Source organism: Camelus bactrianus, chromosome 19 (assembly GCF_048773025.1).
Source record: "Camelus bactrianus isolate YW-2024 breed Bactrian camel chromosome 19, ASM4877302v1, whole genome shotgun sequence".
NCBI classification, from domain to species: Eukaryota; Metazoa; Chordata; class Mammalia; order Artiodactyla; family Camelidae; genus Camelus; species Camelus bactrianus.
In genome coordinates, this window is record NC_133557.1 from 28,256,022 (window position 1) to 28,382,863 (window position 126,842).

The 126,842-nt window shown below is 51.4% G+C and overlaps 1 protein-coding gene across 2 annotated transcripts; it reads right to left on the minus strand.

Moving 5' to 3' along the window:
* Positions 1 to 18,011: 18,011 nt before the first annotated feature.
* On the minus strand, positions 18,012 to 105,379 carry BMP7 (bone morphogenetic protein 7). Of its 2 annotated transcripts, XM_010958582.3 has the most exons (7): positions 104,405 to 105,379; positions 72,815 to 73,007; positions 47,560 to 47,708; positions 31,067 to 31,264; positions 24,900 to 24,976; positions 23,315 to 23,425; positions 18,012 to 20,113 (listed from the first exon to the last, which is right to left on the minus strand). In XM_010958582.3, the coding sequence occupies exons 1-7, from the start codon at positions 104,838 to 104,840 to the stop codon at positions 19,964 to 19,966; spliced, it is 1,314 nt and encodes a 437-aa protein (XP_010956884.1). In that variant the 5' UTR covers positions 104,841 to 105,379; the 3' UTR covers positions 18,012 to 19,963. The 2 variants fall into 2 exon arrangements, with proteins under 2 accessions (XP_010956884.1, XP_010956885.1); XM_010958583.3 differs by lacking the exon at positions 31,067 to 31,264.
* Between the last annotated feature and the right edge of the window lie 21,463 nt (positions 105,380 to 126,842).

The window sequence follows — 126,842 nt, forward strand, 5'->3', positions numbered from 1 at the left end:
ACGGCATCAAAGCTGGCTCCGCTCCCCTGGGCCGGAGAAGTTTCTCGTCTACCAGACACAGCTCCTGAGGTGGGACGCCTGGGGAATGGGGGTCCCCGTGGTCCCAGCGCCAGAAGGAAACCCCACCCATCACAGCTCCACGTCCTCGCGGGAGCGAGGGACAGCGGCAAAGCAGAACAGGGACAACCAGTCTCATTTCAAATGTTCCAAGTCAATTCTATCATCAAATATTGAATTAATCCCATTTAAAATCATATTTTTACGTGGCAAAGGATTTTCACCTGTACGAGTTTATTTCCACGTGTTACAGAGGCTGTTCTGGACACCCCGGATGGCTCATGAGGTGGTTTTGGTAGGACACAGACTTTAAAATTTTATGGATTTACTTTTAACTGTATTGGAAAAAACATACCAAGCACATCAAACACATGACTTAGAATTGCTTAAGGCAAGGCTAGAGTGGGTATTTACATGAGAAAAAGAGAGGAGGGGGTACAGCTGATTTACATAAAATGTTGAAGAATCATAGTTATATCATGGGTGCAAGTAAAAATCATAGCGTGGCTGAAGTTTGGGGAACCCTCGCCCAGTGGGTGGCGACAAATCTGGAGAATCCACTCAACACGTGCTAGTGCCTTGAGGTGATGAAATAAATGGAGGGCGGCGAGAAATACAAGTCACACACGTGGTGATGAAAAGTCAGGGCCGAAATGCTGGGTTTTAGAATTTTTGGTTCAAAAGGCTTGTCACCGCCCCCGAGCTAAGACGTCAGCCGTCACTCTAAAATATGACTTTTGAAAACTCACCCCAATATGGCATTTCTCCAGAATTCTCTAGAAGCAGAGAAAACCTGACCAAATGTGGTAATTATCATGTCGTTCTTATTTTTCCTTAGATAGCAGGGCTTCTCCATCAGGGGTGAGTTGGCTCCCAGGGACGTTCAGCCATGTCTGGAGACACTTCTGGTTGTTACGTATGGCAGCGGGAGTGGGGTGGACACGTGGTGGGTGGGGGTCAGGGGCATCCCTGAATTTGCCCAGAAATGAACGTTTTGTTGGCTAAACACAGAGGGACTATTTTCTCATGAAGACTCATCATATGATAATATCTTTAAATTTGTTTTTTAATGTTTTTAAAATTTTAATTAATTAATGTTTTTGGTGAGGGGAGGTAATTAGGTTTGTTTATTTTAATGGAGGCACTGGGGATTGAACTCAGGACCTCATGCCTGCTAAACCCTCCCCCAATAATATCTTTAATTAGAGCAAACATTTATAGAGGCTTGTGTCAGATGTGGGCCTGCTGACTTTGCAAGTCATCCTCACAGCCATCCGATCGAGTAGGTGCAGAAGAGGAATCTGAGGCACAGAGAGGTTAAGCCACTCGCCTGAGGCTCCACGCGGGCAGGATTTGACCCCAGGGGTTCTGGTTCCCGGGCCTGCGCTCTTCACTACGCTGTTATTCAAAACAGTATAGAGCCAAAGTTGAAGGATATATATTTTCTATGGGACACACTCTAACGATTTTCGTTATTAAATGGAGGGAAAATGCCACACGTAAGACTCTAATTTTTCCCGAGTTGGTCTTCATGAAGAGAGAGGACGCACCGCTGTTCCAGGTTCGCCCCCTTTACTGCGGTTACTTCGATTTCCCTGTTTGGCCTTCATTTCCTTTCAGGCCTCGAGTGCCACGTAAACTGGACGGGACGGGTTCTGTTCAGCTTCCCAGGCCTGGGCAGATTTCAGGCTTGTTTGAGCAGGATTTTCGGGCCTGGTGAGAATGGAAGTTTCTAGAACCGTGCAAGTCTTACCATGTACTTCCAGGGAGCTAAGTTCAGCTGGTCCGGGTTATATGCCAGGCGCCATGCAGACGCTTCCAGGTGCTGTTTCCTCTCAGGCCCAGCCCTTTGGGTGTAGATACTGTTGGTTTTTGTTTTTTTATTGAGATAAAATTCGGCAAACGAAATTCAGCACTTTAACCTTCTTGAAGTGTGCGATTCTCAGGAAAACTGCTGTTTTTCTCTCCCATTGTTTTACGTAAGGAAACCGAGGCTCAGACAGGTGGACTGACTGGCTGGCCTGGGAGTCCCTTCCAGCTCCTTCCGACCTTGAAGCCAGAGGGCCGTGTTCACCACTTACTCTGCCTTTATATCCGTTATCGCATTTGATTCACAGCAAAGCCTATGAGGAGACGCTTTCATTAGCTCCGTTTGGTAGACAGGGAAACAGGCTCAGAGATGGGGAGTGATTTAACTGTGACCTTTTGGCTAAAGAGAGAGCCAGACTTGGACTCAGATGCCAAGTGTGAGGTTCTTTCTAGAACGAGAAGCCATTCTCTCGCAATTTAGGTGTCCGTGCAACGCGTCTCTGGCTTTCCTTCCCAAGGGTAAAAGTGTCTAGGCGTCCTCCTTGACTAGTTGGATGGGATTCGTATCAACACAGAGGCCTTGATTTCAGATCCCAGTTCGGAGCAAGTTGCTTAATGAGAAGTCAGACTACACACATGAAGGTGTATCTATTCCATGGAGAAATAATAAAGAAATAGCAAACTCATCCAAAGAGCTTATTTCATGGGACAAATAGGGCAAAGCATTTTCTATGTATTAATTAATTTAATCCTTGCAACAATCCTTTGACCTAGGTACTGTTTTTACTCCCATTTCAATAGAATAGATAGATGTGGAATAGATATGGACACTGAGGCACAGAGAGGTTAAGTGATTTGTCTGAGGTCACCCAGCTCCCATCTGCTAAGGCTAGAATTTGCAAGCCATGCAGCTTGGTTCTGTGGCCTGTGCTCTCAGTCACCACAGCTTAAAATCACACTGTGGAACTACATCCACTAGCATGGAAAATTTCATGAGTTCAGCTTAAAACGCAGGTTACAAAATGGAGATGTCCCTATTTCTTTTAAATTTATATGTACCACTTCGGTTTTTGAGTGCTGACTAGACGCTGGGTGCTAATGGAGTATATTGCTTAACTTAATCTTCAAGCAACCCTCCCAAGGAGGGAGCTACTATGGACAGATTTAGATGCAAAACTGAAGACTCAGAGGGGTTCTATCACCAGCTATGGTCACACAGCCCTGAGAAGAGGAGCTGGGATTTGAACCCAGACACTCAGGCCTCCAGAATGCACCCACGTGGAGGCACTGCAGACCCATGGTCATGTAGCCTACTTGCAGAGCCCTGAGTTCCTTCACCATGGCCCGTGGCTGGTGGCTGTGATTTGTGGGTGTGCGATGTGGCCCTGTATTGTCCCTAGAGACCCACACTCCCCGACCCCAGCCCCACTTTTGCAAGGCGCTTTTCAAAATATTTAACAGCACACAATCGGAGGATGGTGTTGGCCGCCCCACCGGGCAGAAGCTGCCCCTTTAGATGCTGGACTGGGGTGCAGTGAGGGAGGGTCCGGGGCAATGTGGGGAAGCCTCGAAGGCTCAAAGCAATGCTCTTTGCCATCTTGCAGCCTTTTGCAGCAGCCGGTTCCGGGGTTTCCTGTATCTCTCCAGGAGCTGCCGCCAAGCCCTGACTCCCAAGCCCCTCCACATGCAGAGCCCCAAGCGGGAAGACAATCTGGAAGATGCTGGGATCGTGCACAGCTTTGGAGAAGCAGCAGAGGGGATGTGGCGGGGCGTGGAGGGGGCAGGGGCAGGCTCAGATGCCCGCCCCTCCATGTGCAGGCCAGACGTAGGGTGGGGAACCGGAACCCCGTCAAAGTGGCGGGGGCCCAGGCCAGAGTGGGAGGGGCCGAGGAGGCGTGCGGCGCAGCGATAAAAGCCCAGGCCCCACAGAGCCGCTGCCATCTGCAGGCGCAGAGCCCGGGCCAGCGAGGCGGGCAGCCGTGACGCTGGCTGGTCCAGGATGGCACCGAGAACTTGGGTTCCTTGGTCAGCGGGGTCACGGCAGGGTTGCCTCTGGCATGGCCAGCAAAGAGGGTGAGGGGCCACGCCCTGCAGAGGTTAGGAGCACGGGCTCTGGACCCAGAGTGCCTGGGTGCAAATCGCAGCTTGACCAATCACTAGGGTTATAACCTTATGCAAGTGTTTAGCCTCTCCAGGCCTCAGCTTTCCCATCCATAAAATGGAAATAATAGTGCCTACCTTACAGGGCAGTTGCAGGATTAATGTTGCACAACATTTAGGGAGTATTCTGGGAGGTAGCGCCCCTAGGAGAGACCCCACTATGATGGGCAGAGTTAGTGGATTAATATCCTGGCATCCTTGTCGCTCTGAAGACCGTACACCACAGTCCCCTCAGGGTCCCCAGCAAGCTGGAGGCTCGGCTGCCCACAGCCATGAGCTGTCCTTTGTTGGCTGCCTCCCTCCTGTCTGACAACCCTGCCTCCCTGCCTCCCACATTCACCACTCGTCCTCACATCATCGCTGTCTCAGGGTGGGCAGGAGGGAAGGACCCAGTGGATGACACTGGTGAACAGCACTGGTTCTCTGTGCTGGGAGTCCGACCTCTGTGCAAATCCCACGCTGTCACCTGCACACTGAGACCTTGGACGAGCCATGCAGTGTCTCTGAGCCCCTGCTTCTCAACTATAAGATGCAGGCAGGTTAGTTGTCAGGACTTCACATGTTCTGCAGGTCGGGTGTCTAGCATAGACCCTGGCACATGGGACCCACTCAACAAATGTCAGCTATTACTATGACAGTGAGCTAGCCAGGGGCAGCTTCACTGTGAGGGCTCTAGGCAGGCGCACAGGCCCCTCACCTAGTTTAATGCTCTGCTGCCAATGTCATGAAATTCTGCTCTCTTGTTGTGCACAGCACCCTGCAAATTATGCAGCCATCCTGCTAAGACCTCTCTGGGCCTTGGTTTCCTCGTCTGTAAGATGGGTGACAACATAGTAAACCCTACCTGCACAGTGATGTGGGACAGAAGAGTGTGCGCCTATAAAAGTGCTTTGCTAATAAAGACAAATAACTCAAGTGAAACACTCACAAAGTCTCCGAATAGATGTTTCTCCAAAGAAGATGTACAAATGGCCAACAGGCACATGAAAGGATGCTCAACATCATTAGTCACCAGGGGAAAGCAAATCAAGTCCACAGTAAGATCGCACTTCACGCCCATTACAATGTCTAGACCCAAAAGGACAGGCTCAAACAAGTGTTGGTGAGGAGGTGAAGAAATCCGAACCCCTTACGTGCTGATGGTAGGAATGGAAAATGGTGCAGCCACTTTGGAAAACAATCTGATAGTTTCTAAAGAGTTAGAACATAGGATTTTACAGACATTGAAAACAAACTTATGGTTGCCGGGGACAGAGGAGGTGGGGAGGGATAAACTGGGAGTTAGATTTGCAGATACTAACTACTATGTATAAAATAGATAAACAACAAGGACCTACTATATAGCACAAGGAACTATATTCAATGCCTTGTAACAGCCTATAATGAGCAAGAATATAAAAAGGAATATATATATGTCTGACTGAATCACTATGCTGTACACCAGAAATTAACACATTGTCAACTGACTATACTTCAATAAAATTTTTTTAAAGCCCATAGGGTGACTATATGACCCAGCAATCCCATTCAGTATATACCCAAGAGAAATTTTTTAAAAAGTATGTCCACACAAAAACTGGTGCACGAATATTTACACCAGCATTATTCATAATAGCCCAAAGTGGAAACAACCCAAATGCCCATCAGCTGATGAATGGACAAACACAATGCCGTTCGTCCATACAATGGAACATAATTCAGTCGTGGAATAGAGGAAGTACTGCCACCTGCTACAGCGTGAACGGACCTGGGGAACACTGGGCCGTGTGAAAGACGCTGGACACAGATCACGTAATGCATGATTTTTCTTATACGAAATGTCCAGAAGAGGGAAATTCATAGACACAGGAAGTAGAAATTGGTTGCCAGGAGCTGAGGGTGGGGCGGGGGATGACTGTTAGCGGTGCAGGGTTTCTTGTCTTTCAGGGGTGATCAAAATGTTATAAAAGTGGTTGTGGGAGGATTGCACAACTCCAGGAATACATTAAAAATACGGAATTGTGTACCCTAAGTGGGTGAGTTGTATGGATGTTATATTTCTGAAAAGGTGCTTTGCAAATTCGGACGTGCTTGGCAATGGCTGTTCTGATGATGAGGAAGGCACACACACTCACCCCCACGTACACATGCGTGGTCCCGGCTGCCTGTGTGCCAGACCTGCACCACACCCCTGCTGGCTTCTCTGTGTTTATCTTCATCTTTAGGGAAACACAGCTGCTGCCAAGTCCTCTGGGGAGAGGCCCCGAATAAATACACCAAGCGGGAGGAAGCCCTCCTTCCTGCTCCTTACTCCATCCTGCGTGCCAAAGCAGACACAGAACAGAAGGAATCCCGGGTGGAACATGTGATGTGGCCCCTCCAGGTCCTCCCCAGGGCAGGGGCAGCCTTCTGGCCTTACCAGGAGGTGAGTGGCCTTCTCGCCTTGGTTCAGGCCACAGATGAGAGAGGGCTGAGTACAGTGGTGCCCAGACTAGGGGCTCCCCAGAGCAGTCAACATTCAAACAAAGTTGTGACTCATGTGGGGCCATCTCCTCTCCTTCTCTCTCTTTCCTTCTCTTTCCCCCTCTTTTTTCCCCCAGTTTTTGTATATATGTCCATCTCTCACTCTTTGATTCCCTCCCAATCTCTCCCTGTTTGTCCCTTCATCAGCATGTTTATCACCTCATGGCTGCAAGATGGCATCTATGCCTCCAGACATCACTCCCAATTCCAAGCAGAAAGGAAAGGTTGAAGGAACATTAAGCAATGCCTCGAAACATTTTCCAGGTTTTTGTGACAGAGACACACATCAATAAATGTCTGAATGTTCCTTTCTTTTATCTAAGCACCCCAGAATCCCCACCACTAAAGAGGATTTTCTATTTTGCTTGCTCAATTTTCTCCTTTGTTTTTTTTTGTTTTTTTTTTTCGTCTGCTCTAAAAGGATCCCAGCCTGTTCCTGAGCTTCTGTGAAATGGAAGTGGGAGAATTAATAAAGGCAGACCAACTGGTGAGGCAGGGGGCACAGGAAGGGAAGAGGGAGGGGCTAACTTAGCTTGGGAAGTCTTGGCAGTTGTGAGAGTTCTGGGCCTTCAGCCTTGTGAGCTTCTACCAAAGCTGTACTTTACCCAGCCACATCAACTATTTGGGTTCATTCATTCATTCTCTTACTCCCCCACTGATTTTCCCCCCTCATTTCAACAAGAACTAAGGGGCTCCTCAGACAGTGATGTGATTGCCTTGGACTAGTGAGCTCTTTGAGTCCCTTTAAGACCAGGGGTCCAGCGAGCTGCCTGTTTATTAGACAAATGAAGGGATGCAGGGATGTGCCATTAAGCTTCTCAGAGAAGGACCCTGGGTAAGAAAAGCTCAGTTAATGAGAAATCTCTGGGCCAGAGGCGATGAAGATGTTGGAGCCTGCTGGTCTGCTTTCTCCGTGACTCCTTGATGATGGAATCTTGCCACGATACCCTCATCTGGTTCTCCTCCAGTGGGGTCAGGACCCACGAAGCTTGATTGGAGCGCCCTCCAGCGCCTGTGCTGTGACAAAGCCTGGAGCACCATCTTGAGTGACGGAGGCAGGTGGACGTGGCTCCCACATTGGCTCCCACAGGCTCTGCTGGGCAAGTCCTCGCTTGTTCCCCAATTGTTGTGGGGGTGTAGATGTTTCAGGGTGGGGGAAGCTGGGTCTGGTTAGTGGGCAAGCTGGCTGGTTAGTTGAATTCCAACTAAGTGTGGGCTCCCTCTGCTGAAGACTGGCGAAAGGTCTGCTCTTCCCTGTGCCTTCCATCCCAGGTGGAGGCGACCTGCAGCAGAGTGGGGATAATTTCCACCTGCAGACTCAGGTGGCTGCCTCGAAGAATGGCAAAATAGCCTGATAATTATAATAAGAGCAATAATAACACCAGGCATTGTGCATTTATTATGTTCCAAATTATCATAATATGGTAAGCACATGATATTTATTTTTCTTTCTAATCTTCACAACAGCACTGTGAAGTAGATGCTATAATTATATCCATTTTGCAGGTAAGGAAACCGAAGCTCAGGGAGGCCAAATAACACAGTCAATAAGTGGGCGGAGCTGGGACTTAACCACAGAGGCATCCACCATCAGGGCGCACACCTTGGTCCCCACTCCCCACCGGCCCCTCCTCTGCTGCCACCCTCCTGCCTGCCCTCCAGCGACGGCCTTGCAATGGGCTTCCCTCCCTCTTCATGTAAACTAATTTACTCTAGCATGTGAATGACTGCTAAGCCTTTTTTATTTTAAATGCCAGTTCATCCAAATTCACGCTTAAATGGTGAAGTATAGCGTAGCATCAACCAAAGAAAAGGGCACCTCCCTGTGCCCATTCCCTGGGAGGTGGGGCAGACTGGGGGTGCTGAGACCCACTGACTCCCCTCCCATTGACAAATACTGTTGCAGTAGACAGTGAAACATCACCTGAAGCCCTGCCCTGGGTGGTGAGTAAGTCCTTCCAGGCTTTACCACGGAGACTGTTCCTCTCCAGCCCTAACGACCAGCCTGCTCTCTGCACTTCCAGGTCTTGTCTGGACTGGAACAATTTAAAGTGCTCTCTTATAATTACAGAGGGTGTGCGGGCGGGGGCTGCGCCGGCGGGAGGCCCCTGGGCTCGCACGGCTGTGCTGCAGCCGGCAATTTCAGTAATGATAGCTGTGCATGTCGTTTATCTTTGGGGTTTCCAGAAATACAGGGACTTTTCCAGACACTTGTGAGTGTCTGTGAGCTGAGTGATTCGGTCCGCGTCATCCTCTGAGGCCGGGAGGACACACCCCCTGGACGAGCCGGGGCACTTTCAGTGGCTGTTCAGGGAACACCAAACTCAGATGGGTTCAGACAATCCAGGGAGCGAAGGTACAGCTGGAGAAAGATGGTTTTCCCAGAACTCAGGAATTTCCAGGGAGCCAGGACCTTCACTTTTAAAACCAAGAAAGTTCTGGGCAAACTAGAAGGAGATGGTCACCCTAGCCATGCTTTTCTTTGCTCCATCCAGAGACCTTGCTAAACAGGTAACAAACGAAGATTTAAATAAAGATATAAACCTAAAGAACAATATGAATAGAAAAGGGGACAACAGCAGATGAAAGACACCCACAAAATATTTGAAAGCGAACATCAAATGCATAAGAACATCCCACTTAGGCGAGAAGAAAAGCTGAGCTAAGCAGCACAGGTGGGCAACGTTGGAAGGCTGGGAAAATCAGACTCCCTGATTTTAGCCCCCCTCTGGAAGGAGATGGGAGGTCAACCCTGCAGAGAGTTCACCTGAGACTCGCAAACCAGGGATGCCAGCACAGAGAAAGACGCAGTGACCCTGTTGTGAACAGGGATACTTAAGTAAGTGTAAGTCAGTGTGGGAAATGGTGAGCTTCACCCTTCTCCCATCACGGGGACCACCTCCACATCAGAACCAGAAACCAAAACCCACAAGCAGAAAACAACAGGACGCAAGGAAAACAAAGATAATGCAGAGAGAAGAAACACACTTAAGAAAAAAACCAAAAAGCATGGTTCAGACTATCTCCGAGATAAGATTGAATTGGTGAAACAAGAAGAAAATGCTACTTTAAAAAAGAAAAAAGAACTTTCAGAGAAGCAAGAATGCACCCCTGTAAAACTGTAATAAGAGAGTCAAGAGGGTAATTGAGAGACAGAGGTGAAGAAATACATGCCATCTTGGCCTAAAAACATGGATATGAAAGCTAGAAGTCAGAGATAGGAAAATTAGAGGTTCCATCCTGAGATCCAACTTCCAACTAGTAGGAGTTTTAGAAAAAGGAAATAGAACGGAGGGAGAAATGATCATAGCATTAAAATTTTTCATAAAACTGGACATAAAAAAGGCATGCCAAGTTTTCAAAGAGAAAGGAAGGGGAAATTTTCACATACAAATGAACAGGAATCAGAAAAGCCCTGAACTTCGTGACAGCGATCCTGGAAATACAGCAACTATGAAGAGTGTGGAGCCAAGCCTTACTAGCCTTCAAACACCTGGAGAAAAATTATCCTTAAACTAGAATTTTACGTCAGGTTAAACAACCAAAATGTGAGCTAGAATGATGATGTTTTCAGATATTAGCTGTTTCAAAAGTTTGCCTCCCACAGATCTCATCCCAGTCAGCTCTTAGAGGACTTACTCCAATCACACAATGGTGTAAACCATGAAAGAGGAAGACACAGGATCCAGGAACTGGGGGCCCATTGAAGAAGGGAGGGGAGGGTGACTCCCAGAATGGTATGAAGGAAGTTCCAGCGGTACAGCAGGGATGGAAGCCCCTGAGAGGGAACCAAGGAGGAATAACTGAAAAATAAAAACAAAAACAAAATCACCCCATAGATTACCTGATGTGTTTGTGCTGAGAAAAGTTTTAGATTTCTTTTGGAGAGGTGGAGAAGGACGCATGATGGATACAAAGAAAACGAAGTAGATTATTTTCTAAAGGCAATTATAAACTCCAGGAAAAACAAAAGGTTGTACAAGAAGGGAAATGATGCCAAAATATACCATATGGGGTAGAGGTAAACAATATTTATAAGGCTATAGTTATGTAAATACTAAATATTCATTTCACCAAAAATTTGGATCAGTAGTTCAAGAGGAGAAGTCTATCTATGGAAGTGATGTAAGGTTTTGAATCCTCATTTTCCATATGAGAGGTCAATGGTCAATGGCTAAAATGGGAAATCAAGACAGAACAGTATGAGCATATTATTTAGAAATACAAAGGTATATATGAGAAGAAAGAGCTAAAAGAGTAAAAAGGTGGTTTCTTCTAGAAGGCACTAATGTCCAGACTTAATGTGCCCATCAAGTACCAGAAGGATAAATTTCAAAATGATGACCATCGATCTGTATCCCCACTGGGAGAGGGAGTCAGTAGGAGAGGTGGGTAGAGCACAGCTTCTCTTTATTATAAACCTTGCATTAGAGTTTAACTTTTTATTTACCTCTGCACATATAGAAATTAAATGTAATTAGTAACAAAAGGACAGTTTCCTCTGGGTAAAAAAAGAAATAAAAGGAATTCATTGGTACGTATATCTGTGGTGGCAGGTCTCTGTACACCCGTGACTCACGGTGGGTGTCCTGGACCAGGCCTGCCAGACTCCGCCGCCGCCACCATGCTCGCTGCGCACGCAAGCCGCCAGCCCGCTGGACTATTTATACCCCTGGAATGTCACCAGGCTGCCGCGAAACAAAGACACTTGCCATTGCATCAAGGCCACGGCCGCCGCCCTGTCTCGGCCCAGGGCTTCTGCGCAGCCCCGATCAGCCTTATCAGGAGGCCCCTCGGAAGATAAGGAGCCTCCGCCTGGCCCACTAATGGTATTATTTTAGGATCACTCGGAAGGACAGGATGGGATGGAGGCCGGGGCATCTGTCATCCTTTCCTTCATCAACATGCGAAACAAGAATGGAACAAAGACCAGCGCTTGTTTGGAGAGCTGGAGAGGCCCCACCTGCCGGAAAGTCATCCCTCCAAAGACACCCGGGAAAGGAATTTGCTCAGAGCGACGCTCCCATCCCCTGCGTAGCCCCTCTGGGCGACCCACTCACCCGCAGGCCAAGGTGCCATGCCAGGTAGAGGCGCGAAGCCATTGCTCCCCAACTCTGGGCTGGACGGAAGGGAGACAATGGCTTCTGCTGAAATGTCCTAAAACAGAGAGACCCCGGGTCTGGATTCAGTTAGAAAGGGTCGGAGCTCAAATATGTCATTTCTCTGTTGGTCTTAGCAATTGAAACCATTTTTATTCAGCATTTCTATAACTTAAGTTGGATGTGCACCAGTGAGGGTTAAGACAAGGGTGTGGGCCTCTGAGCAAATCGTGGCAACACCTCACCTGCCCCCTTACCCTGCCCCTCACCCCCATCGCTCCGCCACACACACACAAACCGTCCTGGGGATTTATTTAGTCTGTTACTCGGCGGCTTGCTTGTGGCGTTAAATAATGCTGTGGGTTTGGGAGAACCAGGAACTAAGGTCAGGTTCATCCTTCCTAATCTCCCCAGCCACTTCCCTTCCTACGGCAGGAAATGTGGAGAAGGTTACAGGGTTCGGAAAGAAAGTCAGAGGGTCACTTCCCTGCTCCATTAAAAAGCAGTCCTGAGTACCCCGGACAAAACAGCTCACAGAGGGTCCCAAAATGCTGCCCAGAGGCCAAAGGGGCCGATCAGATGGAGCCGCCGGAGAACCCATCTGTAACCTTGACCTGAAAGGGCAGGGCTCAGAGGACACGCTTAAGGCCCTCCCCAAGGTCCTGCAGCTACTAGGGGCAGAGCCCTGTCTCCTGACTCTGGGCCTGTTAATAATGATAGAGACATGTATTTATCAAACGTGTCAAGGAAGCTCTGCTGTGTGCCGAGCCCTGAGCTGGGCAATGGGGACACCACAGCGACCCAAGCAGACAAAACCCCTTGACTTCCGGAGGGCAAGATGGACAACAGCTGCTTAAATAAGAAAAACACTGTCTGGTGGCGAGGAACCAGCAGGGAAGAGGACAGCAGGGCCGGAGCGAGGCTGCAGTCACCAACAGGGATCAGAGGACGGCTTGGGGACAAGGTAGTTTGGGCAAAGATCTGAAGGAGCTTAGAGAACAGCCTGCAACAGTCTGAAGGAACAGCATTCCTGGCTGGGGGTGGAGCCAGTGCAAAGGCCCTGAGGCAGGAGCACATACCTGGGATGAGGAGACCAGCCCAGGTGAGGTGAAGGGGTGCTCACCTGCTCTCTCTGCCATTGGATGTGCCGTCGAGAGTGGGGCCACCTCCCTGGCTTGTTCACAGCATAACCTCAGTGCTCAGAACACCGTCCTCTGCCTATTGATGTCCAAAATGTCCTTGTTGACTGGGAATGTGGCAGAGACCAAGTCAGACCTTGGGCTTGACAACAAAGTGCTCGTTCTGTCCACAGGACCAGCTACAGAAGCTTCAGGACCCAGAGTAATGTGAAAACGCAGGCCCAATCAGAGCACAGAGCCTGCTGTGGTCACCTAAGCCACACGTCCACGAAGCTGGCCCTGGCTGGGGGAGAGCTGGTACCATCTGGCATCACTGGCCTCTGGTGCTGAGATGTGATTTGTGGCCACACCTCACTGCTCACAGCGCTAAAGTAGGGCCAGCTCTGGGCCCACGTTCTGTGAAGCAGGGTCTTGAGACCCTGCCCTACTTGGCCACCTCCTCTGCCACCAGAAAGCAGTGTCTGAGAGGCGGTCAGAAAGCCCGAGTGCTGGGGGAAGCGCTGCCCTCCCGGCCCAGGTGCACTTTGCCTCTGTCCAAACAGCTGTCGCAACTCCAGAGAATTTGGAGAGTTCTGTGTTTTTCATCTTCTATTTTTATTTCCTCAAATCTAAGACCAAGAGAGGCTGGTGCCAGAGTCCTGAAGGGGTCCGTGCCAGCAGGAATTGATCCACATGCAAAGGGAGAGCATGTCTAGAAGAGGTCACTCGGAAAGGATGGATGGACTCCAACCTGAGTGCAGGGCTGGGGCACTGAGCAGGACGGGATTTTGTGAGAGAGGGTCCGTCCTGACATCAGATGCTCCCCAACTTAGGACTGGGGCAGGGCTGCCTCCGCATTGCCCCACCCTGGAGGGGCCCGGTAAACAGTGCCCCCTGGAGGTGTGTGGGGACATCCCCGCTAATATCCAGCAAATGTTGAACAGTGCCATTTCCACCTCCCTGCACTTTGTCTAACATGGAAATGAGAGAACACGGCTCTCAGGCTTGTCCCAAGGATGCAGTAAGCTCAAAAGGAAAGCATTTTATGTGCCTTGGGCAGCATCCCTGTACCTGAGGGAGTGTTCAGGAGCTTGCAGTGTGTTTTACAAAGATCCAAGCAGATCATCCCATCATCCTTCCCAAACGCATATGAGAGTAACTGGAGTGACAAGTGATTTTGTAAAGAATTTGGGAACTATGGGTAATGATTCGGGCACATGAGGGTCACAGTTCAAATTGTTCAACTCATTTGGTGGGGTGGGTGGGTTCTCACTGGGAGGACCTTGATATCCAGCTGGAGTCACTGGTGTTTGATTGTGTGCATGCTACACGCCTGGTCCTTTTTATGTACATATTTTCTCTAGTACCATCTACAACCAGAGGTGTGGTGTAGCTTAGGGTCTGTGCAAAGCAGAATTCTAAGACAGCACTCCCAATTTCTGCCTGATTTCTCAAAGGTGCAGGGATTTTTGCAGTTGTAATCAAGGCCCCTAATCAATCGACTCTGAGTTAATCAAAGGGAGGTCATCCTGGGTGGGTCTGCCCTAATCAGGTGAATCCTTAAACGAAGTAAATGAGATCCTCCTGCTGGCTTTGAAGGATTAGGCTGCCATGCTGTGAGAGGACCATATCAGGAGGACTTGACAGAGGCCTCTAGGAGCTGAGAGTGACTGTGGCTGACAGTCAGCAAGAAAGTGGAGACCTCAGTTCTCCAACTGCAAGGAATTGAATTTGGCCAAAACCCCAAAAGAGGTTGAGAGAGAACCTGAGCTCCAAGTGAGATTGCAGCCACTGACACCTTGATTGTAGTCTTGTGAGATCCAGCTACACTCTTGCTCAAACTTCTGATCCATGGAAGGCATAAGATAATAAGTGGGTGATGATTTAAGCCACCAAGTTGGTTACAGTTATGCAGCAATAGAAAACTAATAGACAGCAAAATAAAATAGATGGCTAGTTGCTAATCTCTAGCAGCCGTAAAATTCTCATTGCTGATTTTTGACTGTGTACATTGCCACTCAGAATAAAAGATTTTATCTTTCCTGTAGCTAGAGGTGGCCATCTGACTATACTTTAGCTAATGAGAGATGAGTGTCTCCTCTTTGGGATGGCTGCTTAAAGGCAGCATACAGACTAGAATATAGATATGATGGCTGGTGCTACAGCAGCCATCTTGGAGCATAGAGTGGACTGTGAGGATGGAAGCCATGGATTAGGATGACAGGGCAGAAAGAAAGAGACTAGATCCCAAATGGCACCATGGAGCTGCCATCTTGACCCTGGATGATTGACCTTCAGACTCCTTTTAAATGAACTAGAAATAAACTTTTTTTTCTGTTGTATACTAATTCTAAATAACCTAGGTGGGCACCATACTATCTCACAGGTAGGAAACTGAGGCCCAGAGAGGGTAGGAAGTTGCCCAACGTGGAGGTCCTGGCTAACTAAATAAGTTGGGCTTTGTGCTGGAGCTGATCCCGGGCCCCTCTGCCCAGCATGCACTCCCTCTGCGGCATGACAATTCACCTCCATCTCAAATAAATATTTGTAAGAAGGCAGCAAAGGTCTTCTCCCGGGGAAAGTGAGTGCTCCGTTGCCTCCACGTGGGACCTTGATCAGACACCACACCCCATCCCAAACACCAGATAGAGGGGTTTCAGTGCTCACCCCACCTCCAGGCTCTGCAGATGCGGAGATGAGAGGCTCAGCCGGGGCAGGAAAGATTAAAATGCCACTTCCTTCTTGAAGCCCTCTCTTATTCTCTTACCCACTCCCCAGCTCTCCCCATCATGTCTTCTGCTCTTAGCACTTCCTACGACCTCATGGCAAAGTCCTTCTGTGGCCCTCAAAGCCATTCACACCTGGCTTCTCCTTTGCCTCATTGACTTCATTCTTGCCCAACTCACTCTGCTCACAGGGTGGGCCTCCTTGCTGATCCTCCAACCTGCCAAGCAAGTCCAACCTCAGGGCCTTTGCACATGCTAATCCTTCAGGCAAAATGCTCTTCCCTATGGTGACTACATCTCTTTCCACTCCCTTCCCTGACCATTCTTTTCAAGAGCTTGGCCATTGATATCACCCTCCCTTCCCTGTTCACTGTTTCTTCCTAATACTCATCATTACTTGCCACTAAATGATCACCTTCAGGGCCAGCTTGTCCATCGGGCACAGCAGATACTGTGCCTGAGGCCCATGGTACTTTTAGGAGCCCACAAAAATCTCTTAATGTCTTTAAAAAGGAGAAGATAAGAAACAAATACGATGTGGCCTGGTTTATATTCATCTTAGTCTCACAGCTCAGCTTATTGTTTTAAGTCACTAATTTGTACTACTTTGTTATGGAAACTAATATAGTCAACTTCTCCAAAAGATCCGAATGGAGGGAAGGACTCAAAAGGTACCTGTGAGAATTTTCTGAGCAGATGTGCCCCCTGGCCACTGCTAATCCTCCCAGGCTCCCAGCAGGGGCCACACACTGCTGTCACCAGGCAACGGAGCAGAAGTCAGAGGTAAGGCCAGCTCGGCCGCACGGCAGGTGGGGCCACGGGCCCCGGCCAAGGGGAAGCTGACAGTTCGGCATCGTGTTCACAGATGAAGGCCCTTGAGCCGCTTGGAAGCAGGGGGGAGACCCTGGGCCTGCGCTCGTGTTCCAGGAACTCGGCATGGATCCAAGGACTGACGTGGGGAATCGAGGGAGGTCATGTGGAGTCAGGGCTGGGGGCCAGGAGGCCCCACATTTCACGAACAGCCCCAGAAGACTCCAACTCAGGTGAGCCCAGGGTCGGGTCCAGGCTTTGGGTTCCAATTCCAGTTCCAGGAATTAACAGCTGGTGACATTGAGTCAATCCCTTCACCTCTCGGCTCCCTCTCAGCATGGCCGGGGATGCTGTCAGGCCAAGCACGGGGAGAGCAACGATCCTGGACACAGGGGCTCCCTCTGTGAGCAGAACTGGGAGAAGAGGCACTGACACCAGATCCTCCAAGGTGACAACGAGCAAGAGAGGCGGGAACCAGGAAGGGGAATGGTGAGGGCCGAAGATGAGGCCAACGGTGCTGCCGGCCGCAAACACACCTGCCCACAGGGGTCTGACTGGGAGCCACAGTGGAGAGTGGGCTGGAGAGAAACCAAAGCCTTGTCCTTTGCCCCTGAAGTATGTGGCCTTCTCAGTCTAACTTTTCCTTTCCTCCTTTTAATAAAGACACAGGTACAAATCAATAGGCATCTACAATTTTAAAAATAGCAACGGACATTCGTACCTTCATGAGACAGACAGCGGGGAGCGGTGGAGACTGCAGCCAGATCCACGTGGGCGTGGGCCCCGGGGTGGCCAGATCTGCTAATTGCTCAAGCCAGAATCTTGAGATTTTTTTCACCCCTATCTTCTGATTTTCAAAAATGTGATGGCAACAAATTCACTTAAAAAAACAAACATATAAACACTCAGGGGGAGTAAGACACGTCTGCAGGCCGCATCTGGCCTTCTGGTCTGTGGCTCTGGTCTGCAGCCTGGAAACCGAACAAAAGATAGATCACGCATCAGGACCATGGCAGGAGGGTTTGGAAATCACAGGGGCTGGAACTTGTTAGGAGCGGCTGCTTCTACTGAGGCAGCAGGGGAAGACCAAGTAGCCCGGCCAAGGAGTGAGCCCGGAGTCTAACATCCATCAGGTGACCTCAGAGTGCACTTCATAGTAAAAAGGGACCGGAGACGCCGCTCCACGCTGCACGGCTGCCCGCCGCTCTGTGCACCGCGGGCCCTGGCTGCCTTCACCAGGCCCGCCGTGGGCCAGCGAATCTCAAGGCGGGAGTCAACAGCAGCCCCCAAACCACTGAAATAATTTGCACCGGACAATGGCGGCTCTGGGCCTGCTTTAAAGTTTTGGGTGCACACCCCCACCCCCACTACTTTTTTTCTTTCTTGTGCCTCTGTTTTATTGGGATGACTAAATCTTTCAACTATGTTAGCAGTAAACACAGCTAATTTACCCCCTGCCTCTTTGAAACAGCTGCTGACAGCTGCACTGTAATTCAATCAAGCATCTTTGTAGTCGAGCCTACCAAACTCACATTCGCTGTTTGGTTCCATCCCTCCTGCCCGGAGCCCCACACAGCTGCACCGAATATTGACGAGCGGCCCTTTCTCCCCAGGGCCTGGATGATGAACAGCGTGTTAATGGTGGAGGCCAAGGCAAAGAGTTCTGAGCAGACCAAGAGAACTCCGGTGTCCAGGCGCTGGAGAAAAAACAACACAGACGTACACAGGCCCAAAACCAGAACCAAATGTCTCCTTTTATTGCAAAGTCAAAACCCTTTTCATTTTGTCTATTTGTACAGCATTTTCTCTGAGGACTGCTCTTTGCAACAGCTGAAGGTCCATGAGTCTGACCATCAATAAATAAGTCTTAAATAAGAAAATAAACAGGTTGGAGGGACGTGAGCGCATCGTCCCGAACAAGGGGCTAGAGAGGGTCTAAAATGAGCTTCAGATGGACATAAATAATTTCTTTGTTTTGTAACAACTATTTACATGTTTCAATGTACAAATGATGCTAGCCAGAGGCCAGTTGGGGCATACGTGGTGAGGGAACTTGCACCAAGAGGGAATCACACCAAAATCCCCAGATCCACCAACAGAGAAAACAAAATATAACAAGAACGGAGACTCCTCCCCACTGACCAGGCAGAGTGAAGGCTGCAGCCCAAGCTACTGAAGAAGAAAAAATAAAAGAAAATTAAAACGGGGTCCCTGTGTTTCCAGGAACCAACTTAATCAACATGGAGAAACTAGGACCAGATTCCAGGGGCCTCAGGCCTCAGCTGGATAACCCTATTCTTTGTTCACAGACATCCTGGTCTCTCCAGGGCCTGCAGTACAGATGCAGGTGGGGGTGGGGCACACCATTTTGGGGACCCACCAGCCAAGGCAAGGGAGGCTTATGATATAGCCACATCAGAAATGGCACCTTCAGGTCAGGACACTTGATTAGAATGTCACTCTCAAAACAGCTTGTGGACCCTTCCATGTGAGGGTCACACCCCACACACCCTGTTCACAGCAGACCTCCCTCCGCGTCATCCTCCCCTGGTTAAGGGGCCGATCCTTTCGCAGGGCCCTTTGATGAGGGCCTGCAGATGAAAGGAGCTGACCACGGAGGCCCTGGTCAGAACCCAGACTCTGGGATGCTGATGTCAGTGACCAACAGAGGAGCGCATTTGGGGGATGACAGCCCCCTCTGCCCACCTACCCCTGTTGAGAGCTGGGTTTCCTTGGTGCTTCTCTCAGTAGGGCTATTCCGGCCAGAACTCAGGGTCAAGTTGCAGGTTCTGTCCTGAGTGCCGTCCTCCTCCGCTCTGCCACCTCTCACTGGCTCCCGACCAAGGGGCGGGGGCGGGGGCGCGGGAGGGGCTGGAAAGCCAATTCCAAGCATCTGCCGGTGCTTCACGTGGCTGTCTGAATTTCTGCCACTGCACACCCAGCTGAAAGATGGAACCTATTTTTCCTTCAAGGTCAACACCCTCCCAGCCCCAAGCCGAACATTTCCCTCTCCCCTCCCAGCCAAATCTTGGGTTTGGGGCAAGTCTACGTAAACAGTGGGCCTCACAAGCCTCAGAATGAAACCGAATGGAACGGAGAGGAAACCTCCCCTCCCGTCACTGGCCACAGCTTCTGTTTATGAAATCAGAGTAAACCAAGAAATGGGGATAAACTGTTTAGGAAAATATATCTGTAACATCCTAACCATTTTCATTCATTCGTTTTATTGTGACATTTATTACAGGAACTTCCGCGTTAGCCTTCCTTTCGCAGAGACACCGACGTGCCCACCCCTGGCCGCGCCCCCTTTCCTCCCGCTGCTGGTGGCCTGGCTGAAGGGCGCTCATAGTTACCCCTAGGAACGAGTCGGTGCACGGCTGACACTTCACAGCCAATGATCACGGCTGGGCCGTTTTTCTTTGTATTTTTTCCTGTTAGGTTTTGCCTGCAGCAGCTTGTAGGATCTTGTTCGTAGGAGGCCGACGAAAAACTGATCAAAAGCCATTTGCCTCTCGGATTCCTTAACACTCCTACACCGGTCAAGCTGGGGCGGGGAACGGGAAGGTCTAGCAAAAGGCAGCTGGTCTGCTGGCTCCTCGCCCAGGCGGTGGGAGGCGCTGGGTGGCAAGAGACCCAGGATCCAGAAAAATGTGGCCCCGAAGGGTCTGATTTCCAGGAGGGGCTAGTGGCAGCCACAGGCCCGGACCACCATGTTTCTGTATTTCTTCAGGATGACATTGGAGCTGTCATCGAAGTAGAGGACGGAGATGGCGTTGAGCTGAGTCGGAGCACAGCAGGGCTTAGGCACCGTTTCCGGGTTGATGAAGTGAACCTGGAACACACACCAAAACGTTGGCGGGGGTGAGACCCGGTGAGTCACTTCCCCCGGCCTCCTTATTTCTATAAGGAACAGGTACTGCTTCCTTAAAATCACCGTAGGTGACACTTAGCGAGCACTCCCAGTTCTAAGCACTTGCTGGATAACTAACTCAGTTCTGTGGGTGATTCTTGTTTCACAGATGAGAGAACTGAAGTACAGCGGTTTACACAGCTAGCAAGTTACTGGCCAGATGAGACATTTGGGGCCAGGTCATTCGCACTGGTGGGGCTGTCCTGTGCATTGTAGGGTGTTCCACAGCATCTCTAGGCCACATCCCCTAGAGGTCAGAGGCACTACCCCCCACCCCCCAACCGCGACAACCAAAAATATCTCCAGGCACTGTCAAATATCCCCTGGGAGGCAAGACTGACCCCAGTTGAGAGCCACTGGGCTAGACCAGGGTCAGCCTGTTGGCCAAACTCTGCCCTACCACCTGTTTTTATGAATAAAGTTTTACTGGCACACAGCCACACCCATTCACCTACACAGTGTCTGTGGCTGCTTCTGTATTACATCAGCAGAGGTGAGCGGTTGCAACAGACATTTATGACTCTCAAAGTAAAAAATATTTACTGTCTGGCCCTTTTCAGAAACGGGTTGCTGACTCCTGGGCCAGACGTATCCTGTCCAAGAAATAAGTATCATGCAAATCACACGTGGAATTTAAAATGTTCTAGTAGCCACATTTAAAAAGGTGAAAAAAGAAACAGGTGAAATTAACTTAAGGAACATACTTACTTCAACCCCGCATTTCACAAATACCATCACTTCAGTGTAGACTTAACATAAGAAGTCATTAATGAGGTATTTTACCTGTTTACGTTCTAAGTCTTCAAACCCGGAGTGTATTTTATAGTCGCAAAACATCTCAGCTCAGACTGGCCACACATCAAGGCCCAAGAGCCACACAGAAAAGCGGTTACCATCTTGGACAGTATAAGTCTAGACTCCATTAGACTATTCTGTCTCTTGAGCAATAAAAATGAGAGGAAAAGAATGTGGACAAACACTTAGGCGGACATCAGTGAGGAAAGAGAAGGTCCAGAAGGTATCAATGAAGGAAGAAGGCAGCCAGCTGCCCAGGTTTATTGTTCTTGTTCACTCATGGACTTGTATGCACCTTACAGAGGATGAGGGTTGGAGTGGGGGTGGGGGACAAACTCAAATGCCGGTCGGGCCACACACGTGCCACTGATGACCAACCTCGGCTAGGAGTGAGCAATAGGGGATAGTGAGGATGGGTGCAAACAGAAAGCAGACAGCCACAAGCTGACCACAGCCAACCGAAGCCAGCGCAGTCAGATGTGCCAGTGCTCGGGACAGGCCAGCGGTTCAGTCCTGTTTTCTTTTTCTGTGCAACTTCAGGTTTCTGACACCACGGGGGCCAACTAAAAATGCTATAGATGACCCTCCGAGCCCCAGTCTGTGACCTCTCACATAAGGCGGCACACTCTTTTAAACTGTTTTTATGGAAAATTTCACACCTGACAAATCTAAATCTTCCCCCATCTCCTCCACCCTTGAATAATTTTAAAGCCTATCTCAGATGTCAGCTCGTTTCCTCTGGACTTCACGAGGACTCTTTAGACGGCAAGGATTCACCCTCTTTTCAAACATGACCCTCATTTCAGAATAATCAAGAGGCTTCATTCTGACCCTCGAGCTCTCTGGGGAAACGTGGATTGAGTGGTTGGTCACAGGGCAGCCGGGCCGGCCCCTGCTCCAAGGGCCATGAAGGCAGGGCTTGAAGGAGGGTGGAGGTGTGCTCCTGGCAGCCAGGGAGACACCCCCAACACCTCCCGGGGTCCTTGGAGCAGGACAGAGCAGGGGAACACTGACACAGACCAGGGGACAGGTTGGGGACACTATCCATTTCCAGCCTGGAGACTTTCAAACCTGAATTGGACTCAGAGTTTACTGTTGTGGGAGGGAAGGCCCGGGCAAAGCAATGCTAAAAAAACAAAAAAAGGGCAGAGCAGGGTCCAAATAGAAACAGAGAAGTAAGACATGGGGCGGGACAAGGAGAGAGTGAGGCAGGTTACTAAATAAAAGAAGCACCAAGCTCTGTAACAAGCAGACCTGTGGGACAGAGGGGCTGACCCTGAGCAGTGAGCACTCCGTCCCTAAAGGCATTCAAGTCAAGGAGGATGACTAGTTGTCAGGAAAGGCGAGATACTGTTCATAACAGGGAGGTAGACCACCAAGTTTCCCTGAACCTCAGATTCTAAGCTAAAGAACAAAGTCCCTAACTCATATCACTACTGGCATTGTTAGTAAAGTGGTAAAAATAACATGTATTGAGTGTCACCAGTGCGGGGCACCCTTCTAAGAGCTTTTAATCTCATCATCACACCGAATCCTCTGATGACCCCAAGAAAGTTCAAATCGCCCCATGGCTAACACCCCGCCCCATCTCTGTAAGATACTATCTTATTTGCCATCTTCCTATCATGTCCCCTCTCCCTGAAGTTTCCTCATTTCTTCACTTGACTCTTTCCTCCCCTGGAAAATGAGGCTTTTAGGGCTGGGACCACATCTGTATTGTCCCCTGTATGCTGTTCCCTGTGGTGTCCTCAGCTCCCAGCACACAGGGTCCACATGCAGTAGATGCTCAGTAAACACCCTTGAATGGCTGAATCACGAAGTTCGAGGCTAGGAGGCAAAGATGTAAGCTCTGGGAGGGAACAAGTTCTCAAGCCTGCCCAATCTGGGGGCAGCCCAGACACTGGGGCGGGGGGGGCAAAAGTCAGGGAAGCCCATGGAAGTGGACGCTGACAGCCAGGAACAACCATCCCCTAGACAGAGGCTGGGCCAGGGCGACTCTGCCATTAGGCACAGTGACCTTTACCCGTGATACCTTTAGGAGCCCATGAAACTGTTTCAATTTCTTTTAAAATTAGGAGAAATAAATGAACTTTAGGGTTGAAGATTACACAGAAAGATTACACATGCATATTATTAAGTGTAATCTTTAATCTTATTTTATGGAGAAAGGGCCCAAGACAGTCAGCATGCCCAGGGTTCCTGAACGTCACAACGTCACCTTGGCCGGAGATCTGCAGTGGCCCCAGCTTGGAGGACCACGAGGCAGGATCTGGTGGCTCTGCTCCCGTCAGCTGACCACACCCCAGACGGTGCAGAGGCCACACTCACCAGTGTCTGCACAATGGCGTGGTTGGTGGCATTCATGTAGGAGTTCAGAGGGAAGGCGCACTCCCCCTCGCAGTAGTAGGCGGCGTAGCCTTCGGGCGCGATGATCCAGTCCTGCGGGAGGGAGGGGAGTGCGTGGGGCGTGGTGAGGGCCCCATCCAGAAACCCAAGGGAAGTGGGGGCCACAGGGCCCCACCCTCCAGGCCGAAACCTCCTCCTGTGGGCCAGACTCCATAGATCCCAGAGGTCAAAGGCACGGCCCACACCCACCCGGGCAGCCGGGGCCCCTGCAGGGGCAGGAGAAACAGGTGGCAGCCCTTCGTGACCACAACAGACTGCAGAAAGAGGGAAAGGCCACAGGGGGCTGGGCTGAGCCCAGCATGGACCCTTGCTCTTCATCTGAAGGTGGCACAGAGAGGGGTCACCAGGGTGGCATCCACCTTACCCCAACTAGGTGGTGACACGTGGGCAGTCTGCTTTACACAAAACCTCCAGGCCTCACCTGGGAGAGAGTGGATAGTGCAGCTGGCCCAGCCTGGTGCCTGGGACATGTGTGCCGCTCAGTAAAGGGTGAGTGGGGTCGGGTCAGCACAGAAATGTCGTTCTAGCAATAAACAGACCCCCATTCCCCACCCACCAAGTGACGCAAGTCTGTTCTGGGGCTCTGTCCCAGCACAAGAATGGAAGCACCCCTAGGCCATGAGTGTTGCCATCAGAGTGAGGACAGGACTGCAGGGGGGCACGAGTGGCTGTGAGCACAGGTGCCCCGGGGTGTATTTGGGAACCCCCCGGGAAGCCTCTGGACTCTCTGGCTGGACGGCAAGCTCGCTGAGGGGACAACAGCAAAACCAGTGGCCCTGGTGACTTTAGGACAACGCCCTGTCTGGGGATGCTCGGGCTCCACAAGGGCAGGCTCACTGCTACGTCCTAGGCTGCATTTCTGGTGCCTAGAAAAGGGCCCAGAATGTCAGAGTCTCATAAATCGTTGTGAGATCATATGACCCTCACTCCTTTTCTCGGATTCATCCCCTGCCCTCTGCCCGGCTCCAGATGGTTCCAGGGGGGCAGCCATGTTCCTTCAACATGATCCCACCCCTGAAACAGCTGACTGGCTCAGGGACAAGCCTGTGACCCAAGCTGGGCCAATCAGAGCCTTCCCTGGGAATCTGACTCACAGAAGTGGGGGGGAGGGGCAGATGAGGCAGAGGGTGGGAGCCTGCTCTCCAGGCAGCTGGATTCTGGCCCATGCACCCAGCCACGTCTGAAAGAAGCAGCCAGTGCAGGACAGAAATGGGGTTTATGTGGGGAATGAGGTTCAGAGTCCAAAGTGTAGGGGTTCCTGGTTCTGGCTTGAGCCTCAACCACATTTCTGCTCTTGGGTTTCGTGAGTCATCCCTGGAGCCTGGACCTAAATCCTCTACTGTGGTTGGGACACTTGGTCCCAGAGCCTTAACTGATATAAGAAACAAGACCCATTGCACATGCGGGACACAGCCCCATCATTGTGGGGGGAGCATGGGGGAGCCCGCACCAGAGGCCCCCGACACCCAGGGCAGAGCCGCCGACCTCCCGCCCCACCTCCACTTACCTGCCAGCCCAGGTCTCGGAAGCTGACGTACAGCTCATGCTTCTTACAGGCCTGCCTCTGGTCACTGCTGCTGTTTTCTGCGTTGACAAGGAAGCAGCGGAGCAGGATGGGGGAGAGGGAAAGGAAACACACACACATATTACACCTTCCTCAGTCTAAGGCAGTTGCATGAGCACAAAGTCTGAAAGCTGCAGGGTGACTTTCCTGACACAGAAGTTCAAGCACCCTTAGCCTCACAACTCACTTCCAGCCCCAGCAAACAGCCACCATAAGGGAGGTACCAACGCCCCTGCTCCTCTCACGCAGTCTTAGCTTCCAGCTTTCTCTCCATCCTTCTGTGGACACTGGTTTCTCTAGTTCTGATGCTGACATCTGCCCAGGTTCCGTATGGGAATCAGTCTCTGTCCACACCCCACAATGCTGACTCCAAGAGCCTAATCGGAGGGACTGATCAATCTCACCATGTGAAGCCAGCCCACCTCCCAATGCTCAGGCCTCTAAAGGGGGTGAGAGGAGGCACAGATGGAGCCAGGAACAAAGCCCCCACCACCAAGAAGAAATGAGAGGGCAAAAAGTCAAACCCCACTGACCTTGAGAAAAACACAACACTGAGGTTTCTTTGAGGAATGAAAATTATGCACTGGGGTTTTCCAGAAGTATGTAAGGTTTGTAGGCATTTGGGATTAGGAATTGAGGACTTGTAAACATGTAGAAATCTCTGTTTCTGTCTCTCTATTGTCTCTCTCTGTCACACACACACACACACACACTGCTGCCACTGCACAATCTCCCCCACACACAGAAGCTAGAGGGATTCATTTTTTTCTTTAACCATGACCTCAGCTCCTGCCTTGGCCTGTAAGGCGATATATGGCCCTGACTCCTGAACCATCAACCACACAGTTCCATTTATGACAGCCTTCTTTCTGTGCCATAAATGTGCTGCCAAGCCCATCCCTACCTCTGGGCCTTTGCACTTGCTGTTTCCTCTACTTGGAATGCTCCTTCTCAGACTCTTTGTATGTCTGGCTCCTACATAGTATTCAAGCCTTGGCTTGATGTCATCTCTTCAAAAAGGCCTTGTGAGATCACCGTTGGATTCCCAGAGCCCAAAGTCCACCAAAATTTGTGGAACGAACACACACATAAAGGAGGGGTCCCTGCCTTAGCTTCTTCCACTGCTCTGACCCACTCAAGGCCTAAGTGTCCCAGAAGGTCACAAACACCAGTGGGTAAGGAGCAGAAGGAGAACTTCTTGCAGGAGGGAGAGGCACTGGGGTTGCCAAGGAGATGAACCAGGGTTGCCTGTTCAGTTGACCTGCACAGGGAGACATTCAGATACCTCCAGTTCCCATTGCCCGGTCTGCTCTCTCAGATGGCCTGGTGGGTGGCCCCTCCCGGTGGACGGGGGTCCTCATGGCAACCCCAGCTGTTGCCAGTGACTGGTTGAGAACCCAGTCCTGAGCTCACTGGCTCACATCCTGACCTTGGAATGAGCACTGGTTCAGATGAGGGCGAGTGACCCAATCCACTCCTCCTAGACCTTGGACTCCACTTTGCAAAGTGGGGACAGAGGGCCCGCACCTCCCAGGGCAGCCTTGACCGCTGGAATCAGGTCAGCATGCACGGAGCTCACAGCACCCGGCTACTTGTCATCATCCTCCCAGTCTGCCGGTTACAGACGTTTAGAACTATGCACGTGCTACATTCACACGCACACTCTTCACCTACTTGGAGTTGATAACCATTTCCTTCAAATCTAATGACCTGCCATCAGGGAGTCTGGCAAAAGGTGAAACGCCCCTCACTTTTCTGCTTTCCCGATTCACAAGGACTCTACCTGTACAGTTGCTGGGTTGATGAGAAATGGTAAGAGAAGAAGGGCATCGCTGAGTGTCCCTCCCTGGGTCTCAGTTTCCTCAACTGTAAAATGGGTGTGGAAGCTGGGTGGCAAGCGGACTTCATATCCATAAACCTGGTGACCACACGCTGCAAGTCAGGGAGCCTCCTCGGACACATGCTGGACTTCACATTGTCCGGGAAACCTCCAGGGACAGCCACCTGGACCCCCCGCCTTGGGCTGAGAACAAGGTTGAAAGGAAATGGGGGTGGGGTGAGGAGAGAGGGTGGGAAGGAGACAGAAAGAAGAAGAGAAATGGGGTTGAGGACAAGAGGACAGCTGAGGGGCGCAGCAGTCATCAGAAAATGGTCTCCACTGTTTTCCCGAAATGCTTAGACCCCAGATGAACAGGTGTGTGTGGCGGGAGGGGCTCACTCAGGTGCTCCATCCCCGTGCATCAGCTCTTTTGACTATTCCCAATTTTGTACATATCTTTCTATCTAGGGTTCAGAAAAGCAATTTTTAAAGATAAACAAACCAAGGAGGAAATGACACTAAACCAATTATTACAGAATTGTGTGTCTTTAGAGGAGGGATCCTGGCCCCTGGGAGACACTCAAAACCAGTGAGATGATCCCCGTGAGGGGGACACAGTGACCCTTCCCAGGCTGTGGGGGCAGGGAGCATTCATCTGCGGATGTCTTGGGCCCTTGTTACCTTGGTGGCAGGTACAGCATTCATTCATTCATTCATACAAACTGTCACTGTCTACAGCCAGTTTGCAGATGCCGTCTTAGGCACTAGTGTGAACAAAGCAAAGCTTTGCCAATGAGGGGCTTATCTTCCAGGGAGGGGGACAGATAATAACTCAACAAGTCAACACAAATGACACTGCATCTAGAAGAACACCATGGAGGAGCTGAGGGAGGAGAGGGGGACAGGAAGGCTGTGCTGGCGTCCCGGGGCTCTGTGTCGTGGGCGATAAAGCAGGCCTTCTGAGGAAGTGAGGAGATCCCAGGATGAAGACAGAGCTGGTTGGAGAGAAGGAGACCCTTCATGACTGAGGAAGTCAACAAGAACCAGATGGGAGCGGCAGCCGGCAGAGGGATGGGCAGCCAGGCACTAGTGCCTTCTTGGAACGAGGAGGCAGGGTCCGCGGTGTGGACGGGAGAGGTCTACTCTGCTGCACGGGGCACCAAGGCTGGGAGTGGGGCGGGGAGAGCACAGAGCAGTAACGGGGAGCCCTAGATCCCCCTTCCACCTCTGGAAACTTCCCTGAGGGCAGTGAGGGAGAAAACCCACTGCGGGAGTAGCAGGGCTGCTGGAGGGCCAGGTGGCCGTTGATATGAAAAAGGTCAAGGTCAATGGAACCATCAGAGAAGAGCCTGAGGAACCTCCTGGACCGTTCACTGCACCGCCTGGAGGGCGCAGACGCTGAGGGAAATCTAAGAAGGCCTCCATCGCTGTGGCCAGGCCTGTGGCCCCAGGTAGCACTGTCAACCCCACAAGCCATCCTCCCCTCCTTCCCTGCAGGCAGGTGGAAGGGTCCCTCAGCCCAGTGATGTTGTGTGAAGCAGTCTGACCAAGACAAAGGTCTGAGCACGTTAGTTTAGGCCAGGGATGTGGCAAAGAAGCTGCGTGTCGAGTGCCAACACTGCTGGCTGTTTGGTGCCCTGAGTGAAGAAGCTATGTGTGGGCTCCGTGAGAGGAGAGTGCCACAATTGATTAGGAATGTCTGCCATGAGCAGGGGAAGTGCCAGTAGGGGCTTGAGTGCCACTTTTCCCAGCCCTGTCTTGATTTTCGGCTTCAGGTTGAAACCCAAGGCCCAACAGACCAAGACCAAGAGCAGCTCATGAAGCTGGTTGTGGATGTGCGTGTGTGGGGTGGGCACCGGCCCTGTCATTGGAGCCAAACCCGTGGCTCCTCCAGGCCTCCTTGGATTGTGGCTGCTCTGGGAGAAAGTGGTCACTCAGACCTCCTGTAGGCAGAAAGGCGAGGACAGGGAAGAAAAGACATGCTCAGGAAGCAGACTCCCAGCTCCCCTGTCCCTCCATCGGCCCCACCCGCTCCACGCGGCAGCGGGCGGACCAGCAGGAGCCAACAGGCTGCTGCCTCACCCGCCTCCGCGATCCCGGCCGAGCAGCTAACAAGTCACAGCCCGCGCCAGGACGCAGCTCCCACCCCCACGGGTCACCTGGAGAAGATGGCTAATGAGCAGGGAGTTGGGTCCAAACGTGGGTGGGGAGAAGAAAGTGGAAGAGAGGCAAGGGTCCCCATTTCTCCACCCCAAACTGCACCACTGGGGCGTCTTTGGGGATGGGGGGAGCCTGCAGGCGGCACCTCAGCACACGGAGGGCGGCCCGGTGAGAGGGGAGTCACTCTGCTTGTGTGGCCCTACGGCAGGACTCCTAGCCTGTCACGTTGGGTAAAGCTTCCCACGGGCATGTGGGCACACGTGCGTGCACGCACACACACATGCACACACACACATACACACACACACACAACTCACTCATAGAGATTCTGGTTCCTAAGCCTGCAGTGAGGCCCAGGCTTTGTTTTTTTTTTTTTTAAAGTAAACTTCCAGGCAGGGTTTAGGTGAACTTCAAACAGGGCTGGGAATTAGAAATCCAGAGCAAGGAAGCAGCTTCCAGGCAACGTAGAGTAGCTGCCCTGTGAGGTAGTGAAAGCCTCGTCCTGGGAGTTATGTAAATGGAGACTTGATGGGCATTTGATGAGGATGCTAGGGAAATGAGGTGTTCAATGCTAAGACTTTGGGGCCTAGTCCCTCCCCGTCCATTACCTTGGTTAGGCCATTCCACCTGACAGACCTCTGAGACACGGGATGGAATTTGCCAGCGCTTCCTGCCTGATTGATACAGAAGGGCCTCTCGCAAGTCTCCCTACTTCTACCCTCCCTGAGCGCCCCGCCCTGCTCCCCCACCCCATTCCCTGAGCAGACAGACTGAACTGCTTATCAACTCCACCCTACACCATTGCCTGAAACTCTGCAAAGGCTTCCAAATGTGCTTTGGATGAAACGCAAACTAAAGATGTGGATCCCAAGAGGACACTTACTCTGCTCTCTCCACAGCCCCGCCCTCCCCTGTCCCAGCCACATGGCTTTCCCCCACCCTCAAAGCTGCCCCGAAACCTCCCTCCACAGGCTTCTGCACCTGTGGGTCCTGCTGCCTGGAGCGCTGATCTCAAGCCCACCCAGCCTGGCCTCGCGGGTACCAGAGCTCTGAGCCAGGAAGTCTTCCCTGAACCACCCTCTGCAAATCTACCATCTCCGGACCCAACGGCCAGTCACTGGTGTGGCTGTGAATGAGGGCCACCTCCTGCCCGTCCTGAATTAGCTCCGGACCATGGCTGGGCTTCCACTGTTGAAACCCCGCCTCCAAGAGCCGGGCCTAGAGGAGGCTCCCAATACAAATGGAAGAACTCAGCTGGTTTTTAATTGGGGTGGGGGTCACAGATCCCCTCAGAATAGCCTGAAAAGGAATGGATGCACCTGCCAGGAGGGAATTCTTACAGAACCTCTCTGTGCACAAACTCTGGGGCCCATCCAGCAGGAAGCCCTGCTCTTAAAAACATCACCAATCACAGCAACCATACTTTTCTTTTCCCTCGAAAAGGAAAATGAACAGAAATTTCAAAATTGGCCAGGTGAGGCGAAAGAAGCTATTGAATTTGAGGGTGAGTCTGAGGGAGAAGGACCCTGCACCACCTCACCAGCACACCTCTAAGCACCCCCACGCCCCCTTCCATGCCGCCTCTGACCAGCCCCAGGCCTTCCCCGGCTCACGATGAGCCCAGAGCTGCAAAATGGCCACGAGAAAATTCTACCACCCATATTCAACAAGTATTAAAATTTGCCACGAGTTTCAAATGTTTTCACTTGAAGAAAAGAAATGAAAGGTACAGCAGACTCCCCCAGGCTCGTCCTCCCCGCTGGCCGGGCTGCAGGCTCCCTCCCCGGGAAGCTGGGGTGGAGTCTGCCCTCTCCCACCTATTTCACAGTTTTCCTTCGTTTATTTGTAGCTATTGTTTTGTCTGTTTGGGAATTTACGTGATCGGCAATCTTGTTATACTCGTGTTTTGCTACTTGAGTTTCGAAATGAATTTATGACACGATTTGTACAATGAAGATGGTAAGCGCTGGGCAGGAAGGGATGTTGTGGGTTTCGCTTCCTGCTGCAGTGGTTCCAGAACCATCTGCTGAGCACATGCTTGGATTTCGAGTCACGCCCCGAGTGGGGTCCCGCGGGGGCCCCCGTGGGCTTCTAGGGGGTCTGCGGGTTAACCCTCCCACCCTGGGCGTACCTGCGACGTTGGCCACGCGCAGGGCTTCCTGGTTCTTGGACGTCTTGGAGCGGTTCTGGCTGCGCTGCTTGCCCCCCGTGGAGCGGGTGCTGCGGAGGTGGACCTCAGTGGCCTTGAAGAAGGCCACCATGAAGGGCTGCTTGTTCTGGGGCCCGTGCCGCCCGATCAGGCCCGCCAACTTGGGGTTGATGCTCTGTCCTAGACGGGAAGCAGTCAAAGGCACAGAAGGGCGGTTACGGGAGGGGTGGCTCTCGGGGAAGGCTGCACGGACCTCGTTTCACCCGAGCATCATGAGGCGCCGTGATTCTCCATTCGTCCATCCAGCAAGCACCTCCTCGCTTCCTGCCCTATGCCAGGCAGACTGGCCATGGGGCTGGAGCAGAGACTGGGGGCCAGAGAGGTGGGGTGGCTCAGGGGTAGGGACGGTAGGGGCACAAATAATGCAGGGTCCTGTGGGCACCAGCAGGCTCTTTGCTTCTGCTCCGCTTGCTGGTGTCCCCCCCAAATTCACGTCCACCCAGAACCTCAGGATGCGGCCTTGTTTGGAAATAGCATCTTTGTAGATATAGTTAGTTAAGGTCATACTGGATGAAGGTGGGTCCTAATCTAATGAGTGGTGTCATTGGAAGGTCACATGAAGACATAGAGATGTGTGTGTGTGCGCGTACACACACACACACACACACACACACACAAGATGGCCACATGAAGACGAGGCCGAGGAACATCAGGGACCCCAAAAGCCAGAAGAGGCGAGGAAGGACCCTTCCCTAGCGCCTTCGGAAGGACTGCAGCCTGGGACACCTTGGTTTTGGACTTACTGCTCCCAGACGGTGAGCGAGAGTTCTGCTGTTTTAAGCCCCGGGACACACAGTGTGCACGACGCAGAAACCAACGGGCGTTGGGCTGTGGAGGGGGCAACCTGAATTGTTTGTCAAAGACTCCCGCCCCGGCCCCGGCTGCCCCGGACACTAGACTGTAGGGGTCAAGGCTGGAATTGGAGACCAGATGGAGGCGACTGAACAGTTCAGGGAGGGGTGATGGGGCCTGGACCTGGACCTGGACCCAGGGTGGTGGGACCACAGTTGGCCATAAATGGTCACCGTGATGGTTCACTTTTTTAAGTCCGTCTTTAGAATTTATTTTATTTTTAATGCCTTGTTTTGAAATAATTACAGATTAACAGAAATTTGTGAAAAAAACATACAGGGAGGTCCCCGGTACCCTTCAGGAAATGGGGAAACCGAGGCAGGGGTAGGGATGGGGAAAAGTCCAGGGGAGGGGAGGGGAGGGCAGGGGACGAAACAGTGTGACGGAGCGGCTTTTGTCTGAAATCCCCACCTGACCTCGAGGGAAGGGGGCAGAGGGGCGGCGGAACATCCTGCCTGCGCCCGGCTCCAGGTCCAGAGGGAGAGACAGACTTGGAGTCAAACATGCTCCGGCCCAGGGCCAGCCTTCCTGGGTTCAAGTCCCACCTCTGCCACTCAACGCACAGATGCTCTTTACGGCAAAGCTCTGCACACAAGAAGTGCCTAATAAATGCCAGCTCCAAGCAGCGGTCCAGGCTGGTGTGGAGACTGGACGCGCTCACCTGGGGAGAGTGTGGAGCTGGACAAGCAACGTGAGGGCTGAGCCCAGACGCCCCACCTCCACGACTGGGAGGTCGGGGGAATGCAACCAAGGCTGCACACGAGTGCCTGGCGGGGAAGCTTGGAAGAAGCTTGAACAGAAGGAAGGGGGTACCAAGAGGATAAGGGGTCCTGGAGACCGAGGGAGAAGGCAGATGAAGCTGTCACCATGTCCTGTGCTCTGTGGATGACCCGAGTACGATGGGGGCTAGGAACAGGTTACCTGCTCCGGCAACGGCGATGCCATTGGTCCATATAGACTTAATATCATGTCTGGTGGTGATAAAAGTATTTCAAAGAAAGATAAGGCAAGAGGACAAAGAAAGCCCACCTCACTCGTGTTAGAACAGCTCAGAGAGGCTGAATAACCTGCCTAAGGACACCCAGCCTAGAAGAGAGGGAGCTGAATTTGAACCCAGGTCAGGCTGCATAACATGACAGATACGGTACGTCCAAGCTGGGTGAGGGGTCGGAGGTCAGTGAAAGCTGTGTTTCTGGAGGCTCTGGGCCCATCCACATCTGGAACGGACTTACCTGGAGCCCCTCAGACGGGCTGAGAGTCCAGAAACCCAGCCTCCCAAGGACCAGGTCAGCATCTGGGGGTTCGCTTTGGTCGTTTAACAACAAATGTTTAGAAGAGTGCACTGCCCCCACCCCCCCCCACTTTACCTTACTCGCTTTCCCACATTCTTTAGCAGGGTTTCCTCAAGTTCACCCATCTATAATTTGAATGATTCTATAAAAGAAACCATTAAAGCCAAGCCCCTAGGAATTGTGTCCCCCCTGGAAGGCATTTAGGGCAAAATAAAAATGCCTCCCAGAAAACCTGATGCCATTCCAGACATAGTAAACCCAAGCGCTGCACGCAGTCGCTGCACCTCGGAGGGAGGGCGTCAGGCTCCCCTGGCTGTTGTCAGGACAGCCAGGTCCAGGGACCCACAGCCTCAGCTGAGAAATGGGCAGACAGAGGGGGAAGAAGAGGGTCTTCAGGGTGACCAGCTTGTGCAGGCTGAGAGAGCAAATTGCAACGTGGGGCCTCCATTTCCTCATCTGTAAAATGGGGGTGATATTTGTCTCATCCACGCCCTCCTTTTCTTGCTACCCAACCCAATTTTTATTTAGGCAGCTATGCCTCACATGGACGCCAGCCTGGACGTAGGGGTGGGGCCTGTGGTCTAATATGTGGCAACTAATCCTCCAGCTACAGCAACTGGTTTAGGGACAGGCACATGGCCTGATGTAGCCAATGACAGGAGGAAAGGTATCCTGGAAGTTTCCAAGTCTAGGGTCCAGCGCAACCCTCTCTCTCCCTGGACGGGACTGAGGGAGGAGGGATGGACAGAGGTCCAGGGACAGCCACCATGTGGCAACCACAAGTGGACCACCTTTCCAAATGGGGCTGAGCGGGTGGAAGGAAGAGCTGGGAGAAAAAAAGACATGCGTTCTCTGATGGCATCACTGAGCCACTGGATCAAACCACTCCTGAAGCTTGCTCTTGCCCCAGTCAACAGAACGAAAAAACCCCTTTGATTGTTTAGTCTGAACTGCCATTTGAGGGTTGTTCTCACCACTTCCTTAGAGGCTTGAGAACTAGGGGACGTGGTTGCAAGGCATCCTGGGCCTGGCAGTGAGCAGGCGCTCAGAGGCAAGGTACGGAGTAGTCCTCTCCTGTCAGCGAGGATGAGAAAAGACCAAGGCTTTCAGGGCAAACAAAAGCTAACCGTCACCACAACAGAGATTCACTTTCAACGGAAAACAGGGATATGAGAAACTACAACAAAATATCACTTCCCTCCCCCTGCGTTGGCTAAAATCAAGGCAGACAATAAACAAGGATCGGTGAGGATGTGGAGAAAGTCAGACCCTCATACACTGCTGGTGGGGTTACAAAAAAAATGGCGCAGATATTCTGGAAAACAGTTTGGCAAGTCCTCAGAGTTCTCATGTGACCCAGCAACCCCTCCCTGCCCCACATATGTATCCAAGAAAACGAAGAACATAGGTTCACAAGTGTTCACAGCAGCATTGTTCACAACAGCCAGAAAGTGGAGCCAACCGAAAAGTCCATTAGCTGATGAATGGATGAACAAAATGAGGTGCATCCATCCAATGGAATATTCTTCTCCACAAAAAGGAATGAAGTACGGACACACGTTACCACACGGATGAACTCTGAAAGCATCGCACCACGGGAAAGAACCCAGCCACGGAACGCCACCTATCGTATGATTTCAGTCACACAATATGTCCAGAAAAAGTAAGCCCATAGCAACAGAAAGTAGAAGAGTGGCTGCCAGGAACCAGGGGAGGGAAGGGAATGGGGTGAGTGCTCATGGGTGGGAAGTTTCTTTCTGGGATGATGGAAATGTTCTGGAATTAGACAGTGGATGGTTGCATAACAATGTGAATGCTGTTCATTCATTCACAAAAACCCCTAGATGGTACACTTTGGGATGGTGAATTTTATATCATGGGAATTATATCTTAACTTCTTAAAGTAAATAAAGAAACGGGGGTAGGGATGAGCCACCAACCAAACCCTAGGGGACAGTTTTCTTTACAATAGTGAGGATGCCGATCACAGTGCCTGGCCCTCATGGCCTCATGGGCACCATTTCCTAAATAAACGAACACCTGGGCCAACAGCGGACAGAGCACTCACAGCCCACCTGAGCCCCTACACGGCCCCACCAGGGAGACAGACTTTACAAAGAGAAAATTTGGATTTTTTTTTCTTCCCATGATGAAGGCCTTGCAGCAGGTCGGTGTTGGAGCCAGGATTCAAGCCCTGCTCTGTCAGAAGCCAAAGCCTGAGTTCTCAGCTATGACAGCAGTGTGTCCTGGTGCTGCGAACACGCCCAGACTCCTTCCTGGGCTGCCCCACGTGCTAAAACGGGGGTCAAGGTTCTCCAACACGAGGTGGGGGTTGCATGTGAGCTCAGAGGCCCCCTTGGCCCAGGGCCACATCTCAAAGAGCCAGTCAGGGGTGGGGAGGAGATAACTTTCTCCCAGGCTGAACTTGACCTCCCCGGTATTCCTTAAGACGTCCAATATGTGACTACAGTCGTTGGGAAGAACTTGGAATGAAAGGCTCTGAACTGGGATCCCCACCCCCGGCTTCTTCTTGGGGTAGCAGCGTTGTAAAAACACTACCTGGGACCTGCAAACAGAGCTAAGTGTGGAGAAGAGAGTGGGTCCTCCTGCACAGAGCCCATGCGGGGTTCTGGAAGACGGACCAATGTCCCAGCCATGCCCAGGCACCCCCAGGCACCAGGACTGGCTGCAGAATCTTCAGGGCCCTGTGCACCACGGAAACCCAGGACCCCTTGACCAAAAGTTATTAAGAACTGCAAGACGGCAACAGCAGAGCATCACTCCAAGCTCGGGGCCCTAAGATCCCGGTCCTGTGCTGGTCACACACTCACGGAGTCAGCCCCGTCGTGCACGCACAGACACACAGTAACACGTGCGAGCAATTCCTCGTCGCTGGGATCATGCTGTCCCCATGTTTCACATAAACCTGGTTTTGACACAATAGACTGCGGACATCTTTCCTCGTCAGCAAAACATATTGATCTCATCTCTTGCGGCCGCAGAGGAGCCTCGCATCTGGAAATTCCTTGGCCTCATCCTCTTCTGTCCCAGCGTGAACAACCAACTTGTTTATTCACTTATTAGTTCATTCAACAACTGTTTAAGGAGCACCCACTGTGTGCAGGCCCCGTGCTGGGTACACTGGAACAGGGCTACAGCCCCCCACGAGCTGACCAGGGAGGGAGACAGACTCCGGGCCCAGGGGGAGCCAGTCACAGGTTGGGTCATATGGGGCCTTGTCAGGGTTGGGGGGGCGGAGCTTTGGATCATGTTCTAGTGTGACAGCAGCCCCGGAGGGTTTGGCAGGGGGACGCGGCCAGAGTTCTGTGATGAGAGGCCCGCGTGAGCTGGTGTGTGGGGAACAGACAGGGCAGGGAAAGAGGGGGCCGAGCCGGGGTGCAGAAAAGAGCCCCTCCCACTGGGCCCTCCTCTGGACCCCGCAGCGCTCAAGGCAGCCTCTCTGGGCCCTGCACACATGTTATACTTTTCCAAAAGCTCAGCAGCTCAGGGCTGGGACGGTCCCCTTCAGCTGCGGCCCCCGCACAGTAGAGGGCTCTAAGACTGAGTCCAAAGCACGCTCACCAAGCAAGCGACTGCAGACGCAGGCGGCCTCTCCGCTGGGCACTGGGCGCTCGATGGCGATTCTCTGGGAGGCTGCCGTGGGCACCGTAGGATTTGCAGCAGCATCCCTGGCTGCTCCCAAAAATGCACCCCCAAAATGTTTCCAGGCCGTGCCAGGTGTCCCCTGGGAGGCAAAACGTCCCAGGTCAAGAGCCAGGCATTACATACACCCTCCCTAAAGTAAGCCAGGCAAGACAGACATGCAAACCTAGGTCGCTGAGGTCAAAGGTTTTCACTGCAAAACCCAGAGGCAATGTGCTGCTGTATCAAGACGAGATAATTAAATTAGGGGGCATGCCATGAAGTACCAACCAGCCACCTAAAAAATCCATTCATCTATGTACAAACGTTCCCGGCGCACATGCCCTGAGCCCAGCACAGCTCTCAGTCCTGGGGGTTACGAAGGGAACAAGACTGGTCCAGGCTCCTGTGCGGTCGACAGAAGGAAGGACTGCTAAGTGAAGGGCAGAGCGTGAGACAGTGTGAGTACACATGGGAGAAAAGAAATTTGAAGCATATACCAACATGTGTGGATATGGACTTACGTAAAGTTTATTTTTGTTTTAATACCCCCACAAAGGGCAGAAAAATGTTATATTGGGAGAGAGGACGTGTGGATTGGCTGGGAGAGGAATTCCTTTTCATTTTATGATGCTACAATATATAGGCTTTACTTAGCCTTTGCAAGTATTTGTTGTGATTATTTGTATCCGAACGTCCAGGGCAAAGCATGCTGAGCAGGGAGCCAGGCCAAATGTATCGGGCAGAGGGGCTGAGGAGGGTGAATCTCAATCTAGGCAGGAAGAAAAGATATATATAATATTTTAACATTGGTCTGTATCTTTGGGAAAGTTGAAAAAGTTTTCTGTTCTAGACAAGGGTTGATAGGTGAAAAAAAAAAAAAAAAAAGAAAAACCTGAAGATTTGCTCAAGGATGGGGTTGTCAGATTTTGTAAATAAAAATACAGGATGCCCAGTTAAATCTGAATTTCAGACAAATGACTAATGTTTACAATAAGTGAGACATACTCAGGTTAGCAACTATTTGTCGTTTACCTGAAATTCAAATTTAATCGGCCAACCTGTTAGTTATCTGCCAGGAGGAGCTCCTTAAGTTAGGACAGAAAGCTTTTCCCGACGTCTGGTGGGGACTGACCCCTCTACAGATTGCAGCCGCTGTGATGGGGAGGCCGCAGTTCCCCAGCAGGCAAGTAATGACTTCGCTGATTGCTTTGTCCTTAGGAGAGCTCATGGCTGGCCTCTCTGCAGGGTGTTTTGCTTCTGTTTCTGTTTTTTTGGCTTTTCTTAAACTTTAATTTTCAAATTAACATATAGTAAAATAGACCTTTTTGGTATACAGATCTGTCAGTTTTAACACACGCAGAGGTTCAGGTAACCAATTCTATCTGGATACAGAGCGGCTCCCACCCCGCAAAGAATTCCCTTGTGCTGCTTTATCTCACTGTGTCCAACCAGGGGTGAGCCTGCCCCCCGGGGGACATGTGACAACATCTGGAGACATTTTTGGTTTTTGCAACTTGGGGCAGAGGTGCTCCTGGCGTCAAGTGGACGGAGGCCAGAGACGCTGCCCAGCGTCCTGCAGGGCATGGGCCGCCCCTACAAAAATGTGCACAGTGCCCAGGGGGAGAAACCTGCTTTCTCACCATGCTTCCTCTCCCCGGACTCCCAGCCTCCAGCATCTACTGACCTATTCTCATCCCTACAATTCTGCATCTTCTAGACATTTCATACAAACGGACTCCCAGCACTTGTGTCGGCGTGTCTTTGAGATGCACGCGTGGGGCTGCCTGTTACACGGGCCACTCCTTCCGGTGGCTGTGTATTTGGTGGGGATGCACGGAGCTGGGGACCCACTCCCCTGCTGAAGGATGTCTGCGTTGCTCCCAGTTGGGGGAAGCATGACTATCACGAGACACAGTCACGGCAGGGTTTTGAGCGGACCGACATTTTCGTGTCTGTAATGTAAAGCGGAAGTGAGGTCCTGTGCGTGGCCTGCTGCCCCCAGTCTTGCACACTCTGGGTGTCCACCTGCGCCTGAATCATGACACCTGCTCTCCGAAGAGGCCAGGGACGCTGGGGAGCCGGCTCGGCTCACTCCAGCATGGAGAGAAGGCCCAATCCGAGGGGCGCTCAGGCAGGCAGACCCGGCAGCGCGCCCAGCCCCCGCCCCGGGTCCTCCTCCACCCAAGGAAGCTAGAAATCCGACCCTGCCCAGCCTCCCCTGCAGCTCCTTCCAGGATGGGTGCTCAGGCACGTCAGAAATGCCTTCCTCCCTAGAAAGGCAGACACGAGAAGAGAACTTCCTCTCTCCAGCCCACTGTCCCTTCCTCCAGGCTTGAGCCCGGGGAGGCGACCTTCGTGCCAACTGCCATGAGTCTCAGGACACAAAGCCAACACACTCAACATGGGGGACCGAGTAGGGAAAGTCTGGACTGCTGTTGACACTCTAACCCAGGAGCTGGCAAACTCCAGCCCATGGGCCAACCCCAGGCCACTGCCTGGTTTTGCAAATAAAGGTTTATTGGCACAGAGCCTTGCACGTCCGTGCGCACGTTTACCCGGCTGCTTTAACGCACATATTTACAGCCTCTCTGACGGTAAAATCAAAGAACCCTGACACAGAGGGTCTGACCCACAAAGCCTGAAACATTTACCATCTGCCACTTTACAGAAGAAGCTTGCTGACCTCTGCTCTAACCAATCCCAGATCTGCTTACTTCCAGACGGGTAAAGAAAACCATAAACGTCCCCATGAGATAAAACGTCTTAACTATTATTTGCCAATGAAAGTATTCCTGGCAGAGCTGGTTCTGTCTGTTGCTGGTTCCCAACAAAGATGAGAAACCACCGCTGTTGAGTGTTGCTCTGGACCAGGCACTGTGCTGGGCCCACCCCGAGCACCGCTCCTCAGGCGGGACTACTGATCCCACATTTACAGAGGGGAAAGCTGGCTCGAGGCTATGAACCTGACCACTGAACCTCGGCCGAGCCAAGGTGGATGGAGGGCAGAGGTCAGAGATTGCCCAGGCATAGACATGGGCCACCTACGGGGCCTCCAAAGGTAGGAAGGGTCCACTGAGGCTCAGAGGGTAAGTCCTTCCAAGAGGTGAGCCTCGGGGGGCAGAGGCGTGGAGGCAGGACTCCAGGAAGTGAGCTGCGGACAGGGACGAGCCGCCACTGGCAGGCCCCTGGTGGCCTGAGCAGAAACAGCACGCCCAGCCCAGAAGAGCCCCAGGAGCAGGCAGGGAGCACAAACGGGAGCCTCCTGGGAAGGGAGGGGATGCAACTTGCCCACAGAGTGGGTGGCATTTTGATTTTCTTGTGGGTTCTTCGTTTTCCAGGCCTAGCGCCATCAGGTGCCCCTGGGAGGCCCACAGCATAAGAATGTTCCTCCTTAATTGTGCAAAATACATTAATTCCAGCCACTTCTCTCGATGGACCGAGGCCTAAGTGACAAGTGAGAATGTAGTTAATACTTGTGACATCTACTTGGCCCAATTACCCAGTGCCATCCCAGCTGCCACTGCCCACTGGCCCTGATGGACGCATCCCAGCCTCTGGGTCACACAGGCTGCTTCTTTGCTCTCTTGCTCTGGCTTCTGGACAAACAGGATGTGAAGCAATCCCAAGGGCGCAGGCACCTGGGAGCCAGCTGCACCGCAGGCAGGATCGCTCGCCAACCCCAGCTTTATGGGGCTTAGTGTCTGCAGCCTCCGTGGGTGAACAGCTCACTCCTGGGTCCCGTCCCCAGCTGCTGCGGCCGAGTGTCACACTTGCACAGCATCCGCCCTCAATCCTTTAAATGCCTTGCAATCCCATTTGATCCCATCTGGAATGACGGAGAACAGGAATACGTGCTCTCGCGCCCCAGCAGAGAAGCCCGAGGCCTTCTTCGCACACAGACGCCCGGAGGCAGAGATGGGGTGGGGGGGGGGAGGGGGAGGGCCCCCCTGGGCTTGGAGCTTGGGGGGTGTCGAACAGCAGCTGGAGGCTGCCAGCGAGGAAGTGTGAGGGGGAGAAGTGAGGCCACCAGATCGTCTTCCTGGATCGGAGGCAGGGCTGACTGGTGTTGCTCTCCTGAGCCTTCAGGTGATTTCTTCTGTGGACGGGGGAGAGGAGGGGGACCCTGTAAACTGTAAATTAGGACAAGATGCTGGAGTCCTCGTCTTGGGAACCAATGACTAGGTGCTTCTATGTTTGCAAAGATGAGCCTCCAGCCCAAGGCAGTCTTCACCTCCCGCAGCTCTGGGATGGAAGGCGGCACCAGGAACCGGGTGCGTTAACCTGGAGGGAGCAGGAAGCCCTCCTTAGCAGTCCTTGGAACCTCAGAACTTGTCTTCATGGCCTCATCCCTGACCTGCCGCACAGGGGCCCCTCACTGTCTGCCTTTTCCTGAGAATATGAGAACGTGACAGCAGAAGCCTTGTCCTGTTCATGCCGCAGCCCCAGTGCCTACGACAATTCCTGGCCTTCATAGCTACACTCAAATGTTTGTTGAGTGAATAAATGTGCTTTCAGTGTGGGCAAAAGGCTCCTGACCGTAGGAACTGGGTTCTGACCACTGTGGGGCTGGGGCAGAGAGGGTCCGTCATCACTCCCCAGGCTGGGATGCAGGCCTGGAGCTAACCTGTCCATCAGGTACAGTGCCAGGCCCATGGTACTTCTGGGGGCCCATGAAAACGTTCTAATGTCTCTTAAAATCAGAAGACAAAACATGAACTTTTTAGGGTTGGAGAAACATTTTAATTTTTAATCCAGCCAGGATTATATTCATTATACCAACGTGGTCACATACCTAACTGTTAATATTTTTGAATGGAGGGTGGACCCCTGGCCAAGTTGTGTGACTCTGGTTCCTTCCATTAGTCCTGTGGGAAGCCCACTGTCTTCTGGGTCCTTTTGTAAACTCTTTCCTTCCCAGGAAAGGGGACGCAGAGAGAACAGCCAGGCAGGAGCCAGGATGCTGTAGGGTCCTGGGCTCTCGGTCTGGATGGCCCAGCCGTGTGCCCAGCTGTGTACTCAGCAGGGGCTTGCATACTACATACTGCCCCCCAAGTGTGGTCCGGGTGACCACATTCCTCGAAAGGCTTTCTAGCAACCAGCAAGTCCAGAGTCAGAATCCTCAGTGAAGCCCAGGTCTACCCTGGGAGCAGAGTACCTTCAGTCAAGTTGCTTGGCCCACCTGGCCTCGGTCTCCTCTCTGTAAGATGCCAGTGATGGCAAACGTGCTCCCTGGGCAGGGTCACTGTGAGAATGAAGCCCATTAGTAACAGCAATAACAAGACCTCACCTCCACGGGCACAGACAGGGGCGTAACTACGCCTGAGGAACAAAGGAAGCGACAGGACACCAAGAGGTTGGGCCAACCGCCCAAGATCACACAAGGCCGCCCCGAGGAGTACCGGGCTTTTGGGTCCTGGAGTCTGTGCGGGAACCGCTAGCCTGTCCCCTTCTGGTCCTGCCGCAGGGTCTGAGCTCAGGGCCCAGCCTGCAGCGAGGGCTCAGCCCTCAAGGGCACCACTGAGACAGCCCCCTTGCCAGTGGGTGCGTGCTCCACTCTGGTGTCAGGGTCCCCTCCACTCAGGGTGCCTCTTCTCCCCTCTCCCCACGCCCCTGGGGTCGGGGGCGGTGAGTGCAGCCTGCGCGTGGCTTGGGAAGGGCAGGGGCTGCCTCTCCTTGTCTCCCGTACAAGGAACGACAAGCGGACGCTGGCCCTCCCTCCTGCAGCGTCCGGTCCTCGGAGATGAGACGAGCCACGGGTGCCTGGGGAGTTCATGGGCTGCTCCCCGCACAGGCTCGCAGGCTGGCAGAGGCCCCAGCTGGGCCGCTCCGAGGGTTGACTCACAGGAGGGCCGCAGCTGGAGGAAGACAGAGCAGATGCAGGCTTCCTGGGTGGTCTCAGGCGGCATTTGGAGACCCGGTGAGCTGGGGTCACTGCACCCCGCGCCAAACATCAGGAAAGAAGGTCTGTGACGGCTGTGCTCACTAGGATGGAAGCAAGCTCACCCATACCACCATCATTAACACGCCCATCGTACGGGTGGGGAAACTGAGGCCTGAGAGGTGACCTGGCTGCAAGTCCGGCAGCCGTCCTGTGGCTGCAAGATGCTGCACCCCTGACTCAGTGCCCCGTCTCCTCCCCTCCCAGATGGGGCACCGGGAGCTGGGCATGGGTGCCACGCCCGGTACTCGGCCTCTCCAGGTGCTGTCAAGAGGCAGTGACGCTCACTGAGTTTATGTGAATGCTAGTGGGTGGTCCCAGGGTAGGGACCAGGCTGTCTCTACAGGCAACACAGGGCTGCCACACAGTATATGCGCACCAGAATCATGGGCTCCCCCAGATTCCATGGGCTAACAGACCCCAGAATCCATGGGCTCCCCAGCAGGCCCTGCTGGTTTTTCACCTGTGTAGGCATCCAACATGAAAAGGTTTAGACCCCAGGTTTTAGACCTGAATGGAGCTGGGCAGCCGGGGCACCATCTTATAAACAGGGTCCCCCAAAACTCAGGGCATGACTCTTGCCAGCGTGTAATCACTGGGCCAGACCCCCGAGTTACCAAGGAGGTTGTGAGAAAAGGCAGATTCCTGGACCCATCCTCAGGGACTCGCCATCAGTGGGTCTGGGGGTGGAGCCGGGGAATCCGCTCAATGTGCCTGCCAGGGGATTCTGACGGACACCATGCTGAAGAAACACCATGAAGGGAAGCAATTTCCCAGCCAGGAGCCTGTGGTCTCAGAAACGTTGGGCTCACTTGCTTCTTATCTCATCCCCCAAAAGATCCAAAACTTCACATGCCCCATTGGTCATTGTATACTTTGCCCCTCCCTGATGGTCTGTGTGGGTGGTTCTTCCCTGACCCGGGCAACCAGACCAAACTTGCCGTCTCAGCGTGCATAGCGTCTGGACAAACGGGTCCCAGGGTGGCAGCATCCGTGCCTGGCCCCCGTGCCTCATTTCGGAGGGGAGGAGATGGGGCACCAAGTCAACATCTAATCTTTACCCTGACTCTAGGTAGCATCTTGCGACCACTAAGCTACGCTCCCCATGGATGGAGAGGGGTCCCAGGCACCTGTCAGAATATGGAGCCTCAACGCCGCCCAGAGGCCTCAAAGTTTCCTCCCCTGTCCTGGAGACTGGTAGTGGCGAGGATACAGGAGACAATGGCAGAGAGCACGCACTCTGTGCTTAGCAGCTGCCACACATGAAGCAATTAAGCTCTTCACTCTCATGAGCTCATCTAATCCTTCGCAACCACCCTGGGAGGTAGAAACTATTATTAACCCCATTTTCCAGATGAGGGACATTAAGTGACTCATTCTGGGTCATGTGGCTAGAAACAGCAGGGCTGGGATTTGAACCTGGGGAGTCCGGCCAGCTCCTGAGCCCCAGCTGTCACCATCAGGCTGTGCTACCTCCATAAACGCTGAGCCTTGGCCACAGCCTCGAGGGGGATCAGAAGCTGGAGGCAAGAGAGGCCCAACAACCCTGACTGTAGGAGAGAAAGGTAGACGGCAGGTCCAACACTGGGCTGAGAGTCACTTAAGAGAAAAAACAAACCTGGGCCACCCCGAGGCAGAAGGCAGGTAGTACAGAAGAACACAGGACCTATTGCGGTCAAGTTGGAAGGTCAAGGTCAGTATCCACAAGTTCAGGGAAACAAGTCGCTCTGAAGAGAGCAATCAAGTCTCCCTTAGCCTCATTTGCATCACGAGAAATTGACACACTGTAACTGAGTATACTTCAATTAAAAAAAAATGTCCCATAGGTGCTTTTAAGGATAAAGAAGAATTGAATGATTTTATTGCCAAATAAGTTTGGAATTCTTCTACGCCGTATACCTTATCAGGGGAGTCACAATGGACATCAGCAAAATAAAGGTTCTGATAAGTCCTGCAGCAAAACCTGCTTAGTTTATCTAACTTAGCATTTCTCACACTTAGCTGATCAGGAACCCCTCCCTTTTCCCTGGGACACCCATTGACATTTCACGGAATATGATTTGGGAAATTCTGATATAGAGCAGGGGTTGCAAACCTTCTCTGTAAATAGTATTTCTGAAAATAATATTTTCAGTTTTGTGGGCCAGTGTCTCTGTGACAAGTATTCAGCTCTGCTGTTATAGCACAGAAGCAGGCCTAGGTGATACATAAACCAATAAGGGGGACTGTGTACCAATAAAACTTTATTTATGGACACCAAAATGTGAATTTCATATAAATTTATGTGTCACAAAATACTCTTCTTTTTAAAAAAATTATCTCAGCCATTTAAAAATGTGAAAACTATTCTTAGCTCACAGGCACAAAAAAACAGGCTGGAGGCTGAATTTGGTCCACCAGACAACCTGGTATAGAGCAATGGAAAACTCCAGCACCTTCTAGAACCCACTATAAAGTGTCAAGGGTGTGGAAAAAAGAAGGTTGGTCAGGGGAGGTTGTGGGGGAGAAGAGTGGAAAGAAGTCCAGACTGGAAACAAGACAAGTGTGGTCCTCAACTCTGTGGCCCCCTCCCACATAGCGCGTGCCCGTAGGCGGATAATGCTGGGGAAAAAAATCATAAAATGTATCTACATTGTCTAAATCCACTTGGCAAAACCCAGCATGAATGACAGTAAGAAGAAAAACTTAAAACTGGGACAGTATTTGCAGCTCAAATCACAAAAGGCCAAATGTCCCTAAAATACAAAGGAAAAAGACCGACACCTTTTCTGGACAATGGGCAGGGGAGACTGATGGAGGGGGGCACAGGGAGGAAACAGTAAACAGCTCAGGTGAGCAAGGGCTCAGCCTCGCCCAGAAGAGAGAAGAGCAAAGCAAAGCTACAAGGTCCCGTGTGGCATCTACTGGGTTAGCAGACAGGTAAGTCCGAGGGCGTGTCCTGATGCAGAAGGGGACACAGGTGTCCCCATGCACCGCCGGTGGGGGTGTGAATGGACGGACCTTGCAGGAGGGTAAATTGACAACATCGATTAAACTCACAGACTAACAATGTTGCTTTCAGGAACTGTTCCTAGAGCTACACTCAGCCAAGTCTCCCAGGACATGGGCACTGGGGTTTCCTGCTGCAGCCCCAGTTTATAAGGCGGGGAGACCGGAAAACACCTAGATGTCCATCCCAAGGGGACTGGATAAGTCACTTTGGTGGTAGCAGCAACAACAACTCTCGTTACGGCACGTGTATCATGAGCCATTCTCAGCTCTCGCTCCTCAAAGCACCGTGCGGGGACCCACAGCCTCTGCATCACCTGGGGGCCGTTGCGACCGCAGCTCCCCTCTGCCCTAGACCTGCTGAACCAGAATCTCTATTTTAACAAGAAGCCCAGGGGATTCCTTTGAGCCTTAGGGCACTCACTACCTGTTAAACTCTTCCCGTACTAACTCAATCTCAGAACAACCCAGTGGCCCAGGCTCTCTCATTACCCGAGTGTCACAGATGAAGAGCAAGGCTCTGGGACATTAGGGAAGTTGTCTAAAGTCGCGCAGCGGGTGAATGACACAGCCACTTTCACTCCACACGTACACAAAAACATGCCAGCCTTTACAGAGTCAGGAAGCTCTTTGAAGACTGAAAAGGACCAACCTCCAAGACGAAAAAAGCAAGGTGAAGAACACTGTATGTACTAGGCCGGTATTTGTGGGAGGGGGAAAAAAACGGAGAAGCAGAATCTGCGAGTAATCGCTTAGATCACAGAAGGCATCTCTGAGAAGAAAGAGATCCAGTGTGTGGAAACAGCTGCCCCTGGGGGTGGAAGTCAGCAGCTGGGGGAGGAAGTCAGGGGGAAACTGTTCACCACTGAAACATCTGTGACTTACGAATTTTGAGCCTGGGCATGTATTACCTGTTGTAAATTTTTTTTTAACTGGTGTAAGGAAGAAGTTACTCACCCTAAAACCATCCCCACGCCGTAAGTAATACACTTCGGGGAAGGAGAAATTGGCACCGCCAGGCCTACCCTAGTCCCCCACTCACCTTCCCTCTGCCCGTCCCAGGAAAGATGGATGAGCGGCGGGGAGTGACAGGTGCAGGGGGAGGGCAGGTGAGCAGTGGATTTTCCAAGTATCTGGGACCCAGAACCACATTCAGTCTCTTGGAAAGGGCTTAACGCCTTGCACCAGTGCAGTCGTTCTCACTGGGGCAATTTTGCCCTGCGGGGGACATTTGGCAACATCTGGAAATATTCTGGGTGTCACAACTGGGGGATACTGTTAAACATCCTACAATGCCCGTGACACCCCAGAATGTCCCACGTCAAGTTTGAGGAGCCTGCGTCAGATGTAATATGTCCAGGCGTCACCTGGGGCTCAGTGAAAGCACAGGTTCTGATGTGGCAGGCCTGGGACAGGCCAGCATCTGCACTTCTAACTCGGGGAGGCCACCAACGCTGGTGTGGGAGTCACACTTGCAGCAACGAGGCCTTACCCGATCCAGCTCTGGCCAACTGTGTAATCGGCTTACGTTAAAGGGGTACATTCATTTTGGACCCAAAGGCCAGACCTTGAGTACTGACTGGGGAGGGGGCAGGAGAAGCCTGCTCTTGACGGAAACGAGCACGTGCACCTGAGACCCTCCTTATGCCCACGGCGGCAGGAGGCGCTGGCACCAGCTGGGGCGGCGGCCAGGGACTTACCATCCAGAGTCTCCACAGACAGCTGCAGGCCCAGGTTGTGCCGTGGGTTGACCACCCAGTGGTTGCTGGTGGCCGTGATGTCAAACACCAGCCAGCCCTCCTCTGAGGCCCAGAGGGTGCGGCTGTCCAGCAGGAACAGGTCCGACTCCCTGCAAGAGAAGAGAGAGGTGCAGGTTCTGGGCCAGCAGGTCGTGGCTCAGTGACTCCATCAGCCAGCCAGCCAGCCAGCCGGCCAGCCACTGCCGGCCAGCCACTGCTGGCCAGGAGGACCTTGCGAGGTGGGGGAGGTGGAGGGAGGTCCCCAAAAGTGGGCTCACCAGACCGAGATCCCGCTGTGGGGACCCTGAGTAGTGGCTGTGGTGGGGAGAGGGCGGGCGGAGGGGTGTGAAGGACGCAGGACGCAGGGAGCTGCCGGCACAAATGTGCCCTTCAAAGCTGTCAGGGGGGTGCCAGTGGGACAGAGCCCAGGAATTACACAACCTCTGCGATGCTGGAAGTCTCAGGGAACAGAAGTGCACGTTTGTTGGCTTCTTCACCACTTACCAGGCACTGTCCCAAGTGTTCTACACATATTGTCTCATTCGATTCTCACAACTTTAAGTCGTGGGGACATTATCATCTCCAACAAATACACGGGAAAACCGTGACTTTCCCAAGGTCACGGAGCCAGGAGGCTGCCAGATTGGGAGTTCGAGCCCACCTGCCGAGCACCAGTGCAGATGCTCTTCATGCCCACGCTATGACGCGACTTCTTCACGAGCCCACCGAGTGTGAGGAGGTGGACCCCTACGCTGACGTTAGTAATAGAGGTAGTCGTTTAAGTCCCTCTTCCTCAGATTTTGCAGTAGCAAAATGGGTAAAACTACAATTGATCTTGTAGTGGATGGAGGATGGATGGATGGATGGATGGCTGGATGGATGGATGGATTGAAGGATGGATGAGTGGATGGATGGGTGGATGGATTTTTACTTTCCTAGACAGTATATAAGATTTCATAATACATCTTTTGCAGTTTTATTTATAAGGATTATTTATAAGGATTCAAAGTTTACATATTTTGAGTCCTTTGACAGTCAGTTAGGATATTTGAGCCCCTACGTTGCACCAGGCAGTAGGTACAATGGTGAACAGCACCCAACAAGCCCCTGCCCCAGGGCATTGACAGCATCTCTCAGACCTGGATCTAACTTTCCTGGGAATTAAGTGGATCTTCTCTGCTCAAACATCATCAGACATAGCGACTATTCATTGAGCACTTGCCGTGTGCCAGGCCCTGGGACAGGTCATGTCATTGAGTCCTTACAATAACTCTGTGAGGTGGGACATATTAACCGCACCATTGTGCAGATCACAAAAGTGAGGCTCAGAGAGGCAGAGTTGCTCACCCGGAGTCTCACTGTTAGAACTCAGCCGAGGCAGGGCTGGAACCCAACCAGGCCACCTGCAAGGCTTGCAACCAGGGCTTTCAGGCACTACCTTTACTCAGGTGTAGCTGTCATCATTTCAGAGCCTCTGGCAGAGCAAACTCATTGGAATATAAGCCACTAAGCTCTTGGCTGAAGCTGAACAGCAGACACTACTTTAGATGAGGCACACGCCTCCCCAGTGACCCCATCCCCAACTCTCCCTCCTAAAAATGGCGCCAACTACCCCCATTACTCTTGCGTGTGTGGCCTGGAGATCTCCAAGTCTGTGAGCTTTGTCCAATTGTAATTCCATTGTATGCCATCCCACATTCGACATCTACCAAGCGCATTAATATGTACAAGACTCAGAGGAGGCATGAAGACAACAAATTGGTAATGCTGGGCCAGCGTCTCAAACCTCCTTTAACTCAGAACCGAGTGGAAAAGCACTGGGAGGTTAACAGTCACTCCAAGAAGTCCACACAGGGGTGGAGAACCAGGCTCAGAAACAGACAGGAGCCACAGCAGGCGTGAGGGTGCAGGGCTGCTGTCAAAGGAATGACCTTGAGCTGTATTTCCCTCTTTGAGTCTCCCCATCCGAACGTCTCAGGGTGGAGGATCTAGGTGGCCTGGTCAAGTCCGTGCCCTGCCCTTGGCCATGGGAGGACAGGGTATTCCACGACCGTGGACAACACCACCAGGGCCACGAGATGGAAACAGGGGTTATACCCCACCACGCCCCTCCAAACCCCACTTTCTAAGCAATATTCAGTAATTGCCGGAACCCAATTCAGACAATGCTGAATTACACGACGCCATGCAGGTGAACGAGATACGACTTCTGATCTGATGGCCAACAAAATGTAGCCACAATACAAGGCAGTATGTTGTCTCCCAGCCAGCCAAGCTGAAGTCCCTTGTGACTGTAGGAAACTCACCACCTCTCTCACACAGAGGGGCTGAGAAGCAGGGAAGCCTTTTTAGAGATGCTAAGCTTGACTTTCCAGTTCAAACTGAATTAAAACAACCAGACAATCCTTCATGACCCGTTTGCTGCTGCTTCTTCCTAGGGCCCTTTCAGAGGTAGTTCAGAACTGACCTGGGGGATGTCCACACAGATTTTAGACTTACAGACAAGAATTCCCACTGTCTTCACCTCCAATTTGCCTTGATGACTTTCCTGGCTATGGAGAGTTACCAAGACTGTCCGTGAACCAGTGAGCTGTTCTCAACAATGAACAGATGAGAGAAGACACACCACTCGGAATCACAACAATTCCCTCACTCACCCAGGCTCCAGGGCCGTGGGAGGAGACACCCACACCCCAGAGCAAGAAGTCACAAACCTGGGGGGTGGCTTTGCTGGAAAAGGGTGATCTGCAGGAAAATGTGATCAGATACCCGGATACGCCCTGACGGACAGCAAAACAATGAAGAGTAACTTAGGGAACAGAATCAGGCCTTTGAACAGTGAATGCCTTGCCAAACGATACTCAGCGTTCTCTCGTTACAGCCCGGCACACCGGGGCCCAGATGTTGCAGGCTGGCGTTGACTCACCGTGAGTCAGCAGGCACACACGGGCCCCGCTCCCCCGAGTCCTGGTGTGCAGTTTGTTCCAGGCGTGCTGGGAAGAGCTGAGCCTTCGTTGAAGGCATCAGGACAGGAGAGCCCTGTTGAGGTGGTGAGAGTCACATGCTCACACGGGCTTCGCTTTTAGATCGAAAGCCCAGCCTGAAGTTGGCCACGTGAACGGGACAACAGAGAACTTACTCAGCAGCCAAGTCCAGACTGACGGCCGGGAAAGTGGGAATTTCTCACTGCCACCTTGAGCATCTTACTGGAACCCAACAGTTCTTACAGCCAGGAGGAACTAACCAGCCCTCTGTGATATCTGCATCGACCTTGAACATGCTGGCCTCCCTGACCCAGCCCAGGTGAGAGCAGAGACGGGAAGGGCTCAGGCGGAGGGCCCCAGGGACCCTAAATGCATTCTTTGCCCTTTCCCATCGCTGAACATCTAGGTGCTTTCCATGTACCAGTTCCCTGGTCAGGTCATTGTTCCTATTTTATAGATGAGGAGAGTGAGGTTCAGAGAGGTAAGTCCGACTGTCCACATCGATAAACCTTCCAAGAGACAGAACCCGGATACGGCGGGGCTGGAAGTGTGACCTGAGGACTCGAGTACTTAAAGCCCCGTCACCTCCTTAACTCACTCTCTTGCCAAGGGACAAGAGACACAGGAAGCTGTTGAATTCTGCACGATGCGTGTTATTTGCCTGACATTGTGTGGAGCAGGGAAGATACTCAAGGAGGATGAAGTCCAGGTGGCAGAAAATGGAGAAGGCAGGCAAGGCCAGCTGGCTGATTCTGGAGCCTCAGTTTCCTCCTCTGTAAGACGGAGATGATGTCATCTTCTTCAGCAACTGGGGACAGCCACATGGAGCCGAGCCTAGTGACAGACTCTCAAGGCTCCTGGAGCATCGCTGTAGTTACGAGTCATGGATGTGTTGGTGTACGTTCTCCGCTGGACTGTGGGAAATTCTAGGATGTGGACTTTATCTACCTTGTCCCCAGTCATATGCGACCTCCCAAGATCCATGGAACAATAGACCATACGTCCATTCAAACAATGTTCACCTTTGACTCCAAAATTCATCAGACAAGTGTTGTAGGCTTTCCTGCAAATACGGCCACCAACAAGTCCTCCTATCTCTGCTCACATGCAGCGCTCCATAGATCAGTCAGGTCCGCTCCCCACTGCTGAAGTCTGGGCTGGCTGACCCATCTGACTTGCTGTGACCAGTAGGACCCAGTGGAAGGGGCGCCTGGCCATGTCCAGAGCTAGGACACAAGAGGCTTAGCAGTTCTGTTTTTGCAGGCCCCTGGATGGGGAAACTTGACCACTCTGCTGAAGGAAGATCACATGGAAGGGGAGGAGGGCTGCGGCTGTGAAGGAGGAGGGTCTGAGAAGGGGGAGAGAGACAGAGACAGAGAGAGAGAGAAAGATCAAGCCAGCCCCCAGCATGGGCGTTCCAGCCCCAGCCAAGCTCCCAGCTTCACCCAATGACCACAGCAGACACTCCAAAGAGTAGAAACACTGCCCAGCTGAGCCCGGCCCAAATTCCTGAGCAATAAAATGATTGTTGTTTTAGCCACTGAGTTGTGGGTGGTTTGTTCAGCACAGAGATAGAACCCAAACACAGTCATGCTGCTCGTAACAGAAAAACTGAAAACGAACCATCTACTGAGAGGGACTGGCAAAAACAAGGTGCATCCAAGCACTACGTGGCTGTTTCAAAGGACTGTATAAACCCAAACTTCTTGACAAGGAAGAAAAATAGTATGAAGCAAAAAGGTGCTATAAAACAGGATGTGTAGTATGCAAATTTCTGGGAAAATACACATTGCAAAAATTGGTAAAAAGAAAAAAAATAGAAAATTTGAGTCACCCAATATGCATTAATGAATTGAATTAGAAACAAAAGGCCTTTCCCATCCCACACTCAGACGGTTTTTTACTATATTTTTACCAAATTTACCAAATTATCAAGAGATAATTCCTTCTTATACAACTTGGTCAAGAAAATGGAAGAGGTCAAACTGAGAACCTGTGTTGTGAAGCTAGCATGCTACTGATTCCACAAATGGGCATTTCCCTAAAGATATACAAATGGCCAATGAACATATGAAAAGATGGTCAACATCATTAGCCATTAGGGAAATGCAAATCAAAACCACAGTAAGATAGTACTTCATAGCCACCAGGATGGCTAAAACCCAAAACACAGACAGTAGCAAGTGTTGACAAGGATGTGGAGGAGTTGGAACCCTCATACACTGCTGGGGGGAATGTAAAATGATACAGGGACTTTGGAAGATAGTATGGCAGTTTTTCAAAGGGTAAAACACAGAATTACCATAAGACCCAGTAATTTTATGGCCCAAGAGAAATAAAAATCCTGTACATGAATGTTCATAGCAGAATTACTCATAATAGCCGGAAAAAAAAAAAAAAGGAAACAGCTAAAAACCACCAGCTGATGAATGGGTAAAGAAAATGTGGTACGCCCATACAGTGGAATACTACTAGGCAATAAAAAGGCATGAAGCACTGACACCAGCTACAATGTGGGTGAACTTTGAAATCATTACGTTAGTAAAAGAAGTCAGACACAGAGGAGTGCAGATCGTATGATTTCAATCCTATGACGTGTCCAGAAGAGGCAAATCCACAGGCACTGAAAGATCAGTAGTTGTCAAGAGGGGGAAATGGGGGGAGGGTGGCTGCTGATAGGAATGAAGTTTCCTTTGGGGTGATGAACAGGATCGAACATCAAATAGCACAGCTCTGAATATACTAACAACCAATGAATAATCCACTTTACAAGGTTGAATTGGGTGGTATGTGAATTCTAGCTCAATAAAGCTGTATTTCAAAGAATGAATAAGGCCAACCTAAGCCCAAAATAGAGAGCACGGTGTCACTATGCTAATAATTTTGCTAAGGTTAAGACACCCATGCATGCAAAGCCTATATGCATATACCCTGGAGTTTCAGCAACAATTCAGCCTGAAGGCTGTTTCTTCCCTCGACACACATACATCAATACTGTCTCAAGTTAGCAAACACATTCTATTTCTGAAAGAAGTGAGATTGTATGGGGTCCACAAAGTTCCACGTTTTACCTGGTCTGCGGAACAAACACGGGCAAGGTGGCTGGCTTGGCTTTACCCCCTCTTAGGGGTGGAGATGGTTTTGCCGGCTCCTCCAAGCTCACAAAGAGGCATCGGAGCTGGGGTACAAACCTGGCATTCCCTCCAGCTTCTCATGCTGCTTTCGATGAAAGAAATAGCAGAAGACCCGGAAGGTGGAATTCTCCCCTCCCGAAACCCAGGCTCCCCCAAAGCGCTGCTCTCTGGGAAGTTTGAACCACCAGTGACCCCAACTCCGTGGCAGGGAGCGGTGTTAATGTTCAACCACCAGCCTGGGGCAGAGTGCTGCTGGGGAGTGCGGGCTTCTCCTCCCAGGGGCACCCATGAGAGCAGGCCGAGACCTACCCACAGGGGGAAGCAGGAAGAAGCGCACACCGTTACCGCGCCTGGGTTCCAGCATCTCAGCCGACCTTCCTCTGGAAAATTCCACCACGGTGGAAAAGTGGGTATTTTAAAATCTCCAACGTGGGAAGGTGGAAAGTCCTTTTTTTTTTCCTTCCCCCCTCTGGCTTCTTAGAGACTATTTAGAGACTGTGATCTCAAGGGCCTTCACCCACAACCCACTCCCAGAGTAGTTAAGAGCCCCATGCAGGACAAAGGACACCACCCCCTCAGACCAGCCCTGAAGAAACTGTTCACGCTTTGCACACACTCAGCTCTTAGGAATACAGCCATGAGACTAGCAAAACGTGGCCAAGACTGGAAGCCTGCGGATCCTTCTGGCCCCTGGCTCCCGAGGCAGGAGCATGTGGGTCCCACCTGGGTCCCTCAGGGCCCACTGCCCCATCTCCTGGGACCGTCCCTGTCTAGTCTCAGGACCCAATTTCACTCTTCTTCCTTCCTACCCTACAGGACAGGGGGGTGTGACACCTCCTTCCACCTGACAGTGAGGCCCAACCATCCAGGGTCCTACAGCCAAACAGGAGCTTGGAAACTTGCTCCAAGACCAGAGTCTTGTGCACAGGTCGCTGGTGGCTACATGGGCAGCAGAACCCAGTCCTGGGCCTCAAGCTTGGGCAGTGATGGAACATGTTCTTATCATCACAGCCTGAGAACCAGTCTCATGTCCTCTGGGATCCCTCAGACACAGCCCATCACCTTCAGGGAGCTGGAGTTTGGAAGGACCACATTCTGAGTCATCCAAGGTCTCTCTAGGAAGCCTGGCTGGTGGTTGGGGGGCATTAGCACCCCAAAACCGCATCCTAGGCACCTACTGTGTGCCAAGCTCTTGAGTGACATTCTCTCGCCCAATCCTTCCTCTTCCGAGGTAGATATAATTACAGCCTCTATGTTATAGATAAGACAACTGAGGAGCAGGGGCATTAAGACAGCATCCGGCTAGTGAGTGGCAGGCCCCCGACGGAAGTGCCGTGAAGCACGTGGGGCCAGCCTTCATATCGGTACCCCCGGCCAGGAACCCCTCCCCGGGCTTAGAGGAGGCAGAGTGAATCCAAGAGAGAATGTACTGGTCCAGTGCCAAGTGTCCCCCCCGCACTATCAAAGAAAGGGAAACGAGCTTCAGATTCTGTGGTATGCAGAATGCTCCTCTCCCCGCCCAAGATGTCCACATTTAATCTCCAGAACCTGTGCATTCCATGGCAAAAGGGACTTTGCAGAAGTGATTAAATGAAGGACTTTTGAGATGGGAGATCATCCTAGATTATCCAGGTGGGCCCCATGTAACTATAAGGGTCCTTATAAGGAACAGAAGAAGACAGGAGGGAAATGTCAGAACAGAAGCAGAGGGTAGAGTGATGTGACAGCTGGCAGGGGCCACGAGCCAAGGAACGCAGGTACATTTAGAAGCTGGAAAAGGCAAGGAAACAGATTATCCCCTAGAGCCTGCAGAAGGAATGCAGCCGCGGGGACACCTTGAAATTAGCCCGGTGAGACCCATTTCAGATTTCTGACCTCCAGCGCTATAAAATAACAAATGTGTGTTAGGCCACAAGGGTGTGGTAATTTGTTATAGCAGCCAGAGGAACTAAGAGTTTCACTCCTAAAACCTATTCTGAACACCTCCTAGGTCTCAGGAGCTCCACTGGGAACTGAAGACAGAAAAAAGCCAGAGACGGACCTCTGGGTCCAGGGTCTGTGAGAACCTCGCACAGTGAGGACAATTAAACCCTGACTGAGTGTTCTCTGGGCGAGCAAAACAAAGAAAAGCACTGGATTTGAGGGGTGAGCAGGGATGATGCAACCTAGAGGGCAGGAAGGGTGTTCTGGCAGAGGGAACAGAATGTGCAAAGCCTTGTGAGAGAGGCTATTGAGGAGAGGGTGCAGGTGTTTGGGGAGCACAGAGGCAGGCAGGCGGTGGCACATATCTGCAGGGTGGCCTCTGGCCATGGGAAAGTGCAGCTGCTGAGAGACTGGGAGGCTGGGAGTTTTAAGCAGGGAGTGGAAATAACTGGCTTTAGGCAGACCTTCCCTCACCCCTGCCCTGACCCTGGCCTTGACTCTGACCCTCACCATCACCCTCACCCTCACTATCTCTGGCTCTTTGGAAAACTGCAGGGCTGGACATCTTACTTTTAGAACCCTGCAGGTTGCTCAGAAGACAGCGCACGATGGAGAAGCCAGAGCTTTCCCAGGCTGACGTGATGTCACGGACGGGGAGCTGGATGAGTCAGGCTGGGGAAGCAGCAGCCCGCAGTGCACCTGGAGTCAGACCAGCAAACGCCAGCCCTGCGGGGAGGCCGGGAAGGAGATCAAAGGAGCCCACGGAGGAAGTCAGGCGTGGCCGCCATGAGGCTCCCGGGCCCAGGGAGTGCCCCTCTTGGGCCCTGGGCAGGGGGGACCCAGCCCCAGTCCCGACACCCCACCGGGGGCTTCAGGGAATGCCCAGCCTTCCGTCCAACTCACTCAGCCAGTCCCTGGCGTCCAGGATGGGAAGATGAAGTCAGGGAGGTCTGAGGCTTTTTTTAAACACATTTTTTTTTAGGACCATGCATATCCAGGAAGACTAAAATTAAGTCATTTGGGGAAAAGGTGGAAAAGTACACAGAGAAGCACAATACCCTCCTCCCACAGCCAGAGCACGAGTCACCAGCCCACAGCTTCCCTGCCCTGAGACCATCTGTATGTCTGTCTGTCCCTCCTCTCTTCCTCCACCTTCCCGCCGCCCTCCTCCCGCCTGGGCATTCACAAGAACACTCGTGTCCAGAGTTCAAGAAGCCTCTGTTATCAAAGTCAGGACCAAGTCAGCAGCCATTAAGGCCTGGGCCTCAGTTTCCCCATCTGCAAGAGGAAGGGTTTGGAGTTTACTGAGGTCTTGAAAACTGCCTCCCATGAATAAGATATCCGAGAGGAAAATGAAAGGGTTGAAAATCCAAAGGGCTCTGTAGTCAGAGAAGACTGGGAAGCACCATATGATCGCTGCTTCTTAAGGGATTTCAAAATGCACATGAGCTCTTTAAAGGCTCTGAGAAGTCCCGCTACAAAGAATTGTCTACTCCTGCCATGGAGGGCGGTTAAAGAGGCCCTCACTCTTGTGTGGGGGCGGGAGGTGGAGAAGGATGAGGACTGCAACTAAAAATGGGATGCCGTTGCCAGCAGGAGAAAACATTCAGGAGGTCTAAGTGGAGCCCAGGATCCTTTCGGTGATGAAGTCCCCAGGGTAGTCCTTGGGTCGCACTTTGGGTGGTCAGGGAAGTTGGCATTACAACACGACGTTTAGGGTCCTAGGAAAGTTGAGATCAAATCCCCATGAGTGACCCTGGGCAAGCCAACCCCTGTCTTTCAGGTTCTTTCGTCTGTAAAGTGGAGATAACAATGAGGGTTATTCTGAGGATGTGTTAACTGGGCTGATGTAGTCGAGATGCCAGCTCAAGGCTCTGGGTTGCAGACCTCACTCACAGCCTCATCATTCTGACCCTCATTCCAGATGCAGTGATCTTGGAACAAGCCTGGCTCAGAGACAGCTCACTGAACCCTATGACACCTGAGAGCGGGGTGCTGCTGTCCCCTCTCACAAGCGGGAGGCTGAGGCTCGGGGAAGCTTACAAATGCTCCCAGAGTGGCGAGCTGCCACCTGGAGGAAGCCACCCACCTCGTCCCACACTCCCTCTGTCCGCAGCAGCCTGCTCGGGCTTCCAGAACCTCACATCTGAACAGATGACTGCCCTGCCCTAAACCCTTTATCAGCTCTGGGGATAAAAAGCCAAACTTCCCTCATGTTTCTTAAGGGAGACAAGGTAACTGACGGTCCAAACAGGGAAACTCTGGGGGAGAGAAAGGAGGCACATTAACTCCAGACGAGCACACGGGGGCATTTGGTCACCCTACCTATAGGCTCTGGGTGGTCGGGCCCCCCTCCCTCCCCAATGCCTCTTCTCACCCATTCTCTTTCTGCCAGGCCCCCAGGGTACCAGCCGCCCCAGGCTCCTTTCAGACTTTTACCTACACCAGACTCCAGCCCATTCCAGGCCTCTGTACAGGCTGTTCCTGCTGCCTGGAATGCTGTTCCCTATCCCTTCACCCCCGTCATGCCTGTGCATTCTGCAGCTCCCCAGGGAAGCTTCCCCTGACGCCTTTCACATCCTCGTTAGACATCCTCAGAGCCTCTCCTTTCCAGCACCCAGGCTGGACTTTAAATTTGTTAATACAGTTATTTGGGTTTTCCCCTTTCCCCAAAGCATTTTAAGCTTCTTATTGGCAAGAGCCAGTCCTACTTTGCTCACTGCTGTTGGAGCCCCAGCACCTAGCAAACAACACGGTACACAGTAGGTCTCAAACATACATTGCATGAATGTGCTGGCATCTTTGGAGTTTCTTACCAGCCAAGGAGGTTTTCTGTTGTCAATTTCTGTAGTTCGTGTTATAAAAAAAGGAAGAGTGTTTTTTCAAATGGCCTAGGTGCTTCCAGAAATGCATTTGTCTCCAGTTCCCTGGGCCTCAGCCCACCGTCCCACCTCGAACCCCCCCCAGGGAGCCCTCTCTCAAGTCATAGGTACCAGGCTGCCTTATCACACACACTGGCCCGCCCCCGGGCACCTCCACGTCCCCCGCCTTCTGCGGGCCTGCCTGGGTGATCAGAGGGTGGCCAAACCACCCCAGCCGACCCCCCATTTGGAGGCCGCCCAGCCATTTGGGGCTTCACTTCGCCCATTTCTGTGTCCTCATCACTTCGTCAGCTCCTTTATCCACACATGTAGGGAGAAGCCAAGAGGATGCAGACAGGCAGGGAGCCGGGGCTGGGAAGAAAGTCAATCTCAAATTTACTTTTAGACCCAACTCTTATTCCTCCTTACTTAAGACTCCAGAGTTTGGGCCACAGAATTTCCAAAAATCAGAGGCCCTGTCCTTCTGTTTAACCTGGGCAGGATCCATATGGAAACCAAATGATGAGAAGCGGCCACGCTGGGGACTTCAGTGCTCGGAGGGGAACCATAAAGACCCCTGGCCCCCACTCCCAGAACCACCAGGCCTGTGGGGGGCCCTGCGGGGCTTCTGAGACGGCCTGGGAAATCCCACGCGGCTGGGCAGCTGCCTGTGGCTGGCACCACGGAGGGGGGCGGGTGAGACATCCAGGATGGGACACTCATCTTTCGAGACTTTCCCCGGTTGCCCCATTTCCTCCGGCCTCCAGCTCTGGACCAAAATAGCACGAGGTAAATTCAGCCTCTTTCACGCGTACTCAACGGAATAAACACACCAACACAAACACAGCTTTCCTGCTGGGTCTCCTGCCTTTTTTTTTTTTTTTTTTAAAAAGAACCACAGACTTTTTAAAGATTCCAAACCCAGACGCAGAAAAGTTAAGCCAAGCAGGCAGACAAGGGAGAAAGGAAATGAACTTAGCAGTGGAGTCTGCAGACAGAAGCAAGTGTCGTGAGGACCACGTTCCACGTTCAAGGTTTTCAAAAACAAAGGCCAGATGAGAACAACTGGATGCAGAGGCGGGAGGGGATGTCTGAGACCGCGGATCCTTAAACCAACGAGTGGTGGCCAGGAAGAAGGGAGGCTGAGGACACACCTGCTGTGCCAGGAGGCATACGCACCTGACGCCACTGAACCTCACAGCCCTACCAGGTGGACACTCTTGGCCTCTGTCATATTTTGAGGCCCCCCAGGAACAGATCCTGAGTCAAGGATTTGAATGCAAGTGGTTCGTCTGAGAAGTGACCCCAGGAACCACTTGGGTTGGGAGTGTGGGAAGCGGGGCAGGGATGGAAAGAGAACAAAACAGGGAGCTGTGCGCATCTGGGGCTCATATCCACTGGGACCCCTGGGTGCTGCATGAACACAGCTCAGCGTGGTGCTTCCTGGGGCGTGAGGATGCTGGGGTACATAGCCACCTGGCCCTGCCCACCTGCAACGGAGGGCTGCTCCCAGGACCTCGACTCCGCAGTGGGGGACACACGCTCCTTGGGTCAGAGAAAGCCCTGGGCAGGACAGGCTGGTGCTGAGCAGAAGCATCTGGTCTGCGGCTCCAGCCAGCCGCCATCGCAGGAAGAAGGGACAGAGGCCCTGTCGAAAGTCACAGCTGGTGAGGCCAACAGGCAGGAGCTGCCCACCCCGGCAGCCAGACGTGGGCTGGAGGAGCAATTGCAGGGACCCCGCCCACGATGGCCTCGGGAGATAGGGCCTGCGAGAGCAGACCCAGCGATGAAGTGGAGGCCAGCGGTCCCTCTTACGGCTCAGGAATCGAGACCAAGGGCCTCACAGATTCTTCTCCTAGGAATTCAGGGCCCCAGAGATGCACCCCGAGCCCTGCACGTGTGATGCCGGACGAAGCTGGACTCTGACGGAAAATGCTTTCCAGGCAGAATTCCCATTTCCTTTCCCTTGACAATGGCAGGTTTCTCTCCTCGTTCTAACTCTTAGTCCTCCCTGCAAACCCGACTCACAAACCACCCCGCCTCCCTCCTCCACTCCCCCGGCCTACGGGCCTGACCCTGGAGCCAAAGGTTGAGCCCAAATCCCTCACCCCACACCATCGACGGGAGATGAGAAGTCTGCTTCTGGACCCAAGTATCATCTTTCAGGAGCCCCTACCTAGGCCCTGAGGAAGAACCAAAAATTTAAAAAACCCTACCCCTTAAAAGGTTCTCACAATCTAGTTTTCACTCAAGAAGCCAAACCGTAGGCTCGGTGCTAAGTCCCAGGGGCATGATGGTCAGAAGCCCCCAAGGTCACAGAACGTCCCAGGCTGAGGACCTAGTAATCTTGACCACCTGCGTCCAGGCTCAGAGGACAGCGAGACCACAGCACGGGATGTGGGATTTGAGCTGGCTTTTAAAAAGGGCAGGGTTGAGACAGACTGAGCAGCAGTGGGAGAGGATGAAGCATAAACGCTCTGCCAACAGCTGGACGGCATCACAGTTGTCAGAAACGCATCTAAGAAAACTCACGGGCAGGAGGAGACAGGACGACTGCATGTCACGCGTGCCCTGGATGGGGTCCTGGAGCAGCAGGGCACCGGGTGTGAAACAGGGAAGGCTGGGCACATGACTGACTTCAGTTCATAACAGTAACACAGCCACGTGGGCTCACTAATGACGGCAGCTGCACCCCGCTCATGTGAGAGGTTAACAGGGGCCCCGGGCACAGCGCGCAGGGGAGCTCTCTGCGCCATCTACTCCATGTTTCCGGGAGTCTAGACCTGTTTTAAAAAATAAGATCTGGTAATAAAAAGTCCATTGTATTTTTCTAAAATCTGGTTTCTGGTGGTGGAGGGATTAAACTAGAGCAAGAAGGCTGGAGAGACGAGGAAGGGAGATGGGCTGGGGCAGCAGAGGCCAGAAAACAAGGTATCTCCAGAGGACAGGGGGTGTGCGAGAGCCAAGCCGGCTACATCACAGGTTGTGTGTGTGTGTGTGTGTGTGTGTGTGTGTGTGTGTGTGTGTACAAGGAGGCAGCTGGAAGTGAGGCTGGAGCTGGACTGTAGAAGGTGTGCAGCCCTGGACAAAAGCGCTGGACTTGCGAGGTACAGACGAGAAGCATCCAGACACACAGAGACATCAACAGTCCCTGTACCCAGGGCGCTCTCAGGGCCAGCCTCGCGGGCATATGACCTGTGCAGTCACCCAGGCCCACCCATAGGACTCCATGCTTGGTTTAATGCTCTGCAGTCGCTGCCTTATGATCCTTAATGTATTTTCTTAAATAAAGTTACATTTTTTGTTTTTTTTAAATGGAAGTACTAGGGATTGGACCCAGGATCTCGCGCATGCTAAGCATGTGCCCCACCCCCAAGCCACACCCACTCCCCCCGGCCGTGCATTTTTAACACGTAGTCCTGCATTTTCATTTTGCACTGGGTCTCACAAATGAGGCGACCAGTCCTAGGAGCTCGTTGTTGACAATTAATAATAATAGCTACATACTGTATGATTCCAGCTATATGGTATTCTGGAAAAGGCAAAATTATAGCGACAAGTAAGATCAGTAGTTGCCAGGGGTTGAGGGGAGGGGAAGGATGAACAGACAGAGCACAGAGGATTTTTAGGGCAGGGAAAACACTCTACGTACGGATACTGTGATGGTGGACACATGTCATACGCATTTGCCCAGAGCCACAGAATGTGCAGCAGCAAGAGTGACCCCTGATGTAAACTAGGGACTTTGGGTGATAATGACGTGTCAATGAAGGTTCATGAATGATAACAAAGGTCCCATCTGGTGGGGATGTGGATAATGGGGGGTGCTGTGCATGTGTGGGAGCAGCGTGGGGGGTGAAGGGGAAATCTCTCCTTTCAATTTTACTGTGAACCTGAAATGCTCTAAAAAATCTTAAAAAAAAAAAAAAAAGCAGAATACTGAGACTTCTAGCCCCGACATCAGATCAGTTGGGGTTGGACATGGAAATCTGTGCTTCTCCCTTTAAAAGGGGTCCCAGGTGGTTCTGACAACAGCTCGGGCTGGGCCTTCCCACCCGGACCACGGGGCCGATGGAAGCCTGCGAGTAGGTGCACGGCGGGAGCTGAGCAGTGCTTAGCGGGTGGACAGCAGTGAGCGAGACCAAGGGAAGGCAGAAGACAGGGATGGGGAGGCACCCTCGCTCCAAGCCTGGCTCAGGCTTGTCCAGAAGTGCAGCATCTCAGGCCCTCCCACCTGGGCTCCTCGGCTCCGGGGGGCTTTTCCTCCCAGGCGCCAGTACCCCCTTCCCCTGTGAGCATCCAGAGAGGAAGTGCCCCTTCCCGCCAGTGCTTCGCCACCAGGGGCCGTTGGGTTCCCATAGGAGACGTGTGACAGTATCTGTAGATACTTTAGGTTGTCATGCCTTGGCAGTGTCATCTCACGAGTGGAGGCCAAGGAGGCAGTCAAACACCTAAACACCCTAAACCCACCTGCAGGGCAGCCCCTACTGTCAGCAGTGCTGAGGGTGGAAAACCCGCCGGAAGCAGTCCTGATGGCTGCGGAGGTACCAGAGCCTCAGCTCCTTGACCACTGGCTGGGGTGAGGGGCGCACCACCACCGCCAGAAGTCCCTGCCGGAGGAGGGAGCCAAAGTCACCTTCCGTGGGACTCTGTGCGGTACCAGCCTGGCCGCCTGGCTGCAGGCACACTTCCCCACACTCCTGCCTTTTCTGGAAACATTTTCTCAGCATTCACTTTCACACACAGTCCTCCTCTCAGGGTTTGGCTTCAGGGAAACCAGACCTGAGATCAGTGACCAGCAGCCTTCACTCGATGGCATAGTCACTCAGTGAGCTGTGGCTGCCTCACTTAGTGGAGCTGTACTGAGGATTCAGGCCAAGCGCAGATTAGGCAGGGAGGAGCGCTGTGATCCATTAGCCATGCCTGCCTTGGGTCCCCGAGGGGACATGGTGGCACGCATGCTGGACTGCAGGCCAGATGTCAGCTTTCCTTCCTCCATTCTTAGAGTGACAAAATGCAAAGCCATGGACATTGTGGAGGAAAAAGAAGAAAATGGTGCTGACGGAGGCTAGCAACGGGAAGACAAAGGAAGGACCAGTGTTTGGAAGAACCTTGAGCATTTGCCCAGATGCTGACTTGAACCTGAACTTGAAGTAGCCAAGGGCCTCCTTAACTGCAGTTGACTCCTTTAAAACATGATCTTTCTGGTGAGCCTGTATTTCCCATCCTTTCTGAGTTCACATCTGAGCGGGCACTTTTCTCCCCAGCTACAGATGACCGCTCGTGCCCAAACTGAAAAATATTAATTCTCTCTGTCTCCTGCCAAAAAGGCTAAAGCAATTACAGGCCCTGATATGAAACACAGATGTTAATGCATTTGGAAAAACAGACTCCTATAGACGAGCCGAGGTCCAAGTACGAAGCGCTTTTGGAATTAAAGTGCCGGGATCGAGTCATCCAGCCAGCCCCCGACACTAAAGCCCATTCTTCCCCAAATTCGCTCCAGCGTAGGGAACCTGGGGCCTCAGCACACATGCTGACATGTCCCCTATTTGCAGATGAGAACCAATCCACTCTTGGGTATCCACTGGCACACAAGCTCGAAATAATATAATTATAATCGTGACAGGGAAACTTCCCAAGATCGGAAAGTATTATAATTACGGGCAATTTTCACTTTTTGGAAATTGGGCTCAGATGCTGAAGAAAGGTTGTAAACGAGGCGCTCTCGGGTTTCAGCTCTGGAAGAGAGAACACATTGGAAGATTCGCTAGGATGAATGGGCCCAAGACTGGAGATGCTTGGGTGTGAGAGGAGGGCCAGCAGGTACCTGTTTCCCACGTCCTCGAGCTGGCCACCGCGCGTGGTGCTGAAACTCCCCCGTGCGAGACACAGCCGTGTCTGCCAGCTCAAAAGGCCCATGGCTGGAACGTCAGATTGTTCTTCAGCCACTTGTGCACATGTGTTTTGCTGAGCACCTGCTATATGCCAGGTTCCAGGTACAAAGGATACGACAGTGAGCAGAACAGACCAAACGCCTGCCCTCCTGGAGCGCCCACCCCTGCCCCGGCCACCACCATGGTCACCGCAGCTCCCACTGAGCTTTGCCGAGGCCTGATGAGGCTCACGAGGGTCCAAGACCCACGCAAGTTCATGCAGCTCCCAAGTGGTGGAGTAGAAGGTGAATCCAGTCACCTCTGAAGCCCCTGGTCTTTACCAACTGTCTACACAGCATCACTGGGGCAAGAGGGGCAGGCCTTCCACCTTCTCTGCCTCAGTTCCCTGGTGCAGAAGATATCCTCGCCTCCCATTACTGGATTCCTAGGGTTGCCGCGAAGGCAAAGGGAAACGTGTACCCTCCAGCGAGGGAGGAAAACCAGATGTGACTGGGGAGGGAGGCAAACTTCCTTTCCTCAGTCCCTGCCCTGCTATCGTGCCTCAGTTTCCTTGTCTGTAAAGTGGGGTGGACGATGGTACCTCCCTCGGGGGGCTGTGAGGGGAAGGACAGAGCGCTGCGTAGTCTGTGCTCAGAACAATCAGCATTGTCATGGTCACTGTCAGCGAAGGCAGCCAGTTATTCTCTCAGTTCAGAGAGATGTTACCCAAACAGGAGCATGATCACATCGTGAATTCAAAAGGCACTGGCCAAACGGGTGAGAGGAAAAGGAGCAGCCCTCTCCTACAGGGCAGGTCTGCAAGGGGGCCGCCTCACGGGACCTTGACCTTCATGGCCATTACGCGTTAAGTCCACGTGGAGTGACGGGAAGAGGGCAGCTTAGCATCATCTGTCACCTCCTTTCCCAGAAAGGCATCTAGGCTGCCATCCACTCACACCGGCCCTCACTAGCACTGTCCACACCCCACGTGCTTCCAGCAGGACAGGAGTCTCCACTTTCCTTGAACGGATGAAGTGACTCTGCAAGGGCCCTCAGATCCCCAAAGGGGCAGGACAGAATAGGGAGCAAGTCCACTCTGGGGACTTTAAAAAAAAAAACACTAGTGCCAAGGCGATACCAGGACCAGTTACATCAGAATTCTGGGGGTGGGGCCTTGGCACCCCTAATTTTACTTAATAGCTGGTTTTGAACTCCACCTCCACTGTGTGACCTGGGGAGGATCACTTGGCCTCTCTGTGTCCCAGTGACCTCATGCACCAGACGGGAGAACAGAGACTTCTCAAGCTTATCTTGAGAACTAAGAGAGTACGTGCAACTCACAAGCACTCGACGAATAGGATTTGCCACCACTGGTTCCCTGAGCACCACCCACGTCTTCCCTGTAAAGTCAGTTTGGGGATGAAGTAAGGAAGGAAATAGAAGGCATAGAGATTTTAAAAACCACCAAGGCTCACAGTGGCCTTCACTCACGGGACAGGAGACCAGTGGACATTTGGTGCCGGGCTGCCGAGCAGGGCAGGCTGACTGCGCTTCGGCCACTCGACCCCAGCTGGACGCAGCAGCTGGCCACCGGCTCAGCAGGGGCCGCTGGAGGCAGGCTTTTTCAGAGTGATCCCTTTGGACACACAAGTGGACCTCAAGAGCTCCTGTGTCCTTCTGAAGCCACTCCGTGCTGGGATTTGAAGGGGGTCCTGGAGGGAGGCAGCCAGGAGAAGTCACCTTGACCAAGCCACTCTCCTCTGACCTTCCAAAACGTTCCGGCTGTGCCGGAAAGTCAGTGCTCCCTCCTTGCCCTCTAGGGAGCTGAACCAGCAACTCCTGAGAAAGCCACTCAAAACCAGAGCTCACACCCTGGGGCTGAGGTGTAGTGGTGAGAGGTTAAAGCCAGGAGATGTGGAACCAGGCACGTAGGCAGCAAGAAGGCTCTGGAAGCTTCCAGAAGCCTCCAGAACCAGAGCTCAACAGGATCTCCACTCTCAGCCAGCCCCTTCCCTGTGCTGCTGAGACTGCCAGTCAGGGCCTGGACCACACTTTGGGTTCAATCCTGTGGGAGAAAACAGTCTTCTTTGAGAGACCAAGCCAAAAGGAACCTGGGGGCCTGGACCAGAAGACACCTCTCCCCTTGCCTCTCGGGCACGTTAAGACAGCCCACAGGTAAGAGAGGAGAGATCCCGGCCACCAGTTCTCAGCCCTGGCTCCGCAGGGAACCACCTGGGAGTTTTAAAAAGGCCAGCCCCAGCCCCGATTCTGATGTACCCACAGTTGGAAAAGAGCCCCAGGTGATTCTAATCACAGCCAAGGGCGAGGACCTCAGCTGGGGACTCACACTCGCCCTGTTTGAGCCTGGTTCCTGCAGTGGAGGAAATCTGTACAAGCAAGAAGTACCAGGGTGTTGCTATGGCCAAGAACATGAGCCCTGGAATCTAAGAGACCAGAGTTCGAGTCCCACCTCTGCCACATTTGAGCTGTGTGATCTCAGGTAGGTTACTTCCCCTCTCTGAGCCAGTTTCCACACCTATAAAATGGGGATATCAAATCTTTACAGGATCAATTCCAAGGCACAAAATGAAAGTGAAGCGTGCACCAAATGATGAGAAGCCTCGAGCAGGGGGTGGGGATGGCAAAGACTTAGGAAGGGTCCAATGACCCGCCACCCTGGGGCCACCCCTCGGGCACAGGGACCACAGACGCTCTCCCAGTAAGACATCCTCGACACCGGGCACCTTCCCACTCGCTTCTGTGCATGGCATCCTCTGGGAGTTTGTCAGCAACACAGAAGCTCCGGCTGCATCCCAGCAAGCCGCCTGACCCAGAGCCTGCGTTTTCACCTGATAGTGGGGGAGTTGTGTCACTAGGCTGAGCTGTTAAAGGGCAAGGATGCCCCTGGGCTCAGGCCAGGGAAGCTCTGGATGAAGCTTCCTTCTGGAGAGGAGGGAAGAGCTGCGGCAGGTGTGTATTCCTGGATGGTTGGGGGCACTGGCTCAGGAGACCGATGCACCTCCTCCACGCGGGGAGCTGGGAGCCCTGCACAGGGCTGGGGGTGTGGTGCTGGTGGGGCTGTGGGTTTCGGCGCCCCAACCTGGGCAGCACAGGCTCAGCGCTTGCCTCCGCCCTCAGTGCCGCGAGCTGCCTTGGGCTGGAGGGAACTGGCGAGCAGCCCCGCTGCCCCCTCCTCTGGCCCATCCCGGGGACATTCCCTCTTCCTCAGAGTGACTCAGGCTGCAGCTGATCCAATCTTGGCCCCAGAGACCACTCTGAGGTCAACCTCCTGGCAGCCAAAGTCCCTGAGACAGACCAAGGGACATTTTTCATCCAGCGGCCAACTTCATCCCAACCTCGGCAGCGACTGCCCACAAGCGGGTCCCGCTGGCCTGGCTGGCCTGCGGCCCCCAGGGTGTCTCACTGAGCAGCTGTGTCCCCTCCAGGTGCGGCAGCACTTGTGGGGAGGGAAGCTCAGATCTTCGAGAAGGAAGGGGAAGGGTGGGGCTGGAAGTTGCCCAATCTCAGTTCCTCGAATAAAACCCTTTAGCTTGCAGGACCCCCACTCAACACCCTCATCTTGAGCTGGAACCAGAGTTTGAGCCACTGGGGCAGAAGTGGGACCAGTTTCTGGAAGCCAAGCCTCAGCAGGTCAGCCCCAGGCCCTGGATTCAGAGAAGGAGGGTAAGACTCCAATCCCCGAGCCCCTCACCCCCAACTCCCAGCAAGGCCACTGGAGCCAAGGTCACCATCCCCAGACCTGCCTCTTGGCACCCACCCACCCCACGACCGCCCAGGGCGGCCCCGGCACGCCTCTGCGGCTGTTTGGGGCCTGCTGCAAGCGCAGCCCGAGGGCTGTGGAAGGCCTCCAGCTAGGCTCATTATCGGAATTTAATCTGGATTCCGAGAGATCAAGAGGACTCCGTGGAAAGTGGCCGCCACAGGGAGAGAGGCGCTGAGGCCGCCCCGAAGCCGGCTAATCCGCAGCACCCCCAGGGCTTTCCTGGAGCTCAGGCCGGGGCTCGCCGGAGAGCCAGGTGTCCCAGCTCTGCGCTCCGCATGGCTGGGCGGTCGGCCTCAGGGAGGCCACGGCTCCCTTCGCAGGGGGAGCAGGCGGCCACCCAGCAGGGCGGTGGGGGCAGGCTCAGGACTCCTCAGTGATCAGATCAGACAAGGGCCTTCAGCTCGAAGAACACGTGTGGCACAGGCTGGGGAAATACAAACGAGCGCTCCAGCTTGAAGCAAGCTCCTCCATCCCCGTCAGAGACGGCATAATTAAGGACTTTAGCAAAGGGGGCAAAGACAGTACCGCAGCCCGAACCTGGAGCTCTCCATTCTCCTAAGGAGGCCTCTGCATTCCTGGCGACGAGGATGACGATGGTGAGGGTGGTGGTGATGGTGACAGTGATGGCGATGACACTAATGTCTGGTAAACCTTTACTGAGCGCTTGCTATGCTTTAAGTAACCATGTTAACTCCCTTTATCCTCACCACAACCCTGGGAGGTTGATCAGCTATTATTCCCATTGTACAGGGGAGGAAACTGAGGCTCTGAGGGGTTACTACTTCCCAAGGCCACACTGGTACGTAGCGTTGGGATTCGAATCCACACTCCACTAATAGCTAAGTTATCCTGGGGAATTACACAATAGGATCATTCGCTTCTGGATCCAAAAACAAAACAACCCACCCAGAAAAAAAAAATCAATATTTTTTTGGAAAAAAATGTTAACTTTTGCAGAATGAGGGCCCTGCTTCCCAGTTTCAAGTATAGAAAGGAAGTTTAGACATCTGAAGCAAGCAGCCCCTCCGTCCCCTCCCACTGCCTCTCGTTCCACTCCCGGCTCTACCTTCTGCTTTGCACCTGCCACGTCATCCTAGGTCGCCTCCTCTGCTTGACTGTCACCTCCCCAAGGGCAGGGACTGGGGTCGTATCATTTCCACCACTGCACAGCCCACAGCGGGTGCTCAAACATTTGAGGGACTCAGTCTCCCAGCAAAGCCCAAAGCCCCCTGAGGCGGGAACCCAACGCTGGGCTGAGCATCCTCAGCGATGGTCTGTGGCCACGCTGCTCATCGGGGCAGCCTGCCATGCTAGCCACAGAGCTGCTGACAGCTGCCCCACCGGTCCCTCTTCCAACCACAGTGACTCAGGCCTTCCCCACTCCCAGGGCCACTAGATCCACCGCGTGGATCTAAAGCAGGGTCGAGGAGGTGGCCCCTTCAAGCTGTGACGGAACCAGGTGCCCACGAAGTCAGCAGGTTGACACAGGCAGAGACGAGGAGCTGCCGGCAGCCGCTGGGGGGCCAAAGACTCGTGTTTCATCCAAGAGAGGGCCAAGGGGCTCACCCAACTCTGCACCAATGGCTCCCTTCTGTCCTTCCTACGACCTGTGCTCATCCGCACCTCAGGATGGTGGCCATTGTAGTTCCCCTGAGACGCTCTCCCCCATCCCATTTCGGATCCTTCTAGACGTTCAAATGTCCCCAGCTCAACAGGCCGTCAATGACCACCAACCACCTTATCAGGCCAGTGGCTCTACTGAGTTGCTAACTTGCTGATTGCCTGACTTCTTCACCTTGTTATGGGTTGATTGCATCTCCTAAAAAGATGTGCTTGAGCCCTACCTCTGAATTAGTAATTAAGGTCTTTCAGGATGTAATGAGTTAAGCAGTGAAGTCACGCCTGAGCAGGGCGGCCCCTAATCCAAGATGACCGGTCTCCTGATCAGAAGAGGGGAGAGGCGCACTGCGGAGACGCCACGAGAAGGCAGAGCCGTGTGACAACGGAGGCAGACGTGGGAGCCACGCAGCTGTGAGCCAGGAATGCAGGCAGTCCACAGCCACCAGCAGAAGCTGGAAGAGGCAGGAAGGACCCTCCCCTGTGGACTTCAGAGGCAGAGTGGCCCACTGACACCTTAATTTCAGACTTCTGGTCTCCAGTACCATGAGAAGCTATGTTTCTGTTGTTTCAAGCCATCCAGCGTGTGGTTGCCCTGAGAGGGGAGCCCCTAGGACATCCCTCAACGAAGTTTAGACTAGGTCGCTGCCCCGTAACGGGGCTGGTTTATCCCATAGTTCTGAGGCCAGCGCCAGGCACAGAGGTGCTCAGAATCGCTGGGCTCACTCGGCTCTCTCCAAGTGCAGTGGCCTCCTTACTCTCCCACCACCCGAAGAGGTGCCCAGCACACTCATCACTGAGTCTCTGCTGCTCTCCCCTGCCCCTGGAGTAGGGTGGTGCACACAGCAGGTGTGGGAACATGGGTGGGGTGCCCCTCGCATCAAAAGCAGCACCCAAGGATGCTCCAAGCCTAAAAGCAAGCTTCCATTTACAGGAAGGAGGGCCCGCATCAGCAGCATCCGAGCTGACCCCAAAGACCACCGGCCAGGGAGGGGGACTCATTCCTGGGTGGAGAACTTCAGCGAAGAGTGACACCATGACATCAGCTAACCCTTCCCGTCCTGCTCAGCCAAACCCACTTGGGGCAGCGACATTCCTGAGGTTAAACCTCCCGATGGCGGTCTGAGGCAGGTGTGGGGAGCTTGCTAGGAGGCCCGGGGTGTGAGCTGGGCTCGGCGTTTGCACAAGCAGGCCGACCGAGTGCTACTGAGGACGTGCCTCTGGGCACCTGCCTCGCCTCCAGTGAGTCAGCCTTCACGAGAAAAGTCAAACACACGCTCTTGTTCAAGAGTCCCGGGGGATCTGTCAGAGGACAGAGCAAACATATGTCAGCCCTGAGAATGAACTCAATGCTTCTTGTTAACAGCCTGGACCAGGGCCCAGCCCGCCAGGGTTAAGTGGGGCACCTAGTGCCTTTAGCAAGATTTGGAGGAGACTGCCAAGGATGCCTGCCGGCAGACTGCTGCCTCCCCCAAGCCACACCCACACTCCTTCCCTGGTACCAGCCCTCCGGGAGGCTCTGCCATCCCCTCTAGCAGGGGAGCAGTACAGGGCAGTGCGTTCAAGTGGGGGCTCTAACATGCAAATTTAACCCACACAGAGATGCCATTTGTCACCCACCAGACAGACGGACAAACACCAAGACAGTCTGACAAGAGCCCGTGCTGGGGAACACTTGGGGAGCCAGGCCTCCTCTGTGCGGCTGGTGGGAGTACAAACTGACATCACCTCCAAAAGCAGCTGAGCAAAATCTACCAGAGTTACTGATGTGTGCGCCCTTTGACCCCAAAGTTCTATTTCTAGAACTATATCCAACGAATAGGTGTGCACAACTGCTACCTGCCCCCACCGGCACGGTCTGTAATTTGGAAAAGTTGAGGGCCCACCGTGTGCACGCAGGAAACGGGTTAAACACTTAATAGCATAGCCCGCGTGACGGGAGACGTGTGGTGATTAAGAGGACGAGGATGCCCCCTGTGAAGTGACATGGAAAGATGGTCAAGGTTTTGTGACACAAGTGGATGCAGGAGAGACTATGTGATGAGATACCATTTGTGAAAATAGTTAAACACACAGGTATTTTTGCTGATTTGAAAAAAGGCAAGAAACTGGGGGCAGAGGCAGCTAACGAAGGCAAAACACGGGAAACACTCAAGAAAAGTTTGGTTTTCTTAGTATTTAAGATGACCCCAAAGAGACAGTGCTTGCCAAACGAGGTGCTGACAGTCTCCATGTCCCTGGATGTGCTAATAGGTCCCCTTTCCAGCTGAAGGTGCTTGGACTGCCCATCAGAAAGGGGCACCCACACCACCCTTCTTCCATTAATTTCGAGGAATGGCATGGGGGGAGGGTTAAAAATACGGCAGCCCAAGATGTTCAAAAACCCAGCCTCTGGGTAGTACCACCTTGGTCGCATCCACCTCGGGGCTGCAGAATGTCCTTGTTAGATGACATGCAGATGTTCCAGCTCATTCTTAGCCTTCTTACCTCTCAGAGGACTTTAAAACTAAACTAAAGGGTCTAAACTTAAGAAATTAAAAGTCTTATTACACAAGCTTTTGGTTCCTGACCTCAAGATTCTTGGAAGGCTAAGAATTCTGTGCTGTTTATTTTTGGTTTGGGGATTCTTATCCTAACGTCTAATTACTAGTGGCCACTCTCATTGGTTGCCAGACATCATGTGCTGGGTTTCAGGGATGAATGAGAGGGGTAGACGGTCAAAAAGATTCCTTCCTCTTCCTCACCCTCCTAAACACATGCCGACCCAGACCACCCCCAAGTGCACAGGGGGCTACACGCCCCCAGGCCCCCCTGGCCGTCCCCTGTTCCCAACTCCATCTGCTGATGGTGACAGCTTTATAACGTCATACACCATCCTGAGAAAAGGTACTGAGTCCAGGGCCTGGCACACGGTTGGTGCTCCCTGGAGGAAGCAGCCGTGACTCCCCCTGCCCCAACCTGGCCCCACCCTCCAGCTTCCATCTCCTGGTGGCTCAGGAGGCTCAGGACCCCTCCCCAGCACCAGCACAGCACCCACCTGCCCAGGTGCTCCTGCAGCACCTGGTAAACGCTGATCCGGAACGTCTCGTTGTGGAAGTGTTCCCGGATGTAGTCCTTGTAGATCCGAAATTCGGCGGCAGTCACGGCTTCCCCTTCTGGGATCTTGGAAAGGTCAAACCGGAACTCCCGGTGGTGGTAGCGCGGATGGAAGAACTCTTTGTCGTGCTCCACTGGGGAGGGAAGAAAGCACGCATCAGCGCCGAGGGCTCATTAGTAACTGGGAGGCCCTCTCCCAGCTCAGAGTCCAAGCATCTTGGCTAAGATAGAGACGTGCCCGTTGCCAGCGACCTGCCGCAGACCTAAGGGTCACAGCCCCAGAGCAACAAGTCTGCATCAGCCTGTGGGGAGGGCGGGGCGCTGACCAAGTCATCCCAGAGGCCCTGGACAAGCCTGGGTTCCAGGGGCTCAGGCCTGGGCTCAAATCCAGGCTCAGCCACCACCTAGCTGAGTGGGCCTGGACAAGGAACCAGGTAAGCTATCTGGACCTCAATCTCCTCGTCTGAAAAATGGGAATAAGTCCTCCTGCATGGGTTGCTGTGAGAGTTAAGAGATCTAATTCCCACAAATTGTTCAACCGCTGGTAGGGCTGGACAGCTGTGAGCTGAACTGGTAAACGGAACCCTCACTGTGCACATCCTGGGGCACCTCGGGCCAGCGGTGCTCAGCCCCGGCTGCATGTGAAAATCACCGTGGGAGCTCTGAAGGAAATACTGATGTCCTGGCTCCGTGGTGGGCTGGTAAATGTTTGATAACGGGCTCTCTGGGACCCGATGTGCAGTGTCTGCCAATTTCCATCTTGGCAGCTTTCAAGCTACCAAAGTGAGGTCACTGAGGACGGAGGTGGGCAGGCTGGCACACAGTGGGGTCCAGCACCCCGCTGCTCTCACCCCTCACGGAACCAAATGAATCAGTATCTTTGGGGAGGGGGCCCAGAAACTTGTACTTTTTAAAGCACCCCAGATGTTTCTAATAGCAGCCAGGGTTTACAAGCACAGCTTTAGACTATAAGCAGAGAAAGAGGTGAACGGCAGTGTCTTGTGGGGGAAGGGAGCTGGAAAATGACTTCAGGACAAAATAAGGCAAAGGGATGCAGCCCTTCTCTCTTACACTGGCAGTGATACTAGGCTAAGATATTACACCCATTTCACAGATGATAGACACCAAGGTGGATATAAGTCCAAAGACAGTGTCTCTGGGAGTGAGCCATGGTTCCCAAGGATCATGCACCCTTTGGACCAAAACGGAGCAGCGATGAGGGTGAGCGTCATCAAAGGCTGCACAGATGCAGAATGGCCACGCTCAGGTGGGCTGGCAGCATCTGCAGATAACTTTCATCCCTAGGGAGACACAGCCCCATCTCTACCTCCTGCCTCACGGCTGGGGGGCCAGGGAGACAGGGAGAGAGAGTGGAACCACCTTGGCCAGAAGAGAGGAGAAACATGGCCAGTGCACTCCAGCTTTCTGAGCCCTGGAAGCTCTCAGGCTGGGTTAGGGCTGCCACGGGTACACGCAGGACGGGCATGCCTTTGGGGAAAGGGGTTCACAGCACTGGCAGCCCAAAGGCCCTTTTAAACCCAAAATCTGTTTCAAGCTTTAATAATAGTTCCAAAAGATATTGGAGGTGAGGGCAGGGGCCTCGAAGGATTATCCACTGGGCAGAAGAGGCAGGTGAAGTCCTCAAGGCCAGGGACCCTCCAGAAACCGTTCCACTGTCTCCCTGGATTGCACTGTCCTCCTCACACACATGCCCTTTGTACCCACGTGGGACACTTCTCTTCTGACTCGATTTATGAGAAAGGCTGAACTGGATGGCAAAGATTGGTGTTGGGGACATCACTGGTCCTTCACTTTGATTTATGGAAAAGATGAGGATGGAGGAGTCTATCATGGTGGCCTCTACCAAGTGATGCCCACTGGGGGTCAAGTGAGCCTCAGGAGGGACCCCAGGGTGAGGGGTCTCTGTCACTCTGGAAATGCCCCAGGCCAGTCCTTGGTCACCCTTCTGGCTCATTAAACCCTCGCGTCACCCTTGGAGGTAAGCACAATGCTACGCTGGGAAGGGATGCACCTGAGACCCAAGGGGTGTGGGGCGGCCTGCCCAGGGTCAGAGAGCTGGGACTCAGACCCAGATCCCCGCCAACACAAGGCTCAGCAAGGAGAGTCCCTCTGCTTGTCTGCAGAACCTTGTCACTGATGGCAACGTACGTGCAGTATGCCCCCAACCATGTGCCTGCAGCTCAGTGAATTGTCACAGTGAACCCACCCACTGAACCTTCTCCCAGATCAAGAAAGAACATCACTTGCGCCCTCTGCATCTCCCCCAACGTCTCCAACCAGAGCTTAGTTTTGCTTGGTTTTGAGCATGATGAGCAGGGGAAATCCAGTGTCTGTTCTTTCGTGCCGGGCTTCTTCCAGGCAGCAGCATTTTTGTGCTTCACCTGTGCGGCTGGGGACGTCCATCCATCCTCACTGCTGTATAATATTCCTTGTTTGATTACATAGCTCCCAGATCCATTCCACAGGGCATGGGCATTTGGGTAGTTTCCCATTTGGAGCTCTGAACACCCGGGCACCCAGAAGTGAGTTGTGTGTGTTCAGTGTCGCACTAGGAGTGTGCCAGGAGGAGCGGTGGAAGAAGACAAGTCTGTCCTGTGAAGCACCTGGGCACAGTCTGGGGACCACCCGTGGCCTCCTCTAGTGCTTTTATGCCCGGGACCCAGGGGTGGGGGCTGGGGTGAGGCAACAACTCCTCGAGAGAATCCCTGCACCCTCAGTGAGCAGGCAGCGTGGGCACCCCAGCACCCCATGGGTGAGCTTGCAGTGAACTCACTGAGCTGCCCCCCGGCCCCACCATCCCACCCGATCCAAGGTCACCAAAGACCACCCATAACCAAATGGAAAGGGCATCCTACAGTCGCCATCTTGCTGGACCTCCAGGTAGCAGCAGTCAACACCTGGCTCTTCCAGCCTTCGCGGACCTCGCCTTCCTGTGGCTCCTTCCCCGTGAACTCTTACTTGTCTCTCCTCACCCTCCGCCCCCATCATTCCGGCCACTCCCTGAAACACGCCCCTACGTGGAGCTCTGTGGGACATCAGAGCGCGGGGCATAAGCCAAGGCACCCTCCCCCATGCTGACAGGGGGCACAGATGAAGCCTCCCTTTCCAAAATCTTCCATTGTCCCCCAGCAGAGCCAAAGCCCCGAAGGCCAGAAAGAACCCCTGGGGTGCGATGCTTCGACATTCGGGAAAGAAGGTTGCTTTGTGCCTGTCAAGCAGGATGCCTGAGACTGAGCAAGACGTAACAAACCTCGGTCCCCCAGCTCCCAGAGCTGGGCCAGACCACACCTCACAACGGCTCCTGCGGGCAAACACGGCCATCAACCCGAGCAGAGAATGGGGATGTGGGCCCCCATGTGCAAGGGAAGATAGCTGAAGAACCCAGAAGTGCAAGTGCGTGTTTTACAGAGTGCATGCTCCCGACGGGTCCCGCAGAGAGCACCCCTCGCCACCATGTGGGGGGCAGGACTGAGCCCATTTTACCCACGAAGAAACTGAGCCTCAGGGAGGCCAGGTCACAAGTTAGGTGAGTGGCTGAGCTTCGACACCCACAGTCTTGACCCCTCCACTCCCTGGAGCCAGGTGGCCCGAGTTCAGATCTCAGCTGTGCCCCTTGTGGTCTTGGCCACGTTACTTAACCTGTGTGTGTCCCCTTCCTCCAGGGACGATCACATTGGCCCTTCCTCATGGAGTTGTTGGGAAGGTCACGGAGGCAACACCTACAACAGTGCCCGACAAATGGAAAGTAATTTGTGTCTGTCATCATTACAGGGCCTCCCAAACAATGAGCTATTAGAGTGACAGTGCAGAAGAAGTAAGTGTGCATGTGGATATTTACATAGTTCCGCTATGATAACTTTATTTGAAAAAACTACAGTAGATCAAACGGAAAAGAAATGTTTGAGTAAGCATGATGTTAACACAGGTACACTGATATATAATCACATGTATAGTTTGTCGCAGCAGGTGTATATGTAACTTTTTTTTAACGTGTAAGATAAAACGTATCTTAACTGCTAAGCCAGTTAAGATGCCAGGGCTAGAAGGTTTCTTTTAAAAAAAAAAAAAAGATAAATGGATAAAGTGTGTCACTAAATTTCTTGCAAACGTTTGCAGGCTCTTTGGGATGGCTTTCCGAGTGAAGTTCTTTCATTAATTATTTTAGAGCAATGAGAGGCATGAACTACGTACGCCATTATTCTATTCTTCCTGAAACCCATATAATCCTGTAATTTATCAAAGAAGTCATAAAACAAACAAACAAAAAGAGCAGTGACTAATTCAAAGTTCAAACCAAGTCCCAAATCTCACCTTCCCAAGGTTTCCATTTTATATGGAAACCCCTGGATTTCACACCATTTCAGTCTCAGGGGTCAAGATGGTTTAATAGCCACCACTAAAGCAGAAAATTATGTTGTTACACTTTGTTGTGAAATTACAGTAGATTACCCAAGACCCGAGTTTTAAATGTCTAGAGTGGATCTCTCCCTGTGCCCATCAAGAAGAGCTACCTAGGGAAACCCAGAGCCTAGGAACCCAGCCTTTTCTCCCACTGCCCCTCTATATTCCAGAACACCACTGACTGAGAGAACGCACAGGCATTAACAAAGGACTTTCACCTTCAAAAGATTAAAAGGGCCCAAATCCCCAAGACCAAAAGATAAGTCCAAAGAAAACAGATTCTGGAAAAACCGTCCTGACAGCCAGCCAGCCCTGTGACTGTCCCCAAAGCCAACTCTAGTGTCGTCCTTTCACAGCAGCCTGAATTAAGAACCCCAAAGCTGGCCCTGGGAGGGGACGTTCTGGGCTAGAGGGTGTCAATAAAGGCAGAGGCAGGTGGAACAGGAGGCACCCACCTGGATATCTGCTCTCCTGACCCTCCGACATGTCAGGCAAGACCTCTGCCCCACAGACAGCTCAAGCCTGATCCCCAGGCGTCACCCAGCAGTGTCCTGCCTCTCTCAGCACCTGGGCTTCCTCCTCCCACTTACAGTCACATGAAATGTACAGGTGTGCCCCTCACTGAGTTAAGTGTCCTCTGCACGAGCCGATTACGATAACCAAAGGCAGCTTGCAAAGGGCAGCAGGAATTTAAAGAGTACCTAAGTGAAGGTATTCAGAACCATGCTTTGTGGAACTGTATTTAAGACCCTAAAAATTAGGGGGCTGTACCCTCCAATACGCACATACTTATGTGTATACATAATACTACACAAAGATAAAGGCGTGCAGTACGTTCTTATACACATGAGAAAAGATACAGAAGATACAGTATTTCTCCTCCCTAGGGGACCTTTTTGTGCTGGGACACAGCCCCTGGTGATGTCACCAGTAGGTGCCATGTTTACCCATGGTGGCTCTTCCAGTCAAGCCAAATGGTCCCAAAGGAGATGACATCCTATCCCATGACCCCCTTGTCCAGAGTTGGGGGATGGGAGGGAACAAGCTCCAAGCTGAGCCAAACACAGGATTTCTTTTATTGTTACTGGCACCTGGTGGGAAAGAGCCCTGTTTTCTCCGCCTTGAACTCTAAGGATGTAAGGTGGCGCTCTGGGCAGCCACTCACCACCACTGCACAAGCCGGTGGGTGAGGAAGAAGACTCCAGGCAGAGAGGACAGAGCTCAGAGCTGATCAGGGAAGACTTCTAGGTTGGATACCCTAGTCTGGCAGTCCCCACCCACCCTGAAGTTTGGAGTTTCAGTTCTAATTTGCGAGTCACATGGAGACCCTCCAAGTAAGTCTGCTTTAAGCTAATTAAAGTCAAGTTTCTATCCTGTGCAACCACGGCAGTGCAGCAAAACAATCATGAGCCCAATTACACACACACCCAGACATGGACGGGCAGGAAACACGCCCAGGTAATAGTGGGTATCTCCAGGTGACCTTCTGCCCTGAAAGTTACTTTCTTCAGACATGGATAATTTCCAAGTACAAGATGACCCCCTGACCGAGCTCTGTGGGATCAGGGGCAATGACTGTCTAGATTATGAACCTCCAGTGCCAGCACAGCCCGACGCTTAGTAGGGCTGCAAAAGTCTACTGGATTCAATATATCACTTCTCATGTAATTCCCTTCCAGCCTTTAAGTCAACTGTTTTATGGATAACACACATGCAGTAAAGCACATAGATCCTAAGTGTTCACGAAGTTCAATGAACTTTCTCGATGCACCCAGAGCAGGACACAGCCCATTCATTACTAGCACCACAGACATCCCCACAGGGCTCCCTCCCAAACACCAGCCCCCTGCTAATCCCCAAAGGTGACCGCCATCCGAACACCTGCCACTAGACTCACCGTGCCTGCCGGGTGTTCCCCCTTCTGCACCTGCTTCCTTCATTCATGCCCCCGTCTCCCTTGAAGCAGGACTGGAATGGACAGAAGTCAAAGATTGGTCAAAGGCAAACATTTGAAGAGAGGGAAACTGTGAAAGGCTGCCCAGTGCCAGCTTGGGATGCTAGCGGGCAGGCATGCCGGTGGTGGATACAGACGCAGGAGGAAGACACCACAGCTGAAGTCTGAGGGAAGAAAACACGTGTAGATGCACATAGACTAAACTCAAGGTGACCTGGGGGGAGTTCAAGTGGGACATCTGACTGGACAATTGAAAAGAGAATCTCTGGAACACAGGCAGGAATGTCCAGCTGGGAGCTGCTGAATCGGGTTATGGGTAGTTTTGTGGGTAGAACGCACCTACGATGAGAAAGATGAGCACAGCCTCGGAGCACCACCGGGGGCCGCGCGGGAGACGGAGAGCACGGCCGCCGGAAGAACCCGGACCAGAGGGAGCAGGGTCAGAGACGGGCAAGAGAACATGACCAGGGGGCGGCCAGATTCAGATAAAGGGACAGGGAGACCATTCACTGGATTGGGTCACCGGCTGCTCAGAGACCCCCAGGAAGCTGTCACAGTGGAGACAGCCACGCAGAAAAGACACTTGAGAGCAAGACCGTGGCCGGTTGCAGATGAGAGACATTTGCCTTGTCGAGGGTGGACTGTCGGCCCCTCCAAAGCTGTCTTCACGTCCTCCTCGAGATGCTCTCCTGGCCAGCTAGGAGGAGTTGGTAAACGGGGAGTAAACAAGTTAATCGCCCAGCAGCTCCTTCCAAAACATTATGGTTTTTAGAAAAAGCTTAGTTAACTTTCCAGGCCATGCAGTCCTCCCGCTGTCCCCGAGGCTGCCACAAAGTTTGCAGAGGGGACCAAACATTTTATAAGCAACGGGGCACTTTCCGAGTAAAAACTGCAAGTCCAGCATTAGAAGTCTGCTCCTCACTCAGAGTCTGGTTTCCCCGAGCTCAAACTGGACCACGGAGCCGCAGTTCTGGGCTGAGGATGGACCCCCAAACCCTCTTAATGAGAATAAGTCTCCGAGAACCAGCAGAACCAACCAAACTCCACAATACAGCCAGAAACTGGAATGGAGTTTCCCAAGACCCTTGACCTCTTAGGGTCCCACGGCCCAGGATCCGTCCTCCATCCCGATTTCACTCTGAAACTTTCAACCCAGGCCCCTTTCTGTCCTACGGGGATACAATTCATCCAGAAGATTCTGGCACAAGGGAGAATTCACCGGAGCTGACGTGACCAAGCCTGCTGTCACTAGGCGATTTATAGCCCTGCAGGATGTGAAATGGCTCTTCATTCACTGGAAGATTTACATGGCAAGATTAAGGAACATGAAAAGGCACGCCATAAATCGGGAGTTTTAGAAAACTGACAGGCACACCAACTGCTCTACCAGGAAAACGTTCTCTTAGTAACACGAGCGTTGATACACTAGGCTGCTCTCACAGGGGAAGGGAGGAGACAGTCCTGAACGCAGAGAAAAGGAACATCGCATAAACGTCTAAAATGATTTAAAAAAAAAAATGCTGCCAAGAAAATATTCCAGCGTCTTCTCGCCCCCACAGTACTCGTTCTACGAGGACTTCCTGACGCCCGGCTCTGGGTGAGGGAGCCCGCTGCTGTCTGGGGACAGGAGAGATGCTGAGAAAAGCAGCTGGATTGCAGCTCTGTCACCACCTACCCCCTGAGCTGGGTAATGGGTACCATTTTTTAATTTTTATTTTCAATTTTCAATTATTTACAAATAATGTAAAATTGACCATCTTAACCATTTTAAAGTGCACAGCTCGACAGTATTAACCCACTCACGTTGCTGTGTGACCAATCTCCAAGATGCTTCTAATCTTGCAAAACTGAAACTCTGGCGCCATCACACACAACTCTCTGTTCTGCACCCACCCCAGACCCTGGCATCCACCGTTCTACTTTCTGTCTCTGTGAATTTGACTTCCCTGTGTACCTCATGTAAGTGGAATATTACAGCATTTATCCTTCGGTGGCTGGCTTATTTCAACGTGTATTATGTCTTCAAGGATCATCTATGTTGCAGCAGGTGTCAGAATGTCTTTTGTTTTCAGGGCTGAATACTATTCCATTGTACGGATACACTACATTTTGCTTATCTGGTCATCTGTCAGTGAACACTTGGCTGCTTCCACCTTTCGGCTACCGTGAATAAAGCTGTGCGTATGGGTCTGCAAATATCTCTTTGAAATCCTGCTTCCAATCTGTTTGGATGTATGCTCAGACATGGAATTCCTGGATCAGTCGGTATTTCTATTTTCAATTTTTTGAGGACATATTGTACTGTTTTCCACAGAGGCTGCTCCATTTTACAATCTCATCCCGAGCACTAAGGGTTCCAATTCCTCCACATTCTCTCACCAGCACTTGTTATTTTCTGATATTTTGTTTTGATGGTAGGTAGGGATGATGTGAGGTAGACGGGCCACAATTAAAAATGCCCTCCCACTGGTCTGGAGGCCACATCATCTGTGTCACACACACACCACATCCTGTTGGCCCCCAGCCAGGCCAATAGGCACACAAAAAGATGCTCAGCATCACTAATTATCAGAGAAATGCAAATCAGAACCACAGTGAGGTATCACCTCACACCAGTCAGAATGGCCATCATTAAGAAGTTTACAAATAATACATGCTGGAGAGGGTGTGGAGAAAAGGGAAACTTTCTACACTTTTGGTGGGAATGTAAATTGGTGTAGCCATTACACAGGACAGTATGGAGATTCCTTCAAAAACTAAAACTAGACTTACCCTATGATCCAGCAATCCCACTCCTGGGCATATATCTGGAGAAAAATATGATTCAAAAAGACATATGTACCCCAATGTTCACAGCAGCACTATTTATAATGCCAAGACGTGGAAGCAACCTAAATGTCCATCGACAGATGATTGGATAAAGAAGATGTGGTATATTTATACAATGGAATACCACTCAGCCATAAAAAACAATAGAATAATGCCATGTGCAGCAACAAGGATGGATCTGGAGATTGTCATCCTAAATGAAGAAAGCCAGAAAGAAAAATGCCATATGATATCGCTTATATGTGGAATCTAAAAAAAAAAAAAAGAGACACAAATAAACTTATTTACAAAAGAGAAACAGACTCACAGACATAGAGAACAAACTTATGGTTACCAGGGGGGTGGGAAGATAAATCAGGAGTTCAAAATTTATAGATACTAACTACTTTATATAAAATAGATAAACAACAAGTTTCTACTGGGAAGTATATTCAATATCTTGTAGTAACCTATAATGAATATGAATATGAAAATAAATATATGTATGTTCATGTATGACTGAAACATTATGCTGTACACCAGAAATTGACACATTATAAACTCACTTGATGTCAATAAAAAAGAATGCAAAGAAAAAAACCCTACTCAGAGGTAAGCACGTGAATTGTGTCCATTTTACAGATGAGAACACTGAGGCTGAGAGAGTCAAGTCACTTGCCTACATCCATGCAGGTGGTCTGAACACCCATATGGTCTTCCCCCCTCTGCCAGACTCTGTCCCTCTTAGCCAACCTTCTTAGCCATGGAGACAATTAAATAAAGACATCCCTGAAGTACACACCAAGCTCTCAGCACACACGATGTGGTCACAACATTAATCTCTTTAAAAGCTAAACTCAGATAGTGAAGACGCTGCATTCCACTCAGGTCCCCTCTCGGGTTTATAAATTTTGCTCCTGCTCAGCGCCAGAGTCACCCTGGAAGAAACCTGACAGCTTAAAGATTGTGTAGCATTAACCGTCTCCCTATCATCCCTCGCCAGCCCCCTACATCAGGGGGAGGGGCCCTGCCTGGCAGAGGGCACACAAGCAGCATTGTCTCCCCTGAACGGCCGCTTCAACTCTCGAACTTTCCACCAAATGCTTTGGCTGCCAACAAGACCACCTGGAGTCCCAGTGCCGGGTGCTCCGAGAGGGTCTTCGGAGACACTGCCTCCTTGTTAGATCCAGGGGGCTGCGACCCGAGATGCAGGGTGCGGTGGCAAGGGGGCTGGTGAGCCAGGCTTTTTGTCATAAGCGCTGCAGCCACACAGATGTGGTGTGGGGGTGGGGCAGAGAGAATTACTGTGCCACAAGATTAAACACTTCGGTGGCAACATGTGTGCAGTGTTGCTCGAACAATGTTATCATTGTGAATTGAATGGACCAAAGGGTTTAGGGGATGGGGCGGGGAGAGGGAAAAAAGATGGGTTTAATTATCTGTAGGGCTGAAGCCAGTTGTTTGCCTAAAAAGCCCCAGACGTTGGTAAAGCTGAAAAGAGAAAAATGGGCTGTAAGCTTACATCAGACTTTCCCTACAAACTGAGGCAGCCATCCTTCACCCAGGGACACCCCATCTCTTCGGAGTGGGGAACCAGACCCTAGGGATCTCTGGGTCCCCACCGCATCCTTGGCTAATTGAAAATGAGGGGGAAGAGTGGAAACTAGTTACTATTTTCAGCTAAATTTGTGATTCTCAACCAGGGGCGATTTTGTTTTCCCCCGCCCCCACCAAGGGATCCTGGCCTAATGCTGGGGTTTCGTTTGCCACAGCTTAGGGAGTGTGTGCTACTGGTGTCTAGTGGGGAGAGGCCAGGGACATTGCTAGACATCCTACAGGGCACAGGACAGCACCCTGACTACAGGGGACTGCCCAGCTCCAACTGTCAATCGTGCCGAGTTGAGAATCCCGGAGCTCACAGACACACAGGCCTCGTGAGGGTCAGGAAACCTGGGTTTTGGTCCCACCTGGGCTCTCATCTGGCAGGGTGGGGCCCCCAGCTCTGTTCTTCCCTCTGTAACAAAAGAATGGATCTAACTGGTCTTTCACTTCTACTAGGTTGTACCATATACAGTTGCCAACACTCTACCAAGTGTGACCGCTATATGGTTCAACCTAATGTCTCTAAACTTGAACTCTACATCTGCACTGTGCCACTAACCACTTGTGACTACTAAGTGTTTGAAATGTGGCTGGTGTGGTTGGGAACCCAGTGTTTACATTTATTTCCATGCAATTAATTTAAATTTAAATAGCCACATGTGCCCAGTGGCTCTCGTATTGGACAGCAGATACAGAACATTTCCTTCATTGCCAAAAGTTCTATTGGACAATGCCGCTCTGTGGCATCAACGTGCTGGCTTCCAATAGCAACAGGACCATATAAAGAGCTTATCGCAAACAAGGGTCCAAACATACATTCTCAGAGACACAGGAGAAGGTTTTTCCTCAAAAAGAAATTCCTGCCTCCTACAGTGTTGGTGGGAGTGTAGTTTGGTGCAGCCATTATGGAAAACAGTATGGAAATTCCTTTTAAAACTAAAAATAGACTTACCCTATGATCCAGCAATCCCACTCCTGGGCATATATCCAGAGGAAACTCTAATTTGAAAAGACACATGTACCCCAGTGTTCACAGCAGCACTATTTACAATAGCCAAGACATGGAAGCGATCTAAATGTCCATCAACAGATGACTGGATAAAGCAGATATGGTGTATATACACAATGGAATACTACTCAGCCATGAAAAAGAATAAAATAATGCGATTTGCAGCAATATGGATAGACCTGGAGATTGTCATACAAAGTGAAGTATCCCAGATAGAAAAATACCATACGCTCTCACTTATATGTGGAATCTAAAAAAAATGACACGGTGGGAGGGCATAGCTCAGTGGTAGAGCACAAGCTTAATATGCACGAGGTCCTGGGTTCAATCTCCATTGAAAAAAAAAAACCTAAAACTAAATAAAGAGACACAAATGAACTTATTTACAAAACAGAAACAGACTCACGGACATAGAAAACAAACTTATGATTATGGGGAGGAGGAGGGGGAAGTGGGGAGGGATAAAGTGAGAGTTTGGGATTTGCAGATACTAACTACTATACATAAAATAGGTAAACAGTGAGGTCCTACTGTACAGCACGGGAAACTATATTCAATACTTTATAGTAGCATATAATGAAAAAGAATGTGGAAAGGCATAGATATATATACACATATGTATAACTGAACGACTGTGCCGTACACCAGAAATTGACACAACATTGTAAACCGACTATACGTCACTAAGAAAGAATGCAAGCAGGAGGAGCCACGGTCCTCAGGGTGCCAGGTGAGAGGAGGCTCTCTACCAGAGAGAGCTGGGATCCAGCTCTGAAGCTACAAGAACACAGAGCCGGGGATCGCTGGGTATCCTGAGCTCTTAGGGCCTGGCGCATAGCATGTATCCAGAGGGTTTTTTTGTTACATAAATAAAGCCGTACCAAAATGGAAGAAAAAAAAAAAAAAAGAGGTTCCCGGTGGGAGGGATTCCGTGGAAGCAGGGAGAGGCCAAGGACAGACACTGGTGGCCCCTCAGCTCTCGGTTCCATCTGTCAAACAGGCATGATGCCCCCTGCTCTGGTCACAGGGCCGCCTGGGAGCCTGTCTCTTGGTGAGTGACATCAGGCTGGATAATCTCAGGCACAGCAAGTTCCGGGGTGCAGGGGCAGGGGCCCTGCTGAGCCCCCTTCTCCTCCACTGAGCCGGGCCCCTCCCTGAACAGCCCCTCTCACCCCACTCATTTCCTTCCTAGGACTTGACTGCTCCAAGTATTTGATTGATGGGCCCACTGACCTGTTCATTAACTGTCTTCCCTTCCAGGTCTTAACTCCCCGAGCGTAAGACCTGAGAGAGGGCACAGGATGTAAGAGGCTCCAGCGAGCTGCCGGGCTGGGGTGTAAGTCCCGGCTCTGCCACCCACTGGGCCCTTGGGCAACTTACTCCTCATCCGTCAAATGGCAGGATGATGAGGCTAACACAGACCTCATTGGGTTGGTGCAGGATTAAAACAGACCAGGGATCCTCAGGCTTCAGTGTGTTCCCAAACCACTGGGGAGCTTGTTTAAAAAAAAAAAAAAAAAAAAACAAAACAGACCAGTGGACCAACTCACAGTATTTCTAACTTGGGAGATCTGGGGTGGGGCCCGAGAACTTGCATTTCTAACAGGTTCTCAGGAGATGCTGGTGCTGCCGGTCAGGGGACAACACTTTGAGAAGCGCTAGAGTTGAGACCATTTGTGGAGTCCCTGGCACGTAGGAAAGTCTTGAACGATGTTCGCAGTTACCACTTCTCCCCTGTTCTGTCCACCACACTCACTTGCCTGGCAGTTGGCAGGTCCTCGAGTATCTTAGTGAACAATCTTTGGAAACTTTCCCCACAGGCAGAAAAGCCCCTCTGGGCCTCACTCAGACCAAGAAGCAGTAGAGAATTGGGGTTGATATGAGGCCCTCCTGGCCTGGGTTGTGACTCAGGCTCTGCTGGTCGCCAGCAGTGACTCAGGACAAGTTAACTCATCTCTGGGGGGCTTAGCTTCCCCTTCTATGCACTGGGGACATTAAGAGGCCCCCCCGTTATGAGGCCATTGTGAAAACTCAAGGAGACAGGCTAGCAATCACGGGACATGGCGGGGACAGGCACCAGACCAGAGAGGCCCCAGGAGCGGCCGGGGGCGGGGGGAAGAGGAGCTGTGGCAGCCCGTGTTCCCCTTCCTGAGGACAGGAGGGTGCCTGCCCAGACCTTCCCCCAAAGCAGTCAGAGACTCCTGGGTCAGCTGGGCAGGCACAGCTGGTTTAAGGTATTTTAGAAGCAAATCAAATCAAATGAGAATTTATAATCCTTCCTGAGGTCTGGGTTCCATCAACCTAAACTCATTAGGCCAGAGCAGTGCAGGTGCAGCTAAGGAGGAGACTGTTCTGCGTTTCCTTCATGCTGGGCTCCCATCTCCCTTTCAAAATAAGAGTCTTCTCTAAAGCCCCACACTTGGAACAAACACTCATCACAGAGGCATCAGTATTTCTGCAAACAGGACAGCAAAGAGACGTGCAGAAGCTGCGTCAGGAGCAGCAGGGGGAGTCTGGTGGAAACCAGCAATCTTCAAGACCCTCATTCACATAATGCTCACATTTTAACAAACTGAACTTGACTTCCCAGGCTGAACTATCAAAACGCCCTTAAAACTGCATTGTTGTCCCTTGAACCTGTTTCTCGTAAGTGAAGGAGAATTCGAGATCTAACCAAAGAATTACGTTTTGGATTCTCCGTTGAATGTAACCAGTAGAATTGCAGCAATTTTCCGAAGTGAGTCTCTGGTTTACATGAAACCGTTCTAAATGGGGTCATCTTTCTAAATCATTAGAAATAATTAGCAGTGATTTAAGAGAATTCCTGTACAATCAAATTGATAGAAAGTAAACTGATTAAAATTCTATGGTGTCAGAAGAAAGGACAGGGGTCACCCTTGGGTGAGGGTGGGAGGGAGCTTCTGGCAGCTGGTCACAGTGGGTTTCTAGAACTGGGCACTGTTACCTGGGTGTGTTCACTGTGTGAACATTCCTAACTGTTCTACATTCATGCACTGTTCTGTACACACGTTACACTTCAATAGACAAGTTTTTTTTTAACTTTTTTAAATTGAGTTATAGTCATTTTACAATGTTGTGTCAATAGACAAGTTTTATTAACAGTAGGTGTCGGCTGGCTGTATCCATCTCCAGTTCTCCCCAAGAAGCATTTGTCACCATAGTTCCTCTATTGTAAGAGGTGGTGATCAATTTAATTCCAGCTCTTTGGGGAAAGGATACTAACATCTTTATCAATGTTAAGACATCCTGATTTCAGGAGCACTGATAATCAAAGAAATGGGATATTATGCCAAAATCACATAAATGGAAAACACTTCTGTGGCATCATGCTGCCATGACCTATGACCTTCCCATTAGCAAGGCTGTTTACTAACCTGCTCCAAAACCATCCTTCAAGCCTGAGAAGCAGTTCAGGATTAAGTTTAGGAGGTGGACCTCCAAATTCAGATAAAATTTCTTGCTACATAACCTGGGCCAGCTACTTATTTCTCTGTGCTCAGTTTTCCAGCCTGTAAAACAGGGAGGATAATAATAGCCCCCACCTGAAACGGCTGTTATGAAAATTAAATAAGAAATATAGGCAAAGACGATAAAGGGTGTTTGGCACATAGTAAGCCCTTGACAAATGTTAGCTATTAAGATTATTATTATAATGAAAAAAAGATTATTATTATAATGGCTAACATAGCTATAATTGGATAGTATACACAACCCCAATCCCCTAACCCAGCCACAAGGGGCCAGAGACTGACTCACAGAAACCTTATTCATGTAGCATGATCTACCTTCTAAACCCAACTGGTTCATGAGTGAACATGTAATTCAAGCTGCCTAAGAGTTCCTCTCCAGGAATTTCAGTTGGGTGCAGTAGCTCAGCCATGCCATCAAGAACTCAAGTTTCTTCTGTCTTTTTTACTCTGCCACTGTCTGCGTGTTGACTTTCAATCCTTAGGCGTGTGGTCTCATGGTCACAAGATGGCTGCCATGGCTCCAAACATCACATCTCAACAGAACCATATTCAAGACAAGAAAAGACCTGTCACTTATCAGGAAGCAAAATATTTTCCAGAACCATCTCCCACACCTTTCTACTCCAAGCAGATTTCCTCTTGTGTCTCACTGGCTAGAACAATATCCTGCAGCTATCCCAACCTGCTAGGGAAGCTGGCAAAGCAGGTAAGTGGCTAGCCAGAGAACTGTAACTTCAAATTGCTGTGGGTGGCCATCTTTCTCCCAACAGGCAGGGTAGCAGGGTAGCAGAGGAAACCAGGGAGGCAGAGAGGTAAGAGGGAGGCTGTGCAATGACAGAGATAAGACAGAATCACCCCTGGATTCGCTGAACACCTAGTTGCTGGTGTGTCCTTTCCCAAGGCTTGGGAATGCACTGATTTTCTTTTTTTCACCCCTTAAACTAGTTTGAATTTGTATATATTTTTGCCTGCAACCAAGAATTCTGTTACGTGTCATTTTGTTCACACACTGCCCAGAAACAATGCCTGAAAATACCGTCTACCTCCTTTCCCTCGATCACCTCTTGCAACCAGTGGGCCTAAGGATACACCCGGACCCCTCGCATCAGTCTCTCTTGGAAACCAGCAGAAGCAACCCACCTGCCCAGCACCCACCCACTAGAAAAAGTCTTTACAGACTTTCAGGGAACAAGCAGGGCTCTCCCAGGACGGCAGGCCTTCCCTCCAAGCAGCTCTCCACCCTTGGTGAGCAAACAATGACACGGATTCTTCACATGCCTTGAGTACCTCCATCTGTCCATCCTCTACCCAGAAGGAAACAGGAGCCACCTGTCCCACACGCAGGACTCAGACCAAGCCCCAGCCTGGCCTCTGCTTCCTTCTGGGGACAAAGATTCTGACCTTCTCAGGTCATTTTCAAGAACTTCTGTCACTTGTCGAAGGAGATGGTGATAAAAGATTGTTTTCAGCAAACAACTGGCTATTGGCTGGAATCCCATGCAGTCCTCAAAGTCGGGGCTAAAGGTGTACGTGCTCACAGGTTTGAGTGTAAAGAGAAACAAAAGCCTCTCCAGGGGCTGCAGAGGGTCTGGTTGAATTAATGTCAACATGTAACTCACCTTCTGCATATATTCACTGTGGCACACGATTATTTGAAGACTTTGGAAACTAGTAGCTTAGGCTCCCTATTTATCTGTGCATAATGCATAGTGGAGCCAAATCACATGTGCAAATAACTTGTGCAAATCCAACCATATGCCCCACAGACAATGACAAAAAGGGAGAGAGAAATAACTTCAGATTATTTGAATATGGCCACCCAATGAACACTTCCAACACACTGTCCTTCCCCACATTTTCCCCCTTTGTGTGGCCAGAGGCCAGTTTCATAGTTTCCCATCCTTCTCAACCAGTTTGGGCCAGGGGACTCAAAGAGAAGTCTTCTACAGAACTTCTAGGAAGCCAAGAGGCAGGCAAGTGAGGAACGCTTCTTGGACACTTTCTTTTTCTCTTGCCTTGAACATAAGATTCTACGAAAATGTGATGTCTGGGGCTGCAGCAGCTCTCTTGTAACTGTGAGGGAACAGGCATAAGGAATTTGAGGACGGTGAAGATAAGGTGGAAAGCTCATGGATACCTGGATGATATCACTGAGCTGCTACCCCAAACTGGGAATCACTTCCCTTAAGACTTGCTGTGATGGGAGATAATGACATGCTTTTAATGTTGAAGCCACTGTTAGGCAGGTGTACTGTGACTTAGAAGTCCTAAATGAGGCATCATTCCTCTCCACAGAAGCAAAGAGCAGCCTTTGGGAGGTATGTATCTTGTAGCATTTCCTGTTCATGAGGGTGGTATTAGTAGTTAAAAATAAGTATTTTGGTACAATATGGCACTAAAGTTGAGCCAACTGTTTCATCGTGTGTGCCACGGGAGAAGTTGCAATCTGGAGGAAAAAACCAGCAGTAGGGACTTAACATACAGAGACAGAGTTCGGTTAGGCTGAGGTCATGAAGGGGGAGCCCATGATGGGATTAGTGACCTTGTAAGAAGAGGAAGAGGCTAGAGCTCCCTCGGCCACGTGAGGACACAGCAAGAGGGCAGCCAACTGCAAGCCAGAGAGACAACAGGACCAACCACGCAGGCACCCCGGTCTCAGACTTCCAGCCTCCAAAACTCGGAGAAGTAAAAGTCTGATGTTTCACCACCCAAGCAGTGGTGTTTCGTTACGCGCGCCCAAGCTGACCGAGACAGAACCTGGGGCCCAGTGCACTCGAATGCCTTCAAGTCCCTTGCACTAGTGTGTGACCTGGGACTCAAAGCCAGACAAACCTGCTGTCCCCAAAGCTGGGCAAGTGACTGGTCACCCCTGAGCCCCAGTTTTCTCGCACACACACAGATGAATGTGGAAATCGTGCTGTCTGATGAATGCTTGGCCTGGGCGGGTCCTCACTCAGAGAAATGTCAGCTGCCCGTATCAAAAAGCAAGGGGACAGGACATGCTACCCTGATAAGTCTGACATAAACAGAGTTCAGAGAAAAAAAAAAGAAACAGAAAAGGAAACCATTCTACTTGGAAATTTTTATTCATCCTTTTTTTCCCTTTTTTTTTTTAAAGAGCAGGCCAGCTCACAGTCAAGTGTCTAAATCTGAGGGGCTGTTTGTACCCTAAGCTGGCGGGCATACGTAGAGCTAGTCCTGACGGTTTGGTGTTTCCTTAAAACTCTGCATCAGTAAACACAGATTATAATCAGCAAGAGGCAACTTTCTAGTATAACAGGATTCGGAATAAGAAAGCCAGCTTCCTGGTTTGCCTCGTGCCCCGTCAATAGAGACCAGCTTCCTGCTTCACCACGGGGTATCCCAGCTAAAGGAAGACCACCCCGACCCAAATAAGCAGAGCTCAGCCGGTGGGACAGGTGCACACCCTGTTCCCATTCCCAGGAGGAGCCAGGCAGTGCATCCCTAGATGCCAAGGCGAGCTGCACTCAGGACCTGCACAGGCAGGCCAGCTCCAGAGCAGTCCAAGTTTCGGCGGGGCAAGCACCAGCATCACTGCCAGTCGCTAGCATGATGGGGCACCGTGCTCAGCCCTCCTCTCAGCTCTGCGCAGGGGACAGATCCTCACAGCAGCCCAGGAGACAAGCGCCAGCATAACCCAGAGGAGGAAATGGGGACCCAGAGTTTAATAACCTGACCAAGGTCACAAAACTAACAAGGAGCAGAGGTGGGATTTAGACTCATGTCCAACCCACAGCCCGTCTTAACTACCACCTGAGATGTTGTAGGAGAATTTTAAAAAAAAACAAGATGGGAGATGGGGCTGCTGGGATGAAGCGAATTGAGGAAAAGCTGTGCAGTATTCGTGGAAACTGGTGCTGCACGCCCCACGCTAAAGATGCCAGGAAGTCTTCAGAGGAGAAATCTGTTTGAATCAGTTTGTTCAAACTCGGAGGAACCCCTTCTGACATCAGGAAGAGGGAGGGTATCGGCATGTCACTGGGTGTCTGCAGAGGGCAAGAGGGGCAGGTAACATTCAGGCTTTTTTACTATTTACCCTTCCCCAGGTAGAGGGTATAGACCATCTCAAGCAGGAGTCAGCAAACTTCTATAACAGGCCAGGTAAAAAGTATTCCAGGCTTTGGAGAAAGTGCTGTCTCTATTGTAACCACTCAATTCTGTCGATGCTCAGACAAAACACAAACAAAACGAGTTCCAATAAAGCTTTATAGACACTGGAGTCTGAATTTCATCTCATTCTCACATCATGGAGTATTCTTCTTTTGATTATTTATCACCCTTTTAAAAAAATGTAAAAATCATTCTTGCTCACGGGCTGTACAAAAATCAGCAGGTCTCCCTGCTACGCAGCTCTGAGCTGCAGTGAGAGATGGAAAATGCAGCTTCTCTGCTCACCGCCCCTCCCCCAGCAAGTCACCTGCTGGAGGGGAACCAGGTAAGAGAGAGGTTTGCCCTATTTCCTCCTGAGGGAAGTTGGGGGAGGAAAAAAAGAGAGACTGGTTCCAAGTGTGCGTTTAATAATTTTTTAGTATCCTCAGGCAAAAGGCGCAGTAAAAATATTTTGGTTCCCAGGAGGTGAAGCCTGTTCTTCAGAGATCTGACCTCCATTTTCGTCTCCAGGGTGTTTCAGGCTCAGGCAGGGCTGCGTTCCCAGGAGAGAGCTCACGTTTTGATTGCAATCTGTCTTCCTTTCAACCGGAAAACAATCCATCAGCCTAGAAACACAGCTTTCTCCACTCAGTGCCACGGGCCGATGGGTTTGAAGCAAAGGCTCTCAAATCAATGTCCAAGTTTGAGGAAAGTTTACCCTAAACCAGTCGTTCTCAACTGGGGGCACTTCTGCCCCACCCGGGGCACGTCTGGCGATGTCTGGAGACATTTGGCTGTCACCACTGGGGGTTGCTCCTGGTGGCCAGTGTGCAGAGGTCAGGGACTGTTCAACATTCTGCAGCGCACAGGGTGCCGCAGAAGACAGAGAACAGTCTGGCTAAAAGTGTCAGGAGTGAGGAGGACTGGGAAACCCTGCTCCAGCCCTACCCAAAAAGGGCACTTCCAAGTCCCTAGGGTGTTTGAAGCACAGGAGACGCAGAGATTTCTGGATCTCCTTTCCCCATCCCCACCCCCCGTCCCCACCAGTGTATTAAGACAATTAGGAGCTCAGGGTTTGAGTAGGTATAAGGCAAGTAGCTTCATTTATTGTTTCCTCCTAAAGGAAATGACCAACCAGTGCCTCCACCCTATAAACATTTACTAGCCCTGAAAGGTTCCGAGGCCCCACTGCCATTTTTAAGGGCTTCTCTCTCAACAAATGTTAGGTCAAGTCAGTTAGAAAATGGAACTTGAGAAGGGAGGAGATGGTGGGGGCGCATTTTACAAAGTTCAGGACCAAGAGGGAAATCGAAAGACCTAAAGCGACACTCCCCGCCCTCTCTTTCTTGCTTATAAACGGAGGACTACTTTATACAGGCATCTCGTGAATGGAGGCAGAAAGAGTTTTAAAGGTCTCAGGACACTGCCGCGCGGGGTTTGCATTTGCTGGCTGAGGCCCCATCATGTTCGTGGGTCTGTAGATGGATGAGTTACTGGCCTTCGGGGTGTGATACCCCAACTGCATTCTAAGATGGTCCCTCAGGGGGCCACACCAGCAAGAGCCACTTTAGGGCTGAGCTTTCGGCCAAGACTCTCCTGTCTCCAGTAGGACGGGTTTCTGGTTCGCTGGGGCTTGGGAAGAAGAATGCAGAGGAAAATGTAACCGATATCCAGGTACCCACAACTAAGAATTAGCAGGAGTTAATCTCATAGCTGCTTCCTCTTTTTTTTCAATAAACTTTTTATTTTAGAATAACTTCAGATTTACAGGAAGTTAGTATGAAATTCCCGTGCACCTTCCCCCAACTTCCCCCAAGGTTCACGTCTTCCGAAACCGTGGGACACTTGTCAAAACTGAGAAATTAACATCGATGTGTTACTATTAACCCAACTCCAGATTTTTTTCCAGCTTGTACCAGTTTTTCCACTGTTGTCCTTGTTCTGTTCCAAGATCCAATCCAAGATACCACACTACACTTCCTAATGGTTTCTTACTATGAAAATTAAGAAAACCTGATTGAAACCATTGGAGTTTATTTAAAGTTTCTCCCCAGTCCCAACCCCTCCCTGCCTCCCAAAGGCTGCAGGTGTGAGTCCTGCTCCCCGTGTTTCCAGTGTAACCACATCACAAATGACATACAGAATTATTTGGTGCTCCTGTCTGTTTTGACACAGTGACAAATGCTTACGCCCTAAACATCCTTCTACAACTTGCTTTCTGCCTCTTGACGCTCTGTTTTGAGTCGATGTTGATACATGAAGGAGTCTCTGCATTCCCTTCTGGTTTACAAACGTACGTCTCAATCCCTTGGCTCAGGGACACTTAGACTGCTGGGGATTTTATACCACTACAAACACATGCAATATTTCTTCTGGTACCCATGGGGAAAACCATCTCCATGGTCTTTTCTATACAGTGTCTTAAGGTATTGCTATTAAAATGTCAGTCTCTAACTGCCTCTGGAATTTCCCCAGCAAGCAGGTGCGGGTGCCTGTAGGTGCCCCAGGACATGGGCACTCGGGGCCCTTTGCCCTGTCAATAATTTTTAAGCCATAGAGATGGGAGGGGTGGTCACCACAAGCAGGATGGGTAATGGAAAAGGAAGGTGTGTGCTGTTTACCTTTATCTTCCTCTTCAGAGCACAGAACCACAAAGTCAAGGTCAAGGGTTGGAGGCTGTTATGGTGATCTCAATCCCACCTCATGTGCCCCCTCTCCCGGGTTCACACACCTTCACGGTGCCAGGGGCAAAGAGTGAAGGGGTTTACATTCAGCAAGAGTGGGATCCCAGCGTCAATCCCACCACTTCCCAGCCCTGCAAGTTCGGGGCCCTTCCGTTTCTTACTCCTTAAAATGGGAATGATACGACTTGCTTCGCAGAACCTGAGAGAATTAAATAAGGAGCCTGATACGGGAGGCCGTTATAAATCCATTACTGCTACAGACAGATCTCAACCCTCCCACGTTATCACTATGATTTATTTTAGTGATGCATTTAGATAATGAAAGAGTCTCTAAATTCGGTTTCTCAGTTCAGCCTTACAAGACTCTGCCTGGACAAGGAAGGGCCCCTGAAGCCCAGGAAGAAAAAGCAAGGCTTCCCAACAAGGCAGCCTCCCGCACGGCCCGGACACACGCCAGCCAGGGCGAGCGCCTCTTGAGCTGGGCCCAGACTCAGGCTCCTTAAGTCTCTGGGGAGTGAACCAGAGTGCAGTTGAGAGCTTGTTTCTGCTGAAAGACAAGTCCTAAAGAGGCGAGTCCTTTTACAAGTGGGAATGGAAAGAAGTGGTTATTCTTGTTGAACCACGTGAATACCGAAGTGATCAGGAAGCTTCTAGAAACACTGGTCTTCCCAATGGGGTGCAAGCCCTTAGGGGAGGCAAAAGGGATCCATCGGGATACAGGGCGGGAAATGTTATAATTACGATCAAGTGAATTTCAAGAACTGATGGACGTCAGGGACGACAGGAATTTACTAGCTGAGCTTCAGCAAAACTCTGCACAGTTGGTGGATGAGATCGAAAAATACAGATCATGTTTCAGTCAACAATTCACTTGCCCCGTTTTCCATTGTGTTACCTTGTGAGACAGGCTAGGCCTAGGACAGTGTGGCTGTCCCTACTGCAATTTCCCAGGCTCCTTCAGGTGCTCCCCTTTCCAAGCTTGGGGTGGAACTGTAATCTCCCAACTCCTCCCCCACCCGGGTCAGATCTGACCATGAGACTAGCTCTGACCAATGAAATGTGGGCAGAAGTGTCTCGGTCACTTCTAGCTGGAAATGTGACGAGCCCGTGCACAAGTCCCCGTCTCTCCCTTCGGGACGGGGACTGGTGACATCTGGGAGGGTGGCAGCCTGGCGATGCCAACCCATGATGCAGCCGTACCAAGGGAACAGCAAAGCCCTGCGGCTTTAAGCTACCGAGGCTGTGGGGTTCCTTGTGAACTTTATTGATGCTGACTAGATGAAGGATCAAAATAATCGAAATTTAGGACCAGACCTTTAGCTCACTGATCCCAAACTGTTGAACCACGATTGCTGAAAGGCATCAAATCCCATTACCTTCAAAATTTTAGTGGTAGCAAAATCAAATTTGTCTTGCTAATGAATTAAAATGGTAATCTTTGCATTAACTAATAATTCATGAATTCATTAAAATGTGTATTCACGAACATTAGAATTTTGCTTTTCTTTTTTTAATCTTCAGTGCCTCCTACTTAAATTCTATTTCAGTCTTTGTTTTAAGTGCAAACCATCCCAAAACAGGAGTAGTGATACGATGTATTTCTACTTAGGGTGCGGACTCAAAAATTCACTAGGGGGGATGCAAGATGAAAGAAACACTCAGAGGACGGGGCCTCAGAACATCACCTCTTCCCTGCAAGCAAGCCACCAGCATCTGAGCACCTCCTGTGCCAGGAGGATTCTGTGAAGCAGCGCGAAGGCAGGAGAGTAAGAAAGAGAAAACAGTCAAGAAGAGAGTCCTTTATCAACAGCCAAAGCACAAGTCATCGAAACCGCAGAATAACTCGCCTGCCTTTGAGCGCATTGTTAAATCGCTGGGTAGATGAGCACAGGGACCATCTAGGCCGACTCAGTGTCGTGCTAAGTGCTTGGATTTTTTTTTTCCCCAAACTACATGAAAGCGAGAGAGGCCAGCATTACAAGACGGTACAGGCCTCTCTCCAATGTTTAAAAACATGCGAGGTCTCAATTTTGGAAACAGTGCAAGTTTTTATTCACAGCCAAATTTAATTAAGCCAGACAACAAAGGACTGAAATTTGAAAGCTACTCTGGGGAGGTAAAGACGTGAAAGAATAACACGTGACCTCAAAGATGCGGGGACCCTTAATACTTGCTAAGTCAGAGATTTCAAATAGTACAGAAAGGACTGGAGAGAATTTATGGGAAGCCTTGGGTGAGAAAGCCCAGCCCTCGTCTCACGCCCTGGAGATCTTCTCTGTTGTCCTCTGGTCTCCAGAGGCTTCTAAAGGCACTGGATCTGCATGGGGCTTTGTTGTAGCCTAACCCTGGCTGGGGGAGCGGGGCGGGGGTGGGGGGGGGTGGGTGGGTAGTCCTGCACCTGCTCCAGTAAAAAGTGGGGAAGTTGTGCTGCTCTGTTAATGAGTGCTTTGGGCTTGTCACTCCCTTGAAGGAAAAGACAATTTGTACTTTGACCACCTTCCAGGAAGGGGTGGGAAGAAATACGTCAGTGATGCGAGTTTTTGCAATTAAAACTTTTTAGTTGGGGATAATTTTCGATTTAGACAAAAGTTGCAAAGACGCTACAGAGAGTTCCTACATACCCCCTACTCAAGTTTGAGTTTCCCTAGGAGTAAAATTTTTAAATAGAGATGCTAAAATCTAGAGAAAGTCAGCATTGGACCCTACTTACCCTCAGATGGGTTTGGGGTGCTCACTCAGATTTCACTGCTCTCTGAAAGAGGAGGAAAACACATTTATGTGTGCCCCTCCGCAAACACACACTTATCTTCGGGGTCATTTTCTTTGCATCTCTAAAATAACACGGGTGGCTTAATCTCAGTATTTTAAGGTTAAACACTTAAAAATTAAAATTTGGACTATTATGCCAAAGTGAATAGTGACCTGGTCACCACAGAAAAAAAGAGTTACCATTTCTTGTGCACCTACTGTGTGCCAGACTCTACACATGTGAAATATGATTTTTGTCTTCAGGAAGATCTGTGGAGAAGAGGATGACTATCCAGCTCTATAAAACGAAGAAACAAACTCAGAGATGTTAACTAACTTGCTCAAGGTCACACAGCTAATACGCAACCACAGTGGAAGCAGACACATGGATTTAAGCTGTGTCTAAACAGAATTAGCATGGATCCCGTTCCATTCTCCCTTGCCAAGTCACACCCTCTGCTGTCACCGAGAACTTCCGTTACACGGCAGTGAAGCCCCCCAACCCCCCACTCCATATATCACCCAGAATTAGCTGCAAAGTGTCAGGAAACTTGGCCAGGCAGCCCCAAGCATCAGCGAGGGCTGGAAGCCTTCACTGTGAAGCCCTTTATAGAAAGCCGCAGTTGGCAGCCCCCGCTCCTGCATGGGAACAAATTAACATTGGCATTCCAAACACAGGAAAGGAAGGAAATTGGAAACACAGTTTATACTTGGCCAGCTCTTTGAAATACTGTACCATGCTACCGACATCAATTAATGAAAAGCAGGGTTGTGCTGAGAGGCTCTGGTTTGCAAATGCATTAACACACGTTAAACATGTTTGTACAGGAACCGGATTATAAGCACCCTGGCTCCAAAACAATAAAGCAATTACCCTAAAACTGGTGCTCTCCGAGTTGTCATTAATTCAATCCACTCCACGCGGATCAGCAAAGGCTTTTCTCGGCTCCCAGCAATGCCTCTCGACACAAATGTTGAAAGGACGGCATCGCACATGCTACTCTGGGTTCCACATAAGTAAGTGTCAAGCTTCATGCACTGCTAATATCCCCCCAAATCATAAACACTCCACTTTGGGGTGGGGGGTGGGGAACACACAGTGGCAGCCCTGGTATTCATCCGCACTGCCATTTCACATAGGGTTCAAGCGATTTTTCGCCACAGAAGGTTAACCGGGAAATATCTGTTCCATATTAAGAAATACCAAGTCACATTTTTGTCAAAGATTATTTGTCAATGCCATTTGCTGCAAAACCCAGAATTCAATTGCAGCTGAACACACAGCTAATACCGGACGGTTCACATAATAGCTGTGGTTGTACATGGGATCATTTGCAGTGAAAGCACCCCCCTTCCTCTATAAACTGTTTCAGGAATTGGAAAGAAAAGCATCTGAAGCTCTGGAATAAATAAAGCACTGTGCCTTGAGCTGCCCAGTACAACGGACCCAGCATGCTGGGAGAACAGACTCAAAACAACCAAAAAGGCAGCTGCCGCTTCGCTTCACAATTTTATAAGAATGCTTAAAAGGAAAGATTTTAGATGATGTGGGTGGATGATGACATATCTGGCTCGCAAAGGCAAAAATTTCTTCAAAGACTAGCATCCTCACGCACTGCACCCCCAGGTACCGGCACCTGCGACCACATCCTGGGTCCAGGCAACAAACGTCACTGACGTCGCCGCCCTGCTCCCTCGCCCAGGTGACGTCACCGCTCAACTCCACGCTGATCTGGGAGCCATCAGGTTGGAGCAATTTGGGTGTGCAAAGCTAAATGTGTTATCATTTTCACCACAAATTAACAGTTTCTATGTAAATATTGGTATTTCCTCACCCCATGAAGGCGAGAGGAGGCAAAATGGCACCGGCGCATTTGATTTAAACTAATTAAAAGCAGAGGGTCATGCAATTCAATATATTGATTTTACCAGTGGGACTTGAATCTTTTATAATAAGTGTACACAGCTGCAGCGCTTTCCCACCGCCACCACGTTTTGCAGGCTAATCTGCACATTCCTCTGACAATAACACGACAGGTCCCACACATCCCTGCCTGTGCCCTAACCCCAGTGGCACTGCCAGAGTGCATTTAGGCGAAGCATCGCAGCGGCCTGCCCCAAAATGGCCAGGTCGACAGCCCCCAGCTAGGTCTGAAGAGCGACTGCAAAAAAAAAGGAACGTGATCAGCCACCTGGTGCGAAGGGCTCTCCATTCAAAATATTCTGCTGGTTAAATGGATGGGCAGGCTGGGGAAGGGTGGAGATGGGGAGCATTAAGACACTCTGATTCTTGCCATGGGCCAAATATGACCTTACCTAACAGGGAGAAAGAAGATATGAAAGCTATAGGGGTGATCAATCAACTTGGACGAGGCTCTCCCTGGAATGAAGTCATCACTTGTCTCGGCGCTCAGCAGACATGTGATATTCGCTCACATCGCAGGCACGCCGGTGGTCAGGGGATCGCGGGCCAGCTGTGTTTATCTCGGCAGAGACTTGATAGGCCTCGACGCTAGGGAAGGCCCCGACCCGAAGTTCATACACGCTGCATCGCAGAAGCTGTGCGTTCAGGGAGTCCCCCCTTTGCTGCTCCAGGATGACTTTTTCTCTAGGCCTCCTCCCTTACCCCTTCAGTGGGCCACCCCACAACCAAAATGACAACCCTGGAATCAAACCCCCATACAGCCACGCAAGCTGGCACCCAGGGCTCGCACAGCCTTAACTTGCTCTGATTCCAGAGGGGAAATACAGAGAAGATCAAAAAAAGTTCAAATCCGGGTCACATATATCCTTGGGAGGACAGGGGGGTGGGGAGAAGATCTTTGATTTATATAAGCAGGAAAATGAGGTTTGAAAGAAGTGATTTTGAAAGGGTTACTAAAAACACAGCTGTTGGCGCACTCCTGTAGCGAAGGCACTCTGCAGAAAGACAGAAAGAAAGAAAGAAGGGGGAAAGGCTGTGTGACATCTATATTAACCTCTGGCTGCTTACCAGTGAGGGCCGGAGCTCCGAGTGCTGGAATGTGGAACAGCCCCTTCCAAATTTTAACACAAGCCAGGTTACAGCTGCAAACGCCTGCAGCCCAGGCTCCCTCTGCAAGCACTCCCTGAAGGAAATTTTTAAACTGTAACAGAATCTTTCTCTAATACTCTACAGTGGTAGGGCCTGTTCTTAAGGGGCAAAAGGAGAGATCTTAATGCCAAACACTTGTCAACAAAAAGGATCGCCAGATGGTATAAAATAAAAGGAAAACTGAACGGCCTTCTCCCTGCCCGGCAGCTACATTAACAAAAGCCACTTTTTATACACTGAGCCCAATAATGATAGATTTCCAACTTTCTCTCTGTTTTTAAATTTGGCTTAGAAGATGAAACAAATCTGGTTCCTTCATAACCTGGACCAGAGATAAACATGATCACACACCCCAATTGCCAGCCAGCTTCTTTAGAAAATCCCAAAAGATGCTGCTGGATGCTGGACACTTCTCCAAAGAATGAAAGAATGGCGGGCGGGAGTTGGGGGTAGCTATCGCCACCGGATACAGTCTGCAGAACTCACATTGCTGGGGGGTAATTTAAGTTTTAAATTCCAAAATTCAGTGTACAGTGTACAGCAGAGGAGTTGGGGGCTTGTTAATCAGAACAGGTTTACAAATCTCGCCATTGAACTTAAGGGGCCCAGGCTGGGAAGATGTGAGTCTCCCTCCAACAGCTCAGCAAGCATTACCCACGCTTTAGTGCGCAGGCTGGTCTTTGTCATAAGGTGCAGTCTGAGGTCCTCATTCTCAGCGCCTGGTTTTGTCATAAGTTCTCCTCTAGTTCCCCCTCTAGTTTAGATCCTGCTCAGCCTGGCAAAAGGCTTGAATTCTGAGGAGAAAGACTTAGAAGAACAAAAACCAGTTTGGCTGCAGACAGAAGAAAGAATAAACGCACCAGGTCTGCAAAAGCCTTCAGAATTCAAGCTGAAGTCCCCCGAGCACTGCAGGACAGCAGTGGTCTGCAGGGGAGGGAGGAGGGCAGTGGAGAAAGAAAGTCAGCTTTCCTTCAAGATTTCCATCAACGGCCCCCTAATAGTCCCCCAGGTCGGCTGCATCATAACAAGTAATGGCTGGATATGAACAAATGACATTTTCTCACCCTTAGGTAACGCGTGAGACTAAACACACCTTTACAAAACTTCGTATGTTACAGGTCAATATGATTTGCAATCCAGGAAAAAAATCATGTGCTTTCTCTCGGCTTCCAGGCAGGTCTCCTACATGCCCCGCTCCAAACCCACGGCTACACCCAGGCCCTCCTGTGGAGAAATCCCGGAACCCCGAAAGAATGGAAGGGATAGGCGATTTATTCCTGTGCGTGTGGCTGCTGAGCAGAAATTGAAGGCCAACCTTGGACACATCTATGGAAGAGTCTTGCAAAACTGCAGTCTGGGTCTTCACCCAACTAATTACTTCAAGTTTTAGGGACAGAGAAAGAAAGAAAACGAGGTCAGTGCACTCTGTTAAAAGCCACTCTGCCATCTAATTTGGAGCGATGTTCCACAAAGCAAGACCTGAGAAAGTCAGGACTGTCCCACAAAGCCCAAAGCCAGCCCGACTGATTAAGAGGCTCCGACAAGCCGGTCTTTGTCCTTTCAAGATGAAAGAAATGGGACTAACGGGTTGAAAGGTGCGTGTACAGCCAGAGGAGAAAAACCACCCAGCTGTGGCCTTCCCAAACAAGTCCCAGCTTGCTCCTACCACCGCCACGGGGGAGCAAACAGCCCTGCCCGAAGTTTCCCAGAGGCGTCCAGGTGGCAACTTAAGTTCTTTTCTGGCAGGAGGGAAGCCTGGGTCTGGCCATGCCGCTGGGCCACAAGCAGCAGGGTGCTTTTTGCACTGGGTTTGCAAGCCCTCCACGGAAGCCAGGGCTCACAAATACCTTTTTAATGACCTCAGCCAGGCTCTGAAGGCCGCCACTAGGACCTGCTGCATTCACTGGGAGTCACAGGTACCCAACAGAGCACAAGATAGCATAAATCTCCAGCCAGAGAAAGGGCCCTGGTTAACCCTCGACTGCAGGATGGCTACCGAGCTCAGCTTTAATTAATTTATGTATATGTACATATTTGGGGGTTTTCTTTATTTCCTGGTATAGGTCATAAACACATACTGAAAAAAAAAATCACACAGACATAAGGACACACAATGAAAAATCAGGCCCCAGCTCCCAAATCCTAAAGCCCCAGCCCCAGTTCTACCCCACCTCCCAGTAAATTCTATTTCCAGTTCATGGTGTCTTCTTCCAGTGGGAAAGGATGATACACAAGCACATGTGTAACCTCACTGATCTGCACCTTGCTTTTTTTCACCTCATATATCTTGGAGATTGTTCTAAATCAGGACATATGGAGCTGCCTCATTCTAACAGGCTGCCTAGTATAATTTAAACTTCCTTAAAGTCATTTTGGCATCTAAACCTCCCACTCCTTGCTCGCTGAAACTTGTTTCACTATTCGATTTTTGACTATTATCAAGGAGAGACAATGGCGTCCCAGGAACTCCAGGGACCTTATCTGGCGCGGGAAGCGTTAAGGTTGATCCGCGCTTCCCCGCGCCTTCCATCCGCGCCCCAGGAGTCCCGCGGGGGGCTTCAGGGTCATTATTTCCATGTTGACACAGCGCCGGTGGACGTGAGTTTGCTGTCTTGACTCCGTTCGGATTTTCGCAAGTTACACTTGTAGAATGAAAGCGGGTCGGGGAAACAACGCTATCGGGGCGTGTTATCTCAGAAGCCAAATATTTGATCATCAGCCCTACAGCGCGCTGCCGGGGGTTAGTTTGAGCAAGTCTGGTGAATGTGCGTGCACAGATGGAGGGGGAGCATCGCGCCCCCGCCGCAGCACCAGCCTCCGGTCCCCCAGGCCGTCGCGACTTCAGTCGGAAGCCGGGTCCCCCAGCCTCCCCCGGAGGCGTCTGCTCGGAGATCTCTCGCTACCCAATCGCCAAAAGCCGTGGTTTGCGCGCCACACGTGATAAACGCTGAAAATGGATTCTGCCCGCCCGGGACCTATCATTAAATATTTAAAATAGAAAGGTCGCAATGGCAACGTTTTTTTCCCCAGCTCCAGCCAGGAGAGCTGAGAGCGAGGGGTGCGCCCAGTGGTCAGGAAAGGGGCCCCGAGGCGGTCGGGGCGCGCAGCACGCTACGGCGGGCGCACCACGAGGGGACAGGTAGGGCTTGCTAGGGCGGGGAAGGGAGTGCGACGGCCGCGATGCCAGGGCCGGGCAGGGCTGAGAGGCGCCCAGAAAGGGCGGGAAGGCAGCCTCGCGGAGCAGGGCCCTTTAAATCCAGGTAGCGCGGGCCGAGCCGGCCGGGCACATCTCACATGACCGAGCCCCGCGCTTTGAACTGAGCCGCGACCCGCCCGGCGCCTGCAGCCCCAGAGGTGCGGCCTCCGACATAACCCGGAGAGGGTTTCAGACCGGTCCTTATTCCCCCAAAACTCCCGCAGGCCAGATGAGCCCGGCTCGTCCCACCTGGGGCGCACACAGTATGGGGTCCACTTAGGGCCCAGGGGCTGGGAGACCCTCGGCCAGGCGCTGCCGTTTTGCAAACGGCCGGGAGTGGAAAGATGGGCAGGCTGGGTTTAAGAAGCGGCCCCCTCCCTGCCCCAGAGACTCCTGACTAAGACGCGCACCCCCTCCCTCCTGCCTTCACTCACCGAGGTTGACGAAACTCATGACCATGTCGGCGTCGGTGAGGAAGTGGCTATCTTGCAGGCTGGCCAGAGGGGGGCCCTGGGTACTGAAGACAGCCTTGTAGGGGTAGGAGAAGCCCTGGCCGTCGGGCCCGCCGCCCTCCTCGACCGCCATGGCATTGTATAGGTCCAGCATGAACATGGGCGCCGAGTTGTGCTTGCCCTGGAGGTGGGGGCGCGGGCGATGGGGCAAGCCCAAGATGGAGAGGATCTCGCGCTGCATCTCCCGCCGCTCCTGGCTGCGGAGGCGCCGGTGGATGAAGCTCGAGTGCACCTCGTTGTCCAGGCTGAAGTCGGCCAGGGCGGAGCGCAGCAGGAACAGGGGCGCCCAGAGCGCCACGAAGCTGTGGGGCGCCACGAAGCTGTGGGGCGCCGCGGCGCGCAGCGAGCGCACGTGCATCGCGCCGGCTCTACGCGCGACCCGGGCTCCGGGCACCCGGCACCGGGGCCCGCGCCGCCCCAGGTGGCGGAGGGGGGCAGGCGGCCGTCCACGCCGCTCGGTCACTTGCTGAAGGCGGGCCCCGCTGCGCCCGCGCCGGACATGGCCCCTCCCGGCCGGCTGCGCTCTGCCCGGACCCCCGCCCCCGGCTCGGCGCTGGCCCCGGGGCCCCTCGCCCCGCACTCGCTCGGGCGCACCGCCGGGCTTGGAAACCGGCTGGAGCGAGCGAGTGAGCGAGCAAAGAGGCGGGCGCGGGTGGGAGGAGCAGCCAGCAAACCTAGGAGCCGGGAGAGCGAGCGCCGGGGAGGCAGCAAGGCGGCCGGCGAGCGAGCGCTCCTTCCTCCGGCTCCTCTCGCGTTCTTGCTCTCGGGAGGCGGCGACCCTTCCTCTTCCGAACTCCGGCGCCCAGAGCAAGGGCCTCAGGTCGCTCCGCAAGCCCTGCACGCCCTTGATCGCACGAGAGGCCGCCTCGGGAGCCCCAGAGTGGTACGCGCTGGGGCCTGGGAGGAGGAGGGGGAGGAGGAGGACGGGCTTCCAAGGGCCCCTCCCGCGCCGGCGGCCTCCCACCTGCCCTCGGCCCCGCCCTCCCCCCAGCTGCGCCCAATGGGTTCATTCATTCCTTCTAGTGCGCTCTACAAATATTTACCGAGTGCCCACAGGGTGCCCAGCGTCGGGCCCGGCGCCGCGGGGATGCGGAGCGACGAATCTGAGCCGGCCCAGCCTTCTCTGGACCCGCAGTCCGGACAGGAAGGAGGCCTGAGCAGGACCCGTGGGATTTGGGCTGGGGTAGAACAAGTTGGGGGAGTGTAGAGGAAGAGTCGGAATAAAAGAAGGCTTCCCGCAGGAGGTGGCACCAGACCCCTCCCGTCCCTTGCCCCTCCTTTACTCCAGCCACGCTGATCCCTCCCCGAACTTGCCAACTTGTCTTTGCACTTGCCAGTCCTTCTGCCTGCAACTCAATTTCCTCCCTGTATCCCTCCCCACCGCCACCATCTGGCCAACCCTCCACCTCCCGGTGCCACTCAGGTGCCACTTCCTCCCAGATTAGGGGAGATAAGGTCGCTTCCCCTCCTTACCCCACAAACACTTGTTTTATTTTCTTTAACTCCTCCCGCCGTCTGGAATTACTGTTTGAATTACTGTGACTTCTTTGTCTTGTAGCTCCAGTAGAAATGGAGCTCCCTGGGGGCAGAGGCGGGGCTGTCTCAGATGCACTTGAACCCAGGGCCTGGCAGCCACAGTGGCTGCACAATCATTATTTGCTGAATGATTGAAATTGTGTGAGCTGGAGAATTCCACCTCATCTCCTTCCCTTTGGGGCCCCAACCACTCCTCAGCCTGAGACCAGATATCCCGCCCCACCCTGTCTGACCTTCCCCACCAGCCCCTGCCTGGCCTGAGGAGCATGCAGCTGGCCTGGCGTCCAGTTCACCTCTCAGCATCTGTGCCTGAGACCCCACCAGACGCTCCTGGCCTTCTTTCTTCCTTCCCTTTATTTATTCATTCATCCTGCAAATGACTGAGCTGCCCACCTGGGGCCCAGCTCACACTGGCCATGGCATACAGGTACCCCAGACAACTCAGAACCCACTGTGAGACCTTAGGTGAACTACTGCTCTTCAGAGCCTCAGTTTCTTCATTTGTAAGATCAGTGCAAAATAACACTTGACCCAGGGTAGCAATGAGGACTACAGGGTCAAAGTTCAATCTTGCCTCCTTCTGTTCTGGGGGCTGCCCCCAAGGAGGCAAACTCACAAACCAGTGGTTCCCAGATGATGGGATAGATGGATGGTGACCACAGGGAGTTTGGGATGAAAAGAGAGGGGTTGAGTTTGGGGACAGGGGGTTCCTTTTGGGGGAGGGTTCTAAGCCTCACCTGGGGGAAGCAGAAAGCTCCAGGGTTAGAAAGAGGAACCTGATCTTCTAGAGACAAAACAGGAACCTTAAATATGGTTTAGGGGCCGGAGGCGAAGCAGCGCTTGTCCACTGATCGTCTCAGGGAAGGATGCTCACTGGCTGGAGCCAGGCAGAGCCAGAGGATCAAGAGGGAGAGACCTGGGATGGGCATTGTGGAGGGTGGGAATGAACACAGGGACCTACTAAGGCCGTGGGAGGCGTGCTGGCTGGTCCCGTGGCCACTGGAGAGTGTGCAACCCAGATCATTTCAGCCTGTTGTAAGTGACAGGAGTAAATAAACAGGGAGAAGTGGAGGGAGGTGGGAAGGGGATCTGCTGGATGCCATTGACCTGAGTCCTGCAAGGGTGAGAGAGAGACGGCTTTCCCAGGGAAAGGCATCCTGGGACCAGCAAGTGCACAGGCCCTGCAGAGTGAGGAAAAGACACCAGGCTCTGTCTCCTCACAGCGACCTGTGCCCCCCAGGGCTGGCCTTCCAGGGGCAAATGCTATGCCACCTCCAATGCCAGCTGAGAGGAAGGAGGTTGCTTTCTTCCAAAATCTTAACACTATTCCTCTGCAGCAGCCTTCTCTGCTTTTTAATCCACTGTCAAATATTTGCTGGGGCGGGGTTGGGGGGCAGATTTTAACAAGCCAAGTGAGGCGGGGGTGGGGGGTGGGCGCAGAAAGCGCTACCAGTCTATACCTGGAAACAACCGCTTGGTCAGCATCTGCCCTGTCCTCCCCTGGCCACGGGAAGGCCTGCAGCAAGCATTATAGTTTACACCTCTGTGCACCTCACCTGAGCCTGGCACACAGCAGGTGCTCCAGGTACTATTTATTGAGCACCTGTTCAATAAGTAGTAATAAGTAAGGCCAATTCCTAAAGAGAAAGGAGGACTGAGGGCTGACTGTACAGGCACCCGCCAAAGGCATCTGGCAGACTCCTCACCTGCCACCCTTTGTCGGGGATGCCATCTTTTCTCATAGGAGTTGGAGACCATGTGCTCTCTATATCCGAGACCTGGAAGAGACAAGGTTCCCTTTGAACCCCCACCACCCCCTATGTAACCTTATATTTCCTCTGATCCATGCTGGAGGAGCAGATGGGCTCTAATTTTCCCTGCTTTCTCCCTCAGAGGAGTCCCCAAGACTGCACCTCGCCCCCAGTGAACACTGGCTTGACTGCTGAATGAATGAATGAATGTATACAAGCCTGCAAACAAGAAGTATCCAGCTGGGAGTACATCAGATGCTGGTCTGAGAACTGAGGCCACCAGCAAAGGCTTCAAGACTGTCTAGAGAAAGTCTTGAGTGGGAGGAAGCAGCCTGGTCTCACACCTCAGCCCTGCCACTTGCAGTCGTGTCCCAGGGACTTAACCTCCCAGTGCCTCGGTTCTCCTATCTGTATAACGGGGGGACTAATAGCGCCTGTCTCCTAGGGAGGATTCGGGAAGTGAATTCAATTCATGCAAAGGACTTCGCAAGGTGCCTGGGGCCCAGAGAAAGCATTTGATAGATGTTAGTTGCCATCTGGATGAAGAGGAAAATATGTTAACCGAAAAGCCTCCTAAGCTTAAAAATAACAACTTTTCATGATGGTCTGCTTTTTGGCCGAGCAGAGGGAAGCAAATGTCTCCTGACTATGAGATCCAGAGCAAGAGCAAGAGTGTGAGCTCCAGAGAGCAGGGCAGAGCGGGAGGGTGGTATCAGGGAGGAAAGGGTGATATCCCCTCCTTCCTACCCTCCCGTTGTCCCCCAGCCTCCCCCGCCCATGCCATCCAGGGCCTAGGAACTTCCCTGGGGCCTATCTCATTTCCCCAGCAGACAGCCCCCCGCCCTGCCCCCAGTTGTGGTTCCCCAAGCTGGGGCACCCAGTGCTAGACTCCCTGGCCGTAACCCGATCTCCTCAGTCTGCTCCACACCTGGGGCCAGCTTTGCCCGGATGAAAGATGGCCTGGAAATGTGAGGGGTATTATTGTGTCTGGCCTGCCCCCGGCCGAGTGTCCACACCCCTCACTCACCGGCCTCCCAGCACTGAGTAAAGAGTTTTCATTTCATACATCATCAGTCACATTTTGCCGGAGCAATTTTGACCAAGTCAGCATATGTCTCGAAAGCAATAAAAAGAAGAAAAGAATTCTGCTGACACGCACATTCAGCAGGAGGGAGAACCTCATCTTCATCGGCAGATCGTACACCGTCTGCCCCGGAGGAAGCTTGGCAGGCCTGGGGGCTCCCTGGGAGGCGCCCCGCACAGCGCAGAGAGCCTGGGGGCTGCTCCCTCTGTCCAACCACCTGGCCAAGGCCTGATGACCTGGGCCTCAGACCCCAGGAGGGAATAGGGGGCCAACAGCCTCTTCATGCACAGGCTTTAAAATCCTTGTCTGCAAAGAGATAGACCCCGGAGGGGAAATGACTTTAGCACACCTGTCATTAAATGTGGTTTCCAAGCAAGTCTTCCACTGCACTGGAGACAGACAGAGATGCAGGCTTTCTCACTCTGTAGCTTTCTCTGCACAATTTTTTTAAACAGAAGAGTAAGATGCTAAACAGTTTCTATCAGTCTTAAGCACACGTGGCAGTAACCACAGCTCCAAATGGAAAACACAGACAGAAAGACTCTCTCTCTCTCTCTCCCCAGAGAAAGGTGATGCCCGAGGCAGGATTTCCAGGGTCTCCCAAACAGCTAGTGGGGATCTGCGGTTTTGTTAATTATTAGCACGGCTTTTATTTCTTCCTCGAATGGAGGAAATCTGATTTGGTTTGGAGAACTTACTAGCCTTGGTTCAGCTTTAGAGAAGGTCCTTTCCTCCCTTCCAGATGTGAATAAGAGTGGCCGACAAGCCCAAAGCATTTCCCTTCCGCCGGGCACCTGCTAAGACTGCTCTGCCTTAGCCCATCCACCCTCTGACACAGAAGGGCCCATTCTGCTTCTGAGACCACAGAGGAGGAGACCGAGATTCTGAGAGTGCCTCGCCCAAACTCACACTGTTCATCCGTGACAGAACGATTCTCCTAAGCCACATCTGTCTACACAGCCCAGGCTCCTCACCATCTGGTGGTTTAATGATCTGGGAGCTGATCTTTTCTCCTCTGCTTGATCCTAAAGCAACACTTCTCCATCCAGACTGCACTGAAACTCCTGGGAGCTATCAAAATGCAGATTCCCACACAGCCGGTGGGAGCGGGGCCGAGATTCTGCACTTTCACCCAGTTCCGGGGTTGGGGGGGGGGGGCGGGACAGACGCTGCTGTCTGAGTATTACGTGTTGAGAAGCAAGGTTCTACATTTCTGAAGTTACAACTCCCTTTCCTCCTAATTTCACTAAAGGGGGCCATGAGCACAGACAGAATAACAGGCGGCAAGGGTCGCCAGGCCCAGACGCAACAGGGGATGGGTGGGGACCAGGGTGAACTGGAAACCATATTACCATGGGGGATGCCACCCAGGAATTTGATTCTAGCGTTACCAGATAGTTTTAATTTTCAAGAGAAGCTGGAGATTTGGGTTTATATGTAATGACTGTCAGTGTGTACTTGTTGGCAACTGATTCCATTTGTTTTTGAACTGTTAGACCAAAGAAAACCCATCTACCAGTCAGATTCTGGAATCTAGTTGCCTCTAGCCTTCTAAAGGGCTCTTCTGGTTTTGGAGGACTTATCTAGCCTTCCCTTTGCCCCCAAGCCAAAAGACCACCAAAGGAAAGCATTTCTAAGCAGCTCTATTTAATCCACTATTCAAGAAACATGGAGTGAGAGGTGGGAACCTGCCCCTCCCCTGCCTCTGGGCAAAGTCAGACCCTAACTCTCTCCAGAGTCTCCTGCTATAACTGATCTTCTGATAAACTCACCCTCCCTCAGTTTAGAAAATTCACCCCCAAACATCGAAACCCAGAGGTTTCTACTACCACTTGCTCCAACTTTCTTTAGGAGCAAGAGTGTTGTTGCTATTGCTTCTCCCTCCTTCTAGCTGCATCTGAATCCTTTCTTATGTGTGGGAATTCCCTGTCTTGAGAAGCACACCCTGTCCTTCCTCCCCAGACAGGAGCTGAACATCCCGGAGATGCACTGTCCCAGCCTGCTCTGCAGCCGGTGCACTGGTATGTGACCAAATCTCAGCCTATCGGAGGCAGCCACCCCAGAAGCTGTTATCCTGCAGAGCAATCTGGGGCCGTGTTCCCAGCTGCAGAGCTCCTTAGCGTAGTTATCCAGCCTTCCTGTGTGTCCTGTGAGCTTCCCAAGATCCTCTGGTGAACATTGTTCTTGGATCAGTTAGCCCCAGATGGTTTCTGTTGCCCACAGCTATGAACCCTGCAGGATAAGGCATCAAGGAACTGGAAGGGGGGAGGGGCCATGGAAATCACATCGATCTAAAGTTTACAGACCTTTTCTTTCTCTCTCTCTCTCTCTCTCTTTTTTTTTTTTTTCCAGCAGCTGAAACTTCTGGTTAGGGAAGCTTTTCACAGATGCCCAACTCAGAAAACAGAAAACAGAGCTTCTCTGGTTCCACAGGGCAGGAAAGGGGGCTAGGGCTACTACATTTAGTGAATAAAAATATAAGATGCCCAGTTAAATTTGAATTTCAGATAAATAAGGAATAATTTTTAGTATAAGTATATCCCATATATCATTTGGGATATACTTACGATGAAAGTTTATTTCTTTGTTTATTGAAAAAGGTGTTTTCTAGTTTAAGCCATTGTGTACTGAGTTTCGGATCAGTTACAACTAAAGTCCTGCAAATGTGTGCTTCATTTCCTGCATCTTGAAGATAGAGAAATTGAGACCCAGAGGAAAACTATGGGGCCCAAAGTCTTAAGAGTGAGTCAGAGCAGAGCTGGGATTCAAATTCAGGTTCCTGGCTCCCAGGAGCTCATCACTGCTCCCCACTATGCTTCTCTCCACCTGTTTCTTCTTCCTTCTCTTCCCTGCCTCACTGTGTTTCTGCCCATTTAAAAAAACCAAACTACTCTTTCTTCTACTTTGAATTTTATCTTTACTGTCTCCTGCTTGGCACACCCTCACTCTAAATAGGTTAGTCCTGATTCAGGTAAAAAGATAATTTGAGAAGATTAACATATTAGAGCTCATTTTCCGTCAGAGGCAAAGACTCTTATTAAAGAGTCACATTAATGACACAGCTATCTGGTGTTGAGCATGTTACAGATTATCTTGAATCTTCTAACAGCCCTGAAATTAGATGCTGTGTCTCCCATTTCACAGATGAAGATCCGGAGGCACAGAGGTCAGAGAACTTGGCCAAGACCACATGGTTAATGAAGGCCAAAGCCAGCATTCAAGTCCTGGGCAACCTGATTCTCACTCTTATTTCCTCCAGCCACACCTCTCCATAAAGCCAGCCTACAGCTTTTATTCCTGTAGCTCACATGATGACTGACCACTGAGTAAGGTTGCAGGATTTAACAAATAAAAATATAGGTCACACAGTTTGATTTGAATTTCAGATACACATGATTAATTTAAAAATAAAAGTATGTCCCAAATTGTGTGGGGCCTTACTTACATTAAAACTTAGTCACTGTGTGTCTGATATTCAGATTTAATTGGGCATCCTGTATTTTATATATGGCAATTCTACATGAAGGGGCTCTTCTGGGTAAAGCAAAAAGCCTCAGTTGTGTCCTGGGTTCTGCCTTGTAGAAAAACACGCACCACAGGACCTTTGCACTTGTACCATCTGCCTGGAAGGCACATCTGCCAATATCCACATGGCTTCCTCCCTCACCTCCTTCAAGCCTTGCTCAAATGTCACGTCACCACTGCAGCTTTCCCCTCCCCAAAATCACATCTCCCCACTCCTGCCTTCCTTATCTTCCTCTCCGTGTTTTCTGCTTCTCGATAATACCACCCGAAATATTCCACAGTGACGTGTGTATTGTTTCTCTCCCCCACTGGAGTGCGGGCGTGGATCTGTTCACTAAGGCGAGTAGAGCCCAGAATAGTGTCTCCTATGCAGTTGATGCTCACAAGTATTTGTTGAGTAACTGAACTGACTCCCTGAGAGCAAATTCTGGTTTCTGTCTGGAAAACTACCTGACTCAAGAACCAGGAGCTGGGATTGTCACTGGCACCTTGTCACCAAGGCAATGCCCCCGAGGGGCTCAACGTGTAGCCCAGCATCACCAGGGAGATCAGGTGACAAAATGGCCTCGGCAGTGGCTGCAGATTAGAACAGCCACGCGAGTGCTCAAGTGTTAGACTGTGGTTTCATTTTCTCCTTCAAGGGCTCATGTCCCCAAACAACTGAGTCCCAGGGACACAAACCCTGGAAGTCAGCTTTTCCCATTTTCACCCAGCGTTCAGAGTGTGTGCAAGCTGCCCCGCACGCCTCACCCCAGCATCACCGCAGACAACAGTGTATAAAGCACTTTTGCGTCTGATGGAAGGAAACACACTTACAGACGTTATTATCAACAGCAGCTAAATAGTCCGGGTTTCCCAGCACATTATCTACAAGACCGCGTTTAAGAATTGTGAGGACAATTCTTCTGAAGTCTGTATTTTGTATGCCCTTTTCACAGATGAGGAAACTGAGGTTCAGGGAGAGTAAGCAGTTTCCCCAGGGTTTCACTACCAGAAAGCAACAGAGTTACGTATGAACTCAGACAGCCCGATATCAGGCTCTCAGCCCATGTCCTCACCTGTAAAACAGATGCAATAATAGTACAACGTGCGGGGAGGGTAGAGCTCAGTGATAGAGTGTGTGCTTAGCATGCACAAGGTCCTGGGTTCAACCCCTAGTACCTCCATTAAAATAAATAAATAAAACCTAATTTTCCATTGAAAAAAAATGAAATAAAAATGCTCAATTTTTTTTTTAAAAGTTGAAAAAATAACAGTACTACCTGGCTGGGATGTGGTACGAAGTGCTTGCGTGGGCCCAAGTGCCCACCACAGGTGCCCTTGCCCCATCTCCAGCTGGAGAGGGTTAGGCTAGAGGAGGTCACTGAGGGCCACCAGTCCAGGCTGGCCAGAGTGATCAGTGACATGGCTTGGAGCAAGACACTAGCCAGACTTATCAGATTCACTCTTTCGGGTATTTAAAGCAGAAAATACTGGAAAAATGAGGCTTCTCTTGAGAAAATGAGAGGAGTCCACGTCAGGAGGTAGAAAATGAAATTAGCACAGCCTTGATGGGTTAGGAGCAAGCTGGCATCATAAAGGAGCTCAGGCCACTGTGTCCAGAGGTACAGGTGTGCACCCTTGGATCACCATTCCCATCCTTGTCTGACGGTATTGACTTCCAGGCTTGGGCAGTGCACACCCTGAGTGACTGTACCTGGCAGCCCTGGGATTTTGTTTATTCATGACTCACTCACATAAGCGTATTTAGTTCCTACTACGTGGCAGTCCCTATATAGCCCCTGAGGTAGCAGCAGTGGAAAGACATTCAAAATTTCTTATATTCTAGTTGGGGGAGACGGACAAGAAATAAGAGTGAGTGACAAGTTCCAAAGAGGAAAAGAAAGCCAAGGGGGAGGCTGAGAGCAGCAGGAGGGGGAAATGTCTCTGAAATGTGATGTCTGAGAAGTCAGGCATGTGTCAAAAGGGGAATGAGTGCTCCTGGCAGAGGCAACAGCAAGTGCAAAGGCCCTGAGTTGACTCCCAAGAGCATCTGGGCTACTTGACTCCAGAAATAACCTCTAACTTCAGCTTTTCCAGGGGTCTGATGGTTCCCTGTGCCCAGCTCCCTGGACACCAGTGTCTTTATGATACCAGCATATTCCTTGGGTTGGCTTAAGTGGGTGCCTAATTCTTAGAGCCTAAAGAACTCAGCCCACACCCCCAGCCTGGACCCCTGCCCACAAGCAGAGTGCAGACATGATGCTGCTGGGTGCTCATCCATTTCTCCTGGTCTGAAGCTCAGCACCCTCCTCAGCTAGACCCTTCCCCAGCCGCCTCAGAGGACTGAGTTCCCAATTAGCTATCTGCAGTCACAAACCCAGAAAGTGTGACGTTCCCAGACATCAAAGGGGTTACAAGGATGGCAGCCACCTCAGAGCCAGACCTCCTCCTGCAGCTGCTGTTCAGACACTGAGTCTGACATTTGTTCTCAGGGCTCCAATGAAGGGGAGAAGCTACCGATGTCTCGAGCCATCTCCCACCCCCACCCCTGCCGTAATTTGTGGCTCCCATGTCCCTCCATGTCTCTGGCTCTATGGCCCTGATTTTGTTTTTATGGGGTAATATTCTTTGATTCCCAAATGCCCTGTGGGAATTTGCTGGGGGCGGGAGGTGGGAACCAGAGAAACAAAAGGATGTTTTACAGTGGTTCAAAAGCATCATTATAACCAGAAAATTTAATTTACGGACTTTTGGTTCTTTCATTTCCATTTCTGAAAGACAGAAAAAAAGTCAGTAGAGTGTGGCCACACTCAGTCCCTCTGGCTTGGAGGATAGTTCAAGGCATCTGTGACTTCAGAAAGCCTTCTTGGCATTAAGCAATAAACAGGCCAAGCAGATAAAACCATCCTGTGTTTAAAAAGCTGGTCTGTCTCTGAGGCAGAATTTTTATAGATAAAACAACAGAATGTGAATTCAGAAGAGTCATCTTGTATAAATGGTCCCACGTGGACAAAGATCTCCTCGTCCAGGAGGTGAACTCTACAACAGACAGGGAGGTTTGGGGGGGATTTAGAGAACTCTGTCTGCTGGCTTCAAGAAGCTACCCTGAAGCCCCACTTCCCAGATGAGTCTGACGTTGCAAACACTGCCTTCACACCTCTGCTGTCTCACACCTGGAATGCCTTTCCTCTTTCTTCCTGGTCATCAAAATGCCCATACGTGTCCTGTGGGAAAAGGAATTTCTGGTCAAGTAAGTTTAGGAAGTGATGAGCTCAAGAAAGATAAACAGGATTCCTCACTGCAGGACTCCTCCATCTTTAATTAGAGCACAGTGTTGCCCCGAGCTCTCATGCGCCGTCAGAGGTCTACCGAGTACCAGTGATATAAGCCCAAATAGAAGTGATGCCTCTGAAGGGGAGCTCCATGGGGGCCGTGCTGGCCCGGGGGCTCATGATGCCTTCTCTGCAGCTTTGTTTCTCTGTCTCTTGCTTTTGATTCGGCATCTGTCTGAATGTTCATTATTTCCTACCACAGACAGATTCCTCTGCATGGCAGGGGGTCCCAGTCACTGACTGCTCCAGACCTACAGTGTTGGCTGGTGACTCTGGAGTGGGACAGCCCCACTCCCAAAAGATGCCCAGGTCTTGACTCGCCTCGTGGACCAGGAAATGGAGCACCTGGATCTCCTGATGTGGGTCACCTGACGGCCCCTACGTCGGGGTGGGGGTCAGGGCACTGAAAGCCCCACCAGAGACCCATGCCTGCCGTGGGGCAGGAGCAGTTCCTCCAAAGCAGGGAGCTGTTGTCACCAGAAAAAGCAGGGATGGGATTCCAGGTGGGAGAAAATGAATTAGCAGGTACCAGTGCTGGGTTTGATCAAGGAAGCCCCTTTCTGGTCAAGCATCCAGCTGAGCTGGGGTTTTGCAGACAGACAGACACCCTGGGGAGCCAGACTTATCCCTGCCATGTGGCCTCCCCATCCTCCAGTTTCCACCTGCGCTTGATGGCTGGCAGATCATTAGCACCGGACGCCTCGTGCCCAGTGATTTCCGAGGTCCCAGAGGGCACACTGTATACCGTGGTTTTATACTTTCTGCGACTAACGCGGGACTCTGCACACAGTCAGTGCTCAATAACTACCTGACAGACGGAGGAGTTCGCAGAGTCCCCTGCACTTTCTCTATCACAGCCTAGCTCATCTCACGTTGGTGCAGGTCCTGACTTCTAGTCCACCTCCCTAAGACGGCAGAGTCGCACCCGACTTGCTCTCTGATGACAGTGGCTGGTACGTGGTCAGAGATGCTGAATCAGAGTGATGTCGCTCTCCAGTGGTTAGGGGGCTTTTCCCTGTCTTTGTTCCTTCCTTGCATCTTAAATTCGTTTATTCCTCTTTTTCAAGAGGAAGGGTCCCCCTGCTAGGGGCTCATCCTGTTTTCATGCAACGAATATTCATTGAGCTTTACTATGTGTGTCCGACAGGCACCCCTCTGAGGGTGGCGGGGACAGGAGGGAACAATGCAGACTAAATACAATCCCTGACATGTGAGGCTTCTGTCCTGACGAAGGCCAGAAGATGAGGGGAAGCAATTGCCTGTCCTGACAGCAACACATCTCATCCTCACCTCTCAGCAGCCGGCCTGGGGCTGCACAGGCATCCTTAGCTGCAACAGGGACTAAGCAAAGTGTATTTTAACTGGCGTGATGTTGGTTCTGCTAGAAAGGATGGAGGGGAGAAGGGATGCAGGGTCAGCAAGCGGCAGCATCTGCCTCAGCACATCACAGGCCCAACTCGTCCCAGCCGCCTTCTATCTTTGTGACGTGCGGACGGTGCATCCAGTCCAGGGACGATCAGGGGCAGCGAACTGTGGCCCCCAGGCCACATGCAGTCACCCCTTTTAGTTACTAAAGTCTTACTGGGACACAGCTTCTGCCATGTGTTCACATATTGCCAATCACTGCTTTCACGCTGCAACAGCGTCGTTGAGTAGCTGGGAGAGACCATAGAGTCTGCAGAACCCAAAATACTTACAATCTGGCACTTTGCAGAAAACGTTTACTGACTCTTGCATTAAATCCTTGTTTCTCAAAGTGTGGCTGGTGGGCTGGCAGCCCTGGCATCGCTGAGAGCAGGCTGAGAGCAGGCTCTCTGGCGCAGCCAGGCCTGCTGATCAGAATGGGCTGCCGTGCGGTGGGGGAGCCTGCGCGATTCACTGACCCCTTCCCAGCCTTCCAGCTCTCATCTGTAAAATGGGGAGAATTCTCTCATTTTTCTCTCTCCCGTGTCACCAGGAACAGACAGCTAACCCATGGAACAGAAAGCGCCTGTCCTATACTAATTACTTAAGAGATGGTGACTAATCACTACTATTGGCCTTCATGTCACCCTCATCACCCCCACTGCCCCAGAAGGGCACTTAGGAATTCCTCGGGGGATAAAGAGACAGGGCCCTGGACTCTGCTGGCTGCTGGCCACCGGGAGAGAAACACCAGTGACATCATTCTGGTACTGAATTCCCTTTGGGGCTTTAATCTGACATCACACGGAAATGCTTCAACCCAGCTGTTTCCCCTGCAGCTTTCTGGCTAGTTCTCCACTGTTTGCACTGGAGGGTCCTCCTCAGCCCTTAACCAGGACATTTTTCCCCAAGTCAAGTCCAAAACAGTCAGACTTGTTCCTCTGACTCCTTTTGTTCAGATCTACCCATAAGCCTGAATGAAAATGGTTCTGAGCTGTGTTAAGCCCTGCACAGCAAGAACGGCCCACAGCCCCAGTGAGCTGAGCATTCTGGAAAAATCTGGACAAGCAATCTCAAGATCAAACAAGGTGAGCTTCTGAACCCAGTCTCCCCAGAAATTTCATCTTTGCCAATACAGATAACAATAGGATTAAAGACTAATTTAAAAAAACCCAAAAATTTAAAAATAATTCCTTTTAGGTGGTGCATTCTAAAGAATAGCTGGCATTAAACTGGTTTGATGCTCCAGAGAGCTGCTCGCCACAAACATTCCCATCCCCCACATCACACAAGCAGCTCCACTTTGGGGCAATTCTGCCTGTTGCTGACAAATGCCCCTACCTGTTTGGAGCTTCTCAGCAGCAGAAAATCACTGACCACAAAGCTTCCAGGGCGGGCACTTAAAATCAACCCAGAGACACTCCCCTTTCACGCGCTTCTGCCTCTGTGTCCTTTTTTGCAGTCCAGCTCCACACTGTTCCTTGCAGACTGGATCAGCATGCAAGCCAGGAATTCTTCTAAGGCGCTCTGTATGCGTAAATATGATCACCTTGAGCTTGTGCAGGAATAAGAGAGCTCCAGTTACCAGGGGCTTTCGGAGGCTTTTAATAGGAAGCATTTGTGCCAAATAAAAAGGCTTCTCCTTGTGTTTTGCTTTAGTTATAAATTATCTGCTCCATGGATCCAACTAGAAATCTCTGCTGAGGGTGAACTCTGTGGCATGGCTGGATCCAGATTTGCTGCTTAGTGCAGATAGATTTTCAGCGGCTGCAATCAAACTGCAACCAGGGGGACAATAAGAACAGAACTTCTTTTGTTCTGATTAAACTGTTTTTAATGGTCCCTTCTAGGCCGTGCTTTAGTGGGAGTCTCAACAAGGCCACTCATTGAGACGTCCTTGAAAGAGCCAAGTGGAGCAGAGCACGAGGGAGCCCTCGGGAGGGGCTGGCAGCCCTTTGCTCAGCCTTGGTGGTCCTGCTGCAAAGGAGAACTGGGCTATTTTATTTGTTGTCCAAGATGGAAAAGGGAAGGGGGTTGGTGTGAGGAGGACTGTCCCACAAATTTCCATAATTAGTGCCTGCATAGTGTTAGGGACACACACACACACACACACACACACACACACACACACACACACACGTAACATCAATCATCAATCTGGAGCGACAGGGATTCCCTAAAGCTGAAAACCCAGAAGCTGGTAGAGCTGATGCACTAGATGGGACAATTTGTGTCCTCCTGGCCGGGAACTCAGATTGCATTCGGGGAGCCACATTTCTCACAACTGTGCTTTTCATCTAGAGGCCTCGGGAGCCCCTTTGGCTCCTGCAGGACCCGGAATCCAGACAGGAAAAAGCAGACGAAATGTACCAACCACTCACAGGGCACAACGTGCTGCCTGCTCTCAACACCCCTGTGAAAACCCGAGGTCCGTGTGTGTGTCCTTGAGGGTCTCCCAGGTGGGCCCAAAGGATGCCGTCTGTGCAACAACAGGGATGCAAGACACAAGGAAACAAAAGCTGTGGTTTATCCCTTGGAGAAAGTCTCCCCACTTTTAACTGGACACGTGCGAGTGAGATTTTAAATGTGCTTATTTGTTCTCTTTAAAGAGCACAGTTTGGCTTCCCCACATTAGTGAAGTCTGGGCTGGCTGTTCTCAGCCAGGGGCGGTTCTCCCCCCAGCCCCCGGGGACAGGTGTCAATGTCTGGGTCACAACTGGCGGGGGTGCTACTGGCATGTGGTGGGTGGAGGCCAGGGATGCCGCTCACCCTCCTACGTACACGGGACGGCCCCACAGCAGGGAGGGATCCGACCCAAATGTCCGTGGTGCCGAGGCTGAGAAACCCTGGGCTAGAAGAAAGCGACCCAGACCCACAGCCAAGATTGGGAGGATCCGGATACTCACTCAGTTACAAGTCAGGAAAGATGGAACTGCTTTCCGACTGGTGGGGGGCACAGTTCCTCCCTCCCAAATGCGTCAGAACAGCAAGGGGTCTGCCGCTCTTTGAAGCAAGGGCTTTGGGGTTAGTCTTTATTTGGCACTAAATCATCTTAAATTGCATGGGGAAATGGAATACAATTCCAGTTATATTACTAATCAATCTTTCAGTGGAATAAATCATGTGGAATGATATTCGATTAAATCTGTAAGCAATTAAAGGTCATGCGGACTCTGTGGGGGAAATTCTGGACTTTCATCAAGTTTCCCTCATGCTCACTCCTCTCCCCGCCAAAACCACACCTGCTTCTATCACAGGGGACTGTCTGGAGGTAGACCATGCTTGTTACTTGACATACTGATTTATTAATCACGTCACTTTTTCTCTGAGAAGTAATAGGAAGAGGCTGGTATCAGAGAACTTTGAACAAAGAAGAGGGTGAAACTCAGGGTCCACATCCTGAGGTTTGAGTCTCGGCCCAGCTGGCTGTGTGACCTTGAGCTACCTGCCCCCTTCTCCCCCAAAACCTTGAGTTTCCTCATCTATAAAAGGGGAATAAAAACAGTTCCCTTCTCCTAGGGTTCTTACCAAGATTGAAATGAGATCACAGATGTAAGCTGCTCAGCACTCTCCCCGGCCCCTGGGAGCTGGTCAGGAGATGCCGGCTGTCCTTATGGTCCAGCTTTGTCCCTCTGCGGGTCCAGGGAAGCTCGAAGTGAAGAGGTCCCCCATGTATTCTTGGGACACCCTCTTAGGACGTTTGTGATTTGGAATCTGCCTTCCCCTGTAGAACGTAAGCTGTATGAGAGCAGAGCAGGTCTGTCTTGGCGCTGGGCACAGGCACACAGTAAGCGCTCAATAAACGCTTGCAAAATGAATGAACAGTGAAGAGAACATTTGACCAGTAACAAGAGCCTGGACTTCTAGTCCTTTCTCTACAATTTACTAGCCGTGGACTTGGAATAACAAAGATAACAGCCCTCTCTTTCTCTCTCGCACACCTCCGTATCAGCAGGTCCTGCCACCTCTACCTTCAAGGTCGATTCTGACTCCACCCACTTTTCCTACCTGCACCTGAACCCAGGCCACCATCACCTCTGCCTGGATGGCGGCCCCGGCCTCGTCCAGGAGCCCACGCCGCAGTTCACAGCTGCTCCACCTTCCTGGCTGCCGTCACCACTCTTGCTCCCTTCCGGCTGTTGCAGCCGAGCCGGCCTCCTCCTCCAGGGTCACCACCCAGACCGCCCTATCAGAACAGGCTCTCTGCTCTGCAGCGCTGCAAACGAAGGGCACTGCCCCGAGGTTAGCCGCTCTCCAAGTTCGTTTTAGTCAAGGTTCTTCAGGAAGCTGATGACATCCACACAATGAAACAACTCTTTCACACTGTCCCCTTGGTTTCAAAAGTTTCTTGGTTTTCCCATCCCCTCACATGGACTACTTTCTTGGGGACTAGAGGTCGGGGGGGGTACCCTCTCTGGTCACCACAACATTTTTTCCTTTATGGGTGGCTTTGAGGCCAGTAGCCTAGCTCAGACTGACTGAAATCTGGGCTTTGTCTAGCATCAAGGTCCAACCCAGCATTCTCTTTTAATTTCATTTTCTCTATGACAGACAACAGTGACCAAAGTATTATATATTTTGCTTTTTTTCCTTATTAGTTTACATTTCCTTATGCATCCAGTGAATCAACTCCCCAGGAGTTGGATCCAACTCTGCGTTCCACTGGCAACTTTAACCTTTAGTAACTGATTGCAGCACTCCTGCTGTTCCATACCATGGGCGACCACATGGCCACCCAGGAATCAACAGTTCCTCATCCTCCACCCTTTCATCCTCTCTCTTCTCAAGCCCCACAAGCCAGGGCTGTTCTAACAAATCCCACTTCTGACACCAACTATATGTTCTGTTTCTACTCCCAACACTTCTGATGCCAAATGTGTGTGTGGGTTTTTTCCTACACCAACCATTTCTCCGACTCTCTAGACACCAATTGGGTACCCTACAATTCAGTTCAATCCTGACACTACCTACCTGGAGCTAGATCCCACAAGTTAGGGGCTCAGTCCCAAAAGGCTGCCCTGACATTAGATGTCAACCACAAGTGCTGGACCTCCTGCACTTCTGACCAACCACTGGGGGTTCCCATTACTCCCCATCTCAGGTTTAATAATTTGCTATAACTGCTTGTAAAACTCAGAGACACACTACTTACTTTTACTGGTTTATTAAAAAGGATATTATAAATAATAAAAATGAACAGCCAGATGAAGAGGTACATAGGCCCAGGTCCGAAAGGATCAAACCAGGAACTTCTGTTCTTTGGGGTTGGAGGATGCCACCCTTCCAGCCTGTGGGTATGTTTGATAACCTGGAAGCTCCCTGAACATCATAATTTAGGGTTTTTTATGGAAGTTTCATAAGCATGATCAATTGTTAACTCAATCCTCAGCCTCTCTCCCTTTCCCTAAGATTGGGGGGTAGGGCTGAAAGTATCAAGCTTCTAATCAAGATCTGGCCTTTCTGGTGACCAGCCTCCTTCATGAAGGAAGCTATTTAGGGATCTGCCAAGAGTAGCCTCATTAGAGCAAAAGATGTTCCTATCACAAAATTCCAAAGGATTTAGGAGCTCTGTGTCAGGAACCAGAGCCAAAGACCAAACATTATAACAAAAGATGCTCCCTATCACCACTATTACTCAGAAAATTCCAGAGGTTTTAAGAGCTCTGTGCCAGGAGCCAGGGATGAAGACCAAATATATATTTCCCATTATATGACAGCTTGTCCACCCCACCCCTTATCTTCCTTCCTGTTATTACCATTATCTATAGTACTTTTTACTCATCTTCTGTATGTTATCTTTCTTTCCCCATGGAAGCAGGGGCTTTATCTTCCTCATCTCTGTATTTCTAATGCCTAGAACAGTGCCTGGCCCATTAAACAACAACAAAAAAAGAACTCAATAGGGGAAAGGGTATAGCTCAGTGGTAGAGCATGTGCTCAGCATGCATGAGGTCCTGTGTTCAATCCCCAGTACCTCCATTAAAAAAAAAAACTCAATAAATATTTACTGAATGAATATAAAGATTTAAAAAAAATTGATAATTGATTAGTTAATGATGAAGCGCTTGGGTTCTGAAACCAGACTGCTTGAGTTCAAAGTCTGTTTGCTCTACACCCCACTGAATATCCTAGGGTATGTGATTTTGGCTGTATGAGCCTCAGTTTCCTCAACCATAAAATGAGGACCAGTTGCATCCATCCTTGGGGTTGTTGCAAGGATTAAGCAGTGTCATAGTACGTGCTGACTTAGCTCAGTGCCGGCATCTCGGAGACAGTGACTGCTTGTGGAACGAGTTAACGCCTTGTGTCAGTACAACACTAACCCACTTTCAAAACACTCTCATGCTCTTCCCTTTTTAACTGATTCAGGCAGAATCTTACGGAATTACTGATATTTGGCTATTTTTCACTTTCAAAAAAAAAAAAAGATGAGTTCAGTCTCCATATGTAGGCACAACATGTATATTACTGATCCGTTTTGCCCATAAGTAAAATCACAGTAAGCAAACACCAGGGACCTCTCCCCAGGCCACACAACCGGGAAACGATGGAGCCAGTCTGAATCCAGAATGTCCATCAGCTCGGTGTTCTAATTGGGATCCTTTGTGCCTTTAGAAGTTGGCGGGTGATGCCAGAGAACTTCAGAATCCCTTTGTTTTCTCCTGGGTGCAGGAAAGAGATAACTGCCAAAACAGAGGTGCCAGCAAGAGGCAGGGGGCAACGGGGAGGGCCGTGGCAGGGACCACTTTCCAGCTGAGTGGGAAGTGAACTAATTCTGTGATAAGGGGTATTGCTACCCAGCCCCCGTCCCCCCAGCCCCATCCTCTAAGCACATCACACAGTTTCCTTTCTTCCCTTCCCCACTCCCCCATCACTCCTCCTCCCTCTTTCCTTCTTTCCTCCCTCCCCTTCTTTCCTTCCTTCTTTCTCTTCTTCATTTTTTAATTAAACAGTGACAGGATTCCTTTCTAGTGGTTTCACAAGAGGTGAAATCACTTAGCAACCTTAATTATTTTCAACTTAATAACTTCCTGGGGTTGGGGGAGAGGCCAAGCCCCCAGCGGGTGAAATGCCTTGCTGGTTAAGCTGCTCAGAGGCAGGCTCTGGAGCAAATGAAGCATCTGACCAAATACTTCTCATATTTTCCCTCTCCCCGGTAAGCGCCTTTGTTTGGCGTGAACCTTTTTTTCCCTCCGTGATAAACATGAGTGACTACAGTTGACTGCAATTTTTTCAGCTGGCTGTAGCTTCAAAGGTTTGCGGGTTTTGAATTCCAGGCTTTTAAATTACTTTTTTTTCTTTCAGACACACCTATGGTAGATAGTAGAAATATGAATTTCATCTTCAAATAAAAGAGAAGTAGGGAGGGGTGTTTGGGGGAGTTGTTGTCAGTGGGGTCAGATTGGCGTGGGCAGTTTCCAGAGGCAGAAACCCTGTAGATCATTGTAACCTACTGAGCAGTGATGGGGGAACCCACGTTGCCGGAGTCCAGCCCACCACTGCCCGGATGATCACAGAAAAACAAGTACTGAGCCCTGACCGTGAGCCCTTCCTGGAGATATAAAGTCACTGAGCCTCAAATCACCTGAGGAGAAGGTGCCAGGATTATCGATGGAGAAGCTGAGGCACAGAGAGGTTAAGCAACTTATCCTGGGTCACACAGCTCCATAATGAAGCTGAATCCGAAAGTGGTTTGCCCCAAAGCCTGCCTGCCTCCCCAAAGTCACTCCTTGTACCAAACTAACACTCTATGAACAAGCAGCCATAAATCAAGACTCATAAAATACCTACTTTGAAGCGCTGCCATGGTGATTCAATGAGATAAAGGGCATGAAAGATTCTGGTACGTGATTCCTTAAGAAACATTTGCCCATTTCCTGCCTCTCCCAGCTGGCAAGACGCATTTGTAAATACCAAAGACAAAGATTCAGACAGATTAGGGTTCAGACTGGGCACTCATCCTTTCCTGACCATGTGATATTGGGTGAGTCCCTTAACCCCTTCTGAGCCTCAACGTTCCTCATCTGGAAAATGGAGCTAAGGACCCAGAGAAGGGCTGCTCCTGGATCCTGGAGCCAGATGGCCAGATGGTCTTTGCTGAACCAGGAATTTCATGATCTAGCCTGAAGATAGTCCCAAAGTTCCTTTACTCAGCATCTGCTCGTGCCAGGCACTGTGCTACGCTCCGCCCATGAACTGACCCAAGAGCTTCCCTACGATTCTCTCATTTAACCCTTGCAACAAGCCTGGAACTAAGTCCAGGTGTCAGCTCTGTTTCACAGGCAAAGAAACTGAGGTTCAGAGAGAAGTCACTCTCCAGGATCACGCAGTAAGTGTGTGGCGGGGTGAGAATTTAAACCCAGGCTGGTCCAAACCACCCCTACCTGTTTCCCAACGCCGGCTGTCGGTCACTCGGTTCTGGTCACTTTCTGCCACATTTCTATTCATTAAAGGTTTAGTATCCACTATCCTGTGTCAGCTGCTGAGTGACCGAACACCGGCATGAGACGGCACAGCCTTGACACCCTTACCCGACCCCTTAGCTGTTTGGAGATGATTCAATAAGGAGCAGATTTGGGGGAAACCTCTGGGATTCTTTTTACAGCTACTCCCTTCCCAATACCGCTTGTAGCGCTGCTCCAGGTGAACCCAGGTCCAGGTTCTTAAAACAGCCCAGTCCCACAGAGCAGCCAGGTGGAGACCCGTGCAGATACCCCCCGCCCCCCACCCCAAGCAAAGTAGAAGCAAATCCCCGAATTCCTGCAGCCCCCCAAAAGCACAGGTCTGGTGGGATCTTCCAACCTCTGAGCTGGTGTCAGGAGACCAGGCCATTTTTTGTCATGTTAATGAATCATGTTAACAGGGTGTTTTAACAGAAACATTCATCACCTTTTGTGCAACAAGGCTTTCCTTTTTTGTTCGACTTAAACAGTTAAGTAGGTAATAAACGCCTATCAGCCCCACCACTACAGGCTGGTAATCCCCCCAAACCGTAAATCATCCTGAAGATTATTATTGTCCTGATAAATTAACACTTGGAGGAAACTGGTAAGCCAGGGTTTGGGCTGTCTGTCCTACAGGAGCAAGGAAGAAAGGCTGGGTTCCCTGAGACGTGAATCTACTGGCCAGTGCGGGTCTGGGAAGATGAGGCCCCCACTCCCGCCCACCGAGGCTGCGATGCCAACCCAGCGATGGTCAGTACTCACCCCCGGCAAACCCCCTTCCTCCTGTTAGTCACAGGAGGCCCGACAATGTGCCTGGTCCTTTCCTAGGCCTGAGACAACAAAGAGAAGGAACCGGGTGGCTCATCTGCCCAGAGCAAACGGGTTCCTGGGGGAGCTGGACAAGGATGCCCAGTGATCCATCGCTACTTAATCACGCATGGACGGCACCAGGACAGAGCCGGGCAGGAACCCGGCCCAGGGGTCCTACTTGAGGTGCTGAGATTCATCCAAGAGGCTGTGTAGCCAGGCCGGTACACGTTTCCTGGATTCTATTCTCTGTTGGTGCCTGGGTTGGGGGTTGCATTCAATTCCTGGAGCTGCTATAACAAAGCACCGAAAACTCTGATGTCTTAAAGTGACAGGAATTTACTCTCACAATTCTAGAGGCCGGAAGTCCAAAGTCAAGGTCTCAGGGGAGGATCTGTCCTCACCTCTCCCAGCTTCTGGTGGCCCCAGTTTCCTTGGCATGTGGCTGCATCACTCCAGTCTCTGCCTCCACCTCCACACCGTCTTCCTTCTGTG

What these genes read in the sequence shown, in the direction of transcription:
- BMP7 (XM_010958582.3), bottom strand. Translation starts at nt 104,840, where the DNA reads ATGCACGTGCGCTCGCTGCGCGCCGCGGCGCCCCACAGCTTCGTGGCG. An exon ending in GTCTGTGGAGACTCTGGATG is followed by an intron (nt 31,265 to 47,559) that starts GTAAGTCCCTGG and finishes CTTCCCGTCTAG; the next exon opens with GACAGAGCATCAACCCCAAG. An exon ending in TCCGAGACCTGGGCTGGCAG is followed by an intron (nt 23,426 to 24,899) that starts GTAAGTGGAGGT and finishes TCCCTCCCGCAG; the next exon opens with GACTGGATCATCGCGCCCGA.